The sequence below is a fragment of the Salmo trutta genome, chromosome 25 (genome assembly GCF_901001165.1).
Source record: "Salmo trutta chromosome 25, fSalTru1.1, whole genome shotgun sequence".
Lineage (NCBI taxonomy): Eukaryota > Metazoa > Chordata > Actinopteri > Salmoniformes > Salmonidae > Salmo > Salmo trutta.
The window spans coordinates 21100362-21244540 of record NC_042981.1 but is presented as its reverse complement, the minus strand read 5'-3'; the positions used below and the strand labels follow the sequence as shown (position 1 = coordinate 21244540).

The window sequence follows — 144179 nt, the reverse complement described above, 5'->3', positions numbered from 1 at the left end:
TGCACCTGAGCTCAATTTCGAGTCTCATAGCAAAGGGTCTGAATACTTATGTAAATAAGGTATCTGTTTTGTATTTTTTATAGAAATTTGCTACAATTTCGAAAAACCTGTTTTCACTTTGTCATTATGGAGTATTGTGTGTAGATTGATGAGGAAAACATTTAATTTAATCAATTTTAGAATAAGGCTGTAACGTAACAAAGTGTGTAAAAAGTCAAGGGGTCTGAATACTTTCCGAATGCACTGTAAGAGGCAGTAGGGATGACCAGGGATGTTCTCTTGATTAGTGCATGAATTGTACCATTTTCCTGTCCTGCTAAGAATTCAAAATGTAATGAGTACTTTTGGGTGTCCGGGAAAATCTGTGGAGTAAAAGTACAGAATTTTCTTTAGGAATGTAGTGAAATAAAAGTAAAAGTTATAAATTAGTAAATTAAAGTACATCTACCCCAAAAAACTACTTAAGTAGTACTTTAAAGTCTTTTTTACTGAAGACTAGTTGAGTATCTGGAGCATCGGCATTTGTCGGTTCGATTACAGGCTCAAAAAGGCCAGAAACAAAGCACTTCCTTCTGAAACTCGTCAGTCTATTCTTGTTTTGAGAAATTAAGGCTATTCCATGCGAGAAATTGCCAAGACACTGAAGATCTTGTACAACGCTGTGTACCACTCCCTTCAAATGCTGATATTACTGCACTTTCATAAAGTCTTGTCTAAAACTGAGTTTGGAACCTTAGTACATCACAACAAGTAAATGAAGGTTGGGTTTGGATTACAATTATGTCAACAAATCATGCCCCTTTTTGCCAAGCTCCATGTGCAAATCAACCTTCAGCCGGTGGTGAAAAGTACTTAAGAAGGCCAGTGTTATTGCTTCTTTAATCATCACAACAGTTTCCACTGTGCTAACATAATTGCGAAAGGGTTTCTAATGATCAATTAGCCTTTTAAAATTATAAACTTGGATTAGATAACACAACATGCCATTGGAACACAGGAGTGATGGTTGCTGATAATGGGCCTCTGTACGCCTATGTAGATATTCAAAATCAGCCGTTTCCAGCTACAATAGTCATTTACAACATTAACAATGTCTACACAACTTGATGTTATTTCAATGGACAAAAAATGTGCTTTTCTTTCAAAAACTAGGATATTTCTAAGTGACCCCAAACTTTTGAACGGTAGTGTATATGGACAAGCGATGACAGAGCAGAACGGACTAAAATACAGTAGAATAGTATAGAATACAGTATATACATATTTAGATGAGGAATGTAAGATATGTAAACATTATTAAGAGACTAAGACACCGTAGAATAGTACAGAATACAGTATATAAATGTGAGATGAGTAACGCAAGACATGTAAACATTATTAGTGACTAGTGTTCCATTCCTTAAAGTGGCCAGTAAGTTCTAGTCTATGCCTATAGGCAGCAGCCTCTAATGTGCTAGTGATGGCTGTTTTACAGTCTGATGGCCTTGAGATAGAAGCTGTTTTTCAGTCTCTCGGTCCCAGCTTTGATGCATCTGTACTGACCTTGCCTTCTGGATGATAGCGGGGTGAACATTCAGTGGCTCAGGGTGGTTGATGTCCTTGATTATATTTTTGGCCTTCCTGTGGCATCGGGTGCTGTAGGTGTCCAGGAGGGTGGGTAGTTTGCCCCCGGTAATGCGTTGGGCAGACCGCACCACCCTCTGGAGAGCTTAGAGGTCGCGGGCGGTGCAATTGCCATACCAGGCAGTGATACAGGATGCTTTCAATTGTGCATCTGTAAAAGTTTGTGAGGGTTTTAGATGATAAGCCACATTTCTTTAGCTTCCTGAGGTTGAAGAGGCTCTGTTGTGCCTTCTTCAGCACACTGTCTGTGTAGGTGGTCCATTTCAGTTTGTCAGTGATGTGTACGCCAAGGATCTTGAAGCTTTCCACCTACTCCACTGCGGTCCCATTGATGTAGATTGGGGGGGTGCACCCTCTGCTGTTTCCTGAAATCCACAATCATCTCCTTTGTTTTGTTGACGTTAAGTGAGAGGTTGTTTTCCAAGTACCACACTCCCAGAGCCCTCACCTCCTCCCTGTAGCATGTCTCGTCATCGTTGGTAATCAAGCCCACTACTGTTGTGTCATCTGCAAACTTGATGATTGAGTTGGAGGCATGCTTGGCCACGCACTCATGGGTGAACAGGGATTACAGGAGGGAGCTGAGCGCTCAGAGTGGAGATGATGTTTCCTACCTTCACCACCTGGGGGTGGCCCGTCAGAAAGTCCAGGACCCAGTTGCAAAGGGCGGGGTTCAGACCCAGGGCCTCAAGCTTAAGGATGAGCTTGGAAGGTGCTATGGTGCTGAATTCTGAACTATAGTCAATAAACAGAATTCTTACATAGGTATTCCTCTTGTCCAGGTGGGATAGGGCAGTATGCAGAGTGATGGCCATTGCATTGTCTGTGGATCTATTGGGGTGGTAAGCAAATTGAAGTGGGTCTAGGGTGTCAGGTAAGGTAGAGGTGATATGATCCTTGACTAGTCTCTCAAGGTACTTCATGATGACAGAAGGGATTGCTACGGGGCAATAGTAATTTAGTTCAGTTACCTTTGCCTTCTTGGGTACAGGAACAATGGTGGCCATCTTGAAGCATGTGGGGATAGCAGACTGGGACAGGGAGAGATTGAATATGCCCGTAAACATACCAGCCAGCTGGTCTGCGCATGCTCTGAGGATGCGACTAGGGATGTCATCTGGGCCGGCAGCCTTGTGAGGGTTAACACGTTTATATTTTTTATTCACGTCGGCCACGGAGAAGGAGAGCCCACAGTCCTTGGTAGCGGGCCCTGTCTGTGGCACTGTGTTATCCTCAAAGCGTGCGAAGAATGTGTTTAGCCTGTCCGGAAGCAAGACGTCGGTCTTGGCGACGTGGCTGGTTTTCCTTTTGTAGTCCGTGATTGTCTGTTGTCCCTGCCACATATGTCTTGTGTCTGAGCCGCTGAATTGGGACATTAAACACAACTGCTTCTTTTGTAAATGATGTCTGAGTGTTGGCGCATGCCCCTGGCTATCTGAAAATTGTGCTGTGTGGTTTGCTTAATATAAGGAATATAATATTATTTTTACTTTTGATACATAAGTACATTTTAGCAATTACATTTACTTTTACTACTTAAGTATATTTAAAACCAAATACTTTAAGACTTTTACTCAAGTAGTATTTTACTGGGTGACTTGCATTTTTACTTGAGTCATCTTTACTTTTACTCAAGTATGACAATTGAGTACTTTTTCCACCACTGGGTATAAAACACATCAAACATACGGAAACCATGTTTGACTCCATTCCATTTATTACATTCCAGCCATAACAATGACCATGTCCTCCTATAGCTCCTCCCACCAGCCTCCTTTGACACAAACACACAAGCGACAAAAGGTCTGGGGCAGGCCCACAGTGCCCAGACAGAGGTACCCCCAGGCACAGGCTTTCATTAAGAGTGAGAAATCCTGTGCTAATGAATTAGCCCCAGTGTTTATAATTGCGCTTTCTCAGCTCAATGGATTCCCTCTTCCAAGGTGACTTACATGCCATTCCTTCAGCTTGACTGCACTCTTTGAAGAGGGATTCAGACCGATGGATTAGTGTGAATGTGAAGAGCGCTGTGTCTGAAGCTAAGAGTGGACACATGATCCCACAATGCTTTGATAACCATTACATACGGTACATAGGCTACATACACAAAGGATGGCATGGCAGATCCCTATACACAGTCAGGAAATACTCAGGGTCCTAAATATTGGTAGTAAAAGATTAACTGGAATCAAGATACAAGGATGATAGTATAATAATCTGGTTGCTGGCTTCTAATAAAAACGCTGATGGCACATTCCGATCAGGAAGTGTGTTTCAATGGTCAGGGATTAGAGTAAACTAAGGTTGCAATAGCCAAGGATGGGTCCTCTTTATCACTGTAACATGTATGGTTCTTACTAGGTGCATTAGTGACCTCCTATTGGAAATGATATGCAGTGCAAGCCACTGCACTGTGACTCATTGAGGCTACCACTGCAGCAAGAATTTGATAAAGTTTACATTTATACATTCTATATAAAGAATTCAGTTGGACAATAAGCCTTCAGTATGGTGGTTGATGATATCTCTGCCTACTCACACCTTCAAGATCCAGAGAAACCTCTTTGGGGACAATGTCCTAAGTATGTCACCCCTTTGCACAATAACTTAAAGCCATCTTCCAAATTCAGAGGATATTTTAAAAAGCAAATAGACAAAAGGTAATAAGTAGCCTACATCAGTCTCATTTGTTTTACAATCTATGGTCAATCATTTTATAGCACTTCGGTTATCTTTACACTAGGTGGCATTAGAGACCACAAAACAACCTTGTACAAGAAAGTAGTTCATATTTAACTTAGCAACAGGGCTGCTGGTTGTTCATCTCCACATCTACCTAGTCACTGTATCGGCACACGTTTTTTCCCTTCCATGTTCACATGCAAAAGCAATTAATCACAAGCACATACAAACAAGCACACCCAGGCACACCCAACAGCTGTGTGTGCACTGTGTAGCCCCCCCCCCCCCCCCCACACGCACGCTCACTCTATTTGACTAAACAGTGAAGTCTGCCATTTCCCATCTAAAACCTGAGTTGAGAGAATAAGCCCCACCAGGCTCCAGCACTGGGGGAGCTGAGGGCTGTGCTGGGTCTGTGTGACACCAAGCCTCTGTCAGTCAGCTCAGCGCCGCTGTCAGCCGACATAAAGCCACTTTAAATGTGAAAGGAGACGCTTTGAGTTTGCTTTCTAACCACGGTCAGAGTCAATGCAACAGGCCCCAAAAGGATGGGAGCACCCCTTGGGTTGCCTTCCCCCCGCACCCCTTTCTCCCCCTTTCTCCGTCCCAAACAAACAGACAGCCCCTGCTTATTTGTACCGTTTGAGAAAACAAATCCTAAAATCCTGGTGCTGCGCAAAGGATCAGAAAAGCAATGCAAAAATCAATTGGCTCTGCGAGTCTCAAGACTGCCATGCAGCAAATTGCCCCTGAAAGATGGCACTATGCGAAGGATTTCTTTTTATAGCTCCTCTCTTCAAAAAATAAAACTAATCTTTTAGGAGGGAAGAACAGAGTGCAGGTCTCCTTCCTGAAATGCATTTGAATCATGTGGATGGAGGGACTCTTCACTGAAAGTAGTGTATGTCTTGTGCTATGTGTGCTACATCCAATATCCATAAAAAGGGCTAAAAAGGGTACATTTAAGTAGAAGTTGCGCCAATACTACAGATCTAGGGTCAGATTATCCTACTACCAAACCTAGCCTTAACCATTACTAGTATGAAGACAAATAACAGATCCTTCATTATTTGCTTCCACCTTTAATTAATTTGCAACCAAACATACACTCACAGGCCAGTTTAGTAGGTACACCCATCAAGTGTTGGGTTGCTGCAGATTGGACGGCGATACACCAACGACACCAGCCTGTACACCAGGCAGAATGTGTCCATGGACTCACGCTGCTTACACCAAATCCAGACTCTGCAATCAGCATGACCCAACAGGAACCGGGATTCGTTGAACCAGGCGATGTTTTCCACTCCTCAGTTGTTCAGTGTTGGTGATTGTGTGCCCACTGGATCCGCTTCTTCTTGTTTTTAGCTGATAAGAGTAGAACCCAGTGAGGTCGTCTGCTGCAATAGCCCATCCGTGACAAATATCAACGAGTTGTGCATTCTAAGATTCTGTTCTCCTTCAACCTCTCTCACCAACAAGCTGTTTTCGCCCACAGGACACCGTTCACAACACTGTTGTACTGGGTCGTTATTTGCCTGTTTGTGACCCTCCCGTTAGCTTGCACGATTCTAGCCATTCTTCTTCCACCTCTTTCATCAACAAGCTGTTTTCGCCCACAGGACTGCCGCTGACAGAATGATTTTTGTTTGTCGCACCATTCTTGAGAAACCCTATGCATTATCGTGCGTGAAAAGGCCATGAGGGCGGCCGTTTCAGAGATACTGGATCCGGCGTGCCTGGCACCGACAATCATACCACTCTCAAAGTTGATTAGGTCCCTCGTTTTGACCATTCTAACATTCAATCGATCAGTAACTGAATGCCTCGATGCCTGTCTGCCTGTTTTATATTGCAAGCCACGTGTCTGTAGGAGTGATCCATTTTAGTGAATGTGTATTCCCAGAGTTTTGGTCCCTGGAATCGCATGATTTTTTCCCAGCAGAGCTGAACTTTGTCCAGATAATCAAATTTGTCAGGACCCCGAATCTTACCAAAAAGGGTAATTCAAAAGGTGTTTTCCTATGAGGACAGCCAAAGAACCCTTTAAGGTTCTAGATATCATTTTTTCCCCCTAAGAGTGTATAATACAGTTACACTTAGTGTGCACACGCACACATACACATACATTTACATTTACGTCATTTAGCAGATGCTCTTATCCAGAGCGACTTACAAATTGGTGCATTCACCTTAAGATATCCAGTGAAACAACCACTTTACAATAGTACATCTATATCTTTTTTTTGGGGGGGGGGTAGAAGGATTACTATATCCTATCCCAGGTATTTCTTAAAGAGGTGGGGTTTCAGGTGTCTACGGAAGGTGGTGATTGACTCCGCTGTCCTGGCGTCATGAGGGAGCTTGTTCCACCATTGGGGTGCCAGAGCAGTGAACAGTTTTGACTGGGCTGAACATACACAAACACACACAAACACATACACACCGGGATCAGAAAGTAGAGGATGAGGGTAAGCGGAGTTGAGCTGAAGAGTGCAGGGGGGAGAAGCTGTAAGCTCACTTTGTTGGTTGGAATTTGCAGCACCATGGAACGACTTAATAACAATGCGTGAAGCAATGAAAATTACACAGTTTCTGCTCCAAAGGAAAAATGAATTGCTCTCAGGTTGCACTCCAGATACATTTGTTCATCCAAGCACAAACACGCACAGGCAGGCAGGGAGGCATAATCGACCAGACACACACACACACACACACACACACACACAGTCTCTCTCTCTCTCACACAAACACAGGTGTATGTGGAGCCCTTGGCTGCAGGCTGACCCTAGCCTAAAGACTGTGTATGTGTGTGTGAGGGGGGGATCTGGATCTCTGTGCAGTGGAGAGAAAGAGAGAGGGCCTGCAGCCCAGCCTCCCTTGGTGAGATGCGGGCCTGCAGCATTCCACCGCCTGTCAGGCCAGGTGCATTCCGCTCTGTGAGGTGGGGCCAAAACACACACATATACACATGACATACACACACACGCGCGCGCATACACACACGCAGAGAGCATCACTCAAACAAACACACTATTCCCATGAATGCATCATACACCAGTGGCGGCTGGTGGGAGGAGCTATAGGAGGACGGCTCATTGTATTGGCTGAAAGGTAATCGATGGAACGGTCTTAAACACATCAAACATATGGAAACCACATGCTTGACTCCGTTCCATTTATTCCATTCCAGCCATTACAATGAACATGTCCTCCTATAGCTCCTCCCACCAGCCTCCACTGTCATACACATATGGTACGTAGGGAAGGGTGAGACAAAATGCCATTGTCTGTGCAGCACTCCTTTGAGCGCTGTGTCTCTTTAATTCATGTATGATTCAGTAATTTCTAATGCATGGATTTTTCTGTTTGGAGGCAGAGCTATTTAAAGAGCAGGGGTTGAATACACGGTGAATGTACAGCCAGACTCTTTTTGAAGTTCTCACGGTGCTGCTGCTGATGTGCTGTGAGTCACACATGGACAGGGCAGACGGGGGTGGAGTGTTTGTGTGTGTGGCACTACACAGTAGGAGTCCTTTTCTCACTTGTTCTCTCTCATCACCAGGTTTGCTGCCTCCGTCTCTGAGCTCTACAGGAATCACAAGGCAAAGGCCTGATATCTACTTCCTCTCCTCTCCTGCAGGCTTGGTCAAATGTAAAAAGCCGCAACAGCCTCGGAAACAAAAGCGCCATTCAGCGTGAGTCCGTTGCTTCCCCTCCACACTACTCAATTCTCACACAAAAGTCTGCTGGTTACATGCTATTTGACAAGCACAGGACCCCATGCTTGAAAAGCCCTGAATCATAGCCATTATTCCCTGGCATGGCAGACTATACATTCTTGGCAGACTACACACCCTTCACAGTTCTTCTTGCTTCCCCCTATTCCTGCGTCTTCCCCTCCCCTTTCCCTCTTCTTCCACCACTCCTCTCCTTCCATCCCTCCATCCCTGTTCACGTATGCTGACAGAGTGGGCCAATTCCCCCCTCATCCCCACCCCTGCCCACTACTCATCCATTTCCATTTCCTCCCTGAATTGTCGCCCCCACCCAGAACCAAGCTTGTCCCTTCCTTTGCTCTCCGCATGCCACCCCTTCGGTTGCCTCCGCCGATCCCCAAGTGTCTCCCCACCCCCGGTGGCTAGGAGGCCCCGGAGAGGCTTTTCTGGACAGGTCCCTGTTCTTCCTCTTTTCTCTTCTTCATTTGTGTAGGAAGAGCTCCAACATCTGAAAACAATCAAATAATCTGGGCACAATGCGGCTCTTTATGGAGGGGGAAGTGGTGATTCCCAGATGAAGAGGGGAGGATGAGGGAGGAAGGGGGGATCACACAGCTGAAGTGGGAGAAAAAAATATTTAAATATTCTTACATTTTAGTCATTTAGGAGACGCTCTTATCCAGAGCAACTTACAGTAGTGAATGCATACATTTCATTTCATACATTTTTTGTTCCCGTACTGGTCCCCCGTGGGAATCAAACCCACAACCCTGGCGTTGCAAACACCATGTTCTACCAACTGAGCCACACGGGACATAGAGTAAGATGAGGAGTCATGAGTGACTCAGCGCTATCGGTCAGTAAGTCCTCCTCTGGGATTGTGGGGAGAGCGGAAACGTCTCCGGGCCAGGTTAGGCACCGGGGGACTTCAATTGAAACCAGTGGCACACCAGCCCATTTTTTTTCCTTGAGACCCCCATTATTAGCCAGATAGTGATCTTTTGTGTGAAAAACCCAAGTTAGACTGTGCTTAAAATGGACCAGCTTCTGAAATTTCAGATTAATCTCTGCAATGTTGGTCAATTTATTTGTCATATTGGCTGTATCGATGTGCCTCTCTCTGTCTCTCTCAGACTCAGTGTCTTTCTCTTTCTTTCTCTCTCTCTCTTTCGCTGCTCTCCGTAACATCCCCATGAGAGTGATAAAGAGTAATCTGTAACTTCCTCTCCAACATGTTCAATAATCCCTTTTATACTGTGGGGTCGGATGATTACAGGGAAGCAAAATTAACTGCAGCCGCCCAAATAACCCCCCCCCCCCAAGCAACAAAGGTCTGTCCACTTCACCCAAAACACAGTTCCCCCATTTAGCAGGGTCAGGTTTCAATAACACTAACATAGGATACAATCACGGAAACTAGTCTGAAACCACTAGGAAAGGCCCATTGTAGGTGAAATGAAAACAAACAGTCCAAGTATTCATTTCCTATAAGCCCACAGTGCAGTATGTTGCTGAACTAAACAGGAGCTTTTCAAATCTGGTCAAGCAAATCCCTCATGTGTCTTCTGAATGGCATTTAAAGTGTTATTATATCCTCATGGCAGGGTAAATTAATTATCTCCTTACCCAACATCATCATCATCATCATGGATGGTCACATAGACACACATAGTTCACATTCTACCTATTATCCTAGCGGGCCATCCATTACAAGCATTTCTCTCTCACAAGGGCTTCACAGCAATGACCCTCCATTTGAATTTGCACTGTATCTACAAAAGTATGTGGACACCCCTTCAAATTAGTGGATTTGGCTATTTCAGCCACACCCATTGCTGACAGGTGTATAAAATTTAAGCACACAACCATGCAATCTCCAATGACAAACATTGGCAATAGAATGGCCTTACTGAAGAGCTCAGTGACTTTCAACGTGGCACCGTCATAGAATGCCACCTTTCCAACAAATCAGTTTGTCAAATTTCTGCACTGCTAGAGTTGCCCCAGTCAACTGTAAGTGCTGTTATTGTGAAGTGGAAATGTCTAGGAGCAACAACGGCTCAGCCGTGAAGTGGTAGGTCACACAAGCTCACAGGACGGGACCGCCGAGTGCTGAAGCGAGTACAAATTGTCTGTCCTTGGTTGCAACACTCAATACAGAGTTCCAAACTGCCTCTGGAAGCAACGTCAGCACAAGAACTGTTCGTCGGGAGCTTCATGAAATGAGCAGTCAAAAACAAGCCTAAGATCATCATGTGCAATCCCAAGTGTAGGCTGGCGGGGTGTAAAGCTCACTGACTCTGGAGCAGTGGAAACGCGTTTTCTGGAGTGATGAATCACGCTTCATGATCTGGCAGTTCGACGGATGAATCTGGGTTTGGCAGATGCCAGGACATCGCTATCTGCACGACTGCATAGTGGCAACTGTAACGTTTGGTGGAGGAGGAATAATGGTCTGGGTCTGTTTTCATGGTTTGGGTTAGGCCCCTTAGTTCCAGTGAAGGGAAATCTTAACGCTACAGCTTACAATGACATTCTAGACGATTCCGTGCTTCCAAATTTGTAGTAACTGTTTAGGGAAGGCCCTTTCCTGTTTCAGCATGACAATGCCCCGTGAGGTCCATACAGAAATGGTTTGTCGAGATCAGTGTGGAAGACTGGTCTGCACAGAGCCCTGACCTCAACCCCATCGAACACCTTTGGGATGAATTGGAACGCCGACTGCAAGCCAGGCCTAATCGCCCTACATCAGTGCCCGACCTCACTAATGCTCTTGTGGCTGAATGGAAGCAAGTCCCCACAGCAATGTTCCTACATCTAGTGGAAAGCCTTCCCAGAAGAGTTATACTGTAGCAGCAAAGGGGGGGACCAACTCCATATTAATGCCCATGATTTTGGAATGAGATGTTAGACGAGTAGGTGTCCACATACTTTTTGTCATATATTATGCATCCTTGTCATGTACTATAATTCCTAAGCATGATATTGTTGACACATTTTACACATCCATTTAGCCAGATCCTCTAACTGGCACATTCCCTGGATAAGCACACTCCCATTAGAGGCTCAACAACAGGTCCAACACATGGACTCATAGTCACATGTCGCTACTAATGTACCTAAAAGGTACCTCAATATTATCATGCAGTGTTGTCTTTGTCTACACTAAACCAGTTTTAGTCATGTTCAGTTAAAGTCCCACAGGCAGTCCTACATACAGTTGAAGTCGGAAATTTACATACACCTTAGCCAAAAACGTTTAAACTCAGTTTTTCACAATTCCTGACATTTAATCCTAGTAAAAACTCCATGTCTTAGGTCAGTTAGGATCCCCACTTTATTTTAACTATGCGAAATATCAGAATAATAGTAGAGAGAATGATTTATTTCAGTCTGGTTTTAGACCCCATCATAGCACTGAGACTGCACTTGTGAAGGTGGTAAATTACCTTTTAATGACGTCAGACCGAGGCTCTGCATCTGTCCTCATGCTCCTAGATCTTAGTGCCGCTTTTGATACCATCGATCACCACATTCTTTTGGAGAGATTGGAAACCCAAATTGGTCTACATGGACAAGTTCTGGCCTGGTTTAGATCTTATCTGTCGGAAAGATATCAGTTTGTCTCTGTGAATGGTTCGTCCTCTGACAAATCAATTGTAAATTTCAGTGTTCCTCAAGGTTCCGTTCTAGGACCACTATTGTTTTCACTATATATTTTACCTCTTGGGGATGTCATTCAAAAACATAATGTTAAATTTCACTGCTATGCGGACGACACACAGCTGTACATTTCAATGAAACATGGTGAAGCCCCAAAATTGCCCTCGCTAGAAGCCTGTGTTTCAGACATAAGGAAGTGGATGGCTGCAAATTTTCTACTTTTAAACTCGGACAAAACAGAGATGCTTGTCCTAGGTCCCAAGAAACAAAGAGATCTTCTGTTGAATCTGACAATTAATCTGGATGGTTGTACAGTCGTCTCAAATAAAACTGTGAAGGACCTCGGCGTTACTCTGGACCCTGATCTCTCTTTTGAAGAACATATCAAGACTGCTTCAAGGACAGCTTTTTTCCATCTACGTAACATTGCAAAAATCAGAAACTTTCTGTCCAAAAATGACGCAGAAAAATTAATCCATGCTTTTGTTACTTCTAGGCTCGACTACTGCAATGCTCTACTTTCCGGCTACCCGGATAAAGCACTAAATAAACTTCAGTTAGTGCTAAATACGGCTGCTAGAATCCTGACTAGAACCAAAAAATTTGATCATATTACTCCAGTGCTAGCCTCCCTACACTGGCTTCCTGTTAAGGCAAGGGCTGATTTCAAGGTTTTACTGCTAACCTACAAAGCATTACATGGGCTTGCTCCTACCTATCTTTCCGATTTGGTCCTGCCGTACATACCTACACGTACGCTACGGTCACAAGACGCAGGCCTCCTAATTGTCCCTAGAATTTCTAAGCAAACGGCTGGAGGTAGGGCTTTCTCCTATAGAGCTCCATTTTTATGGAATGGTCTGCCTACCCATGTGAGAGACGCAGACTCAGTCTCAACCTTTAAGTCTTTACTGAAGACTTATCTCTTCAGTAGGTCCTATGATTGAGTGTAGTCTGGCCCAGGAGTGTGAAGGTGAACGGAAAGGCTGGAGCAACGAACCGCCCTTGCTGTCTCTGCCTTGTCGGTTCCCCTCTTCCCACTGGGATTCTCTGCCTCTAACCCTTTTACAGGGGCTGAGTCACTGACTTACTGGTGTTCTTCCATGCCGTCCATGGCAGGGGTGCGTCACTTGAGTAGGTTGAGCCACTGACGTGGTCTTCCTGTCTGGGTTGGCGCCCCCCCCCCTTGGGTTGTGCCGTGGCGGAGCTCTTTGTGGGCTATACTCGGCCTTGTCTTCGGACGGTAAGTTGGTGGTTGTAGATATCCCTCTAGTGGTGTGGGGGCTGTGCTTTGGCAAAGTGGGTGGGGTTATATCCTGCCTGTTTGGCCCTGTCCGGGGGTATCATCGGATGGGGCCACAGTGTCTTCTGATCCCTCCTGTCTCAGCCTCCAGTATTTATGCTGCAGTAGTTTATGTGTCGGGGGGCTAGGGTCAGTCTGTTACATCTGGAGTATTCTCTTGTCTTATTCGGTGTCCTGTGTGAATGTAAATATGCTCTCTCTAATTCTCTCTTTCTTTCTTTCTTTCTCTCGGAGGACCTGAGCCACCCCTCATAGCCTGGTTCCTCTCTAGGTTTCTTCCTAGGTTTTTGGCCTTTCTCAGGAGTTTTTCCTAGGGAGTTTTTCCCAGCCACCGTGCTTCTTTCACATGCATTGCTTGCTGTTTGGGGTTTTAGGCTGGGTTTCTGTACAGCACTTTGAGATTTCAGCTGATGTACGAATGGCTATATAAATAAATTGGATTTGATTTGATTTGATTTATTTCAGCTTTTATTTCTTTCATCACATTCCCATTGGGTCAGAAGTTTACATACACTCAATTAGTATTTGGTAGCATTGCCTTTAAATTGTTTAACTTGGGTCAAACTTTTCAGGTAGCCTTCCACAAGCTTCCCACAATAAGTTGGGTGAATTTTGGCCCATTCTTCCTGACAGAGCTCGTGTAACTGAGTCAGGTTTGTAGGCCTCCTTGCTCGCACACACTTTTTCAGTTCTGCCCACAACTTTTCTATAGGATTGAGGTCAGGGCTTTGTGATGGCCACTCCAATACCTTGACTTTTTTGTCCTTAAGCCATTTTGCTACAACTTTGGAAGTATGCTTGGGGTCATTGTCCATTTGGAAGAACCATTTGCGACCAAGCTTTATACTCCTCACTGATGTCTTGAGATGTTGCTTCAATATATCCACATAATCTTCCTTCCTCGTGATGGCATACATTTTTTGATATGCACCAGTTCCTCCTGCAGCAAAGCACCCACACAACATGATGCTGCCACCCTCGTGCTTCACGTTTGGGATGGTGTTCTTCGACTTGCAAGTGTAACAGTACTCTTCTTGCGTTGTGTACAATCAATCATCGACACGAACTCCAACTTGTAACACCAGTCATGGAGCTTTATTCTGATAGGAACAGCACAAAATTGCACGTCATGCAATGCACGGCTCACCATCCAACTCTGCACTCACGCACTGTACAAAATACACAAACCCCCCCACCAGACACATTAAGTTGCTAGCTAGTATTAGCTGGAATTCTCTACAACAAAATGCACAACAAATATTCACCAAAAACCGCTGCATCTTATGTGTGATGTTCTAATAACATTTACAAACAAATTGATATGAATTGTACATTTAAATCATCACTTGGGAGTTGAAAAATCACTTTTGACGTACAGTGTTTTGCAACCAACAACTTACCGCTGGTTTGGTGCTTGTTCACTGGGACGATTCTAACTGAAACATCCTCCCTACGCAAACCAGCCAATAAGATGCCATGTTGAGTAGTTGAAGGCAAGACAAAAATAAAACCAAAACCCCATTGGCTTAACAATAAAGTGGCAAGGGGAATCACCAATATAACCCTGTTACACTCCCCCCTACTGAATTCCACTTGCAAACAAAAATAATAAAAATACAAAACCACACTGTGCAAACATACCAGGTACAGAGACACTCAACATATGTACAGAATAATCCACAGAAAACAAAAAAATATATATACATTTCTATACTACCTAATAGAGAAAACTAAAAGGTAAAGCTGTGTATATCGAGGATGCAGACCCTGCTTTAAAACAGTCACTAAATATTCCAGTCATTAGACTATTCTCCTTGAGAATTTGAGGGAAAAGTGGTTGATCAATCCCCTTAGCCCTTATAGGTAAACATGCCTGTTACATGTTAAGTACACTCAGTGACTTTAAAACATCCAAGTAATAAAATAAACTACCATAAGAGACTTTATCATATCCGTCACATTACCATCCTGCAACCTCTAATCATGGTCACAATGATGTAAAAACAAAACAAATAAAACATGTCAATACCATTGACCCTCTATTCACTTATTAACCTTCAAGAGCCAACTTTCTGCTGATTCATAATCTCAATCAGTCTTGACACTGGTTTAAATAGTCTTCCTGCCCTTGACCTGGTCTGAGTTTGGTAAGTCAGTACGGATATCGTAAGCAGACTGGTCAATTAGCTCACTGTCGTGTCTTTGGGCACCATTAACTGAAGACATGTTTATCAAAACTCCCTGTAATTATTATCACGCGATTAAACTGATTAATCGTTTAACTGTAATTAACTAGGAGATCGGGGCACCAAGGAAAATATTCAGATTACAAAGTTATAATTTTCCTAATATAACTTTCCTATATTATATATTATATTATAGTATAGGCCGATTATCTTCTGGTTTAAATGGTGGATTTTACCTCGCGTCCAGTCTCATTCCAAACGTCGTAAATTGTTGTATCTGCACGAACCCAGCCTTCACTAAGTCATCCATACATCAACTGTCTTAAAATAATTTATTTACTAAACAAAGTAATCCACAGAAAGTATACAAACAGTAATTATCGTCACAAAGAATTGGTAGAGAAATGTGCCCTAGTGGGCTAAACAGGCATGGCTGGTGTCTTGTTAAAACAAAGGGTCCTAAAGGGCAGCTGAGGAGGCACACAGAGTTCATTAATATTAACAATTGATATGCTAATCCTTTGCACATGAACGCTCACTCATTCGAGAACAACTGCAATCAATATATATTTATGCTCAGTGTGTCGTCGGGATCCTTGTTGGAGAGTTTTTGTCCTTTTGGAGAGTTTTGTCCGCGTTCTCTCTCTCTCGGTTAGAATGAATCTTTCAAAGCGACATTCATTAATGTCGTTATAGAATGCATGTTTCGTCAGTCTTCGCGTTCAATGATAGAATTTCTAGCTGCAGACTATTAATTAATATCAAATACTTGTTATTATTCTGTTGGTATCGATAGTATAAAAGTTTAACCACGTGGTATGGTTAAAGTTAAGTAGAGGGATGCAGGGTCAAACCTATTGGCCAACTCGTAATGGAGTGGAGGCCTGGTCTGAAGAAAGTAACCCTGGGTGGGGGTTTTATTCGGAATGACAGAAAAAGGCTGTCTCATGACGCCAGGTCTTGTCTGTGTCCCTGGGGACGTGCCGATGACTGAGTTAAGCTTTGAACAGAAATACAATTCTATCACATTAACATCAGTACATAGCCTCTCAACATATTCCAAATAGCTTTAATCTTATTAAATCATTGTATAAAACCATTTAGATGCAAGTCCCATAGCTGAGGCTATTATATAAACCTTAGAATGGTAATATGGTACTATTGTCTCCAATGGGTATCACAAAATTGTACCAAGCGGACCAGTTCGTAGCTGGATTCTTCACCGATCTTTTATACCTTCTCCGGAACATAAATGTCGTTCGGTTCCCCAATTCTGTGAGTTGGAAGAATTTCCTTTTTCTCTCTATCTCAACTGGGCCATGCGGCAGGACATTCTCCTTTAGAATTTTACAACCGCCTTCACAAGGCCTGGGTAGGCAGAGGTAGTGTGAGCGGACCAAGTCATTTGGTGTCACTCTAAAGTGGAAAGGTGGAATAAACGAGTCCAGAGTAGGTTTTCTTGATTCAACACAGTTCTCTATTGAGGGATTTCTGACAATACAAACACTCCAACACAGTCAATGAGAATCTCCAAAGGAACAACATACATCTTCTTTAGATGACATAGGATCACATTACGATTATCTTCAAACTATAATAACAATCACATATTCATCACCGTCTTAATGGCTCTTCATGGATAGCACCTCTCTCTCCGTAGCCATTCCCCAACGATAGTTTATCTTCCTCCCCTCTTGCTAGTTCCATCCTCTCTCTTGTAGGGGAAAGAGAATATCTCATTAGTACCGTCAGCTGTGCTTAATTGACTCTGGTTACCTGGTCTCACATGCCTTGTTGGGCTAATATCCGTGAGCCCAGCCTGCCCTCTGGTGGTCCTTCCACAGTAGGTAGGGGGATGGTGCAAGGGGGAGGGGGTCAACTGTGCTCCCTGTTCCCAGAGAGAGGGCAACGTCATGACATCACTCACTACACTGTTACATTTTAGTCATCTAGCAGACGCTCTTATCCCGAGCGACTTACAGTAGTGAGTGCATACATATCATTAAAAAAAAATTCATTTTTTTTTTCATACTGGTCCCCCGTGGGAATCGAAGCCACAACCCTGGTGTTGCAAACACCATGCTCTACCAACTGAGCCACACGGTCTCGGTCAGATTCTTGAAGACTCTGATCGAGGCAGACTTTCCAGCTGCAGTATATCTTCCACAGAATCCAAAGGTGGAATATCCTGAGCATCCAAGGATCGCACATCACTCTCCAGGCTTGTGTCACCTGTTCCTTCAGAAGGCAACTCTGACACCCACCCTCTTGTTCTGTCCTCAGCATCATCATCCACTGCAGTGTCCATGGCAGCTGAGACCACAAGGCTGTCATTCATGTCCTCAGACTCTGTTAATCCAAACATGTCTGTTCCCTCATCAACAGCAGCATGGGGAAGAGGAAGAAAGTTGACTGGCATTATCAGGTTGCGATGTACCGGCTTCTTCTGTCCAGTGGAGCTGTTCTGAATCTTAAAAGTGTGACTGTCAGCATTCAATCCAGTGACAAGGTAGACAGTATCCTCCCAATGGTCAGCAAGCTTCCGTTTTCCTTGCTCCCCCTTGTTAGCCAGCAACACTCGATCCTCAATCTCCACTGGTGCTCCCCTGACTCTTCTGTCATAAAGGTCAGCATGCCTCTTCAACTGCTTCGCTGCAGATGCCTGTGCTATATTCATGGCTTCTTTCAGATCTCTCCTCAAAGACTGAACAAACTGGTCATAGTCGACAACTTCTGGGTTCTCTATGACAGAGCCAAAGACTATGTCAACAGGCAGTCTTGGCGTCCTCCCAAACATTAGCAGGAAAGGGGCAAAGCCTGTGGTCTCGTGGATGGTACAATTGTACGCAAACGTGAGGGACTTCAGCGCCTGAGGCCATCTGTGCTTTGCTCTCGTCGGCAGGGCCCGGATCATGTTTCCCAACGTCCTATTCATCCTTTCACAGGACCCGTTCCCCATCGGATGGTACGGCGTGGTGTGAGACTTCTGAACACCTGCAACACTCAACAGTTCAGCTATTAAAGCGCTCTCAAAGTTGGCTCCCTGGTCTGAGTGTATACGGCGAGGCATCCCGTAGACACAGAAATAGTTGTTCCACAACTGATGAGCTACTGAATTAGCAGACTGGTTCGGACACAAGAAGGCATGAGCCAATTTGGTAAAGTGGTCAGTAACAACGAGCACATCCAAGGACTTGTTTGAAGAATCTTCTGCAGACCAAAAGTCTATGCACACCAGTTCAAGAGGCTCAGCTGTTATTATGCTCTCAAGAGGAGCTCTTGCTTCCGGATCAGGAGTCTTGCTCACAACGCATCTCCTGCAGCACTTCACATATGCTTTTACCTCTCTCTCTAGGCCATGCCAGAAGAACCTCTGTCTTGTCAGGTAGACTGTTCTCTGTTGGCCCTGGTGGCCAGCTTCATCATGGACACCCTTCAACACCATTGCTTTCATGGAGGCTGGAACCACATACAGATACATTTTCCTCTTTGTAACCACATTCTTCGAAACACGATAGAGTACACCCATCTTCATGGTCAACTTGTCCCAACTTCTGAGAAGACACAACACATCAAGACTCTCATGGGCACGCTCTCTCCGGGATGGTCTCCTCCCCCTCTCCACAAAGAAGATCACTCTGCTGATCACGTTGTCATCACTCTGCTTACTCATCAGTTGGTCGCGTGGCAGAACATCGACATCGGCCTGCTCTGATGGCATAACAGCCTGTGGAAGCTGTGGCAACAGTAGTGCATGTGAGCTCACTTCACCCACCCAGCACCTGTGTGAATGAAGAACAGCTGCAACGTCATGTCTTGATAAAGCACCAGATGGGGGGGGTCAACAGTAGCCTGACAGCTAATGACCACCTCGTTGGAGTCAGAGGCTTTGTCAAAGGGGTGGCTGGACCAGCGAAACACATCTTATATTTTATATTATATTTATATTTTAGTCATTTAGCAGACGCTCTTATCCAGAGCGACTTACATTTCATTTCATACATTTTTTATAATTTTTTTTCCCCCGTACTGGCCCCCCGTGGGAATCGAACCCACAACCCTGGCGTTGCAAACACCATGCGTTGCAAACACCATGCTCTACCAACTGAGCTACAGGGAAGGCCATCTTGCACTCTGTCTGTGTGCACAGCGTTAGCTTCAGCTAGTAAGGTCTCGTACGGGACCCTTGTCAGGCGATGGAGTGCACTGGGTCGTACGAAGGGCTCTCTGCTCAAAGCATCTGCAACAACATTTATTTTTCCAGGGATGTACTTGATGTCAAACTCGTACGGTGCCAGCTTGGCGACCCATCTCTGTTCACAAGCATCAAGCTTTGCTTTGGTCAGAATGTATGTCAAGGGATTATTATCCATCCATACCGTGAACTGCTGTCCCTGTAGCCAGTGGTGGAACTTGTCACAGATAGCCCATTTCATGGCAAAGAACTCGAGCCTGTGCGCAGGATACCTCGACTGCGCATAACTGAGGGACTTGCTCGCGAAGGCTATAGGTCTCGCTGTAGCTCCCTGTTCCTGCACCTGGGACAGCACAGCACCTAAGCCATTGCTGGAAGCATCCACCGAGAGTAGAAGGGTTTGTCAAAGTTGGGGTGGCCAACAAAACCTGATCCAGTAAGGCTTGCTTTAGCTGGAATAAGGCCTGTCTGCATTCTGTTGTCCAGTCGGCAGCCGTCAACTTCCTGACAGGTGAGCGTCGCTTCTTTTTCCAGCGTGGAGCCTTGTGTCCAGTAGTCAATCCAAAGAGAGGCTTTGCGATGGTCGAGCAACCTTCAATGAACTGTTGATAATACACAACCATCCCAAGGAATGACCTCAATTTCTTCTGAGATGGAATGTCAGTGCCATCTTCCATCAGATCAGCTTCTGTTACTCCTGTAATGGCCCTCACCTTCTCAGGGTCTGTAGCTACACCATCCGCACTAATGATATTCCCCAGAAACTTCACAGACCTCTGCAAAAAGTGACACTTTTGTGGTGCCAACTTCAGGTTGTGAGCCTTGAGATGCTCAAAAAACATTTCCAGGCGCTGTATAGCCAGATCTTCAGTGGGTGCATAGACCAAGACATCGTCAAGGTAACACAGCAGGCTAAGAAAGTTCTGATCCCCAAATATGTTTAGCATCATCATGTATGAAATGTATGCATTCACTACTGTAAGTCGCTCTGGATAAGAGCGTCTGCTAAATGACAAAAAATTAAAGAATAATAAAAAAAATAAAGGTTGCAGGACTATTACATAACCCCTGTGGCATACGATTGTATTCGTACAATCCAAATGGCGACGTAAAAGCTGTGAATCTCCGGTCATCCTCATGCACTTCCACATTGTAGTAGCCAGAGGTAAGGTCCATCGTCGAGAAAAAGGCATTTCCACCTAAAGCAGCCAGAGCGTCAGCCTGGTGAGGGTGTGGGTGTGCGTCCTTGATGGTGCGAGCATTGAGCAAACGAAAATCAGTACAGAGTCTCAGGTCTCCAGACTTCTTCCATACAAGGACAAGGGGAGAGGCAAACTCACTACTAGACTTCCTTATGATTTCACGTTCTTCCATCTCATTCAATGCTTGCTTGAGCTTCTCATAATGATTTGGTGAAAGGCGTCGGTAGGGCATCCGAAAGGGTTTCTCATCACTCAGTTGAATGCGGTGAAGACATCCAGAAGCTTTTCCACTATCCAACTTGTGCCTGGAAAAAATGGACTGGTACTCAGCTATGAGCTGGATGAGTTTCTTCTTACCAGCAGGAGACACTTGACAGGAGTCGACATCAATATCAGTCAAACCTAAGTCACGTAAGACCTCAGGACTGCTTGAACTGTCAGGTCCGTCAGTATCGTGAAGTTGGCTGGAACCGTCATCAGTCAGTGTCAAGTCATCTTGGCAGTCAGTGAGTATATCAGCCGTTCTCTGCATTTGCTGCTGAAAAGCTGCTGATGAATCATCATTCACACATGAACAGTCAAAGTCCTCTAGAGCCATGCAAGGAAAGACATCGGCTAGAGTGGCGTTTCGTCTCAATGTCACTGTCTTCTGAGAAGGGTTTATCACTTTAACAGGGAGCCACCCATCCCCCCGCAATAGAGCTACTGTCCTCCCTACCAGGATTGACCTTGGTGTTGACCTTGAACTGCTGGGCTCAATGAGAACAGCACTGCCCGCTGATAGATTCTGAGTGTTTCGTAGTCTGCTTCAGACTAAGTGCTCCTGCATAGGCTCTAGAGTCACAGCACCTTTTAGTCTCACAGTTCCAACTTTGTCAGGTACTTCACTGTCTCTCCATCTCTCCACATTAGCCATCATGTTGATTAGCTTGCTCTCCTCACCCCCATCACACATAGGAGTATAAACCCTCTTCCAGAGATCTCCATTAGTCTTCAGGTGGCGAATAAAGTGCTTTAGGAGATTGCTACCCAAGATGAGGTCATCACTCTGGCCTTCAACCGCCAGTGTAGGCATGGCAACTCTACAGCCGTACACCTCCATCTCCAGCTCACATACTACCAAAGGCCTCGTCTTCAATACACCACAACCAACCAAGACTACCTCTGTAGGACTCAATGATGGACTTTTCAACACTCCTGCATGCAACAGTTCAGGTAAGACCCTAGAGCTCAAGGTACAAGCCATGGACCCACTGTCAAGCATAGCTCTCACTTCTACTTCTCCTCCTATTAACACCTTGGCATAGAATAAATCATCATATGGGGAAAGTCTCTGTGTGTTCTGCATTATGATAGTCTTCTCAGTCTCCATTTCGTCACAAACACTTTTATATACAGACTCCAAATCAACAGCTCTCACCGATGGGGACTCTACAAAAGGCCCAACACTCTCCCCCTCTACATGCAGGCCTACTAGTTTCCCGGGAGCTGAGCAGTGATTACTGTAGGGACTCCACCAGCTGTGCTCAGAGCTGCGGCCTTGGGGCACTGAGAGCATGCGTGGCCAGCTACATGACAAAGAAAGCAGAGGTGATTGGCCCTGCAGTGCAAGTAAGTATCATGTCCAGCATCCCCGCACACGTTACATGGCCCATTAGACTTCAATTTGCTCCTATTCCCTTTTTGGAACTTACGGTCAGACTGTTGTGGCCTCTGCTCCAGCACACGCTCCAGCATTGCAAGGATACGTTCCATCGGCTCAGCTGAGCCCTGAATACTCTGGGCTGGGGAAGGCAACGCATTAGGTACTTCCATGTGGGGCCTCACAGCAGGCATGGTGATTGGCATGAAAGCACCAACTTCCTGCTTCATTGTTGCGATGGCTGGGGTCACCTTAGATAAGTGAGAGTACCTCTGCTCCCTCCTGTATTCATCCAACCTCTCATGAACATCTGCAGTGGTCCACTGCTGTAATGGCTTGCACTTAAAAATAAGCGACAGTTCAGCGTTAGGGCAATGTCTGATGAACATGACTGTGAGCTCACGAGATGGGTCTTCAACACTTTTTTTCTGTCTCTTTAGACAATCTTCAGCAACCTCCATAGCCCTGTTCAGTCTGAGCCAATAGTCGAATGGTTGTTCATCAGTCAGAGGTAATGTGGCATAAAAGTCAGCGAGGGGCATGCTTGAAAAAGCAGTGTCACTAAAATGTTGTTTAGTTTTTCCTAGGGAGTTTTTCCTAGCCACCGTGCTTCTTTCACATGCATTGCTTGCTGTTTGGGGTTTTAGGCTGGGTTTCTGTACAGCACTTTGAGATTTCAGCTGATATACGAAGGGCTATATAAATAAATTTGATTTGATTTGTTTCAGTATGTCAAAGATGGGACTCGGGCCTTTAGATAAATCAACGGAGGGATTGCTGCGTATGCCCACTTTAACAACATCGCGGGCCCTTCCCATAAGCCTACCCATAACCTCATCTGCTTGGTCCATCACAGATACGCCCCTCTTATGCATGTAAACCATGACCATATCCTCCCACTCATGCACTGTGCACTTTTCAGAGCCATCCCCCCGAAAGTACACCGGTTCCCTGATATCAGACTTCAATACCAGGTTCAGGCCTGACACATCCATACCCCTAGAGCTGCATGCATTCCCCACAACATTGTCCCCAACATGTCCAACAATTGCCTTTGACTCCAAACAGGAGGCAATGTTCTCCCCAATGGAATGACTAATCTGCTGTACTATGTCTGCTATGAAATCCATGGAGACCTCCCCACTCCCTGTATTTGGCAAAACTCTTTCATACACATCCTTGGGCGTTTCCATGGGTAAACTATCATCAAAACTCCCAAAACCCTCCAGTTTAGGCATAGGTGTAGAAGCAATTGGAATTTTGGCTGAACCCCTACCAACAGATGGTGACAGATTAAATGTCAGGAAACCCCTACCTCTCCCAACACCTTCCATTTAACAATGGGAAGTCAACACACTAATAAAAATGTAAATAGCAAAATATATATATACACTGCTCAAAAAAATAAAGGGAACACTTAAAACTCTTACATCTAGACGTTCCGCTAGCGGAACACCTGCTCCAATAGCCAATGATGGGCGTGGCGCGAATTACAAATTCCTCAAAAATACAAAAAATTCAATTTTTCAAACATATGACTATTTTACACCATTTTAAAGACAAGACTCTCCTTTATCTAACCACACTGTCCGATTTCAAAAAGGCTTTACAACGAAAGCAAAACATTAGATTATGTCAGCAGAGTTCCCAGCCAGAAATAATCAGACACCCATTTTTCAAGCTAGCATATAATGTTACATAAATCCAAACCACAGCTAAATGCAGCACTAACCTTTGATGATCTTCATCAGATGACACCCCTAGGACATTATGTTATACAATACATGCATGTTTTGTTCAATCAAGTTCATATTTATATCAAAAACCAGCTTTTTACATTAGCATGTGACGTTCAGAACTAGCATACCCCCCGCAAACTTCCGGTTAATTTACTAAATTACTCACGATAAACGTTCACAAAAAACATAACAATTATTTAAGAATTATAGATACAGAACTCCTCTATGCACTCGCTGTGTCCGATTTTAAAATAGCTTTTCGGTGAAAGCACATTTTGCAATATTCTAAGTAGATAGCCCGGCATCACAGGGCTAGCTATTTACACACCCACCAAGTTTAGCACTCACCAAAGTCAGATACTATAAGAAAATTTTTATTACCTTTGGTGTTCTTCGTCAGAATGCACTCCCAGGACTTCTACTTCAATAACAAATGTTGGTTTGGTCCCAAATAATCCATAGTTATATCCAAATAGCGGCGTTTTGTTCGTGCGTTCAAGACACTATCCGAAAGGGTAAATAAGGGTTACGCGCCCGACGCATTTCGTGACAAATAAATTCTAAATATTCCATTACCGTACTTCAAAGCATGTCAACCGCTGTTTAAAATAATTTTTTATGCCATTTTTCTCGTAACAAAGAGATAATATTCTGACCGGGAAAGCGTGTTTACGTTCAAAGAGAGAGAAAGTAAAAGCATGGGATCCCCTCGTGCACGAGCCTCAGTCTGATGGCCCTCTGATCGACCACCATCCAAACGCGCTAAAGTTTTTCAGCCAGCGGCTGGAATTACATCATTCAGCTTTTTCCCGGGTTCTGAGAGCCTATGGGAGCCGTAGGAAGTGTCACGTTACAGCAAAGATCCTAAATTTTCTTTAAACAGAGCCAAGAAGCCCAAGGAATGGTCAGAGAGGGTACTTCCTGTTTGGAATCTTCTCAGGTTTTTGCCTGCCATATGAGTTATGTTATACTCACAGACACCATTCAAACAGTTTTAGAAACTTTAGGGTGTTTACTATCCAAAGCCAATAATTATATGCATATTCTAGTTTCTGGGCAGGAGTAATAATCAGATTAAATCGGGTACGTTTTTTATCCGGCCGTGAAAATACTGCCCCCTAGCCATAACAGGTTAAATAACACATCCTAGATCTGAAGGAAAGAAATAATCTTATTAAATACTTTTTTCTTTACATAGTTGAATGTGCTGACAACAAAATCACACAAAAATAATCAATGGAAATCCAATTTATCAACCCATGGAGGTCTGGATTTGGAGTCACACTCAAAATTAAAGTGGAAAACCACACTACAGGCTGATCCAACTTTGATGTAATGTTCTTAAAACAAGTCAAAATGAGGCTCAGTAGTGTGTGTGGCCTCCACGTGCCTGTATGACCTCCCTACAACGCCTGGGCATGCTCCTGATGAGGTGGCGGATGGTCTCCTGAGGGATCTCCTCCCAGACCTGGACTAAAGCATCCACCAACTCCTGGACAGTCTGTGGTGCAACGTGGCGTTGGTGGATGGAGTGAGACATGATGTCCCAGATGTGCTCAATTGGATTCAGGTCTGGGGAACGGGCGGGCCAGTCCATAGCATCAATGCCTTCCTCTTGCAGGAACTGCTGACACACTCCAGCCACATGAGGTCTAGCATTGTCTTGCATTAGGAGGAACCTAGTGCCAACCGCACCAGCATATGGTCTCACAAGGGGTCTGAGGATCTCATCTCGGTACCTAATGGCAGTCAGGCTACCTTTGGCGAGCACATGGAGGGCTGTGTGGCCCCCCAAAGAAATGCCACCCCACACCATGACTGACCCACCGCCAAACCGGTCATGCTGGAGGATGTTGCAGGCAGCAGAACGTTCTCCACGGCGTCTCCAGACTCTGTCACGTCTGTCACGTGCTCAGTGTGAACCTGCTTTCATCTGTGAAGAGCACAGGGCGCCAGTGGTGAATTTGCCAATCTTGGTGTTCTCTGGCAAATGCCAAACGTCCTGCACAGTGTTGGGCTGTAAGCACAACCCCCACCTGTGGACGTCGGGCCCTCATACCACCCTCATGGAGTCTGTTTCTGACCGTTTGAGCAGACACATGCACATTTGTGGTCTGCTGGAGGTCATTTTGCAGGGCTCTGGCAGTGCTCCTCCTGCTCGTCCTTGCACAAAGGCGGAGGTAGCGGTCCTGCTGCTGGGTTGTTGCCCTCCTACGGCCTCCTCCACGTCTCCTGATGTACTGGCCTGTCTCCTGGTAGCGCCTCCATGCTCTGGACACTACGCTGACAGACACAGCAAACCTTCTTGCCACAGCTCGCATTGATGTGCCATCCTGGATGAGCTGTACTACCTGAGCCACTTGTGTGGGTTGTAGACTCCGTCTCATGCTACCACTAGAGTGAAAGCACCGCCAGCGAAGGATGATCCGATCCAGAAGAACGGTCACGGCACCACTGTAACAGTACTCTTCTTGCGTTGTGTACAATCAATCATCGACACGAACTCCAACTTGTAACACCAGTCATGGAGCTTTATTCTGATAGAAACAGCACAAAATTGCACGTCATGCAATGCACGGCTCACCATCCAACTCTGCACTCATGCACGCTGGTTTGGTGCTTGTTTACTGGGCAATGTAGTTACCAAAATAACACAATTACAATATACAATATAATATCTTTAACAATGTACCTGATAGGAACAGCACAAAATAGCACGTCATGCAATGCACGGCTCACCATCCAACTCTGCAGTCACACACTGTACAAAATATACAGCCCCCCCACCAGACACAGTAAGTTGCTAGCTAGTATTAGCTGGAATTCTCTACAACAAAATGCACAACAAATATTCACCAAAAACTGCTGCATCTTATGTGTGATGTTCGAATAACATTTACAAACAAATTGATATGAATTGTACATTTAAATCATCACTTGGGAGTATAAAAATCACTTTTGACGTACAGTGCTTTGCAACCAACAACTTACCGCTGGTTTGGTGCTTGTTCACTGGGACGATTCTAACTGAAACATCCTCCCTACGCAAACCAGCCAATAAGATGCCATGTTGAGTAGTTGAAGGCAAGACAAAAATAAAACCAAAACCCCATTGGCTTAACAATAAAGTGGCAAGGGGAATCACCAATATAACCTGTTACACTAGCCTCCCCCTTTTTCCTCCAAACATGACGATGGTCATGTTCGCCAAACAGTTCTGTTTTTATTTCATCAGACCAGAGGACATTTCTCCAAAAAGTACGATCTTTGTCCCCATGAGCAGTTGCAAACCGTAGTCTGGCTTTTTATGGCGGCTTTGGAGCAGTGGCTTCTTCATTGCTAAGCTTCCTTTCAGGTTATGTCGATATAAGACTAGTTTTACTGTGGATATAGATAATTGTGTACCTGTTTCCTCCAGCATCTTCACAAGGTCTTTTGCCATTGTTCTGGGATTGATTTGCACTTTTCGCACCAAAGTACATTCATCTCCGGGAGACAGAACTCATCTCCGTCCTGAGCAGTATGACGGTTGCGTAGTCCCATGGTGTTTATACTTGTGTACTATTGTTTGTACAGATGAACGTGGTACCTTCAGGTGTTTGGAAATTGCTCCCAAGGATGAACCAGACTTGTGGAGGTCTACATTTTTTTTCTGAGGTCTTGGCTGATTTCTTTTGATTTTCCCATGATGTCAAGCGAAGAGGCACTGAGTTTGAAGGTAGGCCTTGAAATACATCCACAAGTACACCTCCAATTGACTCAAATGATGTCAATTAGCCTATCAGAAGCTTCTAAAGCCATGACATCATTATCTGGAATTTTCCAAGCTGTTTAAAGACACAGTCAACTTCGTGTATGTAAACTTCTGACCCACTGGAATTGTGATACTGTGAATTATAAGTGAAATAGTCTGTCTGTAAACAATTGCTGGAAAAATGACTTGTGTCATGCACAAAGTAGATGTCCTAACCGACTTGCCAAAACTATAGTTTGTTTAACAAGAAATTTGTGGAGTGGTTGAAAAACGAGTTTTAATGACTCCAACCTAAGTGTATGTAAACCTCCAACTTCAACTGTACGTAGGCAGTAGTCAAACATGCCTGAAGGCTTTGCACTTCCTCTCCTTGGAACAGCTACACCTTTTCCACCGGCCACAGAGCAATTAGCATGCCTGGCAGCCACAGGCTTCCGAGGCCGGGCCCGCACTAATCATAGGTATGCATTGTTGTGTTCAGCTCGCAGCCCTTTAAACAGCACCTCTTGTTTTAAGCCCCTCCTCTCTGTTGAGTTGGGCACAGGCCCAGCCCTTAGACTAGGCTAGTACATTGTCTGGTTAAATGGCAAACTGAAGGGGAGATCTCCAGATTTAAGAATGGGTTGAGGGGAACGGAGTTGCTCCACCACAGGTATGCTGTTGGGAAACAGAAATCAACAACATCAACAGGAACATGAAGGGAACCAAACCGGTGTGGCTTAAATCAAGTAAACAAGAGAGGGAGGGACACAATGTTGATAAAAAGGCAGAGGATCCTTAGATTAGTGTCTTTAGGAGTTGTTGTTTACCTTACTGTCTATAGGCTCTAAGAGGTCTCCGCAGACTGAATGTCTGATGTGCACACACATCCTGTTCTCTCCATAATGTTCATACAAAGAGGGACCTTCACTTCCCGTTACTTGTGAGCGGAGGTTGACTGTCTACTCTAGATCCCTCTGCTGCTTATGCTAGTGTCGTGTCTTTGGCATCAGTAAAACGCAAGACATGTTTATCAAATAACTCTCTGTAATTATTATTACGCGATTAAACTGATTAATCGTGTAACTGTAATTAACTAGGAGGTCGGGCACCAAGGAAAATATTCAGATTACAAAGTTATAATTTTCCTAATATAACTTTCAGATATCATAATATCTGATCTGAGTCTTCTGATTTATGATGTATTCTTTACCTTATCAGTCTCATTCCAAACGTCGTAAATTGTTGGTTATCTGCACGAACCCAGTCTTCACTGAGTCATCCATACATCAATTGTCTTAACCTCTCTGGGCCAGTGGGACGCTTGCGTCCCACCTACTCAACAGCCAGTGTAATCCCGTGGCGCGATATTCAAATACCTTAGAAATGCTATTACTTCAATTTCTCAAACATATGACCATTTTACACCATTTTAAAGACAAGACTCTCCTTTATCTAACCACACTGTCCAATTTCAAAAAGGCTTTACAACGAAAGCAAAACATTAGATTATGTCAGCAGAGTACCCAGCCAGAAATAATCAGACACCCATTTTTCAAGCTAGCATATAATGTCACATAAACCCAAACCACAGCTAAATGCAGCACTAACCTTTTGATGATCTTCATCAGATGACAATCCTAGGACATTATGTTATACAATACATGCATGTTTTGTTCAATCAAGTTCATATTTATATCAAAAAACAGCTTTTTACATTAGCATGTGACTAGCCTTCCCACCGAACACTTCCGGTGAATTTACTAAATTACTCACGATAAATGTTCACAAAAAACATAATTATTTTAAGAATTATAGATACAGAACTCCTTTATGCACTCGCTATGTCCGATTTTAAAATAGCTTTTCGGTGAAAGCACATTTTGCAATATTCGGAGTAGATAGCCCGGCCATCACAGGCTAGCTATTTTGACACCCACCAAGTGTGGTACTCACCAAACTCCGATTTACTATTAGAAAAGTTTGATTACCTTTGCTGTTCTTAGTCAGAATGCACTCCCAGGACTTCTACTTCAATAACAAATGTTGGTTTGGTTCCAAATAATCCATAGTTATATCCAAATTGCGGCGTTTTGTTCGTGCGTTCAAGACACTATCCGAAGGGTAAAGAAGGGTGACGCTTCCTGTTTGGAATCAGGTTAACCTGTTGGGGCAGTATTTGCACGGCCGGATAAAAAACGTACCCGATTTAATCTGGTTACTACTCCTGCCCAGTAACTAGAATATGCATATAATTGTTTGATTTGGATAGAAAACACCCTAAAGTTTCTAAAACTGTTTGAATGGTGTCTGTGAGTATAACAGAACTCATTTGGCAGGCCAAAACCTGAGAAGATTCCAAACAGGAAGCGCTCTCTCTGACCATTTCATGGCCTTCTTGATCATCTCTAACCAAAACAGGGGATCTCTGGCATGACGTGACATTTTCTAACACTCCCATAGGCTCTCAGAAGGCGCCAGAAAGCTGAATGGTGGCTTTGCAGGCCATGGCTGAAAAACATTAGCGCATTTTGTAAGTGGTCGATCTGAGGACAATGAGACTGGAGGCGCGTGCCCGAGCTGACACCATGTTTACTTTCTCTCTCTTTGAACGAAAACAACCACTCCCGGTCGGAATATTATCTCTTTTTTTACGAGAAAAATGGCATAAAAATTGATTTTAAACAGCGGTTGACATGCTTCGAAGTACGGTAATGGAATATTTAGAATTGTTTTGTCACGAAACGCGTCGGGCGCGTCACCCTTATTTACCCTTCGGATAGTGTCTTGAACGCATGAACAAAATGCCGCTATTTGGATATAACTATGGATTATTTGGGACCAAACCAACATTTGTTATTGAAGTAGAAGTCCTGGGAGTGCATTCTGACGAAGAACACCAAAGGTAATCAAACTTTTCTAATAGTAAATCGGAGTTTGGTGAGTACCACACTTTGTGGGTGTGAAAATAGCTAGCCTGTGATGGCTGGGCTATCTACTCAGAATATTGCAAAATGTGCTTTCACCGAAAAGCTATTTTAAAATCGGACATAGCGAGTGTATAAAGGAGTTCTGTATCTATAATTCTTAAAATAATTGTTATGTTTTTTGTGAACGTTTATCGTGAGTAATTTAGTAAATTCACCGGAAGTGTTCGGTGGGAATGCTAGTCACATGCTAGTCACATGCTAATGTAAAAAGCTGTTTTTTTTTATATAAATATGAACTTGATTGAACAAAACATGCATGTATTGTATAACATAATGTCCTAGGATTGTCATCTGATGAAGATCATCAAAGGTTAGTGCTGCATTTAGCTGTGGTTTGGGTTTATGTGACATTATATGCTAGCTTGAAAAAATGGGTGTCTGATTATTTCTGGCTGGGTACTCTGCTGACATAATCTAATGTTTTGCTTTCGTTGTAAAGCCTTTTTGAAATCGGACAGTGTGGTTAGATTAACGAGGGTCTTGTCTTTAAAATGCTGTAAAATAGTCATATGTTTTAGAAATTGAAGTAATAGCATTTCTAAGGTATTTGAATAACGTGCCACGTGATTCCACTGGCTGTTGAGTAGGTGGGACGCAAGCGTCCCACTGGCCCAGAGAGGTTAACAGTCCAAAATCACATTGCACAATATCACAAACAGTTCTATCATTATTCATTCATTTTATACAAACATTTAGATGTAAGTCTCATAGCTGAGGCTAGTATATAAACATTATTATGGTAATATGGCTGTATTGTTTCACAAAATTGTACCAAACGGACCAGTTCATAGCTGGATTCTTCCCCGATCTTTTATACCTTCTCCAGAACATAAATGTCGTTCGGTTCTCTAATTCTGTGAGGTGGAAGAATTCCTTTGTCTCTCTATGAAAACATTCTGTCTCTTTATACTGTGGCCATCAGGCAGGACATTTTCTTAGGAATTTACGACCCCTTCTGACCACAGCAGCCTGGGTGTAGGAGACAGAGGGAGATAGGTGCAGAAGTAGGGGGATGGTGCAGAGGGAGGGGGTCAACTGTGCTCGCTGTAGCCAAAGAGGGCAACGTCATGACACTAGGGATCACCTGAGTTTGAGGTCGTCACCTGATTGTGGTCATGCATGAGAGCTAGAAACCGGTGCTGCCTTGAATAGAACGCAGCTTAGTTTGGACGTTTCATGAGCAACTTCATCTTCCTTCAGTAGATATGTTGTGTCCCTTAGCTGTGTGTTTCAATGTGTGTCTTGCTTTACACCATCCTGACTTTCATAACTCACGTTCCTTGGAATGTTTTCAATGTTGGTGTGCATTCTTGCAGTATGTGAGTGAGTTACTTAATCTACTGCATCTATGATGTGTTTATAAAATGCTCCCTTAAAACTTGAGTAGGTAACCCTGCTCTAGATCTAATCTTCAGGTATTGAGGTCACCATTGAAAATCGTATTGATTCATTATGTTATATATCTCCTTTAACGTGTGACCCTGATTGCTCTATGTGAGGGAAGTAGCGCAATGAGGCTTTTCCCTTTGAGCTAAACATCCTGTTGCCCTTGTGCTCTGTACACTGTGTTGTGTATGAACAACACAGGAAATGCACTAGGTCATCCATATTTGTGAGATGAGAAAACAAACTGACTTCCTGAACTCTGAATAGTCCTCCAAAGTATAGAGGCAATGCTAGTGGAAAAATTCAAAGATGGTCATTGTTTTACTGCTCAAATGAAACAAGGGACACTTTATTTGAGCTTGTGGACCTAAGCCTAAACATGAGGACACTCGATTCTATTAAAGGAGGGGTGAAAAGTGTACTACTGTAACCTACTTTTCAAATTGAATTAATTGTATAAACCCATTGCCACAAAGGTCTGTTTGGTGACATCAACATGCTTATAAGACTGCAAATAACATGGCAATTGAGTCTGAACCATATTGATTTTTTTGTAAATAAATTAAAAACAACTTTGTTCCAAGAGTATCAGCAGCAAAAAAAAAGTGTTTTCTTAATTTAAGGTTAATGTTAGGTATAGCAGTGTGGTTAAATTTAGGGTTAGGTTTAAAATCTGACTTTAAGAAGAGAAATTGTAGAAATAGGCGGGATTTAGCCAAAAGTATGACTTTGTGGCTGTGGTAATTAGTGACGACCACAGTTTGTGCCACAGCCTTATGTATCAGCTGTATAAAACAAGCTGCATGGGAGCCTGTGAAATACAAAGAAACTTCTCACACAACATACTGTCACTATGACAACCGGGCAGAATCATTTAGCCCGATTTCTCGCTATTATAGACAGCACAGAAATCCAATAGCGTTAAAGTCTTATATAACCACCACATTGGTTTCTCATGGCATATGACATCTCACAGGAGTGAATAAGATTAATGCATATCATATGAATTTGGGGTTAAATTGTCAATTGGTATTGCTTTTGTTTTCTGGCTGTCTTTATGTCACAAAATAAAAATGTCCAATGGTTGTTTGCAGAATGCCAATGTAATAGCACGATATACTACATTCACACTATCTTTTGGAGAAACATGTAGTTAGAACAATACAATTATCATAATAAAGTTAAAGATCTGTGAACATGAGTGGGTAGTGTTTTTCAAAGGTTTACTTACACTTGCTGGTTAATGTAATTTTATAAAATAATCTATTATTTACATTACATTTTTATTTGTTTAACACTTCCCTGCCCACTACATGATTCCACCTGTGCCACCCCACAGCATTGATGTCCCCACCACCACTCCACAATGCAGAAAACAGCAAAAACAAAGAAAAAAACCCCGAACGAGTTGGCGTCCAAACTTTTGACTGGCACTGCACATATAACAATCACAAATGTAGTGCACTGGGTCTTTTCCTAATCTTGTATAATAAATAATCTATTGTTTTATAAAGCTATGGCTGTGAAAGGCAAAAATAACTGGCTAACTTTATTCTCTGTCTTCAAATGTAATTTCGATCGGAATAATGTTTATATTGTTGTCTATTAGTATCACCTTTTGCATCCAAGAAGACGGTCAAAACGGATATCCTGGTCCGAAGCAAATTTATTGAAGATTACTCATTTACCTGGCCGGATCAAAAAGTCACTGCAGATACAATATACTTTTCTGGATTCTTTTTAACACTTCCCATCATGGTGATGCCAACATGAAACAATAATTTTCTGGAATTCAAACAAATTACATTCATCATCATTCACATATCTGGCCTCAGACCTACTCTTGAGATCAAGCCTACAGCCAATGAATGAGAAAACGATTGAAGAATACAGCTGTAGCCTTTGTTCTCTGTTATTTGAAATCATGAAGTGGAATCTGATGTAATTCCACGTGCTGCCCCATGTATTCGGCTCATATGTCTATACAATCTCCTCCATTTTATAGCACTAGTCTTCCAGTACGAAAGCAGTTGTTTTCTGTGACGCTAAAGGCGCGAAATGCAACCCACACCAACATAATCTACACATGATAGCCTATTGATGGTGGTATCACACACACAATCCTTCTCCCAGATAATTTTTTATTTTTCGTGCTATCACACAGACGCTTCCTTTTTCTGTATCACTGCGTGACTGAAGGGAAACTTCTGTTGGGAAGTGCAGGGACTACTTTAGGTCAATTTTGGATATAAATAATCTGAATATATGCCTAATGACACAGGCATATTTTATCAAATGTTTCTCACATATGGTTAGAGTTGATGTAAGCAATAGTATTTATAGTTGAGAATCCTTTGACATATCATATGTATTTTCTTTGCACCCACGCGGAAGGATTTCATTGAACTGGTGGTCGACGCTTCCGCCCAGTTTTCCGATGTTCATTGCTCGAGTTGAAAATGGAGTTCGATTAAAGCAGATGTCCAACAACTTCTTCGGGAAAATGTAACTCACTGTATTTGCCTTTTGTATTTCAATTTCTTAATATAAATTATGTTGTACCCTTTTCCAGCTGTGGAGGCTATAATTCAACGTGCACCGACACATTGACGGACCAACCAGCGCTTTTTAAGTGTTGTCCTGGACCTGAAGTTGGAGAGGGGAATGCTCGATAGCTAGCCACTAATAACGTGCCAAATGTCGGTTTTATTTTGAACACTTTTTAGCATCTGAACGCATTGGATTTCGTTTTACCGAAGAGGATGACGAAGATGTGCATTTTGTTGTGGTTGGATTTTACTTCCAGGGAAAATAAAATTAATAATCGGTTGTCATTCCTCCTCGCAATTGAGTTACAAAATTAGCTAGGCTACTTGGTTTTCCTAAAAGAGCTCAGTTATGCGTGCACCATTGTAAGACAATGAACTTTTATACAATATCTAGGGCTTTTATGCGAAAGAAAATGGTGATATTTGCGGTTTATTTCCCCGCCGTCACTGCGTCCTCGATGCTATTGCCAGGATTTGGATCCCCGTGAGAAAAAATGAGCGAAGATTCAACAAATCCAAACGAGTGAGTACATTTTTATCCCACATTCTAGAACGCGATGATAATTCTGCCTTCATGTATCTAATCTTCACGGCAATGATTTGCACGATTCTAAATTACTCTGTTCCACTATGATCCTTGGTTCTACAAATACAATTGTGAGAACTTTCATATTTAAATTAGATTACTGTTGAAGTAATAAATACACATCCATTTATTTTGTTTGGTTTGTTTTCCATGATCACAACAACGTGTGTTGGGACTTGATGCAATAGAAATAAAACCGTCTTATTATATTATGGCAACGGCAGATGCTAAATGTAATTTTGACGACTGTATAGAAAATGTACAATCCACTCTAACATTAGCCTCATAATTAATGCAATATATATGATAGTTGTTTCATCAAGACTGTCTTTGAAAAATACCTTATGATTGGACTGCAATTGGATAATATCTATTGCTATTTCAGAATGTATGTGTGACTAAATCGTGTAATTTTATTACAATCACTGTGGCTAGATTTGTGTTTAAGCGTAGGATTTAAGAAGATTTATATGCTTACTGTACCTACTCTAAAATTATATTGTCATAGGATTGAATATTATACAATAGTGTTTTCTTGACATTTGATAGCAGGTTACTCTGTTAGTTAATGTAGAGGTTTTAAAAATGTGTATTCTATCAATATTGTTTTGTTTTTTTTCAATGGAAATGCGGCTGTAAACTGGTTGCTGCAAAAGTAGAAGACGCCATTTTTTTTCTCAATAGCACTCATTTGCATATCACAATCTCCATTCATATTTTTTTTTATTAAATGGACTTATTGCGTTCCAAATGTGACTGGGCTACGCCCGGAAAGCAACATGTATGTGAATTGAAATAAGGTCCTTTGTGTCGCTGTAAATCCGTATTGTTTTAATGGGCTGATCTCTTGCGTGGCTTGTTGACAGTCAGTGAGAAATATCTGCTCGGGAGGTGCTGCGGGCACGTGACCCCTTCCATTCATAAAGAGTACCTGGGTGCCCATTCACAGTACGCTGTACAGTACAGTGTCTCGCAACTCACTGGCGATCACACAAACATTTGGAATGAGCTTAATCCGGATGTAGACATGACAGACATCCATTCATTTGAAAACAAATAAATCATGCACTGATGATTTGCTCTTATCGCAGTCTTCTGATGCTCTCAACTGGCGTCCATATTTTTTATTCTAGATGGTTGAAATCTGTTCCTATGCTGACATTTCCATCGTTTTTGAGCCCGAAAGACGCCCATGCTTGCACACAACAGGTTGATTGATTTAAAGTGGGGGGAAAAGGACTCTGTCCTTGAACTAGGCAATGTAGGCATAATGCTATTTCAGATTCAATATATTACATAAGCAAGGACCATGATGTATGGTGCTTTGCGTTTGTTCTTCCTAGTGACTGCAGCAGCACAACACATAAGATGGCCAACATATGATGCAATTGAAGATCAAGGAAGATGGTGGGAAAAGAACAGTAAGCCCTGCCTGAATCATTTTTATATTTATGCTGGCTGGAATTTACCCTCAGTCTAGCAGCTGTTGTACATAATGTACGCTTCTGATGACAAAGAACACACAAAGAAGCAAGATGTTTTTAATGTCACTGGATGCCATTTTGATACATTTTGGCTACACTATTGTATCAAATGTTAAGGTCTATCAGGTTTTGTACTTGTAAAGCATATGACAGAGCCATTGCAATGTGTATCTTCCGGTTTCTCCTCACAACAGCATTAAAGTTAACCATGTCAATGAGTAGCCAAGGACAATCATTAAACCACACTTATTGTTGTGAGTCGTAAGTGTGTGAATACAATGGGATGCTCAGTAGGTTACATTGTCGTCTTGTTGGGAGTTTCTGGACACTTCTCTGTTAGCATCACGGGCATAGTAATATATAATTCATTACAGCTTGTTGCGTCATGAAATGATCACAAAGCTGTGTGATGAATAAAATGTGGTTGAATGTGTGTGCTACTCACTCACACGCGAAGATGCACTCGTACAGGTTATTAAAAGCTTTTTTGCTGTGAACGTGAAATGCATACCACCATGTTAAATATCCAGTCTGCATGATACACTGAAAAGAGGAAGGGCTAGGCCTAACATGGCCTACTCTGTGTGTGTGTGTGTGTGTGTGTGTGTGTGGTCGAAGAAGGTAGCGTAGTCCTCCAGATAAGCAAAAATAATCACACAGAGAAAGTAGAAGAACCAGGGTGTTTCTGTCTTGGACTATAGGAGACATATACTTACGAGGGAGCTTAGAAGTAGTCTTTAATAAGGTTCTTCTGCCATCCAGGGATTTAAGATATTACAAGCATAGTTAACAAGGGTGGGCTAAAAAAGCTAAACAAAAAGCCCAAAATGATAACGAAATAGCAAAATCACACATGCTGTTAGCTAAATGCCAATGAGAAAATACAAACATAAACTAATTGCAAAGAATGGCACATCCACCTCATAAAGTTATACAAGCATAGGTAGTAGCTACCGAATGTCATTATCAGTGAGTGTGGACATTTTACAAGCCAAAGTGAGTGAGAGAAACTGCAAATGAATGAACATAGTTGTGATGCATGCTTTCCTGAAGGAAGAGCAGCATGTGTACGGAGCAGAGGGGAGGGGGAAAAAATGCTAGTAGGAAGCACAGGGGAATAATTACATTTTATGTCTGGCATTGGTAAGGTCATTAATAAATAAGTAGGGTTAGCCTAATGGTTTTCGATTGATGTTCTGTCTTCTGTTTAGCCTAGTTTGCCAGTCAGGTGATTCCTCTCGGACTCCTCTTCTTACTATCTGTGTGATTGATTTGACAGCTCAGCATTTGTCTGTCAATGTGAGCTGTCATGATCTTATAACCTGGGGGACTGTTCTGCCCCTCGCTCCATTCCTCTGACAGGCTTCTCCCAAAAGAATTCCCACAAACAACAACTGATTGAATGTGAGTATTGTGCCTCTACGACAGAGCATAGCTTCTTCAGCTGTTCGGCTAGTCGTTTATGGTGGTGGTAATTGCTCAGGTTATGTGCTGTGGAACTCTGTGAAATAATGTTTAGTAGGCTACGTTTTGTTAATCTCTTTAGGCTAGTGTTTCGGGTGATGCATTCTAATGGAGGAAATGAATAGCCTACATACACAACTGGTGCCTTTCCATCAAGACTTACCCCCACATCAGTGGGCAGCCAGTGTTTTAGGGCGGCAGGTAGTCTAGCGGTTAGAGTGTTGGGCCTGTAACCAAAAGGTTGCTGGTTCTGGAGAAAAGTCTGAGCCTTCGGTAAAACACTAGGGTAAATCCTGCTGGAAATGCGCCACGCCTGTAGTTTTGAAGCCTGAATGTAGCCTTGGCTTCCGGTATACAGTACCAGTCAAAAGTTTGGACACACCTACTCATTCAAGGGTTTTTCTTTATTTTTACTATTTTCTACATTGTAGAATAATAGTGAAGACACAAACTATGAAATAACACATGGAATCATGTAGTAACCAAAAAAGTGTTAAATCAAAATATATTTGAGATTCTTCAATGTAGCCATCCTTTGCCTTGACAGCTTTGAACACTTTGGCATTCGCTCAACAAGCTTCATGAGGTAGTCACCTGGGATGCATTTCAATTAACAGGAGTGCCTTGTTAAAAGTTAATTTGTGGAATTTCTTTCCTTAATGCTTTTGAGCCAATCAGTTTTGTTGTAATAAGGTAGGGGTGGTATATAGAAGATAGATAGCCCTAAAGAAACCACTACTAAAGGACACCAATGAGAAGAAGACTTGCTTGGGCTAAGAAACACAAGCAATGGACATTAGACCAGTGGAAATTTGTCCTTTGGTCTGATGAGTCCAAATGAAAGATTTTTAGTTCCAACCGCCGTGTCTTTGTGAGACGCAGAGTAGGTGAACGGATGATATCTGCATGTGTGGTTCCCACCGTGAAGCATGGAGGAGGAGGTGTGATGGTTTGGGAGTGCTTTGCCTGTAACACTTTTGGGGATTTTATTTAGAATTCAATGCCAACTTAACCAGCATGGCTACCACAGCGTTCAGTGGCGATACTCCATCCCATCTGGTTGGCACTTAGTGAGATTATCATTTGTTTTTCATCAGGACAATGACCCAACACATCTCTAGGCTGTGTAAGGGTATTTTTGACCAAGGAGAGTGATGGAGAGCTGCATCAGATGACCTGGCATGCACAATGAGCCAACCTCAACCCAATTGAAATGGTTTGGGATGAGTTGGACCCCTGAGTGATTGAAAATTAACCAACAACTGCTCAGCATATGTGGGAACTCCTTCAAGATTGTTGGAAAAGCATTCCTCATGAAGCTGGTTGAGAATGCCAAGAGTGTGCAAAGCTGTCATCAAGGCAAAGGGTGGCTACTTTTGAAGAATATAAAATATATTTTGGTTTGTGTAACACTTTTTTGGTTCTACATGATTCCATATTTGTTATTTCGTTGTTTTGATGTCTTCTATTCTAAAATGTATAAAATAGTAAAAATAAAGACCCTTGAATGAGTAGGTGTGTCCAAACTTCTGACTTCTACTGTATATACAACTTTTGTATTGAATGTACATAGAATGCTTTCTCCCATTGTGCTCTTTACAACAAACACGTGTTTGGCGGAACAGTTTTGGGGAACTAGGGTAAGCTTCATAATGTGACTGGTGAAGGGAAGAAAGCAATATGCTTCATCTCTCAACGAATTGCACAAGTTGACTGCAGGTATTAACTTCCAAAGTAGCCACAAATATTCCAATTTATGGAAACTACAAATAGTTTTGATGGTATTGGAAAAACCATCTCGTGGCATTTTCTAAATACCCCAGTATATGGCATATACCGTATTCTGCCCAAGCCTAGTGTGAAGTGGGTAGTCAAAGGCTTTAGAGGTCCTCAGAGTTGTCTGTTGTTTTGCTTCTGTATTCTTTTGGGGAATTAGCCTTTCGATAGTTTCTGGCCACTGCTCTGTATTGATTGAATTGGAACTTGTCATCTGTGCAAACAAAATGTGCGAAGGAAGTTTTGGTCTTACATAGGCTAACAACCTGACTTTGGATTGAGTCAGAGCGCATTGTTATTTTCTAACTATATCAGCAGGCTGGCCTAGTAGGTTATCAAACAATCACTGATTCTTGCTCCCACTTATCTCAAGATATATCTTTTGTCAAATGTATTTTTCCTGCCGCAATGTCATAATTTCTCCTTTTGTTCTTTACCTATTTTTAACATATGTGAATTAGCTATGGAGGATAAGCTTGGGTGGTATACCATATATACCAGGGTATTTGAAAATGGCCACGGGATAGTTTCTCAATATCGTTTACTATTTATTTTGAAGTTGTTTAAGTACATTTTAATATTTGTATCTACTTTTTAAGTATATACCTGCAGTCAACCGGTGCAATATGTTAAGAGATAAAGACGAACGCATTCTTCATTTCACCTGTCACAAAAGGTTTCATTATAACGTTTACCGATAGTCCCCAGTCATATGGTGTTTGTTTAATAAGCACACAACTACGAGAGACCGTAGCCTTGAGATTCACTCACTGTTGTGCAGCACGAGGCAGGTGATCTAGTTACAGTATGGAATTCACAACTAAGTGTTTGCCAGCTAGATAACTTAACTATTAAAGGGACACTTTGGGATTTTGGCTATGATGCCCTTTATCTACTTCCCCAGAGTAAGATGAACTTGTGGATACCATTTTTATGTCTCTGTGTCCAGTTTGAAGGGAGTTTCATGAGCCAATGCCTACTAGCGTTGCCCATAGGCTTCCAATACTAGCATGCTAAGGATGTCGAAAATGTTGTAAATGTTCTGCAGTTGTGGATTTGGTTTGCTAGTTAGCTAAGTGGTTAGCTCTTCCAAAATAAATCATTGTTGGTAACAGCAGAGAATCCCCTCTTGGATCTGTCCTAATATTTGTTTTGTGCTTGCAGCAAACTGAGTAGCTTTTTTGAGTTACTAGTATAACTTTATGAGCTGGGATGTCTGTCCTGCAAGTAGTTTAGGTCAGACTGTATAAAATGTTTAATGCACACATCAGCATTTCGTTATTCTCTAGGGGATTTTACATGTACCAAGCCTAATGGAGGATGAGCAGTTGTTTAATCTGTGAAATTACCCTGTGTACAGGATAATTATAGTCTGATTTTCTGTTAGATGGTGTTGTATTGTTTACATGACAATACTTCTCTATAAATCCGTCTGGATGAATGGGATGATTTGTTACTGACAGTGTGTTACCGTGCAACTGAGCAGGCCCTGTACAGTATGAATGTAGTCTGTTCTGGCTGTTCTCTTCCCATGGCCAGAGTTACGATTCGGTATATTTTAAACCCGAGCAACTTCCCTATTGTAATTCTCATTTCCTCTTAAAAGTATTTTAGGAGCTGACTTAAACTAGTAAATATCATCAGTGTATTTGGATCGAAGTACATTTTTCCCCCTCATTCTTTAAAACCGCACTGTATCCATTTAGTTGACTGCCTCAACAATCAAGACAAAACGATAACACGTATGCAATGCCCATGTTAACTTAGAAAATTCTAGGCTATGCTGTGTCGTATTAGACCAGGCTAAAAAATCCTCCCCATTTTCTTTTTGTCACCAGATGTATAGTGACATCTTTTTTTTCAAGGAGCTCTCTCTGTTGTGCCCTGGCCATTTTGCAATGCTTCTACGAAATTCTTTGAGCAATAAAACGTCAGAATTGTAGGTATTGTTTTCAGTTGTGCTGCTGCTGCTGCATGAAGGCTTTGCTGGGAGCTGCTGCAGCTGAGGTAAGATGGTCCTTTCCTGCAAGACCACTGACATGAAAGGGCACAGATGTAAATCCTAAACCTTGTCTTTTGATTGAGTTTCCAAACTCTTTGAAAACAGGAAGGAGTTGGGGCCTGTGAGTGTATTCGCATGTGTACATGCTTGTCTTGTGTCTGTCTATAAAATATAAGTAGGTATTGGCTAGATGAGGGGATTGAAGCAAACAACTTCATTTTATAGAAGGAATCTTTTATGAACCAATCGTTTGACCGGGTATGTAGCCTATTATATCATCTGCTAAGTCATCTTATTAGCCATTTTTAGGAATTGAACCTGACTTTTTATGAGAAGCCACTTCTCCAATGTGTAGTCTACACCTGTGAAGTGATTCTCACAAGGTCTTCTAGCTAGAACACTTTTCAACGCAGTTGTTTTTTACAGTGTGCTAGATTGTAATGGGCAGTACAGTAGTCTAGTTTGATGGTTTCTTTAAAACTCGCCACAATGTGAATATTTTTTTGTAGTATGCTGTGGTTGTGATGCTTTAACAACAGTGTGGATTACAGGGATAGTTTACAGCATACTAATGCGCTATTTCTGTAATTGTTAACAACCATGGTGGATGGATGATGGCTTCTTTACAGCATGGTGCATTCCTTGTAATGAGGTCTTGCTTCTTCTCAGCCTTGTCCTAGTACCCGTTCCTAGCACTCCCCAGTCTTAAATCTGAGATTCTGCAGTAACTATTGCAATTAGAAGCAGGGTCTCCAAAGACTACTTTCACATCAAAGCCGCCCGTAGACGCCGTAGCAGTCCAAATTTGCCATTCCTCTTTTTCTGTAATGGTGAGTGCAAGGTTTTAATTATGATCATCTCAATATGTGGTGCTTTGATGTTTGAGAATAGTTTAGGGGCTTTTGATACACATATGGGATTCTTTAGATTTATTTCAGTACACCGGTGCTGGGGTACCCAGGACGTTGTAGTTGGTGTTACAGGCCCAAACGTGTAATGAGGTTGGTTAGCATTGGTGTGAGGCAGAAAATCATTGTTACAGAAACATTGCTGGAGTAGCTTGGCATGGTGCTTTAGTGCCCGTTCAGATTTACTAGACTTGTTACCAGCACCGGTGTTCACATTAGCTACACTTACCGTGGCTTCAGCGACAATATGTTGTCTCTGCCCACCTCTAGTATTGTAAATCTCACAGGATGCTATGCGAGCATCTTCTCATCTTAACCATTAGACCTACAGTACTTCAATAATTCAACATGATACACCAATTCACACGTACAGTGAGGGGAAAAAAGAATTTGATCCCCTGCTGATTTTGTACGTTTGCCCACTGACAAAGAAATGATCCGTCTAATTTTAATGTTAAGTTTATTTGAACAGTGAGAGACAGAATAACAACAAAAAAATCCAGAAAAACGCATGTCAAAAATGTTATAAAATGATTTGCATTTTAATGAGGGAAATAAGTGTTTGACCCCCTCTCAATCAGAAAGATTTCTGGCTCCCAGGTACATTTAATACATTGCAAATTTATTAAAAATAAACTGAAATCACATTTACTGCACCTTTTGGCAGTGATTAGTCTTGAGACTTCTTGGGTATAACGCATTAACCTTGGCACACCTGTATTTGGGGAGTTTCTCCCATTCTTCTCTGCAGATCTTCTCAAGCTCTGTCAGGTTGGATGGGGAGCGTCGCTGCACAGCTATTTTCAGGTCTCCAGAGATGTTCGATCTTGTCCAGGCTCTGGATGGGCCACTCAAGGACATTCTGAGACTTTTCCCAATGCCACTCCTGCATTGTCTTAGCTTTGCTTAGGGTTGTTGTCCTGTTGGAAGGTGAACCTTCACCCTAGTCTGAGGTCCTGAGTACCCTGGAGCAGGTTTTCATCAAGGATCTCTCTCTACTTTCCTCTGTTCATTTTTCCCCTCGATCCTGACTAGTCTCCCAGTCCCTGCTGCTGAAAAACATTCCCACAGCATGATCCTGCCACCACCATGCTTCACCATGGGGATGGTGCCAGGTTTCCTCCACATGTGACGCTTGGCATTCAGGCCAAGGAGTTCAATCTTGGTTTCATCAGACCAGAGAATCTTGTTTCTCATGGTTTGAGAGTCCTTCAGGTGCCTTTTGGCAAACTCCAAGCAGGATGTCATGTGCCTTTTACTGAGGAGTGGCTTCCGTCTGGCCACTCTACCATAAAGATCTGATTTGGTGGAGTGCTGCAGAGATGGTTGTCCTTCTGTAAGGTTCCCCCATCTCCACAGAGGAACTCTAGAGCGCTGTCAGTGACCATCGGGTTCTTGGTCACCTCCCTGACTAAGGCCCTTATCCCCCGTTTGCTCAGTTTTGTCGGGCAGCCAGCTCTAGGAAGAGTCTTGGTGCTTCCAAACTTCTTCAATTTAAGAATGATGGAGGCCACTGTGTTCTTGGGGACCTTCAATGCTGCAGACATTTTTTGGTACCCTTCCCCAGATTTGTGACTCAACACAATCCTGTCTTGGAGCTCTTTGGACAATTCCTTAAATTCCTTTGGTTTTTGCTCTGACATGCACTGTCAACTGTGGGACCTTTATATAGACCTGTGTGTGCCTTTCCAAATCATGTCCAATCAATGTAATTTAGCACAGGTGGACTCCAAGTTGTAGACACATCTCAAGGATGATCACTGGAAACCGGATGCACTGGAGTTCAATTTTGAGTCTCATAGCAAAGCGCAAATAAGGTATATCTGTTTTATTTTTAATAAATGTGAAAACATTTCGAAAAACCTGTTTCAATGCTTTGTCGTTATGGGGTATTATGTGTAGATTGATTAGGCATTTTTTTATTTAATCTATTTTCTAATAAGGCTGTAATGTAACAATGTGAAAAAAGTCAAGGGGTTTGAATATTTTCCGAATGCAATTTATACAGTGCCTTCAGAAAGTATTCTTAGCCCTCGACTTTTTCCATGTTTCAGCCTAAATTCAAAATGGATTAAATTATTTACTCACCCATCTACACACACTACCCCATAATGATAAAGTGAAAACATGTTTATTTTTATTCAATTATGCAAGTGTATTGAAAATTACAAGTATTCACACCCCTAAGTCAATACATGTTAGAATCACATTTGGCAGCGATTACAGCTGTGAGTCTTTCTGGGTAAGTCTCTAAAAACTTTGCACACCTGGATTGTACAATATTTACACATTTTTACAATTCAAGCTCTGTCAAGTTCAAATCAAATTTATTTTTCACATGCGCCGAATACAACAGGTGTAGACCTTAACGTGAAATGCTTACTTATAAGCCCTTAACCAACAATACAGTTCAAGAAATAGAGTTGAGAAAATATTTACTAAATAAAACAAAGGAAAAAGTAGCAGTCGAATTACATAACAATAACGAGGCTATATATAGGGTTGCACATTTTAAGGAATATTCAGAGGTGGAAACTTTATGCAGAAAATTAATGTGAAAATATGCAAATTAATATTAATACCATTTAAATGTAGATGTTTTTTGCATTGTGTGTATATGTATGTGTGTGTGTGTATATGTATATATATATATATATATATATATATATATATATATATATATATATATATATATATATATATATATATATATATATATATATATATATCCTTTTACCTTATAAGTAGACATAATTGCAAATAATTAAATCTTTCCAATAGAAATAAAGATTATTTTTTTTTGTTACAAATTGAACTTTAAATGAGTTGACTCGTCACATGGGATGATTTCACTGAACAGCAAAAGAAAGGGAATATTGAATGATCCCCAATGATCCATTGCATCTCCCAAAAATGTTTTTCAACAAAAAAGAAACGTCCTCTCACTGTCAACTGCTTTTATTTTCAGCAAACTTAACATGTGTAAATATTTGTATGAACATAAGATTCAACAACTGAGACATAAACTGAAGAAGTTCCACAGACGTGACTAACAGAGATGGAATAATGTGTCCCTGAACAAAGGGGGGGGGGGTAAAAATCAAAAGTGACAGTCAGTATCTGGTGTGGCCACCAGCTGCATTATGTACTGCAGCGTATCTCCTCCTCATGGACTGCACCAGATTTGCCAGTTCTTGCTGTGAGATGTTACCCCACTCTTCCACCAAGGCACCTGCAAGTTCCCAGACATTTCTGGGGGGGAATGGCCTTAGCCCTCACCCTCTGATCCAACAGGTCCCAGACGTGCTCAATGGGATTGATATCCGGGCTCTTTGCTGGCCATGGCAGAACACTGACATTCCTGTCTTGCAGGAAATCACGCACAGAACGAGCAGTATGGCTGGTGGCATTGTCATGCTGGAGGGTCATGTTAGGATGAGTCTGCAGGAAGGGTACCACATGAGGGAGGAGGATGTCTTCCCTGTGACGCACAGCGTTGGGATTGCCTGCAATGACAACAAGCTCAGTCCGATGATGCTGTGACACACTGCCCCAGACCATGACGGACCCTCCACCTCCAAATCGATCCTGCTCCAGAGTACAGGCCTCGGTGTAACGCTCATTCCTTCGACGATAAACACGAATCCGACCATCACCCCTGGTGAGACAAAACTGTGACTCGTCAGTGAAGAGCACTTTTTGCCAGTCCTGTCTGGTCCAGCGACGGTGGGTTTGTTCCCATAGGCGACGTTGTTGCCGGTGATGTCTGGTGAGGACCTGCCTTACAACAGGCCTATAAGCCCTCAGTCCAGCCTCGCTCAGCCTATTGCGGACAGTCTGAGCAATGATGGAGGGATTGTGCATTCCTGGTGTAACTCGGGCAGTTGTTACCATCCTGTACCTGTCCCGCAGGTGTGATGTTCGAATGTACCGATCCTGTGCAGGTGTTGTTACACGTGACCTGCCACTGCGAGGACGATCAGCTTTCTGTCCTTTCTCCTTGTAACGCTGTCTTAGGTGTCTCACAGTACAGACATTGCAATGTATTGCCCTAGCCACATCTGCAGTCCTCATGCCTCCTTGCAGCATGCAATGTGCAGGGACCCTGGGCATCTTTTTTTTTCTCTCTTTAACTGTGACCTTAATTGTCTACCGTCTGTAAGCTGTTAGTGTCTTAACAACCGTTCCACAGGTGCATGTTCATTAATTGTTTATGGTTCATTGAACAAGCATGGGAAACAGTGTTTAAACCCTTTACAAAGAAGATTTTTACTAATTGTCTTTCAAAGACAGGGTCCTGAAAATGGGACGTTTCTTTTTTTGCTGAGTTTACATCTGTAAAATGATAGTCCAGAAACTAAAGCTTTGGTTGTCTTTCTCTCAGGCTTCCATGTCTTCTCCCTGGACTTCCTCAATGTCCACCTCTTGAACATCAAACTGAGGCCTCATCTTCACTGTCTCTTTACTACCTTGTTGAGGATGGCTTGTTGTCAGGCTCAAAAAGCCTCATATTAGCCCAGATGGCCACCAATTTTTCAACCCTTGTATTGGTCAGCCTGTTGCATGCTTTGGTGTGTGTTCCCAAACAAGGACCAGTTGCGCTCGGAGGCGGCTGATGTTGGTTGGATTTGGAGGACTATGGAGGACACAGGGGAAAGAGCCTCAGATCCACAAAGTCCCTTCCACCAGGTGGCTTATGAGATATGTTGGCGCAACTGCCATATTGCATCTCCATCCCAAAGCCCTTGCTTGGAAGTACTTTTCCAGACTGCCAAGAACCTTGCCCTCATCCAGACTGCCAAGAACCTTGCCCTCATCCAGACTGCCAAGAACCTTGCCCTTACCGATAGCTGTTGCTATCGGTAAGGTGTCAGATTCATCATTGTCACCTCGATTAGACGTTTGTCTAATCTTTTGTCAGAGGTTGCTTGTGCATATTTGTTGCATTCTTCACATATGATTTGGCACAGTATTTGCAAACGTACTCAGCTTTGTCACTTGCAACACCAGGGTTGTGGGTTCGATTCCCACGGGGGACCAGAATGAAACTGTATGGACTTACTACTACTGTAAGTCGCTCTCGATAATCGTGTCTGCTAAATGACTAAAATTGTAAAATTCCATGGTTGGGTTCTGTCATTTTTTCCAGCATCCAAAGGGTTGTGTTTTGTTTTGGGTCTACATGCATGTTGGGTATTTGAAAAACATTTAAACAGTAGCCAATGTTCTTTTGGAAACGTGAAGATATGTGTGTGTTAGCGTATATTCGTCCTTGATTCAGTTGCTCAGTTTGCATGGAAGAAGGGATCCAGATGATTCGGCCATAAAAAATGAGTCCATGCTAGTGAAAAAAATAAATTCTCTAAATGTTTTCTCTCCTCTGCTAGCGGTTCCTTTCCCACTCTGCGGAAGGATAATCTAAAGAATCAGATTGGGATAAGTAGCTTGTGTTTATTTTCCAAATGACTTTTTTATTGTAAATCTTAAACCCAAAGTGGACTGCTGGGGCTTGACGGCCTTCCTCCGCTTTAGGTACAAGGGGGAGTGGTGGTGATGTCTCTCCCCTTTTCTAATGCTAATGAAAAGAGGAACGGTTTTCCAGCCTTTAGCTTGCAGAGTGTGTCTCTCCTGCAGCATGCTCCATTGCCTGGACATTGTGAGAGCACAAAACTCCAGGCCTGGGATCCAATAACGTGAAATTTCAGCAGAGAAGCAGCCATTGTGTAGAGATGCAGCCGTGGAGGGTGATGGGTAGGGGAGGGCGGGTGGGTGGGAAGGAGGGGAGGGTGACTTGGCGATCACCCAGGGCTCAGGCCACATCGTCCCACTCCTACTCTCGCCCTCTTCTGTCTTACTTTCAGGCCTCCTTCTCCTCCTTTCCCCCCAGGGGCTGGGAAGCCCAGGGGCTAAGGCAGAAGCAGAGCATGATGGCATGCTGGAGCTCTGTGAGCCATGGTCCAGGGCCACAGACAAACGGCCACTTTGTTAGGCCAGGAAATGGTTGTCCCAGGATCCCCCTTCGCCACCACACACTGAAGCAGCCAGGCCCTCTGGGTGCAGGCCTGGCCAGCACGTGCTCTCAAGTACAGCCCTAGCCTACAGCCCTTTATGTTGCTGTTCCTGCTGTATGTTTGGGTGGCTTGTACTGTGGTGGTGTGTGTACTGTGGTGGTGTGTGTAATGTATAGCCTAGTTTGGGGAAGTTGAGCTGGTTTAGCAGTGTTTTCTGCAAGTACATGGAGTTGCCAGCCGAATAGAAAAAGTAGCCAGCCAGGTAGTTCTGGGCGGTGGGGGTCCAGGAGGCATGCCCCATGAGGAAAAAACAATTCCAGAATGAGCTCTTTTGGTGACCTCTGGAACATTTTAATGCCCATAATTCTATCTGAAATACACAGCTAAGTTATGGACTACTTTAATGACTTTATCTCCAGTTTTACTGCAAGGTATGAATTACCACAATTATGTTTGGTCTTCAAATTATGTATTTGTTGGGGCTCTGCTGCTGTGTACACTTAGGGTAAGGAAACCAATATGTAATTTTGGTCAACTGTCCCCTTAACCTGTTGAGGACAGATGTTCCGCTAGCGGAACCCCGTTCCGCCTGCGGAACCCCTAGCCAACAGCATCGCACGGCGCAAAATACAAAACCAACTAAAATACCACAATTCAATTTTCTCAAACAATCAACTATTGTACACCATTTTAAAGATAAGACTCTCGTTAATCTAACCACATTGTCCGATTTCAAAAAGGCTTTACAGCTAAAGCAAAACATTAGATTATGTTAGGAGAGTACATAGACACAAATAATCACACAGCCATTTTCCAAGCAAGCATATATGTCACATAAACCCAAACCACAGCTAAATGCAGCACTAACCTTTGATCTTCATCAGATGACACTCCTAGGACATTATGTTATACAATACATGCATGTTTTGTTCAATCAAGTTCATATTTATATCGAAAAACAGCTTTTTACATTAGCATGTGATGTTCAGAACTAGCATACCCACTGAAAACTTCCGGTGAATTTACTAAATTACTCATGATAAACGTTGACAAAATACATAACAATTATTTTAAGAATTATAGATACAGAACTCCTTTATGCAATCGCTATGTCTGATTTTAAAATAGCTTTTCGGCGAAAGCACATTTTGCAATATTCTGTGTACATAGCTCGGCCATCACGGCTAGCTATTTTGACATCAGCCAACTTCGGGGTCACCTAAACTCAGAATTACTATTAGAAAAATTGGATTACCTTTGCTGTTCTTCGTCAGAATGCACTCCCAGGACTTCTACTTCAACAACAAATGTTGTTTTGGTTCGAAATAATCCATAGTTATATCCAAATACCTCAGTTTTGTTCGTGCGTTCAGGTCACTATCCGAAGGGTGACGCGCAAGCGCATTTCGTGACAAAAAAAAATCTAAATATTCCATTACCGTACATAGAAGCATGTCAAACGCTGTTAAATAGCATAAAAATAGATTTTATTCTCGTAAAATAGCGATAATATTCCAACCAGGCAAAGTTGTATTCATTCAAAGAGAAAGAAAAACATGGCGAGTTCTCGTGACCGCCCATCTCCAGTCTCACTGTACCCAGGCTGACCACTTACAAACTCTGCTCCTATACTTTGCTCAGAGACAGCAGAAACCCCATTCCACTTTCTGGCGGCTTTAGAGAGCCAATGGAAGCCTTAGAAAGTGTCACGTTACAGCACAGATGCTGTAATTTTGATAGAGATGTAACAGAAGGACAACAAATTGTCAGACAGGGCACTTCCTGCATGGAATCTTCTCAGGTTTTGGCCTGCCATATGAGTTCTGTTATACTCAGACACCATTCAAACAGTTTTAGAAACTTTAGAGCGTTTTCTATCCAAATCTACTAGTTTCTGGGCAGGAGTAGTAACCAGATTAAATCGGGTACGTTTTTTATCCCGCCGTGAAAATACTGCCCCCTATCCCAAAGAAGTTAACAGTTTGGCCTGTCAATCAAAGATGTTTGTGAGTCACATGGTAGGGTTTCAGACCTGTCAATCAATCACTGTGGCTGGGACTTTGAGGGAAGGCGGTAGATTCGTTTTCTGGTAACATATCGTGACAAACTAAAACTAGCCGACTCTTTCAGTTTGGTTTATTTTCTTAACCTAATGAAAAATGTTCTGTAAAGTAAACATTGATTCCCTGTTGAGAAACAATATAGAAATCAAGGAAAATGGTTAAAACAAAACATTTATTGGGGAGTACCCACAGACCCTCTGCCAGATTGTATAAAAGTGGGGGTGCACAAAGTCAGGCGCCCGTGAATAGAGATACGAGAATGTTGTGAAGAATGAAGCAGGTGTTAAACATGGGCTTTGCTACACAGAAAGAAGCAGTTGACTACTCCATTGTTGACAATAATCAAATCAGTAGGCCTATCTCAATATCTTTAACAATGACATAAGTACACTATATATAGACATAAGTACACATATATATATATATATATATATATATATACAAAAGTATGTGGACACTCCAAAGTAGTGGATTTGGCTATTTCAGACACACCCATTGCTGACAGGTGTATAAAATTGAGCACACAGCCATGCAATTTACATAGACAAACATTGGCAGTAGAGTGGCCCGTACTGAAGAGCTCAGTGACTTTCAATGTGGCACCGTCATAGGATGCCACCTTTCCAACAAGTCAAATTCGGCAGATGCCAGGAGAACACTACCTGCCCCAATGCATAGTGTCAAATGTAAAATTTGGTTCGGGCTAAGCCACAAAACGAGGTCCATACAGAAATGGTTTGTCAAGATACTTTTGATCATGTAGTGTATCGTGACATTAGCTTTTATAACCTTCAATCTGTCCTCTTTTTATCATATTATGTACCAGAATGAGGCTCTCTCTCTCCACTACCTATGGTTCCTGCAGTGAAGATTCAACATCTTCAATGAGTGTTTTCATAATTGATCTGCAGATAATTGCCAAAAGCAGTAATAACCTACCAGTATGCAAATTAGGGAACAAAATGAACAGCTAGCTCTCTCACCAACTCGATTCAGGTTCCGTTGACCTAACAGATTAGTTAAAAAATGGTCATTCATTCGTGAACAACCCATCACTAGGCTACACTGACATTAGCAGTCATGGGCTTCAAATTCTAGGAAAATATAAACAAGATCTTTGGTTTACTTGTCCCGATGCAATACCATGGACATGACTATGTTGTATGATTTATGAATAGCGAAGAAATATCGGAGATTTACTTTATTCAGTCAGTTCAAACCTTTTTATATACTAGTCGACACAAGCTGTTCTGTCATCAATCAAAGCGCAGTAAATAGTCTATGTTCTCCAAATACGTGGCTGGCTGTATAGGTGCCACAAAACAATAATTATAAACTCAGCAAAAAAAGAAACGTCCTCCAACTGTCAACTGTGTTGATTTTCAGCAAACTTAACATGTGTAAATATTTGTATTAACATAAGATTCAACAACTGAGACTCAAACTGGAAAAAGTTCCACAGACATGTGATGACTAGAAATGTAATGTGTCCCTGAACAAAGGATGGGGTCAAATCAAAGTCAGTATCTGGTGTGGCCACCAGCGGCATTAAGTACTGCAGTGCATCTCCTCCTCATGGACTGCACCAGATTTGCCAGTTCTTGCTGTGAGAAGCACCTGCAAGTTCCCGGACATTTCTGGGGGGAATGGCCCTAGCCCTCACCCTCTGATCCAATAGGTCCCAGACGTGCTCAATGGGATTGAGATCCGGGATTTTCGCTGGCCATGGCAGAACACTGACATTCCTGTCTTGCAGGAAATCATGCATAGAACGAGCAGTATGGCTTTGGCATTGTATGCTGGAGTGTCATGTCAGGATGAGCCTGCAGGAAGGGTACCACATGAGGGAGGAGGATGTCTTCTCTGTAACGCACAGCGTTGTGATTGCCTGCAATGACAACAAGCTGTCTGATGATGCTATGACGCACCGCCCCAGACCATCCCGCTCCAGAGCTCATTCCTTCAACAATAAACGCGAATCCGACCATCACTCGTCAGTGAAGAGCACTTTTTGCCAGTCCTGTCTGGTCCAGCGATGGTGGATTTGTTCCCATAGGTGATGGTGGTGTCTGGTGAGGACCTGCCTTACAACAGGCCTCTCAGCCTATTGCGGACAGTCTGAGCACTCCATCAGGCATAATTGTGCCTTCCTGGTGTAACTCGGGCAGTTGTTGTTGCCATCCTGTACCTGTCCCGCAGGTGTGATGTTCGGATGTGCCGATCCTGTGACAGGACGATCAGCTGTCCGTCCTGTCACAGTACGGACATTGCAAATTATTGCCCTGGCCACATCTGCAGTCTTCATGCCTCCTTGCAGCATGCCTAAGGCATGTTCACGCAGATGAGCAGGGACCCTGGGCATCTTTCATCTGGTGTTTTTGAGTCAGTAGAAAGGCCTCTTTAGTTTCTTAAGTTTTCATAACTGTGACCGTAATTGCCTACCGTCTGTAAGCTGTTAGTGTCTTAACAACCGTTCCACAAGTGCATGTTCATTAATTGTTTATGGTTCATTGAACAAGCATGGGGAAACGGTGTTTAACTTCTCTAGGGTAGGGGGCAGTATTTTCACGGCCGGATGAAAAACGTACCCAAATTAAACGGCCTACTACTCGGGCCCAGGAACTAGAATATGCATATTATTAGTAGATTTGGATCGAAATCACTCTGAAGTTTCTAAAACTGTTTGAATGGTGTCTGTGAGTATAACAGAAATGTGGCAGGCAAAAACCTGAGAAAAATCTAACCCGGAAGTGGGAAGTCTGGTGCTTGTGGTCCTTTCAAGTCATTGCCTATCGAAAACACAGTGACTTAGGGTTCATTTTGCTCTTCCTAAGGCTTCCACTAGATGTCAACAGTCTTAGAAAGTTGTTTGAGGCGTCTATGATGAACAGAGAGCGAACAGAGGAAGTTGGAAGTTGTTGACCCAGGAAAGTAAATGAGTTCATTGGCGCGCATTCACGTGAGAGTTAGCTGTGTTCCAAAACGTTTTTCAAGACACTGGAATCGTTCGGTTGGAATATTATTGACGTTCTAAGTTAAAAAGGCCCTAAAGATTGATGCGATACAACGTTTGACATGTTTGAACGAACGTCAATATAACTTTTTTTGACTTTTCGTCGTGACATTATCGAACAAAACATTTATTGTGGACCTGGGATTCCTGGAAGTGCCTTCTGATGAAGATCATCAAAGGTAAGTGAATATTTCTAATGCTATTTATGATTTTAGATGACTCCAAAATGGCGGCTATCTGTATTGCCTAGTGTATTTTTCTGAGCTCAGTACTCAGATTATTGCAAAGTGTGCTTTCCCCGTGAAGCTTTTTTGAAATCTGTCACAGCGGTTGCATAAAGGAGATGTTCATCTATAATTCTTTGAATAAAAGTTTCATATTTTATCAATGTTTATGATGAGTATTTTTGTAAATTGTTGTGCTGATTCACCGGAAGGAAATATTTTCTGAACATCACGTGCCAATGTAAAAAGCTGTTTTTGGATATAAATATCAACTTGATCGAACAAAAAATGCATGCATTGTGTAACATGATGTCCTAGGAGTGTCATCTGATGAAGATCGTCAAAGGTTAGTGCATCATTTTAGCTGAATTTCTGGTATTTGTGACGCCTGTCCTTGCTAGGAAAATTGCTGTGTGGTTTTTCTGGTGTTGGAACTGTCCTAACATAGCATGGCTGTTGAATAGTGTGAACCGTGGTTGGGACGCTAGCGTCCCACCTGCCCAAGAGAGGTTAAACCCTTTACAATTAAGATCTGTGAAGGGTCCTGAAAAAGGGACGTTTCTTTTTTTGCTGAGTTTATGTGCAGTATTTAGAATTACCTGGTTGCTAAAATTCTAATAGTTTGCCTAATTTCAGTTTGAGAAAATAAGCAATGTGTAGAGAATCATTGTACCATCTAATCCACTGTGAAATATCCTTTCAATAACCCCAAATATTGTATTTTCAGCTGTTTGAAGCTGGTGTTCAAAACCGAAAGCAAAATCTAAACTTAAGCCCGGGAAGCATAGAAATAGTCCACATAGAACAGATCTACCACTTCTTAGATTTGCTTTCAATGAGTGACTTTTTCGATGTGAATTTAGTTGGGTCGACCCAGAAAGTATATATTGAGCTTTAAATAGGTTTCAACTCATCCTTACCACCACATGGGAAGTGTAAATTCACTCGCAGGAGACTCATCATGCACTCGCTCCTCCGTGAAAAGAAATTTGACTGCAACCAACCACAGCACACACAAATAACACAGGTGCCGAGAGGCTGGGCAGACTGACAAACCAGCAGTGTTTTCCTCGCTTTGTGACTGACAGGTGCCTGTCCAATCAATAGATAACTAGAAGATGCATATTGTTATTCTATAGTTGGAGAAGGCTATATAGACTTTTCTGACTAGTGAATTTAAACTTTTAAATGAAAAGAAGCCTGGTTAATGAAGTGCCGCTTATGGACGGCATTTCAAACACTGGTTTAGGTATGAAATCATAGGCAAGCAGTTGTGGTATAACAAAAACTGCAAGTGATTGAAAGTGTCTTTTTGTTTATTTCAACAAAGCTTATTAGGTCATTTAGACCATTCTATAATTTTAGGTATTTAGAGGTATTTTGCTGTTGCTTCTCCAGTAATATGTTGTCTACTTGCTCAGTTAGACAGTCCTTAATTCATTATTTAGCTAAAGGGTAGCCCCGCCACTCTACTATAAAGCTAGAGGGATACTGATATTTTTGTTGTTGACAATACAATGTTTACAAACAATGGAGTAAAACAACCTTATTTTGGGTTTGAAATCTGTCACCATACATCCTACTAGATTTGTATTGAGAAGGGTGAGCAAACTTTCTCAATGACCTTTCTCAACAAACCTGTTTGTCTAGCCTGTATTGAGGAAGATGATCTAATCCTGAAATGTGCATATAGGCTACGCTCTTATAAGAGAAGAGGAGAATTATGCCATAGTTTGTTGATGGACTTGAGGGGTTTAAATCCGTATGAGAGCTGTCGTCTCCCTCCCTCCCCCTACCACACCCCCGTTCTTCCCCTCACTCACTCATTCCCTCTGTTTTCTTCTACTTTTTGTTGGAAATGAAGTCGGTCATCCAGCAGAATAACTTGGAATAATTTGGAATGGGGGGGCTGAGGCAGGGCTCATCTCTCTTTCTCTCTCTTTCCCTCTCTGCTTGCGGGCCCAAGCCAGCTGATCCGCTTCCGCTCTCATTGTGTGTCCAATGGACTGTGCACCCAGCGAGGGGCACGGAACCCAGCCTTTGTCTCCATGGACCGCCCCACTCTGTACAGGAGCCCTATAAAATACACGATGCGGAAAACACAGACAGAATCTAGACATTAAAACTGTATTCAACAATATAAAAAAATATATTAAACTTAGTAGGGAATCAACTAAATGTATTAAATGTCTGAAGAGGAAATTAGAATTCCCCCTGTCTATTTGTGCGGTGCACTATTAGCAATGATTGGCAAATCTTCTGGTAATTGGAAAGGCTTTCCCAATAACCTTTTCAATTATTCACCCCTTTTTACATCAGCAGTTGTCACAAAGTTCTTATTCATAAACTGAACCTAAAACACCAGAGAGCAAGCAATGCAGATGTAGAAGCACGGTGGCTAGGAAAAGCTACCTAGAAAGACTGGAATTTAGGAAGAAATCTAGAGGGGAACCAGGCTCCGAGGGGTGGCCAGTCCTCTTTTGCCTGTGCCCGGGTGGAGATCATAGGACTACATGGCCATTAACGCCAGATGGTTCTTCAAAATGTTAAAACGTTCATAGATGACCAGCAGGGTCAAATAATAATCAGTGGTTATAGAGCGTGCAACAGGTCAGCACCTCAGTAGTAAATATGAGTTGGCTTTTCATACCCGAACATTCAGAGGTCGAGATACCAGGTGGAGAGAGGGAGGAAACGGCAGGTCCGGGACAAGGTCGCAAAACCGGTGAACAGGTCAGGGTTCAATATCTGCAGGCAGAACTACAGGATCTGGATCAGTAGCGTGACCAGGTGGGTATAATTGAGTGCAGTCTGGCCCAGGGGAGCGAAGGTGAACGGCAAGTCACTGGAGCGACAAACCACCCTTTCTGTTTCTGCCTGGCCGGAACCCCTCTCTCCACTGGGATTCTCTGCCTCGGAGCCTTTTACGGGGGCTGGGTAGGATGGGGACAGCCAGGAATCATCAGGCCAGGTAGACTTGAGGCACGGTCCTAGAGCTCAGGTCCTCTGGATGGGGTGGGGGTAAGAGGGAGATGAGAGAATTAGAGGGAGCTTACTTAAGATCATACAGGACACCAGATTGAACCTTTATTTAACTAGGCAAGTCAGTTAAGAACACTTTTTTTTTTTACAATGACGGCCTAGGAACAGTGGGTTAACTGCCATGTTCAGGGGCAGAACGACAGATTTTTACCTTGTCAGCTCGGGGATTCAATCTAGCAATCTTTCAGTTACTGGCCCAACGCTCTAACCAATTGGCTACCTGCCACCCCAGATAAGACCGAAGAATTACACTAGATATGACAGACTGACCCTAGCCCCCCGACACAGACTATTGCAGCAGCATAGATACTGTGACCTGGGGGGGGGGGACACTGTCCAAAGTTCCCTCTGGACAGGGCCAACCAGGTAGGACCTAGCCCCACCCTCTTTGCCAAATCACAGGCCCTATACCACCAAAGGGATATCAACAGACAAATAACTTACTACACTCAGAGAAGGCCAAGTATAGCCCACGAATCTCCCGAGGACAGGAAGGATGGGTGAGCGCGAGCAAGCCTGTTACCCAGCCCCCGTAAAAGGCTCCAAGGCAGAGAATCCCAGTGGAGAGAGGGGTTCCGGCCAGGCAGAAACAGTAAGGGTGGTTTGTCGCTCCAGTGCCTTGCCGTTCACCTTCGCTCCCCTAGGCCAGACTGCACTCAATTATAGGACTTACTGAAGAGATGAGTCTTCAGTAAAGACCTAAAGGTCGAGACAAAGCCTACATCTCTCGCATAGATCGGCAGACCATTCTATCAAAATGGAGCTATATAGGAGAAAGCCCTGCCTCCAGCTGTTTGCTTAGAAATTTGAGCAACAGTGAGGCCAACATTTTTGGCAGGACCTAATCGGAAAGATGGGTAGGAAGAAGTCCATGTAATTCTTTGTAGGTTTGCAGTAAAACCTTGAAATCAGCCCTAGTCTTGTCAAGATTCTAGTAGCCGTATTTCGGACTAGCGGAAGTTTTAGTACCTTATCTGGGTAGCCGAGAGTAGAGCATTGCAGTAGTCTAATCTTGAAGTCACAAACACCATTAATGAGCTTTTCTGCATAATTTTTGGACAAAATATTTTCAGATTTATCTAAAGGTGTGAAGATGGAAAAAGGCTGCTCTTTAAATATTTTTGTTCGTCAAAAGAGATCAGGGCCCAGAGTAAGAGGTCCTTCAATTTTTAGATTTTAGATGAATGTACTACCAAGATTCCTTGTCATTTCCGACAGCAGATATTTGTTTTTTGGGACCTAGAACTTGCATCTCTGTTTTGTCTCATTTACCGCCATCCACTTCCTTATGTCTGAAACAGTCTTCCAGGGTAGGCAATTTTGGGGTTTTAGCATGTTTCATCGAAATGTACAGCTGTGCGTCGTCTGCATAGTAGTGGAAGTTAACATTGTGTTTCCGAATGACATCAACAAGAGGTAGGATACAGAGGGAAAACAATTAGTGGTCCTAGAGCAGAACCTTGAGGAACGTCAACGTACAATTGATTTGTCAGAGGACAAACCTTCCATAGAGACGAACTGATATCTTTCGGACGGATAAGATCTAAACCAGGCAAGAACTTGTCCGTGTAGACCAATTACGGTTTCCAATCTCTCCAAAAGAAGGTGGTGATCGATGGTGTCAAGTGTCACTAGGGTGTAGGAGCATGAGGACAGATGCAGAGCCTTGGTCTGACGCCATTAAAAGGACATTTACCACCTTCACGGGTGCAGTTTTAGTACTATGATGGGGTCTAAACCAGACTGGAGTTTTTTAAATATATTATTTGTCTTCAGGAAGGCAGTGAGTTGCTGAGCAATGGAAATGGGAGATTCTATATTTTTTTTATGGGTCAAGGTTTGGCTTTTCCTGGAAAGGCTTTATTACTGCCACTTTTCGTGAATTTGGTAAACATCCGGAGGATAGGGAGACGCTGATTATTTTCTACATAGGAGGGCCAAGCACAGGAATTAGCTCTATCAGTAGTTTAGTTGGAATAGGGTCCAGTATGGAAGGTTTAGAGGCCCTTACTATATTTGTGAATGTGTCGAGAAGAAAAATTGTGCGTCTCTGTTGATCCGTTGTCCTGGCAGTTATGTGTAGACTCAACTGAGTTTTGGTGAAATACGCTTATTCCGTGAGGAGTCCGTCATCTTTTCATCGAAGAAGTTCGTCACTGCTGAAGTGAAGGCAATCCACACTTGGGGAATACTGCTTTTTAGTTAGCCTTGCGACAGTATAAAAAATACCTTTTGGTTGTTTTTATTCTCCTTAATCAGGTTGGAAATGTAGGATCAGCAGTGAGGGCTTTTTGATATTGCATGTTACGGTCTTTCCAAGCTAGTCGGAAGACTTCCAAATTGGTGGAGCGCCATTTTCATTCCAATTTTCTGGAAGCTTGCTTCAATGCTCGGGTATTTTCTGTATGCCAGAAAGCTAGTTTCTTTTGACAATATTTTTAGTTTTTTTAGCGGTGCAATTGCATCTAGGGTATTACGCAAGGTTAAGTTTATATCCTCGGTTAGGTGGTTAACTGATTTTTTTTAGGTCAGATGTCCTTGGATAGGTGGAGGGAGTCTGGAAGGGCATCTAGGAATCTTTGGTTAGTTAAAGAATTTAATCCTTGGTTGTGGTCTAAGCAAATTATTTGTTTGCGATTGCAAATGTAATAAGATGGTGGTCAGAAAGCCTTTTGGAGTGGGTTTGTGGACTCAAGTGAATTTTGAAGTCACCAAACATTTTAATATTATCTGTCATGACTACAAGGTCTTATAGGAATTCAGGGAACTTGGTGAGGAACGCTGTATATGTCCCAAGAGGCCTGTAAACAGTAGCTATAAATGTAATTGAAAAGGCTGCATAGATTCCATGACTAGAACCTCAAAAGACAAAACCGCAGTCATAATATTTTTTTATTTGAATTCGCTTTCAAACGTTAGCAACACCTCCACATTTGCGGGATGCGCAGGGGATATGGTCACTAGTGTAACCAGAAGGAGAGGCCTCATTTTAAACACAGTAAATTCAGCAGGCTTAAGCCATGTTTGTCAGGCCAATCACATCAAGTTTATCATCAGTGATTTGTTTGACTATGACTGTCTTGGAAGTGAAGGATCTAACATTAAGTAGTCCTATTTTCAGATTTGTGGTATTATCACAATCGCTTTAAAAAAATGTCAGGAATGGAAGAGGTCTTTATTCCAGTTAGATTGCTAAAGCGAACACCGCCATTTTTAGTTTTGCCCATCCTAGATCGAGGCACAGACAGTCTCAATGGGGAAGACTGTGCTAGGGGCAGACTTGACTAAGCTGGCTGGCTGGCTATCTTATTGAGGAGTTAGAGCCCTGTCTATGTTGATGGATAAGATGAGGTCACCCCTCCAGCTTGGATGGTGTCCGTCACTCCTCAGTAGGCTAGGCTTGGTCCTGTTTGTGGGCAAGTCCCAGGAAGAGGGACAATTATCAACAAATTCTATATTTTGGGAGGGGCAGAACAGTTTTCAACCAGTTGTGCGAGTCTGCTGTAGAGCTCATTACTCCCCCTAACTGGGAGGGGGCCATAGACAATTACTCGGTGCCGACATCTTTCTGGCACAGTAACACACTGAAGCTATGTTGCGCTTGGTGACCTGACTGTTTCATCCTAACATCGCTGGTGCCGACGTGGATAACAATATACCTATAATCTCTACACTCGCCAGTTTTACCTTCAGCCATCACCATCTTCAGATTTAGCCCTGCCCCTTGCTGAACCAATGTATGATTGCTGGATTAATCTTTTTAAGTGTAATATTGTGAGTAATGGATTCGCCAATGACTAGGGTTTTCAGTCTGTCAGAGCAAGGGTTGCAAAGGGTCGGAAACTTCCCGGTCAAGTTTTCCATGGGAAGTTAAGCCTGGGAATTCTGCTTAAATTCATCAAAAAGGTTAGCTTATAACAGTGAACCTTTTTTGTGGGATACACATAAGGCAATTCTAGGTTTTGTGGCATATTTTGGTTAAACTATCCCCAATTCAATGGAATTGCAACCCTCTGCATGCAAAGTGCATTCTTCCATCACATGTGCAGTGCACTCTTCCATCACATGTACAGCTGATTCTTAAGCTCTTGCACACTAATGAGATGCTATTGAGTCCACACTGCTACACTGTCTGAGCCAAGGACTACATGAATTCTGGTAAGTTTTGATTACAATACTGGGTGTGGTGAATATATTTTATATGACATACATGATTTTTTGTTAGCTAGTAAATAGTAGCCTACAGCAAAGTGTGTTTAAATCATTTCTACCTTGTTAATCATTTCTGCTAGTTAGTTTTTGCTACCATGTGTGTTTTAGCTTGCTTGAGCCTGCTAACTGAGGAGTGTTAATTCACCTGTTTCCATACATGTTTCATTTTAAAACATTTGTCATACAAAGGAGTTGTTTAATCTAACTGCTTAACTATTTATCTACATGGAATTGTATTATTTTTCTTACTCCTTTTTACTTATTCCTCACAGGCACTCTCTGATGTGTGGAGACATTTCACTGCACCTAATGTAGAAGGAAAGCTGTGTGCATTTGCAAATACTGTGCCAAATCATATGTGAAGAATGCAGCAAAGATGCAGAATCATCTGGCCAAATGCATAAAGTTCCTTGAGCGCTCACAACAAGCAACCTCTGACAAAAGTCCCTATACTTCTAATCGAGGTGAAAATGATGAATCTGACGATAGCAACAGTTCATGGTCCTCCTGGAATCAGAAGTTTTTTTGACTCAATGGAGGAACGTAGTCAGAGAAATGCTGATGAATGTCTTGCTCGAGCTGTGTATGCAACTAGTTCACCTCTGACGCTCACAGGCAATGTGTATTGGAAGATATTTCTGAAAGTTCTTTGCCCAGCGTACACCCCTCCAACCAGACATGCTTCATCTCCTCATTTGCTGGACGCAGAGTTCAACAGAGTTCAAGTGAAGGTCAAGCAAATCATTGAGAAAGCAGACTGTTTTGCAATCATCTCTGATGGGTGGTCGAATGTTTGTGGGCAAGGAATAATTAACTACATCTACACCCCTCAACCAGTATTTTACAAGAGTACAGACACAAGGGACAACAGACACATCGGTCTCTACATTGCAGGTGAGCTGAAGGCAGTCATCAATGACCTTCGACCACTGAAGGTATTTGCACTGGTGACAGACAATGCTGCGAACATGAAGGCTGCTTGGTCTAAAGTGGAGGAGTCCTTCCCTCACATCACACCCATTGGCTGTGCTGCTCATGCATTGAATCTGCTCTTCAAGGCCATCATGGCACTGAAAACAATGGATACACTACAAGAGTGCCAAGGAAATGGTTAGGTATGTGAAGGGTCATCAAGTTATAGCAGCAATCTACCTCACCAAGCAAAGTGAGAAGAATAAGAGCACCACATTGAAGCTGCCCAGCAACACCCGTAGGGGTGGTATTGTCATCATGTTTGACAATCTCTTGGAGGGGAAGGAGTCTCTCCAAGATATGGCCATATCACAGTCTGCCGATATGGACAGCCCCATCAAGAGTATCCTCCTGGATGCTATATTTTGGGAGAGAGTGGTAAGCAGCCTGAAACTCCTGAAACCTATAGCAGTAGCCATTGCACTGATTGTCTCCCTCAATGTCATCCTTTCTGATGTTCAGACTGCTTACATCTGTAAGCAAAGAAATCCATACTGCCCTGCCCACTTCACTGTTGCTCCAAGCAGAGGAAACTGCATTTCTGAAATACATCAAAAAGCGTGAAGACTTCTGCCTGAAGCCCATACACGCTGCAGTGTACATGTTGGACCCCAAGTATGCTGGCAATAGCATCCTGTCTGGTGCAGAGATCAACAAGGCCTATGGTGTCATCACTACCGTGTCTCACCACCTTGGCCTGGATGAGGGCAAGGTTCTTGGCAATCTGGAAAAGTACTCTTCCAAGCAAGGGCTTTGGGATGGAGATATGTTGGCACGACTGCCATATCTCATCAGCCAGCTGGTAGAAGGGACTTTGTGGATCCTCCATCATCCTCCAAATCCCACCAACATCCGCTGCCTCCGAGCACAACTTGTCCTTGTTTGGGAACACACACCAAATCATGCAACAGGCTGACCAATACAAGGTTTGAGAAATTGGTGGCCATCCAGGCAAATGTGAGGCTTTTTGTGCCTGACAACGAGCCATCTTCAACAAGGTTGGAAAGTGTTAGTAAAGATGAGGCCTCAGAGTCTGATGCACAAGAGGTGTTCATTGAGGAGGTCCAGGGAGAAGACATGGAAGCCTGAGAGGAAGACAACCAAAGCTTTAATTTCTATAATATCATTTTACAGGCATGTTGAAAATGTTTTTGGGAGATACGATGGATCATTGGGGATCATTCAATATTCCCTTTTGTTGTTCAGTGAAATCATCCCATGTGACGAGTCAAGTCATTTAAAGTTCAATTTGTAACAACATTTTAATTTTTTTTTATTTTGGAAGGATTTAATCATTTGCAATTATGTCTACTTATGATAAGGTTTATGTTTCTGTCTCCAATTGATATTGTAAATATATCCAATGCAAAAAACATCTACATTTAAATGGTATTAATATGAATTTGCATATATTTCCGTTAATTTCCATATTCTCGTTAATTCCTACGGAAAGTTTCCGCTAATGAATATTCCCCAAAATGTGCAACCCTAGTCAGAGCTAATGGTGGGAGGCTTCGGTGGAATGCTCAGGGTTGACTCCAACTCGTTGCTTATGGGGGGACAACCGGTTAAAAGTTTGTTTTCAATTAAATGTTAACTACAATGTAGCATATGCTTACCTGTCAGAATGATATCATGATTAGTTGCATCAATCCAGTGGTTATTTGTTTTGCATATGTGCGCTACAAAAATACACCTAAACAAACAAATAAGCATCTTACTCGGTGCGCACTGGATTTAACCTCTCTGGGACATGTGGGATGCGTGTGAAAACAAAAATCTCATAATTCAAATTTCTCAAACATACAAGTATTATACACCATTTTAAAGATAAGATTCTCCTTAATCCAGCCACAGTGTCTGATTTCAAAAAGGCTTTATGGCGAAAGCATAACATTATATTATGTTAGGACAGCGCCTAAACAAGAAACCACACAGCCATTTTCCAAGCAAGGAGAGGCGTCACAAAACCATAAACCGCATTTTACATTGATGCGTGATGTTCAGAAAATGTATTGCCTCCAAAACTTCCGGTGAATGAGCACATCAATTTACAAAAATACTCATTATAAACGTTGATAAAATTTACAACAGTTATTGAAAGTTATTGAAAGAATTATAAATACACTTCTCCTAAATGCAACCGCTGTGTCAAATTTCAAAATAGCTATACGGCAAAAGCACATTGTTCAATATTCTGAGTACAGAGCTCAGCCATCAAAGCAAGCTATACAGATACCCGCCAAGTTCTGGAGTCAACTAAACTCAGAAATAGTATTATAAATCTTCACTTACCTTTGCTGATCTTCGTCGGAATGCACTCCCAGGACTCCCAGTTCCACAAGAAATGTTTGTTTTGTTCGATAAACTCCATATTTATGTCCAAATACCTCAGTTTTGTTCGCATGTTCAGATCACTAATCCAAAGGCATAATGTGTGGCGCAAAACCCGAGACGAAAAGTTAAATAGTTCCATTACGTTCATAGAAACATGTCAAACGATGTTTACAATCAATCCTTAGGGTCTTTTTAACAAATTTTTCGATAATATTCCAACCGGACAATAGCGTATTCATTACAGAGGAAAAAGAACAACTCACTGGTCCCAGGCTTGAGACAGCTCTTATTCTCTGCCCAGTAACAGTCGAAGCATGAAACAAGGTTCTAAAGACTGTTGACATCTAGTGGAAGCCTTAGGAAGTGCAAAATGACCCCACAGACACTGTAGTTTGGAAAGACAATCAGTTAAAAAACTACAAACCACTTCCTGGTTGGATTTTTTCTCAGGTTTTTGCCTGCCATATGAGTTCTGTTATACTCACAGACATCATTCAAACAGTTTTAGAAGCTTCAGTGTTTTCTATCCAAATCTACTAATAATATGCATATCCTACCTTCTAGGCCCGAGTAGCAGGCAGTTTAATTTGGGCACGTTATTCATCAGAATTTCCGAATACTGCCCCCTGTCACCAAGAAAGGGTAACTTCACCCCAAAATCAAAATGTCTAAAAACATTTACCAGAATTCAGAAGTGCTCTCCTGCTTTGGAGTTAGAGCATCCAATGTATTTTGTGTGTGTATACAGTTGAAGTCGGAAGTTTACATACACTTAGGTTGGAGTCATTAAAACTCGTTTTCCAACCACTCCACAAATTTCTTGTTAACAAACTATAGGTTTGGCAAGTCGGTTTGGACATATACTTTGCATGACACAAGTAATTTTTCCAACAATTGTTTACAGACAGATTATTTCACTTATAATTCACTGTATCACAATTCCAGTGGTTCAGAAGTTTACATACACTAAGTTGACTGTGCCTTTTAAACAGCTTGGAAAATTCCAGAAAATGATGTCATGGCTTTAGAAGCTTCTGATAGGCTAGTTGACATCATTTGAGTCAATTGGAGGTGTACCTGTGGATGTATTTCAAGGACTAACTTCAAACTCAGTGCATCTTTGCTTGACATCATAGGAAAATCAAAAGAAATCTTAAGTTTAAAATGAGTTTTAATGACTCCAACCTAGGTGTATGTAAACTTCCGACTTCAACTGTGTGTGTCGTCATGGTCCCATCGTGCTGCTGTCTCAGAAAATGAGGAGCTAGTTTGGTGCTCAGGACAGGAGGAACCAGGAAGGGGCTCAGGACACCAGGAGGAACCAGGAAGGGGCTCAGGACACCAGGAGGAACCAGGAAGGGGCTCAGGACACCAGGAGGAACCAGGAAGGGGCTCAGGACACCAGGAGGAACCAGGAAGGGGCTCAGGACACCAGGAGGAACCAGGAAGGGGCTCAAGGCTCATAATGCCATTGTGTAGGCTTATTTAAAAAAATGCATTAGTGGTAATGCATTCTTTTTTGCATACATTTTGGGGTGAGTTTTTCTATCTATATGCTATTACAACAATTCAATATAAATTATAGGTCCTTGAAAATATTTTTTTCATTCGAGCCAGTAGCTTTCACATGGCACTGTCCCGGTGTGCCACTAGAAAATGTACATGAATGTCGAGCCCTTCTGTGTGCGGTGCGCGTAGGGCCTATATGTCTACCACTTTGTGTAGCCGTTAGCGGATGCTAAAGATAGCCCGACTATTCTGAACAAAAATATAAACGCAACATGCAACAATTAAAAATATTTTGCTGTTACAGTTCATATAAGGAAATCAGTCAATTTAAGTATATTCATTAGGCCCTAATCTATGGATTTCACATGACTGGACAGGGGCGCAACCATTTGTGGACCTGGGAGGGCATAGGGAGCCAAGCCCAGACAATCAATGAGTTTTTCCCCACAAAAGGGAAATTCGTTTTTTCCTGCCAAATTCTCTAAAACAATGTTGGAGTTTGCTTTTGGTAGAGAAATGCAAGGGTGTGGTGCAAGGCAAAGGGCACCTGATGTCAGGTCATCACAGCCCATTATTATGGCCTTTTTACACTTCAATAGTTTGACGAAACATACTAGTTCCAGGACACACATTTTTGAAGTGTAAAGAGACTGATCTAGATTAAAATATCTTTCCCAAGCCACCTCCGTAGGTAGTGAGACACATCTACACTGTATATTACCGCAGTTACCATAGACTTTCAGTCATTGCGCTAACGCTAGTTAGCAGTTGCGCCAACTCTAGTTAGCCTGTTTGGTATAGGGGGCAGTATTGAGAATTTTGGAAAAAATATGTTCCCATTTTTAACTGCCTCCTACACCAACTCAGAAGCTAGAATATGCATATTATTGTTCAGGTTTGGATAGAAAACACTCTGAATTTTCTAAAACTGTTTGAATGGTGTCTGTGAGTATAACAGAACTCCTATGGCAGGCAAAAACCTGACAAGGCTTCAAGCAGGAAGTACCCTGTCTGACAAGGAGTCGTGCGTCTTACCTCTTTTTATTGAAAAGTAAGGATCTTAGCTGTAACGTGACAATTCCCAGGGCTCCAATAGGCTCTCAGAGCCCGCGAAATAACTGAAGGTTTACGAGGGAACCTCAGGTTGAAATATATTATCGCCTTTTGTAAGTGGATGCTCGGAGGACCTTTCAATGATGCGCGTGCATGAGTCGCTTCTGAGGAGAAATTTTATTCGGCTGTTTAGGCTCAATGCATACTCCCGGTCGGAATATTAACACTTCTCTACGACATAAATGGCATAAAAATTGGTTTTAAACAGCGGTTGACATGCTTCGAAGTACGGTAATGGAATATTTAGACATTTTTGACACGCCAATGCGCCATGCGCGACACCGCGAAGAAGCATTCTAGAACTCACGAACAAAACGTCGCTGTTGGAACATAACGATGGATTATTTGGGACCAAACCAACATTTGTTATTGAAGTAGAAGTCCTGGCAGTGTATTCTGATGAAGAACAAGCAAGGTAAGAACATTTTTCTTATAGGAAATGTGATTTTGGTGGAGGCTGAACTGGGTGGGTATCTAAATAGCTAGCCCTGTAATGCCGGGCTATGTACTTAGATTATTGCAAAATGTGCTTCATCCGAAAAGCTATTTTAAAATCGGACATATCGAGTGCATAGAGGGGTAATGTATCTATAATTCTTAAAATAATTGTTATGCTTTTTGTGAACGTTTATCGTGAGTAATTTAGTAAAATCACCGGAAGTGTTCGGTGGGAATGCTAGTTCTGAACGTCACATGCTAATGTAAAAAGCTGGTTTTTGATATAAATATGAACTTGATTGAACAGACATGCATGTATTGTATAACACAATGTCCTAGGTGTGTCATCTGATGAAGATCATCAAAGGTTAGTGCTGCATTTAGATATGGTTTGGGTTTATGTGACATGATATGCTAGCTTGAAAAATGGCTGTGTGATTATTTCTGGCTGGGTACTCTGCTGACATAATCTAATGTTTTGCTTTTGTTGTAAAGCCTTTTTGAAATCGGACAGTGGGGTTAGATTAACGAGATTCTTGTCTTTAAATAGCTGTGAAATAGTCATATGTTTGAGAAATTGAAGTTATAGCATTTCTAACGATTCAAAAATCGCGCCACTGGATTGAAGTGGCTGTTACGTAGGTGGGACGAAATCGTCCCACATAGCCCAGAGAGGTTAGCAACTTTGTTCAAACTGCATGCAGAAACATACAAATGGTGTCCACGAGTTCATCTGACTCTGGGGAATTAGATAAACGACTTCATAGCCAATATCCTAAAGTATCCCTTTAATAGCAGTACACAGCATTTTTGTTCTTAGCAAATTGAAAATTAAAGGCACATTTGAATCTTTGCATTAATCAAGTGTGAAACATTATTGGCAATACAGTTTAGAAGAGCTCCTGTATAGTTCGATAGCCATCATTTTTTTGTTTGTCTATACACTACTATGGTAGTTACTGTATGCTGAAGCTACACACATGAAACAGAAATGTGGCTTTGGCCACACAACATCCAAGGATAATGTAAGGATAGTGTAAACAGAGAAGTTGCAAAACGGATGTTGAAGAAAGTCAGATCTTACTACACATTTTACTGATGTAAAGAATGCATTAGTTCACATCTCTCCTGTTTGTGTTTCAAGTCCTATTGTTTGTATGAATCCACCTTCCTAGGAAGGAAGGCTACTTTTGATTAGCAAGACCAGGAGCTTGTTACCACATTGTGTGCACAAGGGGTGTAATGAACTAGGCCTCCTCCCTCCCTCCCCCTCATCCCTCCTTCCCCTACTCCCACGGGGCCGGAATAGACTGTGGTTTCAAGACTGCTTAAACCAACTTTCATGTTTTGTTAGTTAATTTATTTTGGAGTTATTAACCTTGGTCATTGATCGTGGAAGGAATGTTGGTCAACTATTACCAGGGGTAGCTAGTATTTGTATGTAGGCCTACCTAAGTTTTTAATGCTCGATGGCTCAAATGGATGAATCGATAACTAATAACCTTGGCATCAAGGGTGTGGCTGCAGAGCAAAGGGCACCTGTTTGAGTTGTTATTGCAGGGAAGAAACTTTACGCTGGTATGAATGGAGAAAATGGAAAACGCTGTGACAGGAACTGCCTTGTGACGGAAACCATTATCCTATTGGACGTTGCTTGAAATAACTATTTTGTAAACGTTGAGTCATCAAATTATTTAACGGACCGAGCACAGTGTGTATTTATTGATGGTGTTAAATCAAGTTTTCTGGACATAACAAAGGGTGTCCCACAGGGATCTATTCTTGGTCTGGTTCTTTTCACGATTTACATGAACAATATTGGTTCTGTAAAAAATATTTGTAAATACTTTCACCTGTATGCAAACTGGTGTATGCTTTTATTTTTATTTTATTTGGGATGCCCATTAGCTGACACCACCAATGGAAAAAGCTTGTCTTACTTGAGTCCTTTCCTTGACAGACTGACCAGGTGAATCCAGGTGAAAGTTTTGATCCCTTATTGATGTCACCTGTTGAATCCAATTCAATCCGTGTAGATGAAGGGGAGGAGACATGCTAAAGAAGGATTTTAAACACTTGAGACAATTGAAATGGATTGTGTGTGCCATTCAGAGCGTCAATGGGCAAGACTAAATAATTAAGTGTCATTCAAGGGATAAAGTGCTGCTCTGTTCTCGTCCAGCTGCAGCTTTTCTAGGTCCTTTTTTTGCAGCACTTGACAATCTCACCGGGCAATAGTCAAGTCATAAAAATTAGAGCCTGCAGGACTTGTTTGGTCGACTGTAGTGTTAAAAATGCTGAACATCTTTTTCATCAGACAGACCTCTCCCCATCAACAATTACATCAATATGCCTTGACCATGACAATTTACAGTTTAAGATGACATTTATCGGTTGCCCTCTTATTAGGAATGATGAAAAGCTATCTTTTTAAAGGCATATTGATGATTTAGTTAAGAAATGAAGAATCAAAATAGGCTTCTCCTATTGGAACAGGTCTTGTCTTTCATAACCATAGTAGCAATTAAAAGGGAACAGTTTGGAGATTATGGGAAAATGATTAGACTAAAGGGGAAGGACACAACGGTTCACCTGACACAAGACTGAATCCAAGCATTACACTGTTGATTGTATGTGCATTTTACATTTACTGTACTTTACGCCACATTTGTAGATTACTAAATCTGAAAATGCATTCAGTAACATGATAAGGAACACTATGGGTAGGTGCAACATCAGACAACAAAAATGACAAGGGTTGAGTCCAAAGTGTGCAGTTCCTAAGTGCTCCCCCCCTGTTTGTGCTGTTCAGGAACTAGAGCAAGCACACTTGTAGCTGTTTTTCTTTGGAACACAGCCCTGCATCACCACCTATATTACTGTTTACGCACACCAAAAACGGTCATTCTGTTCAGGACAACCCAGGGTCTAATGTCATATCTTGTAACTGTACATCAAATGTAGTGATCATAAATGTTGAGACTGTACATTGGCATACATACGTTTTATGATATGGAAATTTGAAGTGTACATTTAGACTCCTGGGTTTTTGGCTTGCTGGTATGATATCATAGATTGCAACCAGAGAATTTATTATAATTCTCAACATCTCATCTTTCAAAATACATAGTCCTTGTAATTTACAGCATTTCTCAGCATTTTTTCAACCCTTATTCAGATATGATTGTAAAGGGCTACAGCTGGTGGAGTTGGTGCATCTAACATCTGCATGAATTGCCCTAGAGGGCCTTTTTACTGAAGATTGGGTTTGTTTGATATGATTGTGTTTTGCTTTTCATGTTTTGCGGAATTGATGTGTGTGTATACAGTGCATTCGGAAAGTATTCAGACACCTTGACTTTTCCACATTTTGATAAGTTACAGCCTTATTCTAAAATTGATTCAATAGTTTTTTCTCCATCAACCTACAGACAATAGCCAATAATGACAATGCAGAAACTCCAAGCGGACTGTCGTGCCTTTTACTGAGGAGTGGCTCCGGCTGGTCACTATATCATCAAGGCCTGGTTTGGTGGAGTGCTGCAGAGATGGTTCTCCAATTTCCACAGAGGAACTCTGGAGCTCTGTTAGAGTAACTATCGGGTTCTTGGTCACCTCCCTTACCAAGGCCCTTCTCCCCCGATTGCTCAGTTTGGCCGGCCGGCCAGTTCTAGGAAGAGTCTTGGTTGTTCCAAACTTCTTACATTTAAGAATGATGGAGGCCACTGTGTTCTTCGGTACCTTCAATGCTGCAGAAACGTTTTGGTACCCTTCCCCAGATCTGTGCATCGACACAATCCTGTCTCAGAGCTCTTTAACCTCATGGCTTGGTTTTTGCTCTGACATGCACTGTCAACTGTGAGACCTTATATAGACAGGTGTGTGCCTTTCCAGATCATTTTCAATCAATTGAATTTACCACCGGTGTACACCAATCAAGTTGTAGAAACATCTCAAGTATGATCAATGGAAACAAGATGCACCCGAGTAAAATTGAATCTCATAGCAAAGGGTCTGAATACTTATGTAAATAAGGCATTCATGTTTTTTTTTTTTAATACATTTGCAAAAATGTCTAAACCTGTTTTCACTTTGTCATTATGGGGTATTTTGTGTACATTGAGGAACAAAATTAATTCACTATTTTAGAACAAGGCTGTAACGTTACAAAATGTGGAAAAGGGGAAGGGGTCTGAACACTTTCCCCAATGCATTTTAGTAGATATGTATAGTTTAGTTGTTGTTTATTGATGTGTTCATGCAGGGCTCACCTGCGAAGGAGACCGTGATCTCAGCATGACTTCCTGCTTAAATAAAAGTTCACTAGAAAATCAAGTGTAATTTGGCATTGTATCTCTCATCCATGGTTCACTGACTAACTCAATTGATTACAATAAACAGAATGGAGTAAATACCCATTGTCAACCGAACCCAATGGCACTGGCCGTGTCATCAATAGGTTAATAAACTAACCCCTGTGAGGGTACAACATCCCACAGCGAAATACGTTTTGCGGTCAATCGCTCACTCGCTTGCACTCTCCTCTCTTGCTCTCTCTCAGCCTTAAATATGTTGCTGGTAGGATCTGTAAAATGCTGCCCTTTGTCGTTTCCGGTGGCCCAGGGGAATGTTCTTATCTAATCAGACAGCCATCAGACTGCAGGGAGAAGGAAGAGGGCTGGATACATTCACTTTAGTAACCTAACTGTGACATCCTCACCTGCTGTAGGGGAAAGGTGAGGCTACAGCACTGAGGAGTCTGTAGCCTGGCCATGTAGCCACGTGGTCACAAAAACTAAAGCAGGAGGCACCAGTGACTCTGTCAGTAAAGAAGTGGTCAGATGACGCAGATGCTAAGCTACAGGACTGTTTTGTTAGCACAGACTGGAATATGTTCTTGAATTCTTCCGATAGCATTGAGGAGTATACCACATCAGTCACTGGCTTCATCAATAAGTGCATCGATGACGTCGTCCCTACAGTGACTGTACATACCCCAACCAGAAGCCATGGATTACAGGCAACATCCGCACTGAGCTAAATTTGACCTTTGTTTTTAACTGACTTGCCTAGTTAAATAATTCTTATTTACAATGACGGCCTACACCGGCTAAACCCAGATGACGCTGGACCAATTGTGCGCCGCTCTATGGGACTTCCAATCACCGCCGGTTGTGATACACCCTGGATAGTTTGTAGAGCTACATGGTAGAGCTGCCGCTTTCAAGGAGCGGGACTCTAACCCGTAAGCTTATAAGAAATCCTGCTATGCCCTCTGTCAACATCAAACAGGCAAAGCTTCAATACAGGACTAAGATTGAATCGTACTACACCGGCTCTGACACTCGTCAGATGTGGCAGGGCTTGCAAACTATTACAGACTACAAAGGGAAGCAGTGAAACTCCCAGTGAAACGAGCCTACCAGACGAGCTACATTTCTTATATGCTCGCTTCGAGTCAAGCAACACTGAAGCATGCATGAGAGCATCAGCTGTTCCGGGCAACTGTGTGATCACGCCGATGTGAGTAAGACCTTTAAACAGTCCAACATTCACAAGGCCGGAGGGCCAGACGGATTACCAGGACGTGTACTCCGAGCATGCGCTGACCAACTGGCAAGTGTCTTCACTGACATTTTTCAACCTCTCCCTGACCGAGTCTGTAATACCAACATGTTTCAAGTATTCCACCATAGTCCCTGTGCCCAAAAACACTAAGGTAACCTGCCTAAATGACTACTGACCTGTAACACTCACGTCTGTAGCCATGAAGTGCTTTGAAAGGCTGGTCATGGCTCACATCAACACCAACTACGTGGCCAGGCATGACTCGAACACCATTAAGTTTACCGATGACGCAACAGTGGTAGGCCTGATCATCAACAACGATGAGACAGCCTATAGGGAGGAGGTCTGAGACCTGGCTATATGGTGCCAGGATAACAACCTCTCTCTCAACGTGATCAAGATGGAGGAGATGATTGTGGACTACAGGAAAACGGAGCACGCCCCCGTTCTCATCGGCGGGGCTGTAGTGGAGCAGGTTGAGAGCGTCAAGTTCCTTGGTGTCCACATCACCAACAAACTATCATGGTCCAAACACACCAACACACTCGTGAAGAGGGTATGGCAAAGCCTATTCCCCCTCAGGAGACTTGACATGGGTCCTCAGATCCTCAAAATTCTACAGCTGCACCATCGACAGCATCCTGACTGGTTGCATCACTGCCTGGTATGGCAACTGCTCGGCCTCTGACCGCAAGGCACTACAGAGGGTAGTGCGTACGGCCCTGTACATCACTGGGGCCAAGCTTTCTGCCATCCAGGACCTCTATATCAGGCGGTGTCAGAGGAAGGCCCTAAAAATTGTCAAAGACTCCAGCCACCCTAGTCATAGACTGTTCTCTCTGCTACCGCAAGGCAAGTGGTACAGGAGCACCAAGTCTAGGTCCAAGAGGCTTCTAAACAGCTTCTACCCCCAAGCCATAAGACTCCTGAACATCTAGTCAAATGGCTACCCAGACTATTTGCTTTGTGTGTCCCCCTCTTACGTTGCTGCTACTCAGTTTTTTATTTTATTTATGCATGGTCTCTAACTCTACCTACATGCACATATTACTTCGACTAACCGGTGCCCCCACACATTGACTCTGTTCCGGTACCCCCTGTATATAGCCTCGCTATTGTTATTTTACTGCTGCGCTCTTTGTTATTTACATTTTTTACTTAACACTTATTTTTCTTAACTGCAATATTGGTTAAGGGTTGTAAGTTAGCATTTCTCTGTAAGGTCTACACCCGTTGTATTTGGCGCATGTGACAGAACATTTGATTTGTTTTGTCTCCAAGAAGCAGGACACATCATATGCACTTACTGACCGCACACACAGACTTTCTGCCTCTGTCATATGTTTGGGCTTTTGTGTCACTACTTGGCTATATCCATGGTGTACTTTAGTTCATGGTAACCTGGGACTAGGTATAGGTGTTATCTTTACAAACTCTCTTAAACCCATAGGCCTTTAATAAAAACAGGTTATACTTTGATGCGTCTGTCCAGACTTCTATACCTATTTGTTGTGTTTGAGTGTCCTTGGCTATTATCATTGTTCAACCCTTAACCAGTAGGATACGTCCAGTCTAAATCATCACGTACGGCCCAATAAAACCTAGAACAATTGTTTATAACCTCCATATCACATTGGATTTTATGAGATGTCACTGACCGATGTAGGGCCCTATAAAACCAGTATTATTTTTTGGCCCGATTCCGTTTTGTTTTTCCAGGTTTCTAGTTCAGGTTAACTCTCAAAATCACGTGGTTTGGTCATCATGACCAAACAGGCTCAGAGCATGCATCCAAGCTCGCTTGTGGATTTTGTCTAACCCCATTAGACGCGTTCATGACACGCAGGTTAAAATACCAAAACCAACTGTGAACCAAATACACTGAACAAAAATATCAATGCAACATGTAAAGTGTTGGTCCCATGTTTCATAAGCTGAAATACAAGAGGCCAGAAATGTTGCACAAGGCCAAAAAGCTTCCATCCCAGTTAGTGAGCATTTCTCCTTTGCCAAGATATTCATCCACCTGACAGGTGTGGCATATCAAGAAGCTGACTAAACTGCATGATCATTACACAGGTTCACCTTGTGCTGGGAACAAAAGACCATTCTAAAATTCGCTGTTTTGTCACACAACACAATGCCACATGTCTCAAGTTGAGGGTGCGTTCAATTGGCATGCTGACTGCAGGAATGTCCAGCAGAGCGGTTGCCAGAGAATTTAATTTTAATTTCTCTACTATAAGCAGCCTCCAACATAATTTTTGAGAATTTGTAAGTACACTACCGTTCAAAAGTTTTAGAACACCTACTCATTCAAGGGTTTTTCTTAATATTTTCACTATTTTCTAAATTGTAGAATAATAGTGAAGACATCAAAACTATGAAGTGTGGAGTGCAATCACAAAAAAAGCATGCGCTGGGATAAAACTGGCTCTCATGAGTACCGCCACAGGAAAGAAAGACTGTTCAAAGTAGCCACCCTTTGCTTTGATGACAGCTTTCAACACTCTTGGCATTCTCTCAACCAGCTTCACCTGGAATGCTTTTCCAACAGTCTTGAAGGAGTTCCCACATATGCTGAGCACTTGGTGACTGACTTTCCTTCACTCTGTGTTCCAACTCATCCCAAACCATCTCAATTTGGTTGAGGGATTGTGGAGGCCAGGTAATCTGATGCAGCTCTCCATCACTCTCTTTCTTGGTCAAATAGCCCTTACACAGCCTGGAGGTGTGCTGTTATTGTCCTGTTGAAAAACAAATGGATAGTCCCACTAAGCGCAAACCAGATGGAATGGTGTATCGCTGCAGAATGCTGTGCACCATCACACCTCTTCCTCCGTGCTTTACGGTGGGATATACACATGCGGAGATCATCTGTTCAGCCACACCGCGTCTCACAAAGACACAGCGGTTGGAACGAAAAATCTTCCATTTGGACTCCAGACCAAAAATGACAGATTCACACAGGTCTAATGTCCATTGCTCGTGTTTCTTGGCCCAAGCAAGTCCCTTCTTCTTATTGGTGTCCTTTAGTAGTGGTTTCTTTGCATCAATTCGACCATTAAGGCCTGATTCACGCAGTCTCCTCTGAACAGTTGATGTTGAGATGTGTCTGTTACTTGAATGTGAGGCTGGTAACTCATTTGATCTGAGGCTGGTAACTCTAATGATCTTATCCGTTGCAGCAGAGGTAACTCTTGGTCTTTCTTTCCTGTGGCGGTCCTCATGAGAGCCAGTTTCATCATAGCACTTGGTTTTTGCAAATGCACTTGAAGAAACGTTCAAAGTTCTTGAAAATGTTTCCGGATTGACTGCCCTTCATGTCCTAAAGAAATGATGGACTGTTGTTTTTCTTTGCTTATTTGAGCTGTTCTTGCCATAATATGGACATGATCTTTTACCAAATAGGGCTATCTTCTGTATACCACTTCTACCTTGTCACAACACAACTGATTGGCTCAAACGCAAAAAGGAAAGCAATTCCACAAATTAACAAGGCACACCTGTTAATTCAAATGCATTCCAGGTGACTACCTCATGAAGCTGGTTGTGAGAATGCCAAGAGTGTGCAAAGCTGTCATCAAAGGGTGGCTATTTGAATTCTCAGATATATTTAGATTTGTTTAACACTTTTTTGGTTACTACATGATTCCATATGTGTTATTTCATAGTTTTGATGTCTTCACTATTATTCTACAATGTAGAAAATAGTAAAAAAATAAATAAAAACCCTTGAATGAGTAGGTGTTTAAAACGTTTGACAAGTAATGTACGTCCAACCAGCCTCACAACCGCAGACCATGTGTAACCACGCCAGCCCAGGACCTCCACATCAGGCTTCTTCAACAGCGGAATCATCTCAGAACAGCCACCCGGACAGCGGATGAAACTGTGGGTTTGCACAATTTAAGAATTTCTGAACAAACTGTCAGATGGTAGACAGTACGTCGCACTGCATGAGGCAAATGGTGGTCACACCAGATACTGACTGGTTTGCTGATCCACACCCCTATTTTTTATTATTATTATTTTTTAAAGGTATCTGTGACCAACAGATGAATATCTGTATTCCCAGTTGTGAAATTCATAGATTAGGGCCTAATGAATTTACTTAAATTGACTGATTTCCTTACAGTTCATATAACTCAGTAAAATCTTTGAAATTGTTAAGTGTATATTAATTTGGGGTCAGGTCGAAAGCACATGAAAAATTCATGGACATTTAGCTGACTTGCTGTTGCTATCCAGTTTTTCCTGAGAGATAAACATTGGGTTGTCATTTTACCTGAGATACATATGGTCCTTTTTTCCCCCCTGGATCTTTGAAGAATTATGACCCATTTTGAGTCACACAAAATCATGAGTTCTCTACGCCGACAATTAATCCACAGATAAGGGAAACCTAGTTAGTATTTTATTATTAATCTCTCCTCGTTTACTCTTCTTCTATAGATTTTATAAAGAGGTTGGCAACCAACTTTAATGTGCCGCCACCAACTGGATTAGAGTGTGGACCTCGTCCATCTTTCAATCACCCACATCGGTTAGTATGCTCCTAAAAACCAATGAATAGACCAGAGGCAGGACTTTCAGTGTATCAAGCATCAAAATAGAACCAAGTTCTATTTTAGCGCCTGGCTACGCAGACGCCCGTTTTCGAGCGCGAGCAGTTTGGATGAAATGATTGAATAACATGCATGTGTACATTTATTTTGCAACTATCACAATGGGGGTGGTTTGGGCAGCATGTTATGATAATCTTGGGCAAATTAATGTGTTTTTTTAAATAAGTTCAACACATTGAGGTCCAACTAAAATTCAATACATATTTGATTACTGTTGAATACCGTTGAAGCAAGCACCAGTTAGCCTGGAGCTAGCATCGTGCTAGGCCCATCTCCCGACTAGCTGAAGAGGTCCATCAGCCAATTTCTTGGGCTACAATACCTTTTTTGCCAATTGGCCTGGACGCAGATTTGTTGTCCTCTCTCTATTTCTCTCTCACTCGTACTGACATTTGTGATTGTCACATTAAGGTTGGTTATGGTGTGTTGTGAATTTACTTTCATTCATCTAATGACTGTTATTTATCTAATCAACTAACTATGTTTAATTGTTATCCAATTTTAAATTAATCATGTAACAATTAACTCATTAGGAATTGATGCACCTTGAGAGCGGTTCTTTAACTTCTTTGGGGTAGGGGGCAGTATTTTTCACGTCCGGATGGAAAGCTTGACCAGAGTAAACTGCCTGCTACTCAGGCCCAGAAGCTAGGATATGCACATTATTAGTAGATTTGGATAGAAAACACTCTGAAGTTTCTAAAACTGTTTGAATGATGTTTGTGAGTATAACAGAACTCATACGGCAGGCGAAAACCTGAGAAAAATCCAACCAGGAAGTGGAAAATCTGAGGTTTGTAGTTTTTCAAGTGATTGCCTATCCAATATACAGAGTCTGTGGGGTCATATTGCACTTCCTAAGGCTTCCACTAGATGTCAACAGTCTTTAGAACATTGTTTCAGGCTTCTATTGTAAAGGGGGAGCGAATAAAACCACCTAGAGTAAGTGGACCAGCTGAAAGCTATGAGTTGTTTATCGCGTGTGGCCGTGTGCACGAGCTCCGTTCCTTTTCATTTCTAAAGACAAAGGAATTGTCCGGTTGGAATATTATTGAAGATTTATGATAAAAACATCCTAAAGATTGATTCTATACATCGTTTGACATGTTTCTACAAACTGTAATAGAACTTTTTTCAACTTTTCTTCTGGACTTCATTTGGAATAGTGAACCTAACACGTGAACAAAATGGAGGTATTTGAACATAAAGATGAACTTTATCAAACAAAACAAACATTTTATTGTGGAACTGGGATACCTGGGAGTGCATTCCGATGAAGATCATCAAAGGTAAGTGAATATTTATAACACTATTTCTGACTTTTGAGTCCACAACATGGCGGGTATCTGTATGGCTTGTTTTGGTGGCTGAGCGCTGTACTCAGATTATTGCATGGTGTGCTTTCACCGTAAATCTTTTTTGAAATCTGACACAGCGGTTGCATTAACTCCTATGGGCTACGTGGCCCACCTGCGAGACACAGCCAGTGAAATATCTGGGCGGCAAATTCAAAAACAACAAAATGTCATAATTCAACTATCTCAAACGTACAACTATTTTACACCATTTTAAAGATACACTTCTCCTTGATGTAACCACATTGTCCGATTTCAAAAAGGCTTTACAGTGAAAGCAACATTAGATTGTACTCTCCTAACATATAGACAAAAATAATCACACAGCCGTTTTCCAAGCAAGGACATGTGTCAATAAAACCCAAAACACAGCTTAATGAAGCACTAACCTTTGACGATCTTCATCAGATGACACTCCTAGGACATTTATGTTACACAATACATGTATGTTTTGTTCGATAAAGTTCATATTTATATCCCAAAACAGCATTTTACATTGGCGCGTGATGTTCAGAAAATATATTCCCACCAAAACACTCCGGTGAATGTGCACCTCAATTTACATAAATGCTCATCATAAATGTTGACAAAATATATAACAATTATTTAAAGAATTATAGATAGACTACCCCTGGATGCAACCGCCTTGTCAGATTTTAAAATAGCTTTACGGAGAAAGCACATTTTTCAATATTCTGAGTACATAGCTCGCCATCACAGAAAGCTATACAGACACCCGCCAAGTTCGGGGCAACCTAAACTCAGAATTAGTATTAGAAATATTCTCTTACCTTTGCTGATCTTCGTCAGAATGCATTCCCAGGACTGCTACTTCCACAAGAAATGTTGTTTTTGTTCGAAATAATCCATATTTATGTCCAAATACCTCCGTTTTGTTCGTGCGTTCAGAGCACTATCCAAAGGCATAACGCGCCAGCGTGGTACCAGAGACAAAGTCAAAATGTTCCATTACCGTACTTAGAAGCATGTCAAACGCTGTTTAAAATCAATCTTTATGGTATTTTTAACTTAAAATTGCGATAATATTCCAACCGGACAATAGTGTATTCATTCAAGGAGAAAAACAAGGAACAGAGCGCTCGTGGGATCGAGCATATCCAATCCCTTTGTTGCCAGGCAGTCCACTCAGTAACTGAGCTCCTATTGTCTGCCCAGCTCAAACCACTTTCTGAAGGCTTTTGACAGCCAATGGAAGCCTTAGGAAGTGCAACGTAACCCCACAGATACTGTAGTTTTGAAAGGGACTAGAAGAAGAACTACAATTCTCAGATCCTCCACTTCCTGGTTGACTTTTTCTTAGGTTTTTGCCTGCCATATGCGTTCTGTTATACTCAGACACCATTCAAACAATTTTAGAAACTTCAGAGTGTTTTCTATCCAAATCTACTAATAATATGCATATTCTAGTTTCTGGGCCAGAGTAGTAACCTGTTTAAATTGGGTATGTTTCTCATCCGGCCGTGAAAATACTGCCCCCTAGCCCAGACAGGTTAAGGAGAAGTGTATCTATAATCCTATGCATAACACTTGTATCTTTCATCAAAGTTTATGATGAGTATTTCTAAGTATTTTAAGAATTATAGATACAGAACTCCTCTATGCACTCGATATGTCCGATTTTAAAATAGCTTTTCTTGTGAAAGCACATTTTGCAATATTCTCAGTAGATAGCCCGGCATCACAGGGCTAGCTATTTAGACACCCAGCAAGTTTAGCCTTCACCAAACTCCGATTTACTATTAGAAAAGTTTGATTACCTTTGTTGTTCTTCGTCAGAATGCACTCCCAGGACTTCTACTTCAATAACAAATGTTGGTTTGGTCCCAAATAATCCATAGTTATATCCAAACAGCGGCGTTTTGTTCGTGCGTTCAAGACACTATCCGAATGGTAAAGAAGGGTTACGAGCATGACGCATTTCGTGACAAAAAAATTCAAAATATTCCATTACCGTACTTCGAAGCATGTCAACCGCTGTTTAAAATCAGCTAATTGTCTCGTAAAAAAGCGATAATATTCCGACCGGGAGTCGTTGAATCCGTTCAAAGACGATAGAATAAAAACATGGTGTCGTCTCGTGCACGAGCATGAGTCCCTTTGTCCGCTGATAGACCACTTGCCAAACGCGCAAATCTGTTTCAGCCTGGGGCTGCCTCGATATCGTTCAGCTTTTTCCCGGGCTCTGAGAGCCTATGGGAGCCGTAGGAAGTGTCACGTTACAGCAAAGATCCTCAGTCTTCAATAAACAGAGACAAGAAGAACAAGATCTTGTCAGAGAGGGCACTTCTTGTACAGAATCTTCTCAGGTTTTGGCCTGCCAAATGAGTTCTGTTATACTCACAGACACCATTCAAACAGTTTTAGAAACTTTGGAGTGTTTTCTATCCAAAGCTAATAATTATATGCATATTCTAGTTTCTGGGCAGGAGTAATAATCAGATTAAATCGGGTATGTTTTTTATCCGGCCGTGAAAATACTGCCCCCTATCCATAACAGGTTAACCTATCACATCTATAAACAGTCAACTTATTAATCATAACCTTGTATCATATCGTTATTCTGAACAGTCGTAACCTCCTGCATCTGCAAAAACCCAGCCTTACTTATGATTCAGTACTACACAAATTGGTTTAAGTATTTATTTACCAGCTAACTAAATGGTAACACAAGATAAACACACAGAGAGAGGGATGGAGATATAATACTTTGGTACATTTAGAAACTACTCTCACAGTAATCATATACTTTGCACACGAACCGCCACCCGTTTGGCGTAAGAAATCAATTAATATACACTGCTCAAAAAAATAAAGGGAACACTAAAATAACACATCCTAGATCTGAATGAATGAAATAATCTTATTAAATACTTTTATCTTTACATAGTTGATTGTGCTGACAACAAAATCACACAAAAATAATCAATGGAAATCCAATTTGTCAACCCATGGAGGTCTGGATTTGGAGTCACACTCAAAATTAAAGTGGAAAACCACACTATAGGCTGATCCAACTTTGATGTAATGTCCATAAAACAAGTCAAAATGAGGCTCAGTAGTGTGTGTGGCCTCCATGTGCCTGTATGACCTCCCTACAACGCCTGGGCATGCTCCTGATGAGGTGGCGGATGGTCTCCTGAGGGATCTCCTCCCAGACCTGGACTAAAGCATCCGCCAACTCCTGGACAGTCTGTGGTGCAATGTGGCGTTGGTGGATGGAGCGAGACATGATGTCCCAGATGTGCTCAATTGGATTCAGGTCTGGGGAACGGGCGGGCCAGTCCATAACATCAATGCCTTCCTCTTGCAGGAACTGCTGACACACTCCAGCCACATGAGGTCTAGCATTGTCTTGCATTAGGAGGAACCCAGGGCCAACCGCACCAGCATATGGTCTCACAAGGGGTCTGAGGATCTCATCTCGGTACCTAATGGCAGTCAGGCTACCTCTGGCGAGCACATGGAGGGCTGTGCAGCCCCCCAAAGAAATGCCACCCCACACCATGACTGACCCACCGCCAAACCGGTCATGCTGGAGGATGTTGCAGGCAGCAGAACGTTCTCCACGGTGTCTCCAGACTGTCACTTCTGTCACATGTGCTTAGTGTGAACCTGCTTTCATCTGTGAAGAGCACAGGGCGCCAGTGGCGAATTTGCCAATCTTGGTGTTCTCTGGCAAATACCAAACGTCCTGCACGGTGTTGGGCTGTAAGCACAACCCCCACCTGTGGACGTCGGGCCCTCATACCACCCTCATGGAGTCTGTTTCTGACCGTTTGAGCAGACACATGCACATTTGTGGCCTGCTGGAGGTCATTTTGCAGGGCTCTGGCAGTGCTCCTCCTTGCACAAAGGCGGAGGTAGCGGTCCTGCTGCTGGGTTGTTGCCCTCCTACGGCCTCCTCCACGTCTCTGATGTACTGGCCTGTCTCCTGGTAGCGCCTCCATGCTCTGGACACTACGCTGACAGACACAGCAAACCTTCTTGCCACAGCTCGCATTGATGTGCCATCCTAGATGAGCTGCACTACCTGAGCCACTTGTGTGGGTTGTAGACTTCATCTCATGCTACCACTAGAGTGAAAGCACCGCCAGCATTCAAAAGTGACCAAAACATCAGCCAGGAAGCATAGGAACTGAGAAGTGGTCTGTGGTTACCACCTGCAGAACCACTCTTTTATTGGGGGTGTCTTGCTAATTGCCTATAATTTCCACCTGTTGTCTATTCCATTTGCACAACAGCATGTTAAATTTATTGTCAATCAGTGGACAGTTTGATTTCACAGAAGTGTGATTGACTTGGAGTTACATTGTGTTGTTTAAGTGTTCCCTTTATTTTTTTGAGCAGTATATTTACGTGTAAATGTCTTTGTGTATTTCTGTCGGAACCAGGCCGCCTTGGAAAGGGAGTTGGGCCTTTTTGCGGCACGCGTGTCAGACTCTGATTGTCCAAAGGGGTGCCCACCCGTCTTCTACTGTTGCTCTCCTCTACCGTCGTCTGGTATCCGGTGACTTGTCGTGTAGTCCTGAACAGAACTACAGAGTTGATTTCCCTTCCATTCGCTCCTGAAGTTGTCTCTGCAAAGATGGTGGTTCTCATGGGGGTGATGAGAATAGCGTACTACAGTGATTTGACAAGAGTAGTAGAATTGTCCCACTTAAATTCAATTTTCTAGATACTTTTACTTAGAACAGCTAATCAGCCGTACCAGGGATTGTCCAGGAGGTGACTTCATTGTCTCTACCTTTTGTTGAAATTTCAGAGTTCGAACCACTTTGGACGTGAGCTGCAACTCAACATCTCTCTGGTCTGATATGTTAATTCTTAACCCATTGTTTTATACATTTCGTTCAAAAGAGGCAGTTAATGAGGCTGACATGCTCTCTGACCTCAGGGGCGGTGAGTACTTACTTGTACAAAGTTATAGAAATAATTTCCTCTTAGTTTCTAAAATCACATCCCTCTCTTAACAAAATCACTTTCATGCGCAACGCATTAGATGGACACTTCACACATAGTGTGTACACTTTTCAAGTTACAGTATTTCCTTTTAAAACATTTTTAATGACATCACAAAGTAACAACCACACCGAGGTAACCTCTGCCCATTCCCCACACTTTATGTTAGAAATATTGTTCCGGTATTCGCTTTAGAACATATTAGTGTTTCGGCGGGAAATGTCTGTGTGAATTTGCAGAGGGAGATGGCTGAAAGTTCTTGACCTTGATTTCCAACAGGGTGTGAGCTGTCAACCCCCCGACCAGTTCCCTCCGTCCCCCTCTGCAGATGAGAGGGGTCTGGCTGAAGTCATTTATTGAAAAGCTGATCTGACACATTTGGATCCTTACAGGACAGCCATGACATATCCTTTCGTGACAAGTCATGCATGTGTTCAAGCAGTGGCCGTGTTGCGGTCATTATGCCTAACCATTTTCTGTCTGCAATGGCAGCCCTGTACCCGTGAGGCGACATGGTTGTGTTGTCATAGTATCTGTGTTCTCTCTATATGCAGAGGTAGTTGATGCCATGGTCTTGTTGCAGTCCCACCTTAATCATGTCTTTCCCTTTCTCTCTCTCTGTGTTCAGTGACAGTTATGCGCGTGTGAGAGCAGTGGTCATGACTCGGGATGACTCCAGCGGTGGGTGGCTGCCTCTGGGAGCTGGGGGCCTCAGCTGCGTCACCGTCTACAAAGTCAGCCGGACACTGGACAGCGACAGCAGCACCACAGACCTAAACACCACCACCACAGCAGACTTCCTCATCAAGGGGGAGCGGCTCAAAGACAAATCGGTAAGGGTTCTCACATACACACACACACACACACACACACACACACACTCTGAGCGCAATTCTCCTCATTAAGCAAAAAAAAAAAACTTTAAACAGTTTTGACTAGGCCTGCATTCATTTTAGGATTTATTTACGTTTTTGTTGACATTATTTTCATGTAGATAAACTTTACCTAATAATGGGAGTGTTTGACTAATGATTATAAGCAATTGTTTTGCTAACTTAGTCTGTCTATTAAACGTTCAACATCTCTTTCCAACTGATGATGCGCAGGGGTGAAGAGCACTATAGACTAAGTATTCAGACCCATTTTGTTACATCATAACCTTATCAATCTACAAAATACCCCATAATGACAAAGCAAACAGGTTTTTAGAAATTTTTGCAAATTTATTAAAAATAAAAACTGAAATATCACATGTGTTACCCGTCACTACTCCACAGGAGAGCCATTTGAACGTAAACGTATTTTTAATCAAAATGCGGTTTTTGGCAGAAATGCCTTCTGGAACATGTGAACTTTCATGTGCCTTATTAACAAACTTGTATGCCATCAGTAAATACGGATAAAATGGTTAAATTACGAGTCTAGTTGGTTTAGCCACAGAAAAAGACAGCAACCATCACGCAAGCCGTGATTCGCTGAGATATTGAGTGGGCTGGACATGCCGAGAGATGAGTTTGGATTGGTCTGCCATATAGCATGCTTCTGTCTAACGTACGGCGCGCATTTGCATCTCATTTTGTGCTGTACAGTCTCTTTCCACCAGGGGTAGCCCTTCTGTCGCAGATTAAAAACAAGAAAGGGACAGGGTAAGGGGGTTACCTAGTCAATTGTACAACTGAATGCATTCATTTTTTGCGTCATCTCTGCATGACTCTCAAAAGCCGCGACAGCTGCTGTTTACTTTTGAAAACTTTAGTGCCGCCCTAAAAATCTGATTCAAATTCGACACAAACCTTCAAATAGGTATGTAATGACACTTTATATAAACTCTTTATAGTGTTTTATTTACATTTTAGATGTGATAAGTTGGACAGATCGGGTGAAGAAAGCTGTTTCCCCACACGACATATCTCCCCACTTTCACTAGCACACAATAGGTTTCGCTTCCCCATCCACCATTTTTAAAAGACCCGACAGAGCTCATTGCCTTCTTTAATCATGCAGAGACGGGCAGCATGAAAGGCTCGCCATTGATTTTGCTGGAAAGGGGAGAAATTGTGTTTTACAATGGTATTCATATTGCAGTTGACCTGGAAGTATAAAAATTTTTGGGTGCTAAAATAAGATAAATTATATGGAATAGCGCAATGTACAAAAGTGGGTTAGTTACCGTTACATGTCTTAACAAAAGACTCCACTATGCAAGTAACCATTTTGGGTGTGTTTGTAAATTCAGTCTGGCCATCTACTACGATTTCAGAGCACTCTCGTCTGAGTGTGCCAGAGCGCAGAATAAGTGATGAATTTACGAACGCTCCAACACCCGTTAAATATGGCCGGTGTCGTCGGCAAAAAAGCATAATTAAATTGTTGCCAGCGGCACAGTTAAAGGCACCAACGCTCTGAATACCATGAAAACAGCCTAACCAGCTCTGCTGGGGCGAGTAAAATGGTCGGAGTGGGGTGTTCTCTCATTTGTAGCTAGCCAATGTTTGCATGTTAACTTGTGTGCTTGACTGCCGTTGTGAGGTCGGATCAACCCTATTCATCGGCCAGAGTGTCCAGTGTGCGCTCTGAGTGCGAAACGCTCTGAATTTACAACCGGACAATCTGACGGCTCTGGATAACATAACAGCCTAACCCGCTCTGCTAGGGCAAGTAATGTTCAGTGAGCCGTTCACTCATTTGTCTGGAAGCAGCTAGCAAGTTAGCCTGGGTGCTTGACTGCTGTTGTTCATACAGAACGCTCAGATCAATCCTTAGAGATGGGTGGGGCTGAAGCTTAAGAGGGTGCCAACGATGCTGAATGGGTGTAGACAAAGGACTCTCCAGCAGTAGTACCAAAACATTCAGAAGGCTATTTTCTCATAAGTGAGTTTACAAGTTTATCAACTTTCAAAGCAGAATTACTTTCTCATTGTTCCTCAACTGTAGTGTATGATATACCATTTTGTCTCTACTTTTGTGTAATGTGAAAAACACAATTTAAAAATGTTGCTGCATAAACCGATTTGAGCCGGGCGGTCACATTTCAGTATTCAGACCCTTTACTCAGTACTTTGTTGAATCACCTTTGGCAGCGATTACAGCCTCGAGGCTTCTTGGGTGTGACGCTATAAGCTTAGCACACCTGTATCTGGGGAGTTTCTCCCATTCTTCTCTGCAGATCCTCTTAAGCTCTATCAGGTTGGATGGGGAGTGTCACTGCACAGCTATTTTCAGGTCTCTCCAGAGATGTTATATCGGGTTCAAGTCTGGGCTCTGGCTGGGCCACTCAAGGACATTCAGAGACTTGTCCCAAAGCCACTCCTGCGTTGTCTTGACTGTGTGCTTAGGGACGTTGTCCTGTCGGAAAGTGAACCTACGCCCCAGTCTGAGGTCCTGAGCGCTCAGGAGCAGGTTTTCATCCAACATCTCGCTGTACTATGCTCTGTTCATCTTTCCCTCGATCCTGATTTGTCTCCCAGTCCCTGCCGCTGAAAAACATCCCCACAGCATGATGCAGCCACCACCATGCTTCACCGTAGGGATGGTGAAGCATGCCAAGCGTGCCGCTTGGCATTCAGGTCAAAAAGTTAAATCTTCGTTTCACCAGCCCAGAGAATCTTGTTTCTCATGGTCTGAGAGTCTTCAGGTGCCTTTTGGCAAACTCCAAGCAGGCTGTCGTGCCTTTTACTGAGAAGTGGCTTCTGTCTGGCCACTATACCATAAAGGCCTGATTGGTGGAGTGCTACAGAGATTGTTGTCCTTCTGGAAGGTTTTCCCATCTCCACAGTGGAACTCTGGAGCTCTGTCAGAGTGACCATCGGGTTCTTGGTCACCTCCCTGACCAAGACCCTTCTCCCTCGATTGCTCAGTTTGGCCGGGCAGGAGGCCACTGTGTTCTTGGGGACCTTCAATGCTGCAGACATTTTTTTGCAGTCCTCTACGGAAAATTCCTTCGACCTCATGGCATGGTTTTTGCTCTGACATGCACTGTCAACTGTGGGACCTTATATAGACAGGTGTGTGCCTTTCCAAATTGTGTCCAATCAATTGAATTTACCACAGGTGGACTCCCAAGTTGTAGAACCATCTCAAGGATGATCAATGGAGGCAGGATGCATCTGAGCTTAGTTTCGAGTCCCATAGCAAAGTGTCTGAATACTTATGTAAATAAGGGTATTCTGTTTTTTTTTTGTTTTTTTAAGAAGGGAAAGTGTCTGAATACTTTCCGAATGCACTGTTATATGTCCATTCAGAAAGTTTCCTAAAGTAGTCTGTCTGGACTCAATCTCTTTTAATAAGAATCAAATGCTCCTCTCATAATTTAGTCTTGTAAAAGGCCTGTTATCAGTAGCTTAGGCTACATCATTTATCTCAATACGGCATCCTCTCTTTGAAGAATGACCGCAGCAGCAGGGTTTGTGACGATATGCGACTATTTCGGGAAAAGTAGAAAAACCCATCGGACTTCGTTTTGAATGGTTTTGTGTGAAACGGGAAAGAAACCCATAGTTACCTCTGCTGCAGAGGATAAGTGCATTGGAGTTACCAGCCTCAGAAATTGCAGCCCAAATAAATGCTTAACAGAGTTAAAGTAACACACGTCTCAACATCAACTGTTCTGAGGAGACTGCGTGAATCAGGCCTTCGTGGTTGAATTACTGCAATGAAACCACTACTAAAGGTCGCCAATAAGAAGAAGAGACTTGCTTGGGCCAAGAAACACGAGCAATGGACATTTGACCTGTGGAAATCTGTCCAAATTTGAGATTTTTGGTTCCAACCGCCCTGTCATTGTGAGATGCAGAGTAGGTGAACGGATGATCTCTGCATGTGTGGTTCCCACCTTGAGGCATGGAGGAGATGGTGTGATGGTGATTTGCTGATGACACTGTCTGTGATTTTATTTAGAATTCAAGGTACATTTAACCAGCATGGCTAACACAGCATTCTGCAGCGATAAGCCATCCCATCTGTTAGTCCCACTAAGCGCATATCATTTGTTTTTCAACAGGACAATGACCCAACACACCTCCTGGTTGTGTAAGGGCTATTTGACCAAGAAGGAGAGTGATGGAGTGCTGCATCAGATGACCTGGCCTCCACAATCACTCGACCTCAACCCAATTGAGATGGTTTGGGATGAGTTGGACCGCAGAGTGAAGGAAAAGCAGAAAACAAGTGCTCAGCATATGTGGGAACTCCTTCAAGACTATTGGAAAAGCATTCCAGGTCAAGCTGGTTGAGATAATGCCAAGAGTGTGCAAAGCTGTCAAGGCAAAGGGTGGCGGCTTTGAAGAGTCTTCCTTTTCTGTGGCGTACTCATAAGAGCCTGTTTCATCACAGCGCTTGATGGTTTTTGCAATTGCACTTCTGTATACCACCCCTACCTTGTCACAACACAACTGATTTGCTCAAGTGCATTTTAAGAAGGAAAGAAATTCCACAAATGTACTTTTAATAAGGTACACCTGTTAATTGAAATGCATTCCAGGTGACTACCTCATGAAGCTGGTTGAGAGAATGCCAAGAGTGTGCAAAGCTGTCTTCAAGGCAAAGGGTGGCTATTTTGAAGAATCTCAAATATAAAATATATTTTGATTTGTTTATCACTTTCTTTGGTTACTACATGATTCCATATGTGTTATTTCATAGTTTTGTTGTCTTCACTATTATTCTACAATGTAAAAAATAATGAAAAACCCTTGAATGAGTTGGTGTCCAAACTTTTGACTGGTATTTCATGTGTAGCCACCCTAGAGTCATGCACTGCTCGTAAAGCAAATGTAGAACTTTTATTATTCAAAAACATCAAATACCGTTAATCATGTGGGAAATATATCGCCCAGCCTAATGACATGTAGGCTAAGAATCTTATAAAACTATACAAACATGCCACTCAGGGAGTCACACACTCCTTACACAAACCTTAAACAACTCACACTCACACTCACTCTGAGGGCCTCATACACACCACACACACTCATCTATCACAATGGAGAGCAAGCATGTTGGCAATATACTATGCACCAACTCAGCCTGTGACACATTCCACACCGAGGGGGTCGTGGGATGAGATCACCATCAACCTCCGCCTTACACACACACACAGTCACACACACATACACCGTCACACAGGAAGTGGCTGTTTGGCTTTCCTCCTCTGCGCAGGGAAGGTATCTGTAAATAGGAGCGGGCTGCGTGATTGTGTGGTGCATGCTGACATCATCAGAGAGAAGAGAAGGGCAGACTGCTCAGGAGAGGGAAATGTGGGATGAGGGATGTAGGAAGTCAAACTAAAAAGAGGAAAAAGGGAATAAAGGAAAGAATTTATTGGATATTGGTGCGCTGAGCTTCTAGTCATATATTCCTGTGCTCTCGTCCTAAAACTGTGATGCCCTTGCGTCTCTTTATTCATGTTAAACAATTCGATTGATGACCATTTCTTTTGACAAGAATTAATAGGTGACTGTCTTTTAAGTATCGTAGATAAGTGGCTCCTGCCTGCTAAGACACTTCGATTATAACTGTCTATTCTGAGCCTGGGCCACCGTGCTATATAGAGCATGATTGTGGTGATGTCACCCACCCCAGGGGCTTGTTAAAGCAGGAGGTCCAAACCACCATTTTACTAGAGAGACAATGGGAACAAGGGAAGAGATTGAGAGGAGGAAAAAGAGATCGCCAGTCAAACTGTAAGAAATGGAGGGCGACAAAATAAAGAGACTGAAAGAAAGAGAAAGTGAGGGAGAGATGTGGTGACTGCAATGTTGGGGGGGATCTGCCTATAAGCGCAATGATGCGGCACAGAGTGTACTGATGAGTCAGCTGGCTCCTGATATTGCCACCAATGGGACTTCTCTCTCTCGCTCTGTTTTCTCTCGCTCAGTCCTCTCGCTCTGTGTTTTCGCTCTCTTTCTGTTCTCTCTCTTTCTGTTCTCTCTCTCTGTGTTTTCACTCTCTCTCTTTCTGTTCTCTCTCTTTCTGTTCTCTCTCTCTGTGTTTTTGCTCTCTTTTCTCTCTCTGTGTTTTTGCGCACTCTCTCTCTCTCTCTCTCTCTCTCTCTCTCTCTCTCTGTTTTCTCGCGCTCTCTGTCCTCAATTAAAATCAAAGGGCTTTATTGGCATTGGAAACGTATGTTTACATTGCCAAAGCAAGTAAAATGGATAATAAACAATATAAAATTAACCGTAAACATTACACTCAACGTTCCAAAGGAATATCCTCCCGGACGAGCTAAACTACTTCTATGCTTGCTTCGAGGCAAGTAACACTGAAACATGCATGAGAGCACCAGCTGTACCGGAAGACTGCGTGATCACACTCTCCGCAGCCAATGTAAGACCTTTAGACAGATCAACATTCACAAGGCCGCAGGGCCAGACGGATTACCAGGACGTGTACTGCGAGCATGTGCTTACCAACTGGCAAGTGTCTTCACTGACATTTCAACCTCTCCCTGACTGAGTCTGTAATACCACCATGTTTCAAGCAGACCACCATAGTGCCTGTGCCCAAGAACACTAAGGTAACCTGCCTAACTGACTACCGACCTGTAGCACTCACGTCTGTAGCCATGAAGTGCTTTGAAAGGCTGGTGTTGGCTCACATCAACACCATCATTCCAGAAACCCTAGACCCACTCCATTTCGCATATCACCCCAACAGATCCACAGATGATGCAGTCTCTATTGCACTCCACACTGCCCTTTCCCATCTGGACAAAGGAACACCTATGTGAGAATGCTATTCATTGACTACAGCTCACCGTTCAACACCATAGCGCCCTCAAAGCTCATCTGGGACTAAACACCTCCCTTTGCAACTGGAGCCTGGACTTCCTGACAGGCCACCCCCAGGTGGTAAGGGTAGGTAACAACACATCCGCCACGCTGATCCTCAACACAGGGGCACCTCAGGGGTGCGTGCTCAGCACCCTCCTGTACTCCCTGTTCACTCATGACTGCACAGCCAGGCACGACTCGAACACCATCATTAAATTTGCCAATGACACTACGACGAGACAGCCTATAGGGAGAAGGTCAGAGACCTGGCCGTGTGGTGCCAGGACAACAACCTCTCCCTCAACGTGATCAAGACAAAGGAGATTATTGTGGACTACAGGAAAATGGGGACCGAGCACGCCCCCATTCTCATTGACGGGGCTGCAGTGGAACAGGTTGAGGGCTTCAAGTTACTTGGTGTCCACATCAACAGCAAACTAACATGGTCCTAGCACACCATGACAGTCGTGAAGCGGGCACAACAAAACCTATACCCCCCTCAGGAGACTGAAAAGATTTGGCATGGGTCCTCAGATCCTCAAAAGGTTCTACAGCCGCACCATCGAGAGCATCCTGGCTGGTTGCATCACTGCCTGGTATGGCAACTACTCGGCCTCCGACCGCAAGGCACTGCAGAGGGTAGTGCGAACGGCCCAGTACATCACTGGGGCCAAGCTTCCTGCCATCCAGGACCTCTATATCAGGCGGTGTCAGAGGAAGACCCTAAAAATTGTCAGACTCCAGCCACCCTAGTCATAGACTGTTCTCTCTGCTACCACACGGCATGCGGTACTGGGGCTCCAAGTTTAGGTCCAAGAGGCTTCTAAACAGCATCTACCCCCAAGCCATAAGACTCCTGAACATCTGGTCAAATGGCTACCCAGACTGTTTGCATTGCCCCCTCTCCACCCTCCCATCTCCACACCACTGCCACTCTCTGTCGTCATCTATGCATAGTCACTTTAACTCTACCTACATGTACATACTACCTCAACTAACCGGTACACCCGCACATTGACTCTATACCGGCACCCCCCTGTATATATTATTTTTACTGCTGCTCTTTAATTGCTTGATACTTTTCTCTTATTCTTATCTGGATTTTTTGAAACTGTACTGTTGGTTGGGGGCTCGTAAGTAAGCATTTCACTGTAAGGTCTACACCTGTTGTATTCGGCGCATGTGACTAATACAATTTTATTTTATTTTGAATATTTTTTTATTTTATTTATTTCACCTTTATTTAACCAGGTAGGCCAGTTGAGAACATGTTCTCATTTACAACTGCGACCTGGCCAAGATAAAGCAAAGCAGTGTGACACAAACAACAGAGTTACACATGGGATAAACAAACATACAGTCAATAACACAATAGAAAATGATATATACAGTGTGTGCAAATGTAGTAAGATTAGGGAAGTAAGGCCATAGTGGCAAAATAATTAGATTTTAGCAATTAAACACTGGAGTAATAGATGTGCAGAAGATGAATGTGCAAGTTGAAATACCGGGGTGCAAAGGAGCGAGAAGTAAATAACAATATGGGGATGAGGTAGTTGGGTGGTGGGCTATTTACAGATGGGCTGTGCACAGGTGCAGTGATCGGTAAGCTGCTCTGACAGCTGATGCTTAAATTTAGTGAGGGAGATGAGTCTCCAACTTCAGTCATTGGCAGCAGAGAACTGGAAGGAAAGGCAGCCAAGGAGGAGTTGGCTTTGGGGATGACCAGTGAAATATACCTGCTGGAGCGCGTGCTGGTATGGTGACCAGTGAGCTGAGATAAGGCGGGGCTTTACCTAGCAAAGACTTATAGAAGACCTGGAGCCAGTGGGTTTGGCAACGAATATGAAGCGATGTCCAGCCAACGAGAGCATACAGGTGGTGGGTAGTATATGGGGCTTTGGTGACTAAACGGATGGCGCTGTGACCAATGTCAAATGTCATATATTATGGTTATATACAGTGTTGTAACGATGTTACAAATAGTTAAAATACCAAAGGGATAGTAAATAAACATAAATATGGTTTGTATTTGTTTTTTCTTCACTGGTTTCCCTTGTGTCAACTGGTCACAAATGTTGCTGCTGTGATGGCACACTGTGGTATTTCACCCAATAGATACAGTTGAAGTCGGAGGTTTACATACACTAAGGTTGGAGTCGTTTTTCAACCACTCCATAAATGTCTTGTTAACAAACTATAGTTTTGGCAAATCGGTTAGGACATCTACTTTGTGCATGACACAAGTAATTTTTCCAACAATTGTTTACAGACAGATTATTTCACTTATAATTCACTGTATCACAATTCCAGTAGGTCAGAAGTTTACATACACTAAGTTGACTGTGCCTTTAAACAGCTTGGAAAATTCCAGAAAATGACGACATGGCTTTAGAAGCTTCTGATAGGCTAATTGACATCATTTGAGTCAATTGGGGGTGTACCTGTGGATGTATTTCAAGGCCTACCTTCAAACTCAGTGCCTCTTTGCTTGACATCATGGGAAAATCAAAAGAAATCAGCCAAGACCTCAGGAAAAAACATTGTAGACCTCCACAAGTCTGGTTCATCCTTGGGAGCAATTTCCAAGCACTTAAAGGTCCCACGTTCATCTGTACAAACTATAGTACGCAAGTATAAACACCATGGGACCACGCAGCCGTCATAACGCTCAGGAAGGAGACGCGCTCTGTCTCCTAGAGATGAACGTACTTTGGTTCGAATTGTGCAAATCAATCCCAGAACAACAGCAAAGGACCTTGTAAAGATGCTGGAGGAAACCGGTACAAAATGATCTATATCCACAGTAAAACGAGTCCTATATTGACATAAGCTGAAAGGCAGCTCAGCAAGGAAGAAGCCACTGTTCCAAAATTGCCTGCACATGGGGACAAAGATTGTACTTTTTGGAGAAATTTCCTCTGGTCTGATGAAACAAAAATAGAATGTTTGGCCATAATGACCATCGTTGTTTGGAGGAAAAATGGGGAGGCTTGCAAGAACACCATCCCAACCGTGAGGCACGGCGGTGGCAGCATCATGTTGTGGGCTTGCAGTGCTGCAGGAGGGACAGGTGCACTTCGCAAAATATATGGCATCATGTGGAAGGAAAAATATGTGGATATATTGAAGCAACATCTCAAGACATCATTCAGGAAGTTAAAGCTTGGTCGCAAATGGTTCTTCCAAATGGACAATGACCCCAAGCATACTTTAAAAGTTGTGGCAAAATGGCTTAAGGACAACAAAGTCAAGGTATTGGAGTGGCCATCACTAAGCCCTGACCTCAATCCTATAGAAAATGTGTGGGCAGAACTGAAAAAGTGTGCGAGCAAGGAGGCCTACAAACCTGACTCAGTTACACCAGCTCTGTCAGGAGGAATGGGCCAAAATTCACCCAACTTATTGTGGAAGGCTACCTGAAACGTTTGACCCAAGTTAAACAATTTAATGGCAATGCTACCAAATACTAATTGAGTGTATGTACATTTCTGACCCACTGGGAATGTGATGAATGAAATAAAAGCTGAAATAAATCATTCTCTCTACTATTATTCTGACATTTCAAGGTATCACTTCCTTTTAGGTGGTTGTAGAATTTAACGTCTCTTTTCTGGATTTGGATCATTAGCGGGTATCGGCCTAATTCTGCTCTACATGCATTATTTGGTGTTTTATGTTGTAGACAGAGGATATTTTTGAAGAATTCTTCATGCAGTCTCAATTTGGTGTTTTTTCCATGAATTCTTGGTTGGTGAGCGGACCCTAGACCTCAGAAACATAAAGGGCAATGGGTTCTATAAATGATTCAAGTATTTTTATCCAGATCCTAATTGGTATGTCGGTTTTTATGTTCCTTTTGATGGCATAGAAGGCCCTTCTAGCCTTGTCTCTCAGAATGCTCACAGCTTTGTGGATGTTACCTGTGGCGCTGATGTTTAGGCCAAGGTATATATCGTTTTTTTGTGTGGTTTATGGCAACGGTGTCTAGATGGATTTTGTATTTGTGGTCCTGGCAACTGGATCTTTTTTGGAACACCATTATTTCAGTTTCTGAGATTTAATGTCAGGGCCCAGGTCTGACAGAATCTGTGCAGAAGATCTAGGTGCTGCTGTAGGCCCTCCTTGGTTGGGGACAGAAGCGCCAGATCATCAGTAGACATTTGACTTCACATTTTAGTAGGGTGAGGCCGGGTGCTGCAGACTGTTCTAGTGTCCTCGCCAATTCGTTGATATATACGTTGAAGAGGGTGGGGCTTAAGCTGCATCCCTGTTTCACCCCACGGCCCTTTGGAAAGAAATGTGTGTGTCTTTGCCCATTTTTAACCACACACTTGTTTGTGTACATTGATTTTATGTTTTTTCCCCCCCAACACCACTTTCCATCAATTTGTATAGCAGACCCTCATGCCATTTTGAGTCAAAAGCTTTGTGGAAATCAACAGAGCATGAGACTACTTCACCTTTGTTTTGGTTTGTTTGTCAATTAGGGTGTGCAGGGTGAGTACATGGTCTGTCGTACGGTAATGTGGTAAAAAGCCATTTTGACATTTGCCCTGTACATTGTTTTCAGTACATCTGTTTTTAATGATAATGCAGAGGATTTACCTAAGGTTGCTGTTGACGCATGTCCCACGTTAGTTATTGGGGTCAAATTTGTCTCCCACTTTTGTGGATTGGGGTGATCAGTCCTTGGTTCCAAATATTGGGGAAGATGCCAGAGCTAAGGATGATGTTAGAGTTTAACTATAGCCAATTGGAATTTGTGGTCTGTATATTTTATCATTTCATTCAGGATACCATCAACACCATAGGCCTTTTTGGCATGGAGGGTTTGTATTTTGTCCGGTTGTAAATTCAATGTAATTGGAGAATCCAATGGGTTCTGGTAGTCTTTAATAGTTGATTCTAAGATTAGTATTTGATCAAAAGTTTGGACACACCTAATCATTCAAGGGTTTTTCTTAATTTTGTACTATTTTCTACATTGTAGAATAATAGTGAAGACATCAAAGCTATGAAATAACACATGGATTCCTGTAGTAACCAAAAAAACTTGTAAACAAATCTAAATATATTTTATATTCTTCAAAGTACCCACCCTTGGTCTTGACAGCTTTGCACACGCTTGGCATTCTCTCAACCAGCTTCACTAGGAATACTTTTCAAACAGGCTTGAAGGAGTTCTCATATATGCTGAGCACTTGTTGGCTGCTTTTCCTTCATTCTGCGGTGCAACTCATCCCAAACCATCTCAGTTGGGTTGAGTTCTGGTGATTGTGGAGGCCAAGTCATCTGATGCAGCATTGCATCACTCTCTTTCTTGGTCAAATAGCCCTTACACAGCCTGGAGGTGTGTTGGGTCATTGTCCTGTTGAAAAACAAATGATAGTCCCACTAAGCGCAAACCAGATGGGATGGCATATCGCTGCAAAATGCTGTGTTAGCCATGCTGGTTAAGTGTGCCTTGAATTCTAAATAAAAATCACTGACAGTGTCACCAGCAAAGCACCATCACACCTCCTTCTCCATGCTTCACGGTGGGAACTACACATGCGGAGATCATCTATTCACCTACTCTGTGTCTCACAAAGACACTGCGGTTGGAACCAAAAATCTCAAATTTGGACTCATCAGGCCAAAGGACAGATTTCCACCGGTCTAATGTCCATTGCTCGTGTTTCTTGGCACAAGCAAGTCCCATCTTCTTGGTGTCCTTTTGTAGTGGTTTCTTTGCAGCAATTCGACCATGATGGCCTGATTCACGCAGTCTCCTCTGTACAGTTGATATTGATGTGTCTGTTACTCACATTTATTTGGGCTGAAATCTGAGGTGCCGATAACTCTCTAATGAACTTGTCCTCTGCAGTAGAGGTAACTCTGGGGCTTCCTTTCCTGTGGTGGTCCTCATGAGAGCCAGTTTCATCATAGCGCTTGATGGTTCTTGCGACTGCACTTGAAGAAACTTTCAAAGTTCTTGAAACGTTCCGGATTGACTGACCTTCATGTCTTAAAGTAATAGTCTCTTTGCTTAGTTGAGCTGTTCTTGCCATAATATGGACTTGGTCTTTTACCAAATAGGGCTATGTTCTGTATACCACCCCTACCTTGTCATGAACACAACTGATTGGCTCAAACGCATTAAGAAGGAAAGAAATTCTTTCCACTCTGTTCTTTCTCTCGCTTTCTCTCTCTTCACTCTTTATCTGTCCTCTCCTCTTGCTCTCTTTCTGTTCTCGTTCTCTCCGTCTCTCTGTTCTCGCTCTCTCTGTCCTCTTCTCTTCCCCCTCTTTCTGTTCTCTCTCCCTCTGTTCTGTGTTCTCTCTCTCTCCGCCTCTGTTTCCCCCCTCTCTCGCTCGCTCTATTTGCTCACTCACTGTTCTTTCTCCCTCTTCTCTCTTTCTCTGTTCTCTCTCTCTCTGTTCTTTGTTCTTTCTCTCTCCCCTCTCTGTTCGCTCTTCCTCTCCCTCGGTCTCTGTTTGCTCTCCGTCATTTCTTCTTTCTCTCTGTTCGCTCTCTCTCTGTTCTCTCTTTCAGTTCTCTGTTCTCTTCCCCCTCTTTCTCTTTCCCTCTTTCTCTCACTGCCTCTGTTCTCTTTCTCCATCGTTTGCTCTCATTCTCTTTGTTCGCTCTCCAGTCTCACTCTCTCTGCCCTCTTCTCCCTCTGTTCTGTGTTCTCTCTCTCCACCCCTCTCCACCTTTCTCTCCACCCCTCTGTTCTCTCTCCACCTCTCTCTGTTCTCTCCCTTGCTTTGTTCTCTCTCCCTCTGTTCTCTTTTTGTTCTTTCTCTCTCCGTAGCTTGTGTTCTCTCTCTGTTCTCTCTCGCTCACTCTGTTCTCTCTTTCCGTTCTCTTTGTTCTCTCTCTCATTCTCTTGTTCTCTTTCTGTTCTCGCTCTCCGCTCCGCTGTCCTGCTCTCTCGCTCTCCCGCTCTCTTGCTCTCTCGCTCTCCCCTCTCTTGCTCTCTGCTCTCTTCTCTCGCTCTCTCTCTGTTCACACACACTCTCTCTGCTCTGTTCCCTCTGCTCTGTTCCCTCTGCTCTGTTCCCTCTGCTCTGTGCGCTCTCGAGCTCTGTGTGCTCTCTGCTCTCTTAGTCTCTGTGCGCTCTCTGTTCTTCCTCTCTCTGCTTTCTTACTCTCCTCTCTCTGTTCACACTGTTCTCTCTGTTCTCTCTCACACTCTGGTCTCTCTCTGCTCTCTCTGACCCCCCCCCTTCTCTCTCTGTTCTCTCTCGCTCTCTGTTCTCTCTCGCTCTCTGGTCTCCATCTGCTCTCTCTGACCCCCCCCCCCCCCTTCTCTCTCTGTTCTCTCTACCCCTCTCTCACTCGTTTTCTCTGTGTGTTTTGTTAAAGAGCACAGCTTTAATTGGCTGCTGAATTACCAGCTCTCAGATTATAACAGCTCTCTAAACTCTGACTCTCTCTAATAGGGCATTTCTTTCTCCACTGCTAGATTTAACCTAACCTTCTTAGATGTACTTATTTATTTGTGTAGCCTGCCTAATAGGCTACTTTTGTATTGGATTGATTAATAAAGATTGAACCAACTAATTTCCTTCAGGATTTTATAGACTTGTTCTTAACACATAAATGAATAAAGATACGAGATCGTACAAACTAAGAGGACTCTGCCCCAGTTATTCTATGTGCATGGGAAGTCGTTTTCGGAATTAGTTTATAGATATAGCATTGCTGCTTGGTAGATTATCAAATGGAAAACTGAATGAATGGATGTGGCATTTATCTCTGTGATTTGGTGTGTCTGCTGTTTGATGTCTGCTTGTCCTCTGCTCTCACACAGAGAAACAGTCCTGTCCTCTTGATAACATCTCAGAGTGGAATCAGTCCTCCTCCTGTCACAAAAGCCAGAGTGCAACTACAAACTCCCCCAATCTGTTAAGACTCACTCTGAATTCAATTCATCTTCTCTCTCCTTTTATGTCTTTACCAATCCCTCTCTCGCTCCACCTCTGTCTCCTACATACATAGGTTCTTAATTTGATCACCCTTTTGCAGGATAACTTAATGTTTTTGAGGTTTAAAAAGGCTTCTACAGTTTGTAATTTCCACTTTTAAATTTGACTTGATTTTCCCTTACTAAAAATGTACTGCTACAAAATTGTCCACACACAATAATTCACATTTCCTGTTGCTGCATGATTATTTTCCTGCTGTAGGAGACTGGCTCAAATGAAGATCCTACATCTGTATTTTCTTTCTCCCTCGCTCTCTCGGTCTCTCTCTCTGGTCTCTACTCTCCACCTCTCTATTTCCCTGACTTGAATGAATGCGGTGGCATCCTTCCTCAACGGCGATACTTCCTCTTCTCCCAGGCAAGCCACTCACCTTACCCACTCTGGCTCCGCTCAGTCTCGCCTCCCACAATCAGCCCCAGAGGCGAACACCTCCTCCGCCTATCTCTCCTTTCCTCCACAGGCTCTGTGTAAACACAAGGGTTTAACCCTTACTCCTCTCTTTCTCTTGCTGAGCGAGACACTCCTGTCTAATACACACCTGCATTTCCAGCTAATAGGCCTATTTGTAATAGGTGTTTTGTGCACTACTCACGCGATCCGTCACACACCAGATATATCACACACATTTAGCTGCCACGTATGCACTCTTATCAAACACAGACAAAGGTGTACATGGTGACAATGATTTATATACTGACCGTCAGGATGCCGTTGGGGCTTGAGTTTCTTTGACTCTTGTTTTACAGGTTTCTTATGTTATTTTTGCATAGGTACAATTAAATATTATTACCAATCTTTTTTTATTTACTAATACTGCCGTTTTGCTATGAAGGTGACAGTATAGCACAGATTACCATGTCGTAGACAACCCCCTAGTAACGGTTTCAAACATGAACGCACAAGCTGCCACACAACGTCGTCCCTTCCCTCCCCCATTCAACCCAACGTGCACACGCACCCTCTCACTCACTCAGCCCTCGTCGTCGTGCACGCGCACCCTCTCACTCACTCAGCCCTCGTCGTCGTGCACGCGCACCCTCTCACTCACTCAGCCCTCGTCGTCGTGCACGCGCACCCTCTCACTCACTCAGCCCTCGTCGTCGTGCACGCGCACCCTCTCACTCACTCAGCCCTCGTCGTCGTGCACGCGCACCCTCTCACTCACTCAGCCCTCGTCGTCGTGCACGCGCACCCTCTCACTCACTCAGCCCTCGTCGTCGTGCACGTTCGCCCAAAGCCTCAAAGACTAATGGCCATATCTCATTTGATTGAATCTGCCTAGAGGAAGGGCTGGAGGCCATCCAGCAGTCTTGATTAATAATAACTCTCTCTCTTTCACACACTTAGTTTCTGTGCCTGGCTCCAAAACAGTTCTTAACTCCAGCTTTATCATTTGTAAATAAAACCACACTATATTGTCATCTGTTTTACAAATGAAGAGGGGAGGAAAAAGGGTTAATTATTTGGTTGGATTTGGAGTGTTTCAATTTATCCAGTTTTGGGACAGGGTTGGGGCTTTTAATTTTTCTCAGCACGTTTCGTGTCGTAATTAAACGGGACACATTTAAACAGCTTAGGGTGATGAGTAAGATGGAGGTTAGATGTCTGTTCCTCAAAGGCTCCTCAGACGGGGGTAAATAGCATAGTTTTCATTTAGTGATTTTACACTCCTGTACCATGTTGGATTTCTACTTTCTACGGCTTTGCTTTTCGTGTGAGAAACAGATTTTGGGGTTTTCTAGCTGCTTCTGGAGAAATCTCGACTAGATTCTGTGCTGTGTGGTTCTGTATCATATTATTCTGCATTAAGGTAGTGGGACCAACGTTTTACCATCTGGCCAGGTAGCCTAGTGGTTAAGAGCGTTGGGTAAGTATGTTCCCTTGAGCAAGGCCCTTAACTCTAATTGCTCCTGTAAGTCTCTCTGGATAAGAGCGTCTGCTAAATGACTGAAATGTCAGTGTAGAAAAATGTGAACTTCAAGTCACTAGCAGATGTCTCTCTCTTGCTGTTCAGGTTGTTATGGAGTGTATTCTAAAGAAGGACCTGGTCTACAACAAGGTCAACCCCATATTTCACCATTGGAGGATCAACGACAAGAAGTTTGGCCTGACCTTCCAGAGTCCTGCAGACGCCAGGGCCTTCGATAGAGGGATCCGCAGGGCCATCGAGGACATCAACCAAGGTGGGTTAGGAAGGACCCCTGAGCTTCAGTCCACCTCAGTACAGTGTCACTTCACAGAACATATGCTTTTGTAGACTCCTTGCCTCTGACATTATGCCTGTGTTCGTATTAATTTGTGTGTGTTGGTTTCTATGTGTGTTTGTGTGTTGATCTATGTCTGTGACATGTGATGGTTGACCTGCTGCCTGTTCTCCTGGTGTTAGATGTGTAGTGTTTGATTAGCTGTGATAACTTCCCCTGCTCCCGGCTCACTCACCTATGATTGGCTCTCCTATCTTATCTGTGCCAGCTGTGTAGGACATAAGGGCACCACTTCCTGTACAGACTGACCACCCCAAGCCCGTGCCCAGACAGTCGAGTTAGAGGATAGGGCCACAAGCTGAGGGACACCTTTAGGTCAGGATAGGGGCCGTCTGGAATTTGGAGTTCAGGCTTTAAGGTACAGATGTAGGATCACTCTTTTGTTGAGAATTTTCCTGCACCGATCAAGCAACATTATCCACTAAATGTTACAATCCTGTTGCTGCAGGAATATTTTGCTGTGGAATAGGCTAGGTGTAGTTTGGTCTAGCCTAACCTGGTTGGAGATGGGCTGAAGCTGGGCTAACCTGGTTGGAGATGGGCTGGGCTAGCTAGGCTAACCTGGTTGGAGATGGGCTGAAGCTGGGCTAACCTGGTTGGAGATGGGCTGGGCTAGCTAGGCTAACCTGGTTGGAGATGGGCTGAAGCTGGGCTAGCTAGGCTAACCTGGTTGGAGATAAGATGAAGCTGGGCTCTGCTAGGTTAACCTGGTTGGAGATAAGATGAAGCTGGGCTCTGCTAAATTAACCTGGTTGGAGATAAGCTGAAGCTGGGCTAGCTAGGCTAACCTGGTTGGAGATGGGCTGAAGCTAGGCTAACCTGGTTGGAGATGGGCTGAAGCTAGGCTAACCTGGTTGGAGATGGGCTGAAGCTAGGCTAACCTGGTTGGAGATGGGCTGAAGCTGGGCTAACCTGGTTGGAGATGGGCTGAAGCTAGGCTAACCTGGTTGGAGATGGGCTGAAGCTAGGCTAACCTGGTTGGAGATGGGCTGAAGCTAGGCTAACCTGGTTGGAGATAAGCTGAAGCTGGGCTAACCTGGTTGGAGATAAGCTGAAGCTGGGCTCTGCTAGGTTAACCTGGTTGGAGATGGGTTGAGGCTAGTCTAAGTTAACCTGGTTGGAGATGGGCTGAGGTTGATACAACAGCTTGGGGCTCTGGTACGCATTTCCAGCAGAGGTTGTGCCAGAGGTAGCAAAGTCATCCAATTAGCAGGAGAGCCGCCAGCTCAGCAATCTGCCATCCAGCCTCCTGTCCTGTGTTACTCAAGACTAGAACCTGGCCTGGGCTCTACTGTATCTCGTCCAGGCCTTGTGGACCTGTGTCACTCAAGACTAGAACCTGGCCTGGGCTCTACTGTATCTCGGCCAGTCCTTGGCCTTGTGGACCTGTTACACTCAAGACTAGACCCTGGCCTGGGCTCTACTGTATCTCGGCCAGTCCTTGGCCTTGTGGACCTGTTACACTCAAGACTAGACCCTGGCCTGGGCTCTACTGTATCTCGGCCAGTCCTTGGCCTTGTGGACCTGTTACACTCAAGACTAGAACCTGGCCTGGGCTCTACTGTATCTCGGCCAGTCCTTGGCCTTGTGGACCTGTTACACTCAAGACTAGACCCTGGCCTGGGCTCTACTGTATCTCGGCCAGTCCTTGGCCTTGTGGACCTGTTACACTCAAGGCTAGAACCTGGCCTGGGCTCTACTGTATCTCGGCCAGTCCTCGGCCCTGTAGACCTGTGGAAGAAACTGATGGGGTCTAACAACATCATGACAATTGTTTTTAAATTAATAAAGCACAATGGACTACACCAAAATAATCTTAGAACTCTAGCTATGGATATTGTAGGTACGGATGATCAATACAAGCATATTAGCAGAATTAGCATTCCTGTGAATTAGCACACAGGCCTATGGGAAAGGGAAGGAAAGGTGATATCTAGTCAGTTGCAGACCTGAATGCATTGAACTGAAATCTGTCTTCCAAATTGAACCCAACCCAATAATCAGAGGTGCGGGGGGCTACCTTAATCGACATCATCATCAGCGCCCAGGGAGCATTTGTTGTTGGGGGTTAACTGCCTTGCTCAAGGGCAGAATGGCAGATTTTTCCACCTTGCTGATTAGGGGAGCTGTACCAGCGACCTTTTCGGTTACTCTACCAACTCTCTTAACTGCTAGGCTACCTGCCTTTGGTCTTGTTGTCAGTCATAGGTTTATAATAAGACTGCTGCCTAGCTCTCAGTGTCTGTTCTACTCCTCTCCTCTCTGTATCCTCTGATCTGTTCTAGCTTCCTCTGTATTCCGCCAGTGTTGTGTAATACCTCTTCTCCACACAGGCAGGTTCCTTTGTATTCCTGTTGCATCGCTCTGCTGCCGGACTGCAGTGTGTGTGTGTGTGTTCTTCTTAGTGCGTGTTTGAGTGTGTGGCGTGTCAGCCTTGCGGTCCTCTGTTGCCATGGCAACAGCGGACACATGGCCCAGGCAGCTCCGTGACCCAGCACTGGCAGAGTCGTCTCTGTCTCAATGTGCTATAGACAGACAGACGGCCTGGGTCTCACCGTAGCAGAGACTGACAGACAGGAAGGTGGATACCAACACACTGTTCAATGCTCCAACAATTTTCTTCGGTCTTCTCTAAACTAACGGAGAGAGACACAGACGGACGGACGGACGGAGGCCTGGTTTCTGCTGCTGCCTGCCTGTCTCGTTTTAAATGAGGTCTTAGTGATCCTAATTAAGTGAACTGGGAGTCTTAAAAGAGCCTCTTGATGCCTCCGGTACAAACAGTTTCCTCTTCGGCTGTCCCAGTGGAAATGAGATCTGTTTTCTACACTACTGCCAACGTTTAACTTTGGACTCATTTATTTTCCCCAAGATTTCAGGAAAAGCTTGTTTGAGACATGTTGCAAAGAGTCGGGTACGAGTTCAAAAGTACGATTGACTTAGTATTCTTATAAGTACTTACTTGAAACTAGGTGTCAGTGAATGCAACATTCATGGCTTTTTAGCCTCGACTCGAGTTGCACTTTTACAAGTAGAGAGTCAATTTCATTTCCCTTTTAGCTGTTCTCGGGTGAATGAAAGTCTTTGCCAACCATACCTCCCTTAATGGCTTCTCTCTTTCCTCTATCACCAGTGACATACTTGTGGGGAAGTCTGGGGACTTTTTGTCATTTTAGGGACTTGGTGACATGTGGACATAGTGTATGTTATGAGAACTCTTTCTGTCTCTGTAGCTCACCTGTATCTGTGTAGCTGGAAGTTTTATTGAATATCTGATTTTATTCTATCTTCTCTTTTCCAGGCTGTCCTGCGTTTGACGACTCAGACTCTCTTGAAGATGGATTACAGGTGAGTCCAAAGACTGCGGTCCTCATATTTATTCTCCATGTACCTGTGTCTCTATATGCTAGAACTGAGGTTTGCTGTACGACTAACTCCACTTCTCACAAGTCTAGTGTGTGTTTCAGTTCTCTTGCCGGTGCTTGAATCCAGGAAGCTGCTTCAGGCCCTTTTGTCTTCTACTCTGCCAGTTGTCTTTAGGATTTGAGTCTGTTTGAACAGCCAGGGCCTTACCTTACCTTCCATTGCTGGGGAGTTGTCGAGTGTGCCCACGGCTTAGGTGTGTGCATCTGTCATCTGGTCAAAACTGATACCTGGGGGAACCCGATTGTGTAAAAATGATCTGAAGCCACTTGTATTTACTCATGTTCCTGGTCTGTTAATAGATTGAGCTGTGCTCAGGCGTATTGTTGGTAAGCTGATAAAGGAGTTGGTTATCACTTTGTCCTCCTCAGTCTGAGCTTTCACAAGCGAAAGGTGTGGTTAGCAAGGTTTTCTCAATCTGAACAAGAGGGAGTACAGGTATATGACTACACACCCAAGCTGATTTTGTGTTGTAGAAACAACACTTCAAGTAGGAAAACCCATCAGATTTGTGACACGATGGTACAATGCGTGGTATTTGCTAAGTATACATGGCAAACTGAACCTCTTAACGAAAGTCCTTGTTTCAGAAGACCTGCCAAGCCAATCATTTAGTAGCTCCTGCTGCTCTTTAGTTCTCAGTATTTGTGAGTTGTGTGTCCGTCAGTGACCCGGTGGCTGGGCTGCAGTCACCTTTGACCCCTCAGTATCTGACCTCATTCACTGAGTGGAGTAGAGAAGGTCAGAGGGCGTGAGAGGGAGGGGGAATCTGTTCATGTGGAGAGCAGCTTTAAGGAATCAGCCATACAGGAAGTCCAATGGCACCATTGTTGCTAAGCAGCAGAAGAGCAGGCGGTGGGAGGAAAGGGGGAGGGGGGTTCAGTGAGTGAGCAACCGAGGGTGTCGCCATGGTAATTTGGCATCCAAGTGTTGCGGTCTGTGACCTGAGCTACACGGACGAGAAACCGTGAGGCTAGTCATTCTCTAACACCAAGCCACCCAGCTAGAGAGATAACGAACGCTCCACTTAAATGCCACCACACAATGTGTGACTTTAGCCTGCACCTCTTCATAATCTAACACGTTCCAGCCTTGGCTGCATCACAGAATTTGACTCCGATGATGATAACTGTGTACACAGACAAAACATTTGTTCAGAGTTTTTTGTTCAGTTTCATTTACTCATCAAAGGTCTGACATGAATTGATTTAGGTGAAAGTGACCTTGTGCTGTAGCCCAGCCGAGAGCCACGAGACGAGTCACTTTGACATGGGATGGAGGGCACTCGTTTGGGCCTGTATTGGATTTAGCCTAGTCATTCTCTACATGAGCTGGACTGGACTAGTAACATGTCTGCCAAGTAGTGTTTTGGGATGTCTGGTTTTCCCCTCATAATCTGAAGCTCTGAGCCCATGCAGACATCAATGGCCAGCCAGGTCTCTTGGTGTCTGGAACCGCTTAACCCGCTGTGTGTGTGGTGTGTAGGACCCTCTTATCAGCCCACATCCTGCCCAGCAGGGTTCAGCACCCTCTACCAAAACGCCACAGTCTTCCTCTCTCACCCCGACACCGCACACCCCACAGCCAGTCACACACATGCATAATCACACAGCCGACACATACATACACACTCAAAGGCTGACATACTGCACAAATTGCATACACCCCTCACCCTCCTTGCAGAACCTTGTTGAGGTGCAACATTTGACAGGTGTTTGAGAACGCAAAACCACATCTGTTTTGTACTGCACAACATCCGCTGAGGGGGACGGGCGAGCCTCTCCTCATCTTAAATAGATATAGGACTTGTAGAAATGTAGTGTTTGGTGCGATTTCAACTCAACCAAGTATTTGAGAGGAGGTGGGGTGCTATAGTCCTGGAGAGATTAAACAAGTAAACCCCAAATGTGGGTCAAATGGCACCTGGCATGTTCTAGTCAGGTTAGGTAGTTTGGTTGAGGAGAAAGCGTACTGGAGAGGAGCCCCAGTAGAATCCTTGTAGAGCAGGGCTGAGCAGCATTACCAGGTTGCATTCGAGGGATGAGTCATCATCCGTAACACTGAAGAACTCATACACAATCCCACTCTCCCCTCCTCCTCTCTCCCTCTCTAACACACATCTGAATTCCTTTTTCTTGGGATGCTTCACAATGAAATGTGAACATGCAGATGCTTGGACCTGGGAGTCTTTGAGTCACTGATACAACACACACACACACACAGCAGGCCAGCCCCTTCCCCTGTGTGTGCCTGGTAGGGTGGAACCGCGTGGAGCTCGTATGTTGGTCCTGAGCCAGGTCACCCCCCCACCATCTCCACCTCAACATCTCTGGGGTCAGATCGGAACCAGATTGGCCCCCACGCATGCCTTTTGAATGGTGGGGCTCAGCACAGCGCTTTAAAAGGAAGCCCAAGTCTGGTTCCAATTTCATCCCCTTAACCCCCTCTCTCTCTTTCTCACACACACACACACACACACAGCTGTCATCTGGCATTTTAAATTCTGGCCTGCATTTCTCCAGCTGGAGTTGGTTTATGACATTCCCTCAGCAGATTTGTTGGCCGTGCTCTCTCTCTCGCTCACACACATGCAATACACACTCACGTATGCATATGCTCACATACACACACTTTTTAATTTTTTCCTGTTCTGTTCTTTCTCTTCTTTCCCCTCTCCTTATTCTGGCATTCCTACTCAGACTGCTACACACACACACACACACACACACACACACACACACACACACACACACACACAGTATTTTAGCAGTCTGAGGGGGAGACAGAGAGAAGAGGGTAAGAAAAGAGAGAAGTGTGGGGGGGGGGTCAAAGGAAGCATATCTTAGCAACCACAGGACAGTAATTACTGTAGCAGCAGCTGGGAGCAAACCAGATTTCCGCTGTGTGTTAAAACACTAGCGTGGGCTACTTTACACGCAGCACTGACTAACCAGAGCCAGCAGCGTCCTCCACACGCAGTCAGCGAGGCAGTGTGAGGCCTGAATGAGGGAAGGGTGTGTTTCTGCTTGGTTGAAATACAAAGTATATGCTTATCTGTGTGAGAATATGCATATTTGTGTTACTGCGTATGTTTGTGTACCAATATGTGTGTGAGAGAATTTGTGTGCGACTGCAGGTCTGAGTGTGTGTCTGTGTGTACGTGCGCAGATGCGAGCTCCATGCTTGTGTGAGTGCTGAAATGTGCTGGCCATCATTAAGAACTCACCATAAGGCCTGTTCTATCTCTCCTCTCCTCCACACCGATTCTACCTCTCCTCTCCTCCACACCGATTCTACCTCTCCTCTCCTCCACACCGATTCTACCTCTGCTCTCCTCCACACCGGTTCTACCTCTCCTCTCCACACCGGTTCTACCTCTCCTCTCCTCCATACCGGTTCTACCTCTGCTCTCCTCCATACCGGTTCTACCTCTCCTCCGCACCGGTTCTACCTCTCCTCTCCTCCGCACCGGTCGGTTCTACCTCTCCTCTCCTCCGCACCGGTCGGTTCTACCTCTCCTCTCCTCCGCACCGGTCGGTTCTACCTCTCCTCTCCTCCGCACCGGTCGGTTCTACCTCTCCTCTCCTCCGCACCGGTCGGTTCTACCTCTCCTCTCCTCCGCACCGGTCGGTTCTACCTCTCCTCTCCTCCGCACCGGTCGGTTCTACCTCTCCTCTCCTCCGCACCGGTCGGTTCTACCTCTCCTCTCCTCCGCACCGGTCGGTTCTACCTCTCCTCTCCTCCGGTCGGTTCTTCCTCTCCTCTCCTTCCGGTCGGTTCTACCTCTCCTCTCCTTCCGGTCGGTTCTACCTATCCTCTCCTCCGGTCGGTTCTACCTCTCCTCTCCTCCGGTCGGTTCTACCTCTCCTCTCCTCCGGTCGGTTCTACCTCTCCTCTCCTCCGGTCGGTTCTACCTCTCCTCTCCTCCGGTCGGTTCTACCTCTCCTCTCCTCCGGTCGGTTCTTCCTCTCCTTCCGGTCGGTTCTACCTCTCCTCTCCTCCGCACCGGTCGGTTCTACTTCTCCTCTGCACCGGTCGGTTCTACCTCTCCTCTCCTCCGGTCGGTTCTACCTCTCCTCTCCTCCGGTCGGTTCTTCCTCTCCTCTCCTTCCGGTCGGTTCTACCTCTCCTCTCCTTCCGGTCGGTTCTACCTCTCCTCTCCTCCGGTCGGTTCTACCTATCCTCTCCTCCGGTCGGTTCTACCTCTCCTCTTCTCCGGTCGGTTCTACCTCTCCTCTCCTCCGGTCGGTTCTACCTCTCCTCTCCTCCGGTCGGTTCTACCTCTCCTCCGGTCGGTTCTTCCTCTCCTCTCCTCCGCACCGGTCGGTTCTACCTCTCCTCTCCTCCGCACCGGTCGGTTCTACCTCTCCTCTCCTCCGCACCGGTCGGTTCTACCTCTCCTCTCCTCCGGTCGGTTCTACCTCTCCTCTCCTCCGGTCGGTTCTACCTCTCCTCTCCTCCGGTCGGTTCTACCTCTCCTCTCCTTCCGGTCGGTTCTACCTCTCCTCTCCTTCCGGTCGGTTCTACCTCTCCTCTCTTCCGCACCGGTCGGTTCTACCTCTCCTCTCCTCCGCACCGGTCGGTTCTACCTCTCCTCTCCTCCGGTCGGTTCTACCTCTCCTCTCCTCCGGTCGGTTCTTCCTCTCCTCTCCTCCGGTCGGTTCTACCTCTCCTCTCCTCCGGTCGGTTCTACCTCTCCTCTCCTCCGGTCGGTTCTACCTCTCCTCTCCTCCGGTCGGTTCTACCTCTCCTCCGGTCGGTTCTACCTCTCCTCCGGTCGGTTCTACCTCTCCTCCGGTCGGTTCTACCTCTCCTCTCCTCCGGTCGGTTCTACCTCTCCTCTCCTCCAGTCGGTTCTACCTCTCCTCTCCTCCAGTCGGTTCTACCTCTCCTCTCCTCCAGTCTACCTCTCCTCTCCTCCAGTCTACCTCTCCTCTCCTCCAGTCTACCTCTCCTCTCCTCCAGTCTACCTCTCCTCTCCTCCAGTCTACCTCTCCTCTCCTCCGGTCGGTTCTACCTCTCCTCTCCTCCGGTCGGTTCTACCTCTCCTCTCCTCCGGTCGGTTCTACCTCTCCTCTCCTCCGGTCGGTTCTACCTGTCCTCTCCTCCGCACCGGTTTTTCCTGTCCTCTCCTCCGCACCGGTTCTACCTCTCCTCTCCTCCGCACCTGTTCTACCTCTCCTCCGCACCTGTTCTACCTCTCCTCCGCACCGGTTCTACCTTTCCTCCGCACCGGTTCTACCTCTCCTCTCCTCCGCACCGGTTCTACCTCTCCTCTCCTCCGCACCGGTTCTTCCTCTCCTCCGCACCGGTTCTACCTCTCCTCCGCACCGGTTCTACCTCTCCTCCGCACCGGTTCTACCTCTCCTCCGCACCGGTTCTACCTCTCCTCCGCACCGGTTCTACCTCTCCTCTCCTCCGCACCTGTTCTACCTCTCCTCCGCACCGGTTCTACCTCTCCTCCGCACCGGTTGTACCTCTCCTCCCCACCGGTTGTACCTCTCCTCCCCTCCGCACCGGTTCTACCTCTCCTCTCCTCCGCACCGGTTCTACCTCTCCTCTCCTCCGCACCGGTTCTTCCTCTCCTCTCCTCCGCACCGGTTCTACCTCTCCTCCGCACCGGTTCTACCTCTCCTCCGCACCGGTTCTACCTCTCCTCCGCACCGGTTCTACCTCTCCTCCGCACCGGTTCTACCTCTCCTCCGCACCTGTTGTACCTCTCCTCCCCTCCGCACCGGTTCTACCTCTCCTCCCCTCCGCACCGGTTCTACCTCTCCTCTCCTCCGCACCGGTTCTACCTCTCCTCTCCTCCGCACCGGTTCTTCCTCTCCTCTCCTCCGCACCGGTTCTACCTCTCCTCTCCTCTGCACCGGTTCTACCTCTCCTCTCCTCTGCACCGGTTTTACCTCTCCTCTGCACCGGTTCTACCTCTCCTCTGCACCGGTTCTACCTCTCCTCTGCACCGGTTCTACCTCTCCTCTGCACCGGTTCTACCTCTCCTCTGCACCGGTTCTACCTCTCCTCTGCACCGGTTCTACCTCTCCTCTGCACCGGTTCTACCTCTCCTCTGCACCGGTTCTACCTCTCCTCTGCACCGGTTCTACCTCTCCTCCGCACTGGTTGTAGCTCAGAGCTCATAGTCCATTGTTGTCACCTAATAGGCTGGTGGGTGTATGTATACATGTATTTGTGTGTGTTAGAGTTCTCAACAGTAGTTGTCCAATACAGTTGACTAGGATTTGTCACATCAATAAAACGCCTGTGAGAACACATGGGAGGCTGATAGGAACTCTTGAGTTGTCAACAGAAGGGGCTTGAGTCATCTCATATCACAGGCAGAGGCACAGGGAGACATGTGCTCTCTGGGCGCTACCTGGTGGACAAATGTGGGACAAATATAGTTAGAATATCAGTGGTGCCTGTAACTAATGTGAGTCAGTATTATGCTTCTTATACCTACTTGTGAAATATAAAAATGGCGCCTTGTATAATTAAGGTGAAAAATGAATGATATAGAAGTTTTGTCGTTGTGTTGCAGCCCCTGTGTGAGGCGCTGCCCTCCATCTGTATGCCAATGAAGGAGCCCTTTTCCCCCCTGAGTGTCCACAATGTGGTGTCCACTGAACCCTACCGGGACTGCTACGTCCGCGCTCAGCCTTTTGTCCACAATGTGGTGTCCACTGAACCCTACCGGGGCTGCTACGTCCGCGCTCAGCCCTTTGACCAGTTTCCCTCCAGCAACCACCGCTACCTGCCGCCTCAGGTCAGTACTAAACACCTCTAGACTGGAAGTCTTCACGGGTCCAACAGACCTGGAATTCTGAGATCTGACTCGGGAACCGAGCAGCACCGGGCCCTAAATTATTACTTTCATCTGCTTTTTATCTGTGTCAGCCAATTGCAACTCAATAAAACATTAGTTATGTCCAGCTGAAAGTGGTTCCTGCCACTCACATCATGTGCTCCTGCTGCTGAGGACAGACAGAGAGACAGACAGAGGCCTAGGCCACTGTTGATTGCGAAGATGGCCTTTTTAATTGAAGTTAAACAAAAGAGAAAGAGTATAGTGAAAAGAAGCCGACAAGGGGAGTGTCCTCAGTAGGGCCAGGTTTTAATATTGCAGTGGACAAAGATGAGAAGAACGTTGATGTGGCCAAATGGACTCTGTGCAACTCGCTATTCAGGTTGGAGGCCATTTTCAAACTTGTATTTATTTGATTTCGTGTTTATTATCATTTGTTTTATCATTATTATATGTCATTATTATTAGTATTGTAGGCTTATTTATGAATCTAAACAAGTTTTTTAAATATGTAATGTTGCATTTTGTAGGCTAAAATTAAGTTTTAACTTTAATTTTGTACTCCTCATTTTATTTTAAGATAGGTTAAAAGTAGGCATGTTATAAAATATCTTTATTCTATTGTTGTCATTTATGGGGTAGGCATATGGTAGGAACTCGCCGCCTTTCTTAATTGCTGCAAAATAGGCCTAACCTGTTTAATACTTTTGTGAAGGTTTAAACCAGTTCTTTAAATATGGAAGAACAGGTATGGAGGAGAGGAAGAACGGATATGGAGGAGAGGAAGAACGGGTATGGAGGAGAGGTAGAACGGGTATGGAGGAGAGGTAGAACGGGTATGGAGGAGAGGTAGAACGGGTATGGAGGAGAGGTAGAACGGGTATGGAGGAGAGGTAGAACGGGTATGGAGGAGAGGTAGAACGGGTATGGAGGAGAGGAAGAACGGGTATGGAGGAGAGGTAGAACGGGTATGGAGGAGAGGTAGAACGGGTATGGAGGAGAGGAAGAACGGGTATGGAGGAGAGGTAGAACGGGTAGAGAAGAGGTAGAACAGGTAGAGGAGAGGAAGAACGGGTATGGAGGAGAGGAAGAACGGGTAGAGAAGAGGTAGAACGGGTATGGAGGAGAGGTAGAACGGGTATGGAGGAGAGGAAGAACGGGTATGGAGGAGAGGTAGAACGGGTATGGAGGAGAGGTAGAACGGGTATGGACGAGAGGAAGAACGGGTATGGAGGAGAGGTAGAACGGGTAGAGAGGAGAGGTAGAACAGGTAGAGGAGAGGTAGAACAGGTAGAGAAGAGGTAGAACAGGTAGAGGAGAGGAAGAACGGGTATGGAGGAGAGGAAGAACGGGTATGGAGGAGAGGTAGAACGGGTATGGAGGAGAGGTAGAACGGGTATGGAGGAGAGGTAGAACGGGTATGGAGGAGAGGTAGAACGGGTATGGAGGAGAGGTAGAACGGGTAGAGAGGAGAGGTAGAACAGGTATGGAGGAGAGGTAGAACGGGTAGAGAGGAGAGGTAGAACGGGTAGAGAGGAGAGGTAGAACGGGTAGAGAGGAGAGGTAGAACGGGTATGGAGGAGAGGTAGAACGGGTAGAGAGGAGAGGTAGAACGGGTAGAGAGGAGAGGTAGAACGGGTATGAGAGGAGAGGTAGAACGGGTAGAGAGGGAGAGGTAGAACAGGTAGAGGAGAGGAAGAACGGGTAGAGAGGAGAGGTAGAACGGGTAGAGAGGAGAGGTAGAACGGGTATGGAGGAGAGGTAGAACGGGTAGAGAGGAGAGGTAGAACGGGTAGAGAGGAGAGGTAGAACGGGTAGAGAGGAGAGGAGAACGGGTATGGAGGAGAGGTAGAACGGGTATGGAGGAGAGGTAGAACGGGTAGAGAGGAGAGGTAGAACGGGTAGAGAGGAGAGGTAGAGCGGGTATGGAGGAGAGGAAGAACGGGTAGAGGAGAGGTAGAACGGGTAGAGAGGAGAGGTAGAACGGGTATGGAGGAGAGGTAGAACGGGTAGGGAGGAGAGGTAGAACGGGTAGAGAGGAGAGGTAGAACGGGTAGAGAGGAGAGGTAGAACGGGTATGGAGGAGAGGTAGAACGGGTAGGGAGGAGAGGTAGAACGGGGTATGGAGGAGAGGTAGAACGGGTAGAGAGGAGAGGTAGAACGGGTATGGAGGAGAGGTAGAACGGGTATGGAGGAGAGGTAGAACGGGTATGGAGGAGAGGTAGAACGGGTAGAGAGGAGAGGTAGAACGGGTAGAGAGGAGAGGTAGAACGGGTAGAGAGGAGAGGTAGAACGGGTATGGAGGAGAGGTAGAACGGGTATGGAGGAGAGGTAGAACGGGTAGAGGGAGAGGTAGAAGGGTATGGGGGAGAGGTAGAACGGGTATGGAGGAGAGGTAGAACGGGTATGGAGGAGAGGAAGAACGGGTATGGAGGAGAGGTAGAACGGGTAGAGAGGAGAGGTAGAACGGGTATGGAGGAGAGGTAGAACGGGTATGGAGAGGAGAGGTAGAACGGGTATGGAGGAGAGGTAGAACGGTAGAGAGGAGAGGTAGAACAGGGTATGGAGGAGAGGTAGAACGGGTAGAGAGGAGAGGTAGAACGGGTAGAGAGGAGAGGTAGAACGGGTAGAGAGGAGAGGTAGAACGGGTAGAGAGGAGAGGTAGAACAGGTAGAGGAGAGGAAGAACGGGTAGAGAGGAGAGGTAGAACGGGTAGAGAGGAGAGGTAGAACGGGTATGGAGGAGAGGTAGAACGGGTAGAGAGGAGAGGTAGAACGGGCTAGGAGGAGAGGTAGAACGGGTAGAGGGAGAGGTAGAACGGGTATGGAGGAGAGGTAGAACGGGTATGGAGGAGAGGTAGAACGGGTAGAGAGGAGAGGTAGAACGGGTATGGAGGAGAGGTAGAACGGGTATGGAGGAGAGGAGAAGGGTAGAGGAGAGGTAGGACGGGTAGAGAGGAGAGGTAGAACGGGTATGGAGGAGAGGTAGAACGGGTAGGGGAGAGGTAGAACGGGTAGAGAGGAGAGGTAGAACGGGTAGAGAGGAGAGGTAGAACGGGTAGAGAGGAGAGGTAGAACGGGTAGAGAGGAGAGGTAGAACGGGTATGGAGGAGAGGTAGAACGGGTAGGGAGGAGAGGTAGAACGGGTATGGAGGAGAGGTAGAACGGGTAGAGAGGAGAGGTAGAACGGGTATGGAGGAGAGGTAGAACGGGTATGGAGGAGAGGTAGAACGGGTATGGAGGAGAGGTAGAACGGGTAGAGAGGAGAGGTAGGAACGGGTTAGAGAGGAGAGGTAGAACGGGTAGAGAGGAGAGGTAGAACGGGTAGAGGAGAGGTAGAACGGGTATGGAGGAGAGGTAGAACGGGTATGGAGGAGAGGTAGAACGGGTAGAGAGGAGAGGTAGAACGGGTATGGAGGAGAGGTAGAACGGGTATGGAGGAGAGGTAGAACGGGTATGGAGGAGAGGAAGAACGGGTATGGAGGAGAGGTAGAACGGGTAGAGAGGAGAGGTAGAACGGGTATGGAGGAGAGGTAGACGGGTTATGGAGGAGAGGTAGAACGGGTATGGAGGAGAGGTAGAACGGGTAGGGAGGAGAGGTAGAACAGGTATGGAGGAGAGGTAGAACGGGTATGGAGGAGAGGTAGAACAGGTATGGAGGAGAGGTAGAACGGGTATGGAGGAGAGGTAGAACGGGTATGGAGGAGAGGAAGAACGGGTAGAGAGTAGAGGTAGAACGGGGTATAGAGGAGAGGTAGAACGGGTAGAGAGGAGAGGTAGAACGGGTATGGAGGAGAGGTAGAACGGGTAGGGAGGAGAGGTAGAACGGGTATGGAGGAGAGGTAGAACGGGTAGAGAGGAGAGGTAGAACGGGTATGGAGGAGAGGTAGAACGGGTAGAGAGGAGAGGTAGAACGGGTAGAGAGGAGAGGTAGAACGGGTAGAGAGGAGAGGTAGAACGGGTAGAGAGGAGAGGTAGAACGGGTAGAGAGGAGAGGTAGAACGGGTAGAGAGGAGAGGTAGAACGGGTATGGAGGAGAGGTAGAACGGGTAGAGAGGAGAGATAGAACGGGTATGGAGGAGAGGTAGAACGGGTATGGAGGAGAGGTTGAACGGGTAGAGAGGAGAGGTAGAACGGGTATGGAGGAGAGGTAGAACGGGTAGAGAGGAGAGGTAGAACGGGTAGAGAGGAGAGGTAGAACGGGTAGGGAGGAGAGGTAGAACGGGTAGGGAGGAGAGGTAGAACGGGTAGAGAGGAGAGGTAGAACGGGTAGAGAGGAGAGGTAGAACGGGTAGAGAGGAGAGGTAGAACGGGTAGAGAGGAGAGGTAGAAACTGGTAGGGAGGAGAGGTACGAGAGGAAGAGGTGTAGAACGGGTAGAGAGGAGAGGTAGAACGGGTAGAGCAGGAGAGGTAGAACGGGGTATGAGAGTGAGAGGTAGAACGGGTAGAGAGGAGAGGATAGAACGGGTATGGAGGAGAGGTAGAACGGGTATGGAGGAGAGGTAGAACGGGTATGGGAGGAGGGTTAGGAACGGGTCCGGGGTAGGAAAGGGTAGAGACGGGTAAAGGGAGAGAGGTAGAACGGGTATGAGAGGAGAGGTTAGAACGGGTAGGAAGAGGAGAGGTAGATACGGGTATGGGAGGAGAGGTAGAACGTGGTAGGAGAGGAGAGGTAGAACGGGTAGAGAGGAGAGGTAGAACGGGTAGAGAAGGGAGAGGTAGAACGGGTAGGAGGGAGAGGTAGAACGGGTGTATGGAGGAGAGGTAGAACGGGTATGGAGGAGAAGGTGAACCGGGTATGGAGGAGAGGTAGAACGGGTAGGTAGAGAGAGAAAGAGGTAGAACGGGTAGAGAGGAGAGGAAGAACGGGTAGAGAGGAGAGGTAGAACGGGTAGAGAGGAGAGGTAGAACGGGTAGAGAGGAGAGGTAGAACGGGTAGAGAGGAGAGGTAGAACGGGTAGAGAGGAGAGGTAGAACGGGTAGAGAGGAGAGGTAGAACGGGTAGAGAGGAGAGGTAGAACGGGTAGAGAGGAGAGGTAGAACGGGTAGAGAGGAGAGGTAGAACGGGTAGAGAGGAGAGGTAGAACGGGTATGGAGGAGAGGAAGAACGGGTATGGAGGAGAGTTAGAACGGGTATGGAGGAGAGTTAGAACGGGTAGAGAGGAGAGGTAGAACGGGTATGGAGGAGAGGTAGAACGGGTAAAGAGGAGAGGTAGAACGGGTATGGAGGAGAGGAAGAACGGGTATGGAGGAGAGGTAGAACGGGTAGAGAGGAGAGGTAGAACGGGTAGAGAGGAGAGGAAGAACGGGTATGGAGGAGAGGTAGAACGGGTATGGAGGAGAGGTAGAACGGGTATGGAGGAGAGGTAGAACGGGTATGGAGGAGAGGAGAGGTAGAACGGGTGGTAGAGAGGAGAGTAGAACGGGTATGGAGGAGAGGTAGAACGGGTATGGAGGAGAGTTGAACGGGTATGGAGGAGAGGTTAGAACGGGTAGAGAGGAGAGGGTAGAAGGGTAGAGAGGAGGGTAGAACGGGTAGGGAGGAGAGGTTAGAACGGGTAGAGGGAGAGGTTAGACCGGGTAGAGAGGAGAGGTATAGAACGGGTAGAGAGGAGAGGTAGAACGGGTTAGAGAGGAGAGGTAGAAGGGTAGAGAGGAGAGGTAGAACTGGGTATGGAGGAGAGGAAGAACGGGTATGGAGGGAGAGGAAAGAACGGGTATGGAGGAGAGGTTAGACCGGGTATGGAGGCGAGGTAGAACGGGTAAGGAGGAGAGGTTAGAACGGGTCTGGAGGAGAGGTTAGAACGGGTGGAGAGGAGAGGTTAGAAGGGTATGGAGGAGAGGTATAGACGGGGTAGAGAGGAGAGGTAGAACGGGTAGAGAGGAGAGGAAGAACGGGTAGAGAGGAGAGGTAGAACGGGTATGGAGGAGAGGTAGAACGGGTATGGAGGAGAGGTAGAACGGGTATGGAGGAGAGGTAGAACGGGTATGGAGGAGAGGTAGAACGGGTAGAGAGGAGAGGTAGAACGTGTAGAGAGGAGAGGTAGAACGGGTAGAGAGGAGAGGTAGAAGGGTAGAGAGGAGAGGTAGAACGGGTAGAGAGGAGAGGTAGAACGGGTATGGAGGAGAGGTAGAACGGGTATGGAGGAGAGGAAGAACGGGTATGGAGGAGAGGTAGAACGGGTATGGAGGAGAGGTAGAACGGGTATGGAGGAGAGGAGAGGTAGAAAGGGTATGGAGGAGAGGTTAGAACGGGTATGGAGGAGAGGTAGAACGGGGTAGAGAGGAGAGGTAGAACGGGTATGGAGGAGAGGTAGAACGGGTAGGGAGGAGAGGTAGAACGGGTAGGGAGGAGAGGAAGAACGGGTAGAGAGGAGAGGTAGAACGGGTAGAGAGGAGAGGTAGAACGGGTAGAGAGGAGAGGTAGAACGGGTATGGAGGAGAGGAAGAACGGGTATGGAGGAGAGGAAGAACGGGTATGGAGGAGAGTTAGAACGGGTATGGAGGAGAGTTAGAACGGGTAAAGATGGAGAGGTTAGAACGGATGGAGGAGAGGGTAGAACGGGTGGAGAGGAGAGGTAGAACGGGTATGGAGGAGAGGTAGAACGGGTAGAGAGGAGAGGTAGAACGGGTAGAGAGGAGAGGTAGAACGGGTAGAGAGGAGAGGTAGAACGGGTAGAGAGGAGAGGAAGAACGGGTATGGAGGAGAGGTAGAACGGGTATGGAGGAGAGGAGAGGTAGAACGGGTATGGAGGAGAGGTAGAACGGGTATGGAGGAGAGGTAGAACGGGTATGGAGGAGAGGAGAGGTAGAACGGGTATGGAGGAGAGGAGAGGTAGAACGGGTATGGAGGAGAGGTAGAACGGGTATGGAGGAGAGGTAGAACGGGTAGAGAGGAGAGGTAGAACGGGTATGGAGGAGAGGTAGAACGGGTATGGAGGAGAGGTAGAACGGGTATGGAGGAGAGGTAGAACGGGTAGAGAGGAGAGGTAGAACGGGTAGAGAGGAGAGGTAGAACGGGTAGAGAGGAGAGGTAGAACGGGTATGGAGGAGAGGTAGAACGGGTTATGGGGTGAGAGGTAGAGTAGAACGGGTATGGAGGAGAGGTAGAACGGGTATGGAGGAGAGGTTAGAAGGGTATGGAGGAGAGGAAGAACGGGTATGGAGGAGTGGAAAGAACGGGTATGGAGGAGAGGTAGAACGGGTTAGGAGGGTATGAGGAGAGAGGTAGACGGGTAGAGAGGAGAGGGTAGAAGGGTAGAGAGGAGAGGTAGAACGGGTAGAAGGGTAGAGAGGAGAGGTAGAACGGGTAGAGAGGAGAGGTAGAACGGGTATGGAGGAGAGGTAGAACGGGTAGAGAGGAGAGGTAGAACGGGTAGAGAGGAGAGGTAGAACGGGTAGAGAGGAGAGGTAGAACGGGTAGAGAGGAGAGGTAGAACGGGTAGAACGGGGTAGAGAGGAGAGGTAGAACGGGTAGAACGGGTAGAGAGGAGAGGTAGAACGGGTAGAGAGGAGAGGTAGAACGGGTAGAGAGTAGAGGTAGAACGGGTAGAGAGGAGAGGTAGAACGGGTAGAGAGGAGAGGTAGAACGGGTAGAGAGGAGAGGTAGAACGGGTAGAGAGGAGAGGTAGAACGGGTAGAACGGAGAGGTACAACGGGTAGAACGGAGAGGTACAACGGGTAGAACGGGTAGAGAGGAGAGGTAGAACGGGTAGAGAGGAGAGGTAGAACGGGTAGAGAGGAGAGGTAGAACGGGTAGAGAGGAGAGGTAGAACGGGTAGAGAGGAGAGGTAGAACGGGTATGGGAGGAGAGGTAGAACGGGTATGGAGGAGAGGTAGAACGGGTATGGAGGAGGTAGTAGAACGGGTATGGAGAGAGGTAGAACGGGTTATGGAGGAGAGGTAGAACGGGTAGAGAGGAGAGGTAGAACGGGTAGAGAGGAGAGGTAGAACGGGTAGAGAGGAGAGGTAGAACGGGTAGAGAGGAGAGGTAGAACGGGTAGAGAGGAGAGGTAGAACGGGTAGAACGGGTAGAGAGGAGAGGTAGAACGGGTAGAACGGGTAGAGAGGAGAGGTAGAACGGGTAGAGAGGAGAGGTAGAACGGGTATGGAGGAGAGGTAGATACGGGGTAGAGAGGAGAGGTAGAACGGGGTATGGAGGGAGGTAGAACGGGGTAGAGAGGAGAGGTAGGAACGGGTAGGGAGGGAGAGGTTAGAACGGGTATGGAGGAGAGGTAGAACGGGTTATGGAGGAGAGGAAGAACGGGTAGAGAGGAGAGGTAGAACGGGTGAGAGGAGAGGTTAGAACGGGGTAGAGAGGAGAGGTAGAACGGGTAGAGAGGAGAGGTTAGAACGGGTAGTGAGGAGAGGTAGAACGGGTAGAGAGGAGAGGTAGAACGGGTATGGAGGAGAGGTAGAACGGGTAGAGAGGAGAGGTAGAACGGGTAGGAGGAGAGGTAGAACGGGTAGAGAGGAGGTAGAACGGGTAGGGAGGAGAGGTAGAACGGGTAGGGAGGAGAGGTAGAAAGGGTAGAGAGGAGAGGTAGAACGGGTATGGAGGAGAGGTAGAAGGGTATGGAGGAGAGGAAGAAGGGTATGGAGGAGAGGTAGAACGGGTATGGAGGAGAGGTAGAACGGGTATGGAGGAGAGGTAGAACGGGTATGGAGGAGAGGTAGAACGGGTATGGAGGAGAGGAAGAACGGGTATGGAGGAGAGGAAGAACGGGTAGAGAGGAGAGGTAGAACGGGTAGAGAGGAGAGGTAGAACGGGTAGAGAGGAGAGGTAGAACGGGTAGGGAAGAGAGAGGTTAGAACGGGGTAGAGAGGAGAGTAGAACGGGTAGAGAGGAGAGGTAGAACGGGTAGAGAGGAGAGGTAGAACGGGTAGAGGAGAGGTAGAACGGGTAGGGAGGAGAGGTAGAACGGGTATGGAGGAGAGGTAGAACGGGTATGGAGGAGAGGAGAGGTAGAACGGGTATGGAGGAGAGGTAGAACGGGGTTGGTAGAGAGGAGAGGTAGAACGGGTATGGAGGAGAGGTAGAACGGGTAGAGAGGATAGGTAGAACAGGTATGGAGGAGAGGAAGAAAGGGTAGAGAGGAGAGGTAGAACAGGTAGAGGAGAGGTAGAACGGGTATGGAGGAGAGGTAGAACGGGTAGAGAGGAGAGGTAGAACGGGTAGAGAGGAGAGGTAGAACGGGTATGGAGGAGAGGTAGAACGGGTATGGAGGAGAGGTAGAACGGGTAGAGAGGAGAGGTAGAACGGGTATGGAGGAGAGGTAGAACGGGTATGGAGGAGAGGAGAGGTAGAACGGGTAGAGAGGAGAGGTAGAACGGGTATGGAGGAGAGGAAGAACGGGTATGGAGGAGAGGAAGAACGGGTATGGAGGAGAGGTAGAACGGGTAGAGAGGAGAGGTAGAACAGGTAGAGGAGAGGTAGAACGGGTAGAGAGGAGAGGTAGAACGGGTAGGGAGGAGAGGTAGAACGGGTAGAGAGGAGAGGTAGAACGGGTAGGGAGGAGAGGTAGAACGGGTAGAGAGGAGAGGTAGAACAGGTAGAGGAGAGGTAGAACGGGTATGGAGGAGAGGAAGAACGGGTAGAGAGGAGAGGTAGAACGGGTAGAGAGGAGAGGTAGAACGGGTATGGAGGAGAGGTAGAACAGGTAGAGGAGAGGTAGAATGGGAGGAGAGGAGAGGAGAGGTAGAATGGGTAGAGAGGAGAGGTAGAATGGGAGGAGAGGAGAGGAGAGGTAAATAATAACACAAGGAATAAATACACAATAAATACACGGTGTACCAGTACCGGGACAATGTGCAGGTGTACGAGGTAACTGAGGTACATATGTAAATATACAGTGCATTCAGAAAGTATTGTGTTAACAGCCTGAATTCAAAATGGATTAAATTAATAGAAAATATCACCCATCTACACACACTATCCCATAATGACAAAATTAAAAGTTTTTTTAGACATTTTAGCTAATTTATTGAAAATTAAATACAATCTAATTTTACATAATTTTTCACACCCCTGAGTCAATACTTTTTAGAAGTTCCTTTGGCAGCGATTACAGCTGTGAGTCTTTCTTGGTACGTCTCTTAAGAGCTTTCCACACCTGGATTGTGCAACATTTTCACATTCTTCAATAAATTCTTCAAGCTCTGTCAAATTGGTTGTTGATCATTAACAGACAAACATTTTCAGGTCTGGCCATAGATTTTCAAGTAGATTTAAGTCAAAACTGTAATTTGGCCACTCAGGAACATTCACTGTCTTCTTGGTAAGCAACTCCAGTGTAGATTTGGCCTTGTGTATTAGGTTATTGTCCTGCTGAAAGGTGAATTCATCTCCCAGTGTCTGGTAGAAAGCAGACTGAACCAGGTTTTCCTCTAGAATTTTGCCTGTGCTTATCTCCATTCCTTTTATTTTTTATTCTGAAACTCCCCAGTCCTTAACCATTACAAGCATACCCATAACATAATGCAGCACAGGAGGTTGGTGGCACCTTAATTGAGGAGGACAGGCTCGTGGTAATGGCTGGAGCGGAATTAGTGGAACGGTTTCAAGTACATCAAACACATACCCATTGCATTTGTTCTGTTCCAGCCATCCTCCCCCAAGCAGCCTCCACTGTGATGCAGCCACCACTATGCTAAAACATGGAGTGTGGTACTCTCTTAACATAACACTTTGTATTCAGGACAAAAAGTGAATTGCTTTGCCGCATTTTCTGCAGTGTCACTTTAGTGTTTTGTTGCAAATAGGATGCATGATTTTGAATATTTGTATTCATTTCCCTCTGTCAATTAGGTTAGTATTGTGGAGTAACTACAATGTTGTTGATCCATCCTCAGTTTTCTCCTATTACAGCCTTTAAACTCTGTAACTGATTTAAAGTCACTATTGACCTCATGGTGAAATCCTTGATCGGTCAGATGCCAAGCAGTTGCCATACCAAGATGTTCTCAATGGTGCAGCTGTAGAACTGTTTGAGGATCTGAGAGCCCATGACCAATTTTTTCAGCCCCCTTAGGAGGAAGAGGTGTTGTCGTGCCCTCTTCACAACTGTGTTGGTGTGTGTTGACCATGATAATTCCTTAGTGATGTGGACACCTAGGAACTTGAAGCTCTTGACCCGCTCAACTACAGCCACGTGGATAGGGGCATGCTCAGCCCTCCGTTTCCTGTAGTACACGATCAGCTCCTTTGTCTTGCAGATGCTGAGGGATAAGTTGTTGTCCTGGCACCACACTGCCAGGTCACCGACCTTCTCCCTATAGGCTGTCTCATCGTTGTCGGTGATCAGGCCAACCATGTTGTGTCGTCAGCGATCTTATTGAATACGTTGGAGTTGTGCGTGGTCACACAGTCGTTGGTGAACAGGGAGTACAGGAGGGGACTAACACGCATTCCTGAGGGGCCCCTTTTGTTGCGGGTCAGAGTGGCGGATGTGTTGTTGCCTACAGTCACCACCTGGGGGCCGCCGTCAGAAAGTCCAGGATCCAGTTGCAGAGGGAGGTGTTCACTCCCAGGGTCCTGAGCTTAGTGATGAGCTTGGAGGGCACCATGGTGTTGAAGGCTGAATTATAGTCGAACAAAATTCTCACGTCGGTGTTCCTCTTGTCCCGGTGAACATAGGAACTCTATATCTCGGTTTCTGTGGCTAGGCCTAAGCTTATCTTCCTTTTTTATATTTTTTTAATATTATTATCATACAGTGAACACCTAGGCCGATACGCCTATATGCATGCAATGCCCTGGCACATTTAGCACTCAAATCTCTGACAGCTGAGCTGTGAGGTGAACAATTTGTTTTAGGAAAGTAAAAACCAATATAACAATAAGCTATAAAGTTTTGCATATTCCACACATTGAAAAATACAACATGTTTTATTTTGTTTGTTATAGGCAGGTTTTAAGGACACATAACTGTTGATCATTTGGCCAATATGACTTGTTTATTGATGGCGTTGGCAGCGTCCAGTCTGAGGTTTCTTTCTGCTCTCGGATCTGAACGGGTCTTCGGATCCAGATCGGAAGGCATTTGTTTGGGTCTGTTTCTCCACGGGCCTTTTCGGAACTGACTGTGTCTGACAGTCCTCGGGTTCATTCGGAACGGGTCTCCATTTTTATAAAGTTAATTTATTCATATCAGGACAGGTGGGAAAGCCACGTTCCATTTTGTGTGTTGAACCCGTGACCCACTATTACAGTATATGATTAGCCCTGTATTGCCATTGGAGATTAAACCTCCATGTTAGATCTAGTTTAATAAGGTATACTAATTCTGAGGAATGTCCTACGTGACATGGAAGGACAGTAAAGATCATTCACGATGCATACTCAAATAAATGCAATATATACTGACACTGCTAAAATGTCTGTTGTGTTCTCTGTATTAAATAAAATAACACTGTCTCCATCAGGAGTCCTTCAAGTCTACGCGCCATGTGAGCTTTCACATGGACGAGGAGGAGATTGTAAGGATCAACCCTCGTAAGGACATCCTGATTCGCGGCTACGAGGACTACCGCCACCCAGTCATGTGGAAGCAGGAGGCAGAGCGAGAGGACCCTGACTTCCCTGCCCTCTTCCACAAACTGGACAGCAAGAAGTGTGAGTACCTCTTCCCCGAGGGGCCAGGCATGGAGTCCCACTCAGGCCCTGGGAGTATGGGCACAGGACTGGGGCTAGGGCTGGGTAAAGACTCCTCCATCAAGGCGCAGCCCTCACCACTCACCAAGTCCAAAAAAGGGCGGCGGAGACGGGAAGACGGGGAGCGTTCTCGCTGCATCTACTGCCGGGAAATGTTCAACCATGAGGACAACCGGCGGGGGCAGTGCCAGGACGCTCCTGACCCCATCAAGCAGTGCATCTATAAAGTCAGTTGCATGCTTTGTGCCGAGAGCATGCTGTACCACTGCATGTCCGACTCGGAGGGAGACTTCTCGGACCCGTGCTCGTGTGACACGGCTGACGAGCAGTTCTGCCTGCGCTGGCTGGCCCTGACGGCACTGTCCTTCATCGCTCCCTGTATGTGCTGCTACCTGCCGCTGAGAGCCTGCCACCACTGTGGGGAGGCCTGCAGATGCTGCGGGGGCAAGCACAAGGCCGCTGGGTGACCTGACTGAACTCTGACCCCTCACCCGGGATGACCTACCCACAACACAGCTAGCTGACACAGGAAAGCAGGAAAAAAGCTGGGTATTAAAATGCCGGCAACCTTGTTTTTCATTCACCCCAGAGGGGGTGACATGTTGTTGTAGACGCCTGGCTCTGGAGGTCTTTTGTGTCCTTCGACGCAGAGAGCAGCGGAAGACTAACCTTGTGCTTTACGGGCTCTGAGCGTGAAGTAGAGTTCAGGAGCTGAACGCGAGGAGAAGATTAACAGACATGGAAATATTACTAAACAAACACACTCTTACTCACACTCGTACATAATACACACAACAACCAGGCCACCATGTCACTCTCCCTACAAGTAATGTGTAACTTTGTGAAGGAATATTGTCTTTTGTACAGAGAGCAGCAGCTACACAACAACAGCAAAAAAGAAAAAACATTTGTGCATACAGAAAACAAACTTGAAGTATGCTAAAAGGGATATGTTGTTGTGAATTTGTAGTTGGGTAACATTGGCAGTTCCTTTATGACTCGAGCATTCGCTGGCAGTGTAATTGTTAGAGAAGTTGCACTAGGAATGGTTTATCCCCCCTACACACAATTGTAATGGTACATTAACCTTAAGACCATTCTTATTGAGTCATTTAACAGTTCAGATGTTGCTGTGGTGGATGTGTACGTGTTTCCTTATTTTTCCTATTCATCAAATGTTGAACAAAAAATAAGGTAAAACCTTTTTATCTTTTGCTGGTACAGTCTGACATAGCTAGATGTTAGAATGATTTCCTTGTTTTGGTAAGGTGATTTGGACCACTTAATTGCATTCCAACATAAAGTGATCAATTCCATGAGCAGGAGTGAAAATATGGTAATGTATTTTGCAATCCTCCATCCCCCGAACAAGTCAAGAATTAATGTTAGCACTTCTTGACTCACCTTCCATGAGACCAAAATGTCACATTTCCAGGTACTTTACCAGATGTTCTATTTTGACTCCATCACATCTTTGCTTCATGGTAAAACTGTTGTTTTTTTATTTAAAGCTGAAGTTTTGCTCAACCAGCAAGTTTTTCTGTTTAATGTTGGTGAGTAAGGGGTCTTGAGTGCCCCTTTGTTGAACTTAAGGCACTTAAATTAGACTAGTTTGGGGAAAAACATTTTTTTTTAAATTAGTTCGGAAACTAGAAATGACCAACAAACTCACATATTGTGTGCGAAAAGCCCACCTTGAAAGCACTGGTCTCCAAGCCTTGTTTACAGCATCATCTTCAAATTTCAAAAGTACTGGATATCTGTCCCTTTGTGATTTGAAGCATTTGTAATTAGTGAAATGTACTACTGTTAAAGTCATTTTGCAGCTTGTCCACGGTAAGTCAGAGAATACATCATGTAACATTTGCCCAGTCATTAGTGAACAGCTTCCTCATTTTAAATGTCAAATGGCATTTGCCTATAGGTAATTATAGCATCTGGGTATGATTGTTTGTTACACACTATATGTGCATAGGTCTTCATATGCAGTGAGATGTCAAGCACAGTGATCATAGAAACTGATAACTGTGTTGACTCATTGTAACAAACCTGACTTTGTTGAAAGCTGATGGGGAGATACAGTATGAAGGTCCTTGTTGAAATCCATATTTCACTCTGAGGAACATAGCCACAATAACTGTAGACATACCTCCGGTTGTATTAATTCGATGCTGCATCTTTAAAAGACAGTATGTTATTGCTAATTCCACTGTTTTGAGAAATCTGCCTGTGTACCTGAATAGTTTTTGAGAACAAAGAAATTGGTTTCTTTGATCATTTAGACCAGCGGTGTCAAACTCATTCCATGGAGGGTTGAGTGTCTGTGGGTTAAGACCTAGACACCCAGGTTAGGGGAGTTCCTTACTAATTAGTTCATCAATCAAGTACAAGGGTGGAGCAAACACCCTCAGACACTCCGTGGAATGAGTTTGACACTTGATTTAGACAAAATTGTTATCAAAAGGTTTTAAAATCACCCCTATTTAAAAAGCTTGTCATTACAGCCCTGTACTGTAGCCAATAGATATGCACACCATCCCCCGGACCACCACTTCTTGAGAAGGACGTGGCAACCCTGTCTCGTCGCCAGACTGGATGGGGGCAGTCAACTTCTTCCATATCCCTCTCTTATGCCCCATGCGAGGTACCAACCAACACTCTTTACTTTCTATGCAAACTGTTGACCATGAGAAACACTTAGACCTCTCTCCACACTGAGTCAGTGACGAGACACTTTACCCCAGGTACCAAACTCCAAGCACCTATAAATAAGTAACACTATTAAATACCTGATCAGAATCCCATTTTGTTTTTTGGAAATTAAAAGATAGAGCTGTATTTATCATTGCTGTCAGCATATACTGTAGCTTCAATTGACAGCATTATGTACATAGGTCACCTTTTTAGTATTATTTCACATTGAAAGTGGAGGGCGTTCATGATGGAAATGACAATTGAGCTTTTAATGGAGATTCATTCTAGTTTTCTACGAAGGGAGGAAGGCTGGAGTGCTAACATGGTACAGTAGTGGCAGTCCACTTATTTAAAAAAAGTTATATATATATAAAGCTGCTAGATACAATCACTAATTTTTTTATTGATTTGAGAGAAAAGTCAGCTACGAAAGACTGTTTAAACAATACCTAGTTCCAGCATATAACCGTGTGTGTGCATTTGGTTTGTTTATCAATGTTTTTATTCTCCCATATTGTAATTTGGATTGCCCTGCATATCGCAAGCTGAACCCAAGATTAGATGAACCTGATTTAAAAACTTGCTGGCTGAGGAGTAAAGTGTAGGATGTACATTCATACAAGTTTAGCTGAGAGATACTGAAATCATCTGTTTCATTCTGCATTAACCAGCACAGTGTAACTCGCTATCATGTACTGTATTATATATGCAACATGTCTGTCTGCTTTAATATATTTGTTTTACCAGTCAGTTAACTTTGCATAAGACTTCAGTTTTTAACCACGTTGCTGCTAGTCTTTTATTCTTCTTTCAATCTTGGAAAGTGTGCATATTTTTTGGAATGCTTAAAAATGTACATTCTTGACTTTGTCTGCGTTAAAAAGAAATGCCTATATAAACGTGTGTTGTTTAAAAGGTTTCTTTTCACAGCAGTTGAGTGGTTACTTTTCAATTTTTCCAATGCTTTGGTGCACTGATGATGTATGATGGCTTTTCTTACAGCGCTTGATGATGTAACATTTCTGTGATTAGTTCTAAATAGTGGAAAACATTTGTGTTTTGAAAATTGCAGTATAAATGGTACTCTAATTCTTCTGTAAACACTGCCTGTTTCTTTCTCATGCATCTTTTCTTTCAGTTTCTTAGTGCCATTGGCTTCACATCCTGACAACCTTGAAAAAGTGCCTCACGTCCATCATAGTTTCCATCTAAATCTTAACGGCTCTTGTTCTGGTTATATTGGTTTATATATGTCTAGGTATTTCTACCATGGTTTGAAAATTCTAAGTATATGATGTAAAATGTATAGTTCAATAACTCATGTCATAGTTGTATTTTCTTTATACAGATGTAACTTGTTACTTTTCATAAATATATAATGTAAATATGCATACACTTGTAATTTGTCATATCAAATAACATTATCATAATAAAATGGTGAGTTTTAAAATTGTTATCTTGTGGGATTTTTTTGAAGACTTCAATCGTTCTCTTTCCTCCTCAGGTTTCCTTATGATCCGAGGAGATTCCATAGTGTTATATTATTATGGTGGAGACTTTCCATATGTACTGTGCAACCAAATTGTACATAAGTAACTTTAATGAAATATTCTGGTCTTCATTTTAACAGTTCTTTGCAAAAGTGAGATATGTTGGTCCTTTAGTAAGTAAATCTAGGTATTTTTGCCCCTAGCAGTTCAACTCGTGATAGTGCTCCTGTCATATCAAGGGAGGGTTTGGTATGAAATACACTCCCTTCTAGATGTGCTGGGTGGTACCACCTCAAGGCTCACTATAAAAGCAGGTGACAGCGTGCCTTATTTAGTAATGGTCTTGGTAAGTGGAGTGTGCCAATATAGTTTGCATGATGCTTCCTTGACCAGACTACTGACATTACACAGAATTCGAAAGGCACACTTTCTGTTTCTTACACATCTGGGTCATTCCATGAAACGGTAGGATTTGAGTCCAATATTTTTAATTATTGTCACCATCTAATTTAAAAAGCTTTTTTTATATGAATTGAAATGTTCCCTGTAATGAAGTATAAGAAACATAACATGAATTTCATCTTTATCAGAAGATATCTTGTTTTCAACTGACACTAAGCATTTTGTCATGTCCCCAGTGGCCTTCACTGAATTTGTATTTAGGGTATATATACTGCTCAAAAAAATAAAGGGAACACTTAAACAACACAATGTAACTCCAAGTCAATCACACTTCTGTGAAATCAAACTGTCCAGTTAGGAACCAACACTGATTGACAATAAATTTCACATACTGCTGTGCAAGGACCGCTACCTCCGCCTTTGTGCAAGGAGGAGCAGGAGGAGCACTGCCAGAGCCCTGCAAAATGACCTCCAGCAGGCCACAAATGTGCATGTGTCTGCTCAAACGGTCAGAAACAGACTCCATGAGGGTGGTATGAGGGCCCGATGTCCACAGGTGGGGGTTGTGCTTACAGCCCAACACCGTGCAGGACGTTTGGCATTTGCCAGAGAACACCAAGATTGGCAAATTCGGCACTGGCGCCCTGTGCCCTTCACAGATGAAAGCAGGTTCACACTGAGCATGTGACAGACGTGACAGTCTGGAGAACGTTCTGCTGCCTGCAACATCCTCCAGTATGACCGGTTTGGCGGTGGGTCAGTCATGGTGTGGGGTGGCATTTCTTTGGGGGGCCGCACAGCCCTCCATGTGCTCGCCAGAGGTAGCCTGACTGCCATTAGGTACCGAGATGAGATCCTCAGACCCCTTGTGAGACCATATGCTGGTGCGGTTGGCCCTGGGTTCCTTCTAATGCAAGACAATGCTGGACCTCATGTGGCTGGAGTGTGTCAGCAGTTCCTGCAAGAGGAAGGCATTGATGCTATGGGCTGGCCCGCCCGTTCCCCAGACCTGAATCCAATTGAGCACATCTGGGACATCATGTCTCGCTCCATCCACCAATGCCACATTGCACCACAGACTGTCCAGGAGTTGGCAGATGCTTTAGTCCAGGTCTGGGAGGAGATCCCTCAGGAGACCATCCGCCACCTCATCAGGAGCATGCCCAGGCATTGTAGGGTGGTCATACAGGCATGTGGAGGCCACACACACTACTGAGCCTCATTTTGACTTGTTTTAAGGACATTACATCAAAGTTGGATCAGCCTGTAGTGTGGTTTTCCACTTTAATTTTGAGTGGGACTCCAAATCCAGACCTCCATGGGTTGATAAATTGGATTTCCATTGATTATTTTTGTGTGATTTTGTTGTCAGCACATTCAACTATGTAAAGATAAAAGTATTTAATAAGATTATTTCATTCATTCAGATCTAGGATGTGTTATTTTAGTGTTCCCTTTATTTTTTTGAGCAGTGTATAATCCATACATTTTGCCATTAATGTAAACATCTATTTGTGCTCTTTTGCTGAGAATGTATTTTTTCCAAATAAATGCATGATTTTGATTAAAATCACAATATTTAGTTGCGTACCTCAGTCTACCCTCAACCCCGTTAAACCAAACAATCTCCCCCATAAAAATAGGGAACTTATACTTATGTTACAATATCAACTGGAAGTGCCATCATACAAGTCTTGTGAACAATATGGTGCAAAGAATGGCAAGTTATCACATTATTGTATATCTATATTTCATTGATTTGTATTGTTAGATTGGGGTCATCGATCTCAGCAACTCAACTCTGTTACATTAAATAAAGATGGGAATCTGTTACTTATCAAAACTCTCTTTTCTTACTGCAAACATACAGTTGAAGTCGGAAGTTTACATACACTTAGGTTGGAGTCATTAAAACTCGTTTTTCAACCACTCCACCAATTTCTTGTTAACAAACTATAGTTTTGGCAAGTCAGTGAGGACATATACTTTGTGCATGACACAAGTAATTTTTCCAACAATTGTTTACAGACAGATTATTTCACTTATAATTCACAGTATCACAATTCCAGTGGGTCAGAAGTTTACATACACTAAGTTGACTGTGCCTTTAAACAGCTTGGGAAATTCCAGAAAATTATGGCATGCTTTAGAAGCTTCTGATAGGCCAATTGACATAATTTGAGTCAATTGGAAGTGTACCTGTGGATGTATTTCAAGGCCTACCTTCAAACTCAGTGCCTCTTTTCTTGACATCATGGGAAAATCAAAAGAAATCAGTCAAGACCTCAGAAAATTATAGACCTCTGCAAGTCTTGTTCATCCTTAGGAGCAATTTCAAAAACACCTGAAGGTACCACGTTCATCTGTACAAACAATAGTACGCAAGTATAAACACCATGGGACCACGCAGTACCAGTCAAAAGTTGACACACCTACTAATTCAAGGGTTTTTCTTTATTTTTACTATTTTCTACATTGTAGAATAATAGTGAAGACAAACTATGAAATAACACTTATGGAATCATGTATTAACTAAAAAAGTGTTAAACAAATTAAAATATATTTTAGATTCTTCAAAGTAGCCACCCTTAGCCTTGATGACAGCTTTGCACACTCTTGGCATTCTCTTCTGATATGGACACCATTTGTCTTCAACCCCATAATGGACGCTATGGAAGTAGTCTGAAAATGATTATAAAATCAACATTTCCGTATTAATCATATGTCCCTCAAACTAATTCAATTACAAATATAAAGTCTCACTTTTGCTATACTAAAGCCTGAAAGGGACACTGTCAACAGCCTCCTAATTTATCAAAACTATTGTTTCACTTCAGAATTTGAACTAAAATCAATATGCTCATGATTGCTCTAAACATTCCAGACTGAGCTCAAACATCAAAATCATATTTCATAACCTTTCCAAAATGGTATGACAAAATTGTCATGTAACAGGGTTGAGAGTGAGATCAATGATTTATATATATACAGTATTTACAAAAAATCTTAAATTGAAGCATTGTACTAAATACTACAATGTGGGTTGGATTTAATTGAGCCACTAATCTTCATTTTCAAGGTGATGATTGCACATTTCTTTCCAACACAGTACCGCAATACATGTGAATCCACATTTCAAATACGTTTTTGCGCCCCGTGGGGGGATTCGAATTTACGTTGCAAATGGCAATGTCAAGATGTCGGCTCCTTACCACCGTGCGCTAACTGTCTGAGCCATATTTGCTCATAATGCTTTGGTGAGAAAGTGTTGGCATCAGGTACAACTACTTTAACCCTCACACAAAATCAATACTTACGAACAATTGCCCCCACCCACAACTTCTCACCTGAATGTATTTGTTTTATTTGAAGGGGTTGGACAAAGTCTGCATTTGGAGTTGAGCTGCCCTTTTAACCAGGAATATTTTTCAGGTATTAGGCTATCCCTAGCTAGTGGTAACTTGTACTCATGTTATTTTTCATTGAGCAAATATCAAGACTGATAAGCGGGGTGGTTTTATTATAGTACCAATTCCTTCCATTCGAGTGAAATGCATTGCATAATGTTTTCCTATGTGAAAGTCACATATACCACAATAGTATTTTGTTGAATTACCTGACAGATAGTTATGGGTATATAGTAGATTGATAGCATTATCTACAGATCATGGGCCATGGCATAACACAAATTACACATTTTCATTCACATAAATTAATTGTAAATTATATTTCAGAATGGGATGTCATGTAACTCCCTTTTCAAAGTGCGCTTTTTGATGATATTATTCTACTTTTTCAGTCCACGGAAGATGTGAAGATAGCTCGGGAAGTTATTAGCGGGAACACACTAAGCGGAACGTAACTAACCAAGATGCATGTTCCATCACGGATTTAATTTTCGTTACACCTAACTCGAAGCATGGTTTTCAAAACGGCGTAGCTAGGTTAGCTCGTAGATGATGTTTGTATCACAATGTCACACTCAACTTACGGTTACATCTTTAAAGTAAAAGAAATCTTCTGATGTTGTTGTCTACCACAATGGAAAGTGATATTTTAGATGCGCTGGAACAAGTTGGGTAAGCAAGTATGCACAACAACACAACCACTGATGATGCTGCCCGCTAGCATGGATGTTACCAATATAACAGTGTTGGAGTAGTGAACAACATGTATTTCAACCAGGAATTTTAACTACATTTGCAGTATCTTGGTGGTAGTTCAACTAAATTCAAATTTAGATAGCTAATTTTTGTGTTTTAATACATTTGCCATATAGAGTAACGGTGTAGCTAGCTAACTACTGGAACTAACGTTACACTTTTTTGTGGAAAAATACATTCTGGATTAAGTAGGCAATAATTTCCTTTCTCTTTCGGCATCAGACCGGCCCAATTCTCACTTGAAACATTATTTTTGTTTTTAAATGGGCTGAATAGAGCCCCACAGTGGAGGTGTAGTAATACCCATAAAACCTAGCGGTCAAACAGGTTAAGGTTCCAATTGTCTTTCAACAATACATTTTTCCCATAAGGGATTTTCGAACAACTTTAAGGTCTCTGATTTGTGTAGGCTTACCCCGGCGTGACGTTTTGATAACCATGTAAATCTCTCGGGCAAGGTGACATTAATCAATATATTCGGCTTTATTAACTCCCAGATTCGAAAATGCTAATTAGCATCAAGGTAGACATGCAAAACTACAAATCCCTGCAAGCTCCTGCACGTCATGTCTAGCAGACTCCTTCGCTAACAGGTATTGTGTCAATTTAAAACTTGCACAAGAGTTCACAGAATTGTCCATTTAAAGAAATGTTGCCAATTTATTCATTACTACATTTAGCTAACATTAGATGGTTAATCCAGAGATTCTTACATTTGCCTCGATTCGGCAGTCTTGTCCAGAGAATCATGGCATTTGTAGTCCTATATGATAGCGACATTAGCAGTTAATTAGTATTTCTTTTTTGGGGGGAGGGGGAAGTTCTTGTCCTAGAGAGATTATCAAACGTCAGGCCGGGATAAACACAGGCCTTATTTTAAGTGTTTCTAAAAATCCCCTATTGGGAAAATTTAATGGTGAAAAAACTATTTGAGCCATTTTCCTGTTTGAACGCTAGGTTTTTATGGGTATTATGACTCATACTGTACTCTATTACACTTTCTGTTAGCATATGACCCCAAAGTGTTTTTGATTTACATATGATAATTTTTCACTAAGTAGTTTGGATGTAGTCAACTACTTTTTCATAGTAGCTTTCATAGTAAACTATATTTACTAGAGCTTTAGTGTAGCTTAACTTCATCCAGTGTGAAGTAATTGGTAGCTTGGTAAACCAATATTTTTAGAGTAGCTTCCCCAACACTGCAATATACACTGAACAAAACTATAAACGCAACATGTAAAGTGTTGGTCCCATGTTTCATGAGCTGAAATAAAAGATCCCAGAAATGTTCCATATGCACAAAAAGCTTATTTATTTTAAAATATTCTGCACAAATGTGTTTACTTCCCTGTTAATGAGCGTTTCTCCTTTGCCAAGATAATCCATCCACTTGACAGGTGTGGCATATCAAGAATCTGATTTAACAGCATGATCATTACACAGTTCACCTTGTGCTGGGGACAATAAAAGGCCAATCTAAAATGTGCAGTTTGTCACACAACACAATGCCACAGATGTCTCAAATTTTGAAGGAGTGTGCAATTGTTGTGTTGACTGCAGGAATGTCCACCAGAGCTGTTGCCAGAGAATTAAATGTTAATTTCTCTACCATAAGCCGCCTCCAACGTTGTTTTAGAGAATTTGGCAGTACGCCCAACCGGCCATAACCGCAGACCACGTGTATGGCGTTGTGTGGATGAGCTGATGTCAACCCAGTGCCCCGTGGTGGTGGGGTAATGATATGGGCAGTCATGAACTACAGACGACAAACACGAGTTCATTTGATCAATTTTGAATGCACAGAAATACTGTGAGGAGATCCTGAGGCCCGTTTTTCTTTAAGGTATCTGTGACCAACAGATGCATGTCTGTACTCCCAGTCACATGAACCATAGATTAGGACCTAATGAAAATTATTTAAATTGACTGATTTCCTCATGAACTGTAACTCTGGAAAATCAATGAAATTGTTGCAAGTTTGAGTTTTATATTTTTGTTCAGTATGCTTAACTAGTGTAGTCGTTCTAGACAGTGGTAGAAAAATATAAGGGTCCCTTGCTTATTCCCTCGCAAATGCATCCATACAACATCCAAGTGCTATCATAGCTATGATTCAATGCTAGCATACAGCTAGATCATTTGTTTGTTGGTGCCCAGGTATGAAGGACCTCTGCAGACTGAGGAGAGGCTTGTCAGAGCATGTGAAGGTGGACTGTTATCACCGGAGTATGTCAACCTATGCATGTGGTTAGCATCCCGTCTGAAACCGTTATGTGATCTGGAAGAGAGCATTTCGTCAGGTTCAGGTGAGCCAAAAGATATCACCTCTCACTGTCCCATTTGATTGAAATGTGTTTTATTAAATCAAATACTATTGCCATTGCTTTGTTAATTCTGAACCGTGTGTTTAGGTGACACTGATGGCCTTCCGTTTGAGATGAGTGGCATGCTGAAGGAGTTGCAGTGCCCTTATCAAGGCCTTGTTTCTGGGATTATACAGGAAGGGCTGCAGAATAAGAAAGACTATCTAAAGCTAGTATGTAAGTATTGAATTGGCCATCTGTCCAGAATACTGGGCTGAGTACCATCATGTCATTCTTTTTTTATTTAACCTTTATTTAACTAAGCAAGTCAGTTAAGAACAAATTCTTATTTACCTTGACGGCCTAGGAACAGTGGGTTAACTGCCTTGTTCAGGGGCAGAACGACAGATTTTAACCTTGTCAGCTCGGGGATTCGATCTAGCAACCTTTCGGTTACTGGCCCCACTCTTTAACCACAAGGCTACCTGCCGCCCATGATACCCTTTTTGGTATGTTGCGGTTCTGCCATGGTTCAGACATATAAATCAAATTGTATTGGTCGCATACACATATTTAGCAGATGTTGTTGCGGGTGTAGCGAAATGCTTGTTCTTAGCTCCAACACTGCAGTAATATCGAACAATTCACAACAATGCAGACAAATCTAAAAGTAAAACAATGGAATTAAATATGTAAATATTAGGATGAGCTATGTCAGTGGCATTGACTAGAGTACAGTATGTAAACAAGATTAAAGTGACCAGTGATTCCATGTCTATGTACATACAGTAGGGCAGCAGCCTCTAAAGTGCAGGGTTGAGTAACCGGGTGGTAGCTGGCTAGTGGAGTGATGAAGTTCAGGGCAGGGTACTGGGTGGAGGCCGGAGAGTGATGGGTATTTAAGTCGGATGGCCTTGAGATAGAAGCTGTTTTTCAGTCTCTCGGTCCCAGCTTTGATCCACCTGTACTGACCTCACCTTCTGCATAATAGCAGGGTGAACAGGCCATGGCTCGGGTGGTTTTGGTCTTGAGTTTTCATTTTGCATGTTTTTTTTTATTCTATCTTTATTCTGCAGTGTTTTTATGCTCTGAGCTACAAGCTGCACAGATAGTAAAGAGACGACCTGCTAAGGACAAAGAACACACAGACCGAAACGATCTCCAGGCAATCTGTGAAACACTGAAGCTCCCAGAGCCAAGAGAGCAGGGAGTAGCAGAGCTGTTCTCTGGGATAGGGAAAAAGGTGTGTTCACTTCCTCTCTGAGCTCAGAAGGTTTGGTATACAAAAGCTGCAAAAACAGCCTTCGTTAACCCAATAGAAAGTCCTGAATGCATAGCCATCGATTTCATCATTGTCTTTGTATTCAACAGATGCATTGTATCCTGTAGTGCCTTCAGAAAGTATTCACACCCCTTAACCTTTTCCAAATGTTGTTACAGCCTGAATATTAAATTGAGATTTTGTTTGTCACTAGCCTACACACAATACCCCAATGTCAAAGTGGAATTATGTGCTTTGACATCTTTACAAATGAAAAGCTGAAATGTCTTAAGTCAATAAGTAGGAGGAAACGTGTGCTTAAAAAGTCACATAAGTTGCATGGACTCTGTGTGCAATAATAGTGTTTAACATTATTTTTTTTAATGACTACCTCATCTCTGTACCCCACACATACAATTATCTGTAAGGTCCCTCAATCGAACAGTGAATTTCAAACACAGATTCTACTACAAAGACCAGGTATGTTTTCCAGGGCCTTGCAAAGAAGGGCACCAATATGTTGATGGGTAAATAAAAAGCAGACACTGAATATCTCTTTGAGCATGGTGAAGTTATTCATTACACTTTGGATAGTGTATTAATACACCCAGTCACTACAATGATACAGGCGTCCTTCCTAACTCAGTTGCCGGAGAGGAAGGAAACCGCACAGGGATTTCACCATGGTGACTTTAAAATAGTTAGAATTGAATGTCTGTGATAGGAGAAAACTGAGGATGGATCAAAAACATTGTAGCTACGCCACAATACTAACCTAGTTGACAGGGTGAAAAGAAGGAAGCTTGTACAAAATAAAAATATTCCAAAACATGCATTCTGTTTGCATCAAGGCACTAAAGTAGTATTGAAAAGAATGTGGCAAAGCAATGAACTTTTAGTCTAAAATACGAAGTGTTATATTTGGGTCAAATATAGCACATTACTGAGTACCACTCCATATTTTCAAGCATAGTGGTGGCTGCAACATATTATGGGTATGCTTGTAATAGTTTTTCAGGATAAAAAAAATAAAGGGAATGGAACTAAGCAAAATCCTAGAGGGAAAACATGGTTCAGTCTGCTTTCCACCAGACACTAGGAGATTAATTCTCTTTTCAGCAGGACAATAATATGAAACACAAGGCCAAATCTACAATGGAGTTGCTTACCAAGAAGACTGAGTGTTCCTGAGTGTCCAAATTACAGTTTATATGTCAAGACCTGAAAATGGTTTATCAACAACCAATTTGAAAGCTTGAAGAATTTTGAAAATAATAATTGGCAAATGTTGCACAATCCAGGTGTGGAAAGCTCTTAGAGACTTAGCAATAAAGACTCAAAGCTGTAATGGCTGCCAATGGTGCTTGTACAAAGTATATTCAGACCAGTATCCCTTCTTTCTTTTCTCTCCAAAACTCTTGAACGTGCCGTCCTTGGCCAGCTCTCCTGCTATCTCTCTCAGAATGACCTTCTTGATCCTAATCAGTCAGGTTTCAAGACTGGGCATTCAACTGAGACTGCTCTTCTCTGTGTCACGGAGGCTCTCCGCACTGCTAAAGCTAACTCTCTCTCCTCTGCTCTCATCCTTCTAGACCTATCTGCTGCCTTTGATACTGTGAACCATCAGATCCTCCTCTCCACCCTCTCCGAGCTGGGCATCTCCGGCGCGGCCCACGCTTGGATTGCGTCCTACCTGACAGGTCGCTCCTACCAGGTGGCGTGGCGAGAATCTGTCTCCGCACCACGTGCTCTCACCACTGGTGTCCCCCAGGGCTCTGTTCTAGGCCCTCTCCTATTCTCACTATACACCAAGTCACTTGGCTCGGTCATATCCTCACACGGTCTCTCCTATCATTGCTACGCAGACGACACACAATTAATCTTCTCCTTTCCCCCTTCTGATAACCAGGTGGCGAATCGCATGTCTGGCAGACATATCAGTGTGGATGACGGCTCACCACCTCAAGCTGAACCTCGGCAAGACGGAGCTGCTCTTCCTCCCGGGGAAGGACTGCCCGTTCCATGATCTCACCATCACATTTGACAACTCCCTTGTGTCCTCCTCCCAGAGTGCTAAGAACCTTGGCGTGACCCTGGACAACACCCTGTCGTTCTCCACTAACATCAAGGCGGTGACCCGATCCTGTAGGTTCATGCTCTACAACATTCGCAGAGTACGACCCTGCCTCACACAGGAAGCGGCGCAGGTCCTAATCCAGGCACTTGTCATCTCCCGTCTGGATTACTGCAACTCGCTGTTGGCTGGGCTCCCTGCCTGTGCCATTAAACCCCTACAACTCATCCAGAACGCCGCAGCCCGTCTGGTGTTCAACCTTCCCAAGTTCTCTCGTCACCCCGCTCCTCCGCTCTCTCCACTGGCTTCCAGTTGAAGCTCGCATCCGCTACAAGTCCATCGTGCTTGCCTACGGAGCTGTGAGGGGAACGGCACCTCCGTACCTTCAGGCTCTGATCAGGCCCTACACCCAAACAAGGGCACTGCGTTCATCCACCTCTGGCCTGCTCGCCTCCCTACCTCTGAGGAAGCACAGTTCCTGCTCAGCCCAGTCAAAACTGTTCGCTGCTCTGGCACCCCAATGGTGGAACAAGCTCCCTCACGACGCCAGGACAGCGGAGTCAATCACCACCTTCCGGAGACACCTGAAACCCCACCTCTTTAAGGAATACCTGGGATAGGATAAAGTAATCCTTCTAACCCCCCCCAAAAAAGATTTAGATGCACTATTGTAAAGTGGTTGTTCCACTGGATATCATAAGGTGAATGCACCAATTTGTAAGTCGCTCTGGATAAGAGCGTCTGCTAAATGACTTAAATGTAAATGTATTGACTTGGGTGTGAATACTTATGAAATTGTTTCTGTATTTGAATAAATGTGCAGCATTTTCTAAAAACATGTTTTCACTTTGTCATTATGGGGTATTGTGTGTAGATGGATGAGACATCTATTTAATTTTAAATTCAGGCTGTAACAACAAAATGTGGAATAAGTCAAGGAGTATGAATACTTTCTGAAAGCACTAATGTATTTACAGATAAACGCAGTGCTTCAAGAGCTTCCAAAGGATCACATTGGAAAGCCAGTTCTGAAGAACTCTCTCGACAGTGAACAGTGGGTAAGCACACTGCATTCAGAATGTCACCCATTTTTGTGTAGGCAAAGGGTATAATTCCTGCTAAGGCATGAGGTGATGCCAAATGTGCATTGAATATGGGCCTTGTCTCCACAGGAGCGGCTGGAGCAGATCAACACGGTCCTGTCCTCAGAGTATGAGTGCCGACGGAGGATGCTGATCAAACGTCTCGACGTCACTGTGCAGTCCTTCGGCTGGTCAGAGAGAGCCAAGGCAGGTGGAGTGCTCTGGTGTATCTTGATTGTCTCAACGTTAGTGACCCCCTTAAATTGGCAGGTTACTCCCTTTCTGCTCTTTCTATGCAGAATGTCATTGTGCGTGTCCTATGCTCAACAAACTGTCTTGTCTGTCTGTTAGGAGAGAGTTGATAGCATGGCCAGGGCCTACCAGCCAAAGAGACACACCCTGGCCCAGAGTTCATCTGTAGGCATGGCTCACCTGCTGGCAGCCAGGGAGGACATATGCAACGTGGTAAAGACCAGCAGTGGCTCCAGCAGAGAGAATACTGCCTGTGCTGTCAATAAGGTACTGTAGCCTTCCAGACTGGAATGTGACCCAAGGTACATTGTGTCCAAATGTCTAATGAGTGTACGTAAGTCTTGAGCATTTAGGCCAAGTACCCAGCAGTGGAATCGCACTAATGTTGACTTTCCATCTTAGATTTACCCCAGTGTTTTACCCAAAAGGCTCAGACTTTTCTGTTTCCATTTATGCGGACTGGCACCCGTGTCTCACTGGACCATGTCTCTGACTTGGGGCCAAAGCCAAGCTACTGGTACTTTTCAGCTGTCATTTACATAACAATAGCTACCTGTGAACCTTAACACCTCACAAAGCAACTGTCTTGGGTTTTTTTTACCTTTATTTAACTAGGCAAGTTAGTGAAGATCAAATTCTTATTTACAATGGCGGCATACCCCGGCCTACGCTGCGCCAATTGTGATACAGCCTGGAATCGAACCAGGGTCTGTAGTGATGCCTCTAGCACTGAGATGCAGTGCCTTAGACCGCTGTGCCACTCGGGAGCCCATGGTGCAGAGGTTGTTGAGTATGCTTGCCCCAAGTATTTAGTGTCACACTCCTGATGGAAACAGTTATACTAGAGCTTAACATAAAACACAGGCGACACACTGGGGTGGGGTACGTCTTAGGTGGAAGTGCAGCATAAATGACTAAAATGTTCTCCATCCATTGACCTACCATTGTATTTCTCTTCTATAGATCCTGATGGGTAGGGTGCCAGATAGAGGCGGCCGGCCTTCTGAGATAGACGCCCCCCTCCCTGAGATGCCAGCCTGGCAGAAGAGACAAGACGGCGGAGGGGGTTGGGGCGGTCGGGGAGGTGGTGGTCGAGGAGGTGGTGGTCGGGGAAGTGGTGGTCGGGGAAGTGGTGGTCGGGGAGGTGGTGGTTGGGGAGGGGGTAAGAGTAGCTGGCGTGGTGGTAGAGCTGATTGGGGTCATGGAGGAAAGAGAGGACGTTATCAATACTAATTTACCAGGGTTTTTTATAACTGAAAAGCCAGACAGTGTTCAATAGGTGAACTGAAACCTACTCATGGTTATATGCGTCGCTAAGTGCAACACTAAGGCATTGCTTATTTGGAGTGATAGGTACAGAATGTTACTGTATGAACTCTTAAATATTTGTCACTGATTTGTGCTCATTTTCAGAGTTCTTATGAACTGTGTTGCTGTGGAGAGTTGTAGAAGCAATACCGACAGTAAGTCAAACTCACTGACCATTTTTATATAGTTTTACGTATTTTCTGATTGTATGTTGGTAGTTTTATCAAATTAACATTTTGGAAATTGGAATTATGTTAATTTTTTTTTTTTTTTTTTTTTTTTACCGTTATTTAACCAGGTAAGTTGACTGAGAACACATTCTCATTTACAGCAACGACCTGGGGAATAGTTTCAGGGGAGAGGAGGGGATGAATGAGCCAATTGTAAGCTGGGGATGATTAGACAGCCGTGATGGTATGAGTGCCAGATTGGGAATTTAGCCAGGACACCAGGGTTAACACCCCTACTCTTAAGATAAGTGCAAAGGGATCTTTTAATGACCTCAGAGAGTCAGGACACCCGTTTAACGTCCCATCCGAAAGACGGCACCCTACACAGGGCAGTGTCCCCAATCACTGCCCTGGGGCATTGGGATATTTTTTAGACCAGAGGAAAGAGTGCCTCCTACTGGCCCTCCAATACCACTTCCAGCAGCATCTGGTCTCCCATCCAGGGACTGACCAGGACCAACCCTGCTTAGCATCAGAAGCAAGCCAGCAGTTGGATGCAGGGTGGTAATGACCTTTTTGATTTGAAGACTTAATCCGATTGACTTGAATAATAAAATGCTTGCTTCGGATTTAAATGTCTAGGTTCCCTGTGTGTGTACTTGTCTTTGCCTTGTGTAATTCCTTATGCATAGATATTTAATTAGTTTTACATGAGTTGAGTTCATTCACCCTCATAGATTGGCCTCTTGTATCAGAAGTTTGGTGAGACTTGTATCATAATGACTGTGACCTTACAAAACCAGTGGCTAGAACGTTGGCGGTATAGTTCTTCAAGTACAACTGCAAGTGCTCTCGCCATCCACAGCGAGACACTGGATGGGGCAAACATTCAGTGAAAGACGGTAGCACTATCGATCGGGCAGAGATACTTAATTCACCTGAGCCGCATGTGGAAAGCCTATGCGTAGTCGGCAGAAAATGCTAACATCCGGTTTTCAGGGGTACAGTATTTTCAACCCAACTTCTGTTTCCCCTGAAAAACAGAAGTGGGAACTCTGCTGAGTCGTCTTTCTACGCCTGCTACTTTATGTAGATGACGAGCATCCTGATAGCCGACCTCGCCTATAGTAAGAATCTTTACTTGGTGGAAAACGCAGAGCTCCAGAAAATCCAAGTGACAGAGGAAATGCACAAGGCTCTGTAAAGACAACACAGACCTGAAGAACGAGTGAAAAGCCTGGAATGGGGAACACGATAAGGGACAAGATCTGGGAGATGTGTAAAGCCCTGAATGAGTGCATCAGCAAAGGCGCACAGCTGGAGAGTGGAGACTCGACGCCTGGAGCTTGAATGGCAGAGCGACACAGACAGGAATCAGATTGAAATTATGAAGGGTGATCTGTCCATTTAAAGACCAAATCACTTTTCTTTACGTTGAGTTGATCGAGGAGATGCAAAACTCAGTGGAAAATGTAATTCTCACATCCTGGTGTTGCAGGAGAGGCTAAAGAAGTTGAATTACCGAAGCCAAAGACGCTGGCAAAACACAGCTCCATTGCACACGGAAAAGGGCTCCATCGCTCACTGAGGAAAATGTGCAGTGTAAAGAAATTGAGCAGTGTGCCAAGTAATGCACCGTTGAGGAAACCGAAAGTGGAGGTGGCGGCTCCACTCGCTCTGACCCAAAGATGGTTGAGAAGTCTGTTCAGGGACAACAGAAGATGGTCTACAAGGCAGGGTTGCTCGCCTTGAGTGTGTGATGTGATGGTGCCACTGCGTAATGGCCTCCTGTGTGCC

General features: G+C 44.0%; 2 protein-coding genes across 3 annotated transcripts; both read left to right on the top strand.

Annotated features, from left to right (window-relative positions):
- Positions 1–33787: 33787 nt before the first annotated feature.
- Positions 33788–129327, top strand: LOC115162156 (sprouty-related, EVH1 domain-containing protein 1). 2 transcript variants are annotated; one of them, XM_029713183.1, is made up of 7 exons: positions 33788–35132; positions 36539–36616; positions 84923–85127; positions 102054–102222; positions 105605–105651; positions 112265–112489; positions 124952–129327. In XM_029713183.1, exons 2-7 carry the CDS (start codon positions 36600–36602, stop codon positions 125645–125647), a joined length of 1359 nt encoding a protein of 452 aa, XP_029569043.1. In that variant the 5' UTR covers positions 33788–35132; positions 36539–36599; the 3' UTR covers positions 125648–129327. The 2 variants fall into 2 exon arrangements, with proteins under 2 accessions (XP_029569043.1, XP_029569042.1); XM_029713182.1 differs by lacking the exon at positions 36539–36616 and having other exon boundaries at positions 33789–35132.
- A 4329-nt stretch (positions 129328–133656) lies between these two features.
- Positions 133657–143017, top strand: LOC115162155 (protein FAM98B). Its single transcript, XM_029713180.1, has 9 exons — positions 133657–133845; positions 136090–136238; positions 136344–136472; positions 137312–137478; positions 140548–140628; positions 140743–140859; positions 141004–141171; positions 141868–142464; positions 142945–143017. The coding sequence occupies exons 1-8, from the start codon at positions 133790–133792 to the stop codon at positions 142135–142137; spliced, it is 1137 nt and encodes a 378-aa protein (XP_029569040.1). The 5' UTR covers positions 133657–133789; the 3' UTR covers positions 142138–142464; positions 142945–143017.
- The last annotated feature ends 1162 nt before the right edge of the window (positions 143018–144179 follow it).

Excerpts from the sequence above, each read along its gene's own strand:
- LOC115162156 (XM_029713182.1), top strand. The coding sequence starts at position 35,104 with ATGAGCGAAGATTCAACAAATCCAAACGA. Across the intron at positions 85,128-102,053 it reads AGCGGCTCAAAGACAAATCG|GTTGTTATGGAGTGTATTCT; the intron begins GTAAGGGTTCTC and ends CTTGCTGTTCAG. Across the intron at positions 112,490-124,951 it reads ACCGCTACCTGCCGCCTCAG|GAGTCCTTCAAGTCTACGCG; the intron begins GTCAGTACTAAA and ends TGTCTCCATCAG.
- LOC115162155 (XM_029713180.1), top strand. The coding sequence starts at position 133,790 with ATGTTGTTGTCTACCACAATGGAAAGTGATATTTTAGATGCGCTGGAA. Across the intron at positions 136,239-136,343 it reads GAGCATTTCGTCAGGTTCAG|GTGACACTGATGGCCTTCCG; the intron begins GTGAGCCAAAAG and ends CCGTGTGTTTAG. Across the intron at positions 141,172-141,867 it reads CTGCCTGTGCTGTCAATAAG|ATCCTGATGGGTAGGGTGCC; the intron begins GTACTGTAGCCT and ends TCTCTTCTATAG.